General features: G+C 42.9%; 5 protein-coding genes across 7 annotated transcripts in view; 2 read left to right on the top strand and 3 right to left on the bottom strand.

Moving 5' to 3' along the window:
- Positions 1 to 15778: 15778 nt before the first annotated feature.
- On the bottom strand, positions 15779 to 31309 carry twf2b (twinfilin actin-binding protein 2b). The gene is made up of 12 exons (XM_084316805.1): positions 31231 to 31309; positions 30155 to 30357; positions 29059 to 29136; positions 26539 to 26717; positions 25961 to 26056; positions 24070 to 24174; positions 23933 to 23947; positions 23748 to 23789; positions 22450 to 22575; positions 20339 to 20489; positions 16785 to 16906; positions 15779 to 16080 (listed from the first exon to the last, which is right to left on the bottom strand). The coding sequence occupies exons 2-12, from the start codon at positions 30177 to 30179 to the stop codon at positions 15913 to 15915; spliced, it is 1107 nt and encodes a 368-aa protein (XP_084172931.1). The 5' UTR covers positions 30180 to 30357; positions 31231 to 31309; the 3' UTR covers positions 15779 to 15912.
- Positions 31310 to 31718: 409 nt separating this feature from the next.
- LOC311230815 (WD repeat-containing protein 82-like) lies at positions 31719 to 47614 on the bottom strand. Of its 2 annotated transcripts, none has more exons than XM_084317196.1 (9): positions 47140 to 47614; positions 46317 to 46417; positions 43641 to 43707; positions 39821 to 39920; positions 39088 to 39240; positions 38833 to 38988; positions 38279 to 38348; positions 37655 to 37797; positions 31719 to 33116 (listed from the first exon to the last, which is right to left on the bottom strand). In XM_084317196.1, exons 1-9 carry the CDS (start codon positions 47304 to 47306, stop codon positions 33084 to 33086), a joined length of 990 nt encoding a protein of 329 aa, XP_084173322.1. In that variant the 5' UTR covers positions 47307 to 47614; the 3' UTR covers positions 31719 to 33083. The 2 variants fall into 2 exon arrangements, with proteins under 2 accessions (XP_084173322.1, XP_084173323.1); XM_084317197.1 differs by having other exon boundaries at positions 39088 to 39204.
- Positions 47615 to 47734: 120 nt separating this feature from the next.
- rpusd4 (RNA pseudouridine synthase D4) lies at positions 47735 to 65533 on the top strand. Its single transcript, XM_084317202.1, has 6 exons — positions 47735 to 48327; positions 49560 to 49767; positions 54010 to 54103; positions 54232 to 54382; positions 54798 to 54895; positions 63764 to 65533. The coding sequence occupies exons 1-6, from the start codon at positions 47901 to 47903 to the stop codon at positions 63968 to 63970; spliced, it is 1185 nt and encodes a 394-aa protein (XP_084173328.1). The 5' UTR covers positions 47735 to 47900; the 3' UTR covers positions 63971 to 65533.
- Positions 65534 to 65742: 209 nt separating this feature from the next.
- Positions 65743 to 112320, bottom strand: LOC311230314 (transcriptional regulator QRICH1-like). 2 transcript variants are annotated; one of them, XM_084316555.1, is made up of 12 exons: positions 112194 to 112320; positions 110825 to 111088; positions 101093 to 101164; positions 98535 to 98639; positions 95683 to 96876; positions 93472 to 93625; positions 92138 to 92292; positions 87326 to 87440; positions 85107 to 85215; positions 68872 to 69023; positions 68195 to 68285; positions 65743 to 67139 (listed from the first exon to the last, which is right to left on the bottom strand). In XM_084316555.1, the coding sequence occupies exons 2-12, from the start codon at positions 111071 to 111073 to the stop codon at positions 66950 to 66952; spliced, it is 2586 nt and encodes an 861-aa protein (XP_084172681.1). In that variant the 5' UTR covers positions 111074 to 111088; positions 112194 to 112320; the 3' UTR covers positions 65743 to 66949. The 2 variants fall into 2 exon arrangements, with proteins under 2 accessions (XP_084172681.1, XP_084172680.1); XM_084316554.1 differs by lacking the exon at positions 112194 to 112320 and adding an exon at positions 111888 to 112074.
- A 14867-nt stretch (positions 112321 to 127187) lies between these two features.
- LOC311229561 (uncharacterized protein) overlaps positions 127188 to 127387 on the top strand; it is a gene marked incomplete at both ends in the record, with an annotated part of 1566 nt that continues 1366 nt past the window's right edge. Inside the window, one exon of the mRNA XM_084315637.1 lies at positions 127188 to 127387. This exon is cut by the window's right edge and continues 1366 nt beyond it. Coding sequence (XP_084171763.1) covers positions 127188 to 127387 — 200 coding nt within the window.

Below are 127387 nucleotides of genomic sequence, written 5' to 3'. Positions count from 1 at the left end.
CAAGAACCTTGGTGTTGTCCTCGACGACCAGTTGAACTTCTCTGCTCACATCGCAGCGACAACCAGAACCTGCAGATTCCTCCTGAGCAACGTCAGAAGGATCCGCCCCTTCCTGACAAAAGAAGCCACCCAACTCCTCGTCCAATCAACAGTCATCTCCCGCCTCGACTACTGCAACTCACTGCTTGCTGGCCTCCCGGCCACTGCCACCAAGCCTCTTCAACTCGTTCAGAATGCAGCGGCCCGCCTGATCTCAAACCTACTAGTACCGAAGTCGGCCCATGTCACCACCCAACGCATCAACGGTACACCACTGCCTGCAACTATTCTCCACAAACAGTGTTCTGAGGAAGGAACGCAGCATTGTCAAGGACACCTCTCATCCCAATCGTGGACTGTTTGCCCTCCTACCCTCTGGGAGGCACTATAGGAATCTCCGCTCCAAGTCAAGCAGACTCAGGAACAGCTTCTTTCCCTCAGCTGTCATGTCTCTGAACTCTGTACCGCGATGACAGCCCATACCATAAACTCTGAACTCCATACTGTACAAACTCTGTTGCCTATACTAAATGTATACCTGCCTACTGTTTTCACTGTCTACAACTGCCCTACACTGTAATCATAATAATCATAACCTACCTCATACTATAGTCTATCCTACAACAATGCTGTATATACCGTATAAATATATTTCTTTTAGCGATCGTTTTTAAATACAAATATGAACTTCATACAGTGTTAGTTTATAATCTTAGTTTATGACCCAGAAGTAGGTCGGAGCGCCTACTTGTGTAGTTGTCTTGGTAGAGTAGGTAAAACACTGGAAAAGCATGGTGTTGGTCCCCTGTGACTTAGTTCACTGAAGGAAACATTTGGTCCAGGACTACTAGACTACTATTTACAAAAGCAACAAAAGTAAAGGATATCTATTCTAATCTTTAACTTTTTTATTAATAATATAGATTCTCATTGGGAGGCCACTTGTCTGACTTCTGATTGGATGAAGCCGCTAGCTTCACATACAGCAATGATGGTAGAACATGACTCTAGGTGTAGCCTATGTGTCTCATGTATGGTGTCAGAGAATACAGTGTCATAATACTATAACTGAAGATGCCAAATAACTATGTTGAGAGCTGACAAAGACCTTACATATCAAGGCTTTCCCCCATGTGATATTGTGTTCTCTAGTACTAATTTATACATTTTATACCCAGTTTAATCACCTGTACATTGTATAATACTATTGCACTTTACTGTACTGTTTACTGCACTTTTGGTTGGATGCCAAACTTATTTTCGTTGTACTGTACATTTACATTTACATTTAGTCATTTAGCTGACGCTTTTATCCAAAGCGACTTACAAGTTCTGTACGACAAGTCATCAGGAAGGGCACAACTCTATCAGCTGAGTAACAATGTTCATCAAAGTGTTGAGTGCTACAGTGTATGTGTGCATGACAGTAAGGTTAGTTAGGGTTAGATTATTATTATAATTCTTTTTTGTCCCTTTCATTTCAGATAATGGTTGAAGAAGTGCATCTTTAGTCGAATCAGGACAGAGGAGAGGCCTTTCACTTTTGCTAAGTGAAGTGCCTCTGTGACCGCAATGAGGGCCGTACTGTACTTGTGCTGTATGATGACAACAAATTTGAATCTAATAACATTTTGATCAGTTGCTAATTGCTTTCGTGTTGCCTGTGGAGTCTGTTTGTACACGGTCCCGTGGTTGCATGCTCTTATAAGGAGCTGGCAGGGTTTATGTGTATGCAAATTCAGGTGTACGAGAACACCCTTTCAATTTTAGAATCAGTGGCGTAACTGGCGTTCCTCATTTGGGGGTGAAAGGAAATACCCTCATGTAACCTAAGTTATTTTATTGAATGTCGGCGAGGTGAACAGAGAGTTGAGACAGAGTCAGATGGCAGTCTGCAGAGTTTTACTGAACCGTCACAGCACAAGTAGACCACAATCCGGACCACGCACCTCCGCACACAGAGCGAGCCAGTGCCAAGTGGCGGTGTCGTCAATACATCGTCACATCATTTATACATTTCTCGTCTCCACCCTTCCTCCTGGCTTAATGATTGATAGCTGTCATGTCATAGTTTGAGGACAAAGGATCTTAGATGGGAAGCGGAGTAGAAGGAGGGGCTGTTTTCAATATTCCTCCGCTCTCCTTATCAGAATGGCCCTCAACGGCATATAATTTGTGTGTGTGCATGTGTGTTGGTGTGAGTGTGTGTGTGTCGGTGTGTGTGTGCTAGAGTGAGGGACATGAGTTTGCATCTACAACTGACACTCTTGAAAAAGGGGGGGGGTGTGTGTATGTCTTTCTGTGTGTATGTATAGATGTCTGTGTGGTGTGTGCTTGTGTGTGTGTGTGCGTGTGTGCGCTGGTGTGTGTGTGGGATTTTGCATGTTTCTGATACATGATCTTGCACCTGTGTCCAGTACTGTTTCACGGGGCCCTGTGTCTACATAGAGACAGAGACCAGTGTACAATGTTTCTGCCAGTACTGTTTCACGGGGCCCTGTGTCTACATAGAGACAGAGACCAGTGTATAGCCTGAAGATATATAAGATATTGACATCAGATCAATGAATTAAAACTATCAATCCCCCTTTTGACATATAAATCTATATGTCAACACAACAATTCATTGATGGATCTGTACCCAACAATATGACACAACCATCAAAACATGCACCAAGTATGGATGACCACCAATACTATCATCAATACAGTGCAGGTGTGGGAGTCCCGCAGAACGAAACAGAGTCCTAGCAAAACCCCCTCGGGTGTTGGAGATCTCAGAGTCCTTGATCCCTGCACAGTCAGTGGGTAGAGGGAGACGAGGGAGGCGATGTCCCCCGAGACGACTGCCTCCATCTCGCCAGTAGAGTCTAGTGTCTTTAGACAGGAGGGGTCATAGGTGGGCAGATGATGGAACGGACCAGAGGGGAAGAGAGTGGAGTGAAGCGTCTTCTTTTTTCCACTTCAATCGTTCATCTTCTAATACACATCATCAACTTTACCTTGGCCCTTCGTGTTACCCAGTCCTACCCCTGACATAGGCCCACCCAGGACCTCGATGACCCGTTCAATCGATTTCCCATTTATCCATTATGCCCGGTTGTAATCTTGTGTTTGCCACAATGCACTACTGGGCCCTGCTCCTCCAGGCTGACTAAAAACCCGTAAAATGCTAATGACAGCTATACAATACAAGCCAGGAAACATATTTGAGGGTACACTACCAATTCGAACAGTCAAGAAAAATTCATTGCCGTAACTTTATAGAGGAATAAAAAACAAAAAAAAATAATCTACCAATAAACTGACGTCGATTTAACATTAACCAGGATCTGTAAAATATGGAAATGATGCATGACACTCTTGAAGACAGTTCAGACAGTTCAGTCTTATTTTGCACAATATCAATCATATTTTAAGACAGTCCAGTTTTAGTTCAGTCACATTTTGCATAATTTCAATCAATTTATAAGACAGTCCAGTTTTAGTTCAGTCACATTTTGCATAATTTCAATCAATTTATAAGACAGTCCAGTTTTAGTTCAGTCACATTTTGCATAATTTCAATCAATTTATACTTTCTCATCTATTATTCTAATATTCTTATTTCAATTAATTATTTAAATTCAGTAATTTATTCAGTTGTTGAGTCCACTATTCAGTTGTTGTGTGGAGTCCACACAGTCCACACAATCCCCCTTTGAGACTGTGAATCCCACAGTCTCAACACCAATCCCCCGCAGGCCATCAGGCAGAGAGCGCTCCTCGTCAGTCAGCCATCACCTCCCCCAGAGGACACTGCATCATACTGAATTCAGGCCGAAGTCCTGTTGCCGGCCCCTCCTCCTCAATCCGGCACCAGCCCTACATTTTCAGGCTACCATCGAGCGACAGCTCGTGACATCGTCCGGGTTTCATTTCCACCCCACCACCGGCAGAGGTGTGGAGAGGAGAAGGGCCTCGGTACGGTTCTCAGCATGACCACAGCGTCCCCAAGGAAGCGGATGACAGCTGACCGTACCCCATCGCGTTCATGGTCGCTCAGCCACTCCCCAACCCGACAGCCTTTTAGACTCAACTCACAAATGAAAAAGAGGACCACATCAGAGACACATAAAAAAAAATGCAATGATTTTCAATGGTTGCAATCTCTATGCCGAGGGATCATTAGAAAATCAGACTAAAATTCACATAAACCAAATCAAAACAAAACATCCACACATTGTCCCATATCAGAGTATACCATATCCTAACGCAGACCTAATCTATTGAGCATACATTCGTTTTTGGAGTATACAATATCCCAATGAGTATACATATTCTAATGAGGTATACAGCACTGCATTCTAATGAGGTATACAGCATTTTACAGACCATGGGTATATTCCAGCATTCAAGCTGGATGGTCCACGGCCACTTCAGAGGAGAGCAGGGAAAAAGGAAAAAAAAAAAAACAAGCAACAATATCTTGTCTCCTACCACACAACCATAGAAACATGCAAATGTAAGGAAATATGAACCAAATTAAAACCAAACATACGCTTCACACCCATACTCCAGGACACACATGCACTCCATGCATATACCTACTAATACCTTCTCATACCACCTTCCAATACCTTTTCATACCTACTAATACCTTCTCATACCACCTTCTAACACCTTCTCATACCACCTACTAATACCTTCTCATACCACCTTCTAATAAACCATGATAAAAATTCATCTATCCCCCAGACACAACAACCTTTCACACCGGTATCCTTACCACCGTTTTAGTTGGAATCTTAAGACATGCACTTAGTGTATCGTATTAGGCAAACAAACAGTGGCGGCTTCCTCCCTTTCTACCCTCAATCTCAGCCAATTCCAGTCTACACCCACTCCCCCTTAGGCCTAAGAGAGAGGGAACACAAGATAGATTAATGGGGATTGAGGGGGGGAAACGTAATCACCCTTCCTTCTCCTGCCCTATTTCGCAACATACCTTATGTGGAAATGAAAATGGGGACCCTGATGACGAAAGCTCCATCACTGGTCCGCATCCCCTTAACAGCACTATACCGTATTTCTGTGAACATGCTCGCCTCTACCAACATCCATATTTGTGGTAACAACGCAGATATCGAGTGTATTTCTGTGAACATGCACGCCTCTGAATCCAACCACGCGAAAACAACCGCTTCCACCCCTCAAGCCGCGCGCCCGTGGGGGGAGCGAAAGCGAAGCGCCGGTCCCACCGGCCGCAGAGTGCACGGCGGTGTTCAGAGCGGTTCATGCAAATAAACTAACCACATAGCACAACATAATATATATAATATAATATAATATAACACCCGCTCCTTCTCAGACCCGGAGCATATATACCCACCTATATTTAATCAACTAGGTTGTCAATGCATAGTCTGAAACTGCAATGTGGAGAGAGACCTGTTCCCTCGCGCCGCGGCTGCATCCCTCTACCACAGAGCAGCACACTAATGCAATATGGACGATATTTATTCTAATAATAATAGGTTATTTATTCTAATAATAATAGGTTGGCCTCCCTACCACTATTCATTTTAATATAATGATAATGGCCCCCTTTTCAACAACATAACGCACTAGTCTTGTAAATGCAGCCGTTATAGGCCTTTAACCACAGCAATCCAATATGCCTTTAACCACGGCAACTCAATAGTGACTTTAACCCACACTATGGAAAGGTGCTACTCAGGCCCTTAACCACGGAGGACTTTAACCACGGAGCAACCACGGATGCCGTCAAACACGGATCATCATAGGCCTTTAACCCTGGACCTCAAATAATAAAAAATACAGGCATGAGCGAGCATAGCAAGATATGGCAAATCATAGTGTTTCACATTAGGATCTAGCATCCTAATAGGCTCTCTATTCAGTAATACCCCTGTAATTCCCAACATACTTCTGTAACTTTAGTGACACTAGATCACAGGGACTCAAACCCACACTGTAACTTTAGTGATACTAGATCACAGGGACTCAAACCCACACTGTAACTTTAGTGATACTAGATCACAGGGACTCGAACCCACACTGTAACTTTAGTGATACTAGATCACAGGGACTCAAACCCACACTGTAACTTTAGTGATACTAGATCACAGGGACTCAAACCCACACTGTAACTTTAGTGATACTAGATCACAGGGACTCAAACCCACACTGTAAACCCTATTTATCCAACCACGGAGGCCTTTAACCACAGAATTTTAACCCGGGGACTCTAACCCCTCTTTTAGGACTCCAACCTCTCAGGACTTTAACCTCTGGTGGGGCCTTTAACCCTATAAAGAAACTTTAGTGATACTAGATCACAGGTACTCGAACCCACACTGTAACTTTAGTGATACTAGATCACAGGGACTCGAACCCACACTGTAACTTTATTTATCCAACCACGGAGGCCTTTAACCACAGAACTTTAACCCGGGGACTCTAACCCCTCTTTTAGGACTCCAACCTCTCAGGACTTTAACCTCTGGTGGGGCCTTTAACCCTATAAAGATCCAACCATGGAGGCCTTTAACCACAGAACTTTAACCCGGGGACTCTAACCCCTCTTTTAGGACTTTAACCTCTGGTGGGACTTTAACCCGGGGACTCTAACCCCTCTTTTAGGACTTTAACCTCTCAGGACTTTAACCTCTGGTGGGGCCTTTAACCCTGGGTCTCAAACCCTATTTGGGCCTCTAACCCTATTTGGGACTCTAACCCTATTTGGGACTCTAACCCTATTTAGCAGACCTTACTCGATAAAAAAAAAAAAAAAAAAATGCACGAAATCCTATGTACAGTGTGTGGCCACAGATCTCGCAGACGCAGGCATATTTCATTCAAATGACAAACCTATTCTAAATTTGGAATTTCCAATTGCAGAAACTTGGTATTCTGCTCACCTTTCGTCATTGAAGAAATAGCCCCGGGGTCCGTCATCCGATCTGCCGCACACAGCCATTCAACTCGTCAGTCCGTCCCAGGACGAAATGCACGAAACGGACAAGAAGACAAACAAAAAAATAAAAAAATACAGATTATGATCTACTCATCCTGTGCCAACTCTGCAGATAATCTACTCGGTCTCTGCTCACCTCTTTCCGATCACCAATCCCGGACGAGCCCCCATTTGAAAGGAAATACCCTCATGTAACCTAAGTTCTTTTATTGAATGTCGGCGAGGTGAACAGAGAGATGAGACAGAGTCCGATGGCAGTCTGCAGAGTTTTACTGAACCGTCACAGCACAAGTAGACCACAATCCGGACCACGCACCTCCGCACACAGAGCGAGCCAGTGCCAAGTGGTGGTGTCGTCAATACATCGTCACATCATTTATACATTTCTCGTCTCCACCCTTCCTCCTGGCTTAATGATTGATAGCTGTCATGTCATAGTTTGAGGACAAAGGATCTTAGATGGGAAGCGGAGTAGAAGGAGGGGCTGTTTTCAATATTCCTCCGCTCTCCTTATCAGAATGGCCCTCAACGGCATATAATTTGTGTGTGTGCATGTGTGTTTGTGTGTGTGTGAGTGTGTGTGTGTCGGTGTGTGTGTGCTAGAGTGAGGGACATGAGTTTGCATCTACAACTGACACTCTTGAAAAAGGGGGGGGGTGTGTGTATGTCTTTCTGTGTGTATGTATAGATGTCTGTGTGGTGTGTGCTTGTGTGTGTGTGTGCGTGTGTGCGCTGGTGTGTGTGTGGGATTTTGCATGTTTCTGATACATGATCTTGCACCTGTGTCCAGTACTGTTTCACGGGGCCCTGTGTCTACATAGAGACAGAGACCAGTGTACAATGTTTCTGCCAGTACTGTTTCACGGGGCCCTGTGTCTACATAGAGACAGAGACCAGTGTATAGCCTGAAGATATATAAGATATTGACATCAGATCAATGAATTAAAACTATCAGGGGAGCGCAGCTGAGAACACTTTGGCTGTTTAAGTGTTCGTGAATCCGGCGAGGATCTTCCTTAGTGATCTTATGAAGTTCATGAGAAGACATTTAAGATACTTAAGAAAATGTTCGAGCATGAGGTCCAATATTCTGTAATGGTACTTTCATGTCAGCTATCATTTTAGAAGAATATCTTTTGTAAATCATACATCCGTTTAGCATATATTACTCTAGTAGCTTGTTATATATATCACATTTATAATCACTTGTATGTTGTATAATGTTAATGCACTTTACTGTTACATTTGCACTCTGGATGGCCGGGAGGATGCGATCCTCTCTACGTCGCCCCCATACCTCAAATGGATCCGTCATCAGCTCTATTCTATTTTCAATCTTTCAAAATGTTCTTATTGCATGTACATATTTGTGTTTCATTACACGTATATGTACATACTTACCAACTGTTTCGCCTGTTTTATAGCAACACTACTATCACCGACATCTAAGAAGGGAGATCTCCCTTGCACGTCCCTTCTAAGGTTTCTCCCCTCCACATTGCCTGTGGTGCTTTTTTCCTATTGCTAGGTTTTTAGTGAATTTTTCCTTACCTTCGCGTGCGGTATGTCTGGGAGTGTTGCATTTATTTATTTTACATTGGATTTCATGGTGTTTTTTATTTTGTGCTTGATTTATTGTGATGTTTCTTCTTGACTTCTTCACAAACATAGCCACAACACTGGTAAACAAACTACCCTCCCACTCAGGGCATTATGGGGTAGAACACATAGCAGCTTACTACAAAAACCTAGGGGTACGCAAAGACGACTTCAAACTGGAAATGGTAACAACAGATGAGGTACTCAAAAAACTGAGCGCCCTCCAACCTAACAAGGCCACTGGCCATGACAACATCCCCTCCAAATTCCTCAGAGACTCAGCAGCCGCCATCACCTCATCACACACATAATAAACCTCTCCATAAAACAGGGACACGTCCCCAAGGACTTCAAAATTGCGAGAATGACCCCTCTGCACAAAAAGGGCAGTAAATTAGACCCAGGCAACTACCGCCCTGTTTCTATTCTTACCTCCATCTCGAAAGTCATGGAAAAAATAGTCTACGAACAGATTGAAAAGTACCTAGCGGCAAAAAATCTAATCTACGAATTCCAATCTGGCTTCAGAACATCCCACTCCACTGACACATGCCTTCTCTATTTGAACGACCACATCAAACAAGAGGTGGACGTGGGCAAATACTGCGGCATGGTCATGCTGGACCTACAAAAAGCCTTCAACACTGTCAATCACTCCATTCTAATTGACAAGCTAAAAGCAATGGGTTTTGATAGTCTATCAGTGAGATGGATGCAATCCTACCTGCAGGGGAGAGAACAGATGGTGGAGGTAAACGGGACCCTATCCCCCCCCCTCACAGTAAGCTGTGGTGTTCCACAAGGAAGCATACTAGGACCGCTACTGTTCCTAATTTATGCAAATGACATGTCGTCAGCTTGTGACTGCAACTTGTTCTTGTTCACAGACGACTCAGCCCTGCTGGTCTCTGACAAGAACAAGTTACAGGTTGAAAAAACCCTCAGCTCGGAACTAGGCAAAATCTGCATATGGCTCGCTGATAACAAACTATCATTACACATGGGCAAAACAGAGTCCATTCTCTTCGGTTCAAATAACAAACTCAGCAAGACCGACGGCTTCTCAGTTACAGTGGGTGACAATATTGTCACAAGGAAAGATGAAATTACCTACCTGGGCTCCATCCTAGAGGCTAATCTTTCCTGTGACAAAATGGCATCCAATGTAATAAAAAAAGTCAACCAACGAACTTGATTCTTGTACCGGATCTCCTCTCTGGTAAACAAGAACACCCTGAAGACTCTGGCAGGAGCACTCATACAAGGGTACTACGACTATGCTTGCACCTCATGGTACCAAAGCACCTCAAAAGCGCTAAAAACAAAATTACAAACATCTCAAAACAAACTGGTCAGACTACTGCTTGACCTTACTCCTAGAACCCACCTCACCCCTGCCCACTTTGACAACCTAGGATGGCTTAGAGTAGACGACAGAGTACAGCAACGTGCAATGGGCCTGGTCTACAAGATACACTACACGACCAAGGTACCCATGTACATGTCAAAATACTTCCCAAAGGTCAGTGAATACCACGATCACAACACCAGAGGGAGCTCCACAAATCATGTTAAACCCAGATTCTGCTCAAACAAGGGACTAAACACGTTTCGCAATTATGCCACATCAATGTGGAACGCCCTACCCAAAGCTGTAAAGGAATGTGAATCACTACCCACTTTCAAAAACACTCTCAAAGAACATCTACGGGAGACTGCAATTCGAAACTGTCTCATGTAAATGTCCTAACCCAACCCCCTCCAATGTACAGTAAATTACCATGTATGGTTGTCAATATTCCAATGTACAGTTTTGCTTGTACAGTTGTACAGTGTTCCCCCCCCACCCCTCCTGCCCAACCCCCACCCCACCCACCGAACCACCTCCAATGTACAGTCCCCCACCCCACCTACCCAACCTCCCCCAATGTACAGTTTTTACGTCAAATGTATATACTCTTTTCTGGACTCTTTTTGTATCACAAACAGTACTGTATTTGCAAATCTGGTATGTCATAAATGTATAGATGTAGCAGTACTGTATATCTGTATGTCATGTATGTCATATATGTCCTGATGAATTGAAAATGGGGGACCCTGATGTAAACAAGACGAAAGTCTTTCTCTGGTCTGCATCCCCTTAACAATTGTGTGTATTGAGCTGTACTGTATTGTACCCATTCTGCAATCTGTTAATAAAGTTTTCAATCAATCAATCAATCAATCAGACTTGTTTAAAGAAGACGTGTCCGGCCCATGGGGACATTAACGTGTGTTGTCGGGCGTTACAAATACATTTTATTTGGTTAGATGCCAACTTCTTTTCTTTGTACTGTACTTGTGCTGTGCAATGACAATACATTTTAATCTAATCTAATCTACTACTACAACTACTATTACTACTGTTTTCATGACAGGGTTGCAATTTATGGTTCTGCAACTTCTTCTATAGCATCAGAAATACTCACGCACGCACGCACGCACGCACGCACGCACGCACGCACGCACGCACGCACGCACGCACGCACGCACGCACGCACGCACGCACGCACGCACGCACGCACGCACGCACGCAGGCAGGCAGGCAGGCACGCACGCACGCACGCACGCACGCACGCACGCACGCACGCACACACACACACACACACACACACACACACACACACACACACACACACACACACACACACACACACACACACACACACACACACACACACACACACACACACACACACACACACACACACACACACACACACACACACACACACACACACACACACACACACACACACACACACACACACACACACACACACACACACACACACACACACACACACACACACACACACACAAATAAGTAAAAACAAAGAAATACAGAAAAAAAAATACATTTTTATTTCTAGGACCATGTATTACATTAGCCTTCCAGCTGAATATAGTCAAGTGAATCAGGCAACTATACAGGCTCAGCAATTACATCAGGCTCTGCAATTACATCATTGGTGTGATTGAACTGTGGTGGTCATTAGTGAACAGTAAGAGCAGACGCCTCTAGGAAGAGTTCACACAGCTTGTTCCAACTATCTTGGACAGCAAATCAATATTTGTGAACGTGAACAATTCACCCCCAGTACTAGAAACAAGGCAGGCAGAATTACAGTATGCTTATGAAGCTCCATTGAGTGGAAAATGGATTTTGAAAAAGGCTCTGGAGCCAATGATGCATGATAATACGTACATGAACTTGGATTTAAAAAGCTGTTTTACACATTGTGGCTTGTGTTGTGTCTATATTTAATGTTATCGTTTATTTTATTTTCCATTTAGTTTGTGTTCTTATTACTCTTTTCTGCATTTGTCCTATTCATTGCTGTGTGGTGCAAACAACACCATTTCCCCCCTTTGAAGAGAATAAAGTTCTGTCTTGTGGACAAAATGTAGAAGCGACTGAGACCTTTGAGGAGAATAAAGTTCTGTCTTATGGACAACATGTAGAAGCGACTGAGACCTTTGAGGAGAATAAAGTTCTGTCTTATGGATAACACATAGATGTGACTTTGTCTTCAGTTTGGACAGGAGTTGGGAGAAAATCTAAAGTGGAGAATATAGGAATATACATGGAACCAAAGAGTTCTGAAAATATGTTGTTCATAATTGAACCCTTGCGCTGAAGAACCATATAACTCAATTTAGAATCGTTTTTGCAGTTTTAAAGATGCAGTTGGAAAGTTAATCCATATCACTACACTGTAAATTCTGACAATTAGTGTACTTTACTCAGTTTTTAGTACACATTGGTGTCACTCGTTTTTAATAAAATTATCTGTAATTTTGGGGTACAGAAGTGGTTAATTGGTTAACTAGTGACTTAGAAGTGTCTTATGCCAGTAATTGTCTTTTTTCACTGTTTACTGCAAATTTGCATTGATACCATGCAGCTGATCAATGCGAAAGGTCATAATAATAGAACATTCCATAATTTCAGGCTGTACCAGCCACCATTAGTCCTCGATTCAGAGAATACTAAATCATCATTGTGGTGATGTTGACAGCTATTGTGAGGTAGTTAGTTATGAAGAATAATATATTCTGATAATTCACTGTTGTGAGGTAGTCAGTCCAGTTACTAAAAAAAATATATTCTAATAATTCACTGTTGTGAGGTAGTTAGTCCAGTTACTTAGAATAATATATTCTGATAATTCACTGGCACTTAGGGAACCCCCAGCAACTAAGAAGGTCGTGTCTAATTTGGGCTCTCACACATGCTTTTGATTTAGGGCATGGGCGATGTGGTAAATAATAAATAACACAATATCTGCTTATGTGTGGAAAATTACCTTGGAGAAGCCATCTGATGTTCATCATATTTAGACTGGTATTGGAAAATATTATATGAAGCTGTAGTTTTCAATTGGCATTCTCAAATATTTTACAAATAATTTTGGAAGAAATTTGACATTTGCAATTATTTTACAGCAAAATAGTTGATCATGATTCACAATATAAAAGATAAAACACAATACAGTCATACTGAGACAATAAATTACGTATATTCACAATTTCCCAGCCCAACTGTATACGCTACCTTTTATAAATCTATGATTCGTTTTTTTTTGTCATTGATAGTGGGACCCTAGCGTTATGCTCTAGAAATGATTTAACGACGCTGCTTGGTGCCTGTCCAGAAGAGATTGTATGGTCAACTTCACTGTGTTTCATCAAACACATCCAAATCATTGTTAACTTGCATGAAAAATGCAGTTGAATCAACCCTATGAGTCGCTTCTCAATGCAGTTTTTAAGTGATTATTATTATGCTTTTCACAATGCATTGTACACAATATGTATTTTGTAGGTAGACCATGCATGAATGTGTCATCATAGTAATTACATAAATTGATTTAGTAGTAATTACTCAGTTAGTTCAAGTTGATTTAGTAGTATTTACTCAGTTAGTTCGAGTTGATTTAGTAGTATTTACTCAGTTAGTTCGAGTTGATTTAGTAGTATTTACTCAGTTAGTTCAAGTTGATTTAGTAGTGTTTACTCAGTTAGTTCAAGGCAATCAGTTTACATATTTTGATAAATAGAATCTAACTAATGGTTGAGAGAACTGAAGGTGTTGAGTCAATGGAACTAAAACTATTACTAAACTAAGTCGGGCCAAAGCTTTATCAAGCAGTAACCTCCATGGTTCCAAGAGTTGTTTTTAGTTATCGTTGTACTAATTCAATGAAATAATTTATGTTTTTAAGTTCCAGTATTGTACACTCAGAATAGTTTTTCAAACTCACATTCTTAACTATAATTAATAAAAATTTAAAGTAAAGCCAACTAATTACATTTGACAGTGTAGACCCTGGCTGTATAGACATCACACCCACCCCCATCCACCTGCACAGGCTCCCAGTCAAAACCTTCAAGATCACCCATCCACGGAGAAGCACCCATCTACCTCTCTGACCTCCTCCACAGCTACACACCTGCATGCCGCCTCGGACACCGGACTCCTAGTCATCCACCAAGCTCAAATCTATGGGTGATCAGAGCTTTAGCACAGCTGCCCCTAAGCTATGGAACGACCGCCCTGCTTCTTATGCCTAACTCCCTGACTCCACCTCCACCTTCAAGGCCCAGCACAACTAAACCACCCTCATCTTGCTTGTATTTGTTCTATTTGTACAGTGTCCTTGGGTACCTTGACATTTAAATAGAATTGCAATTCTAACTTATCATCTTCAGATAATAAAGTTTGAAAACATTGTTCATCTGAAAACATAAAACAGAGTTATATGGTTCTTCGTAAATACTAATTTAATCTGCAAATTTGTTGGCATATTATCACCTCTGTATCATGAACTTCAAGGCAAATTACGTCGCTGCATGTCATAATCTTGATGCATGATTGAATGAATGTTGGTATCAGTATAGTATTGTATTTGTATAATAAATCAATTATTCTCAAATGGAGGCTTCAAGTGTACAGTGATGGAACTTTTGAAGTTCTTGTGCATCCTAGCCACCACCCCTCCAATCTAGTACTCTCCCTTAGCTTTCAGTAATGTCCCTAGGTCGTAAGCTTTCACACCCAAATGTTTTATAGTAACAGTTCTAAACCAAGGTTATTATAGTTAACAAGAAAAGTAAGCTGAAAGTAAACTAAAAACTAGAAGGTAAAAAAAACATTTCAGTTAACTGAAATAAAATAAAAAACTTTAGAAAAAAACAAAACTAACTGAAACTATATGTGTACTACTTACAAAATGAATTCAAATAAAATAGAAATATACAGAAACTGTCTTAGTTTGGGGGCAGCTGGGTGGCACAGCGGACATTGCGCTCGTCACCAACGCAAGAGACACCGGGTTCGAATCAGGCTGTCGGCGTTGCCGCCGGCTTGGGCCGGCCGTCATACTGACTCAATTGACTGCAATGTGGACTAAGTCATACATAGCACAAGTCCCCTCCGGTACTTGAGGTAACAGCAGTCGCATCTTTTCACCTGCGCAGCTCGATCTCTCAGTGGCGAGGAGTAACGCGTGGGAGGCTCACGCTGCCCCCGACACTTCCTGATTCTACTGCGCAGGCGCACCAACCGACCTGTAGGAGTCGCTGTCCACAACGCCCGATCCCCACCCATCAGTTTCCCACCCCCTAATACGGCCAATGTGTATTAGTATGAACGACCAGCTAAACTGAAAGCAATGTGGAGCGCTGGGCTCGAACAGGCGAGCCCAGCGTCTCTGCATTCGTGGCGAGCGCCTTGCCCACTACGCCACGTAGCCGCCCTGTAAACAATATAAACCTAACTGAAATGAACAAACCCACTCTGGAAACTAACTGAAACGAAACTGAATTTAAAACAAAAATGAAATACCAAATAAAAATCTAAACAAATGGAAAATACAAAACTATAATAACCCTGTTCTTAACCAAATGTAATCATGTGTGCCCATAACTCCAATCAGTGAATAACCCTTGACCTCTACAACATTGACAAGACAAGACAAGAGTCTTGGCTATCTTTTTTTCTAGCACTGAGAGAGACCTTTTTTAATACATTTCCACTAAACTGTCTCACAGGAAAACTTATGTTGATTTTTTATTTTATTTTATTTTTTACATGTAAATGATGCCCTTATAGTATGTTCACAAGTAAAAATGATGAAGAAGAAATGTCTAGATGCTAAACAGTCAAAGAACAAGCCACTTTTATAAATAGGCTATGTTGTTTCGCTTGCTTGTGTTTACATGTGCTTGAATGTGTATCTTTACATTCATGTCTAGCTTTCCTCCCCGTTCTCCCCGGCACCCTTGATGAGCCTCTTGTTGCCTCTCTTGCCTCCTGGTCCACGGGGCTTGGAGAAGGCTTGCTTTAGAGTGTGTTCCATCGGGTGAACCTCCTCGTATAGGAAGTCCTCTGTCAGGCCGTCTCCGCTATCAATCTCCATCTAAACATGTGCACACATGCACAATCTGGTGTCAGTTTTTTTTTTTTTTTTTTTAGATTTTTTTTTTAGCGTTTATCGCTTTTTGCTACTGGGCAGTCCAGTAGAGAGAGAGAGAGAGAGGAAGAGCAGGAGACAGAGTGGGGGGAAGACATTCGGCAAATGACGCCGGGTCCGGGAATCGAACCCGGGTCGGCCATGCCGCAACGCAGCGCGTTACATGGTTTGCCACTTGGGCGCCCATAGTGTCAGGTTTTTGTTGTGGGCAATGGACACAATAGACCTTTTTCACAGCAGCCATTTTGGCTCGTCATTGCATGGTAAACACAGGTGTAACTAATAACATTAATTATGGTTCTGTTCCATTTAGGTGTACCAGAGCCACGGCCACGTTCTTGTGCATGTTGGCTCACTGGAATGGCTCTGGTAAACCTAAATAGAACAGAACCATAATTAAAGTAATTATTTACAACTGTGTTTACCCTACTATGGCACACCAAAATGGCCACTGTGAAAAAGGTCTATTCATAGATTACCAGGTCATTTCAACATATGCTGACGTTGCTGGTGAATCAAACAGATTAAAATACAGTCTTGACAGACCTTGCCCATTAGCTCTAGAATTTTATTTATTTATTCATTTTAATGTGTTTTCATCTGTGTTTTATTGTTCTACCATGTGGAAGGTTTGTTGCTTTGGTCTGCACCTTTTTGGCGACCTCCAGCTGGTAGTCTCTCTCCACCTCGTCCAGTAACCGGTTCTTACAGCTGGAATATAACATCCGCTCTTTGATGCTACAGCTGTACCCAGGCATGGAGTATATGAACACTGAAAGAGAAACATCACCCTGGAATCATTTCAAAGTAATACTTAGTTAAGATAAATGTAAATACTAAATAAAAGTTTACTACAAGCACTGAAAGAAAAAAGAAAATCACCCTGTAATCATTTTAATGGAATATTTGTTTTATATAAAAGAAGAAGTTATTATATATATATAATAACTTCTTCTTTTGTAAGCTTCTATTTGAGTAACCATGCCTTATGACTCAGGGCTTACAATACATGTTTTCTTTTTCCTCAACTATCTCGCAATTGTCCCAAGTTATATTCTGAGGAAGAACCATCCCAAATCCATGTGGTTATACATTTCATGATTTCAGTTTTTTTTTGGGACACCTGTGCGCCCTAGATAATTTGGCCACTGTTCATTTAGACTAGAGCCTTGTCTGGAGATTATATTGTTTGAAAAATGTAAAAAAAAAAAAAAAAAAAAAAAAGATTAAAAGATTACCGCCATTGTTTACCATTATTGTAGGTGTGCTTTATGACCCAGATCTCCCCATAATGTGCTTGTCTGTGTACAGGAAGCGTATACCTCCATACGCCTGTCTTAACCCTTTATTTACTCAGGAAAGATTTGCTGAGCATGGAGGCTGTGCTCTTTTTTCTCTCAGCAAGACCTCTGAGCAGGTCCTGCATTATTATTATTATTAAGATCCTTTGTATCAGAGTAGCCCTGCCTGAAGCCTAGTAAGCCTAATAATTCCTCCTTTCGGTGAAGCTGTGTGCTGGACAGGTTTCACCACAGATGGAGGACAAGGTTGGATGTGATTGGAGCTGTGTGCTGGACAGGTTTCACCACAGATGAATTAACCACAGTGTTAATTTAGTCAACAAAAATGATATGGTCGTCAACAAAGCTTTTTCCCCTGACAACAACGAGACGTGACGTCACGTGGAGATCATGTGACACTAACATGACTAAATGATTCATGGAATGTCGTTGACTAAAAACGACGACACAAAATGTAGTTTAGAAAATAAAATATTGTCTGTGCGGAACCCTTATCCCCAACACATAGTTCCGTGGGTGAATTATGTTGAGTGGCGAGAGTAAACAAAAAAGACTAAAACTAAAATGCTCAGACCTGTAGTTGACTAAAACTTGACTAAACGAAAAATAGATAAAAGGTGACTAAATATGATGAAAACGAAAAAGAACATTTGAGACATGACTAAGACTAAAACTAAAATGTTAAATAGCTGACGAAATTAGCACTGGATGGAGGAGGACAAGGCAGAGTGTGAGTGTGTAGCACAGTAACCCTTTGGCCAGGAAATGTCCCCCTTTGGCTGACCGGTAGATGATCTACTTCCCATGGAGGAGCTGCCGTTTAGAATCCAGTTGTATGTGTGCACACCTGCTCCACACTCACATAGCAACACACTTTTACACCCGAGAGGTAGTTACGCAGGACGCGTCTATTCGAAGCCCAAACAATTCGTGCTTCCGCGTTCGAGTTTTGCGCTCTGATTGGCCACTGACCTACGCTATTACGCCCCCCTTATCTACGCCAGTTATCTACGCCACGAATAGACGTTACAGGGCAGCGTGGGGCTCTGAGAGTCACAGGGCAGGTAGTGGCAGGAAGCAGAGAGCCTTCACTACTACTAGCTGCGGAGCTAGTCTCTGTTTCACCTAACACTATTGCTCCGTGATCATAGCCATTCATCTCTAAAGCTAACCACTATTTGTAAAAGCCACAATGTTACCATATTTGTAATAATGTAAATCATTGTGTCGTTGTACATATTGTGTATATAACGTTAGTAGCTAAGTTAGCTAACGTAGCTTATCTTAGCTTGGTAGCCAGCATTCTCATTGTCGTGTCAATAAGTTCCCTGGCAGAATACTTCTGAGGACAAAGGTATACAAAGAGGAGAGAACCATTTTAAATCTGCCATTCATGCTGGCTAGCAAGCTACACGTCACGGCATGTTGATAAACATGAACCGGTTGGGATTCGATGTTGATAAGCATGAACCGGTTGGGATTCTAATAGACGCAGCCCCACTCGGTGCATCAGTCACAAAACGGGCTACCACGATAGCTATGAGCTAACTAACGTTAACGTTACAAGCTCAAACACCTTATAACTACTACTATTGTCGTGTCCATAAGTTCCCTGGCAGAATACTTGTGAGGACAAAGGTATACAAAGAGAGAATCATTTTAAATCAGGCATTGTTAGGAGTTTCGAGAATGCTGGCTACCAAGCTAAGCTACGTTAGCTAACTTAACTACTAACGTTATATACACAATATGTACAACGACACAATGATTTACATTATTACAAATATGGTAACATTGTGGCTTTTACAAATAGTGGTTAGCTTTAGAGATGAATGGCTATGATCACGGAGCAATAGTGTTAGGTGAAACAGAGACTAGCTCCGCAGCTAGTAGTAGTGAAGGCTCTCTGCTTCCTGCCACTACCTGCCCTGTGACTCTCAGAGCCCCACGCTGCCCTGTAACGTCTATTCGTGGCGTAGATAACTGCCGTAGATAAGGGGGGCGTAATAGCGTAGGTCAGTGGCCAATCAGAGCGCAAAACTCGAACGTGGAAGCACGAATTGTTTGGGCTTCGAATAGACGCACCCAGCGTAGCCACAAGATTCTACTGTTTACACCCAGGAGGTAGCTAGCTACCCAGAACAGCCACAGGATTCTACTGTTTACACCCAGGAGGTAGCTAGCTACCCAGAACAGCCACATGATTCTACTGTTTACACCCAGGAGGAAACTAACTACCCAGAACAGCCACACGATTCTACTGTTTTTTACACCCAGGAGCTACCTATCCAGTACAGCCACGTGACTCTACTGTTTACACACAGGAGGTATAGATACTCAGTACAGCCACGTGACTCTACTGTTAGTGTTTACACACAGGAGGTAGCTAGCTACTCAGTACAGCCACAAGATTCTACTGTCGGCCACTAAGCAGCTCCACGGGAGCAGTTGGGGTTAAGTGGGGTTAAGTACTTTACTCAAAACCACTTCGGTGGCAATTGGGACGAGGGAGGGTGTGGGACAGTAATCCAGGGATTCAAACGGGTAGCTATCAGTTACAAGCTTCTCTAACCTTTTAGGTCACCACTGTCTCCAATAAAGTGAACTTGAGATTGTTTAATGGAATCCATTCCAAAGAGTTTTACAATACTGTTGCTCATGATATATACGGTAGGTACATATTGTAAAAATAAATAAATAAATAAATAAAAGCATCAAAAGCTTATAAAAAAAATAAAAAATAATGTCATATTGCATTGTAATTTGTACAGGAAAAGTATACCCTCAAATACCGTACCATATACCATAAAAACTGAGAAAAATATTGTGATATGATATTTTGGTCATATCACCTAGGCCTAGAATATACATTTGTATATTTTAACATTTTAATGTTTACTGACCCAGTGCCTCCTGCTGTTGGCCCTGGTGGGAGTGTTTGAACACGAAGAAGTGGTATCGAGGCGTGTCGGTGGGAATCCTGTAGGGAAGCTCGTGGGTCTCTGTGGGGTTGGTGTGGACCAGCTCGATCGTCTCCTTCTCGACATCCAACCGCTACGACGACAACAACAACACACACACACACACACACACACACACACACACACACACACACACACACACACACACACACACACACACACACACACACACACACACACATACACGGCACTGAGCAGGGGTAATGTATGAAGAAGGGTGGGTAGTCTATATTCCATCTATATTATGTATTTCATATTCAGCCATAAAGACCACAGCAGGAGCACTCATTCAAGGGTACTACGACTATGCTTGCACCTCATGGTACCAAAGCACCTCAAAGGCACTAAAAAACAAATTACAAACATCTCAAAACAAGCTAGTCAGACTACTACTTGACCTGACTCCTAGAACCCACCTCACCCCTGCCCACTTTGACAACCTAGGATGGCTTAGAGTAGACGACAGAGTACAGCAACTTGCAATGGGCCTGGTCTACAAGATACACTACGCGACCAAGGTACCCATGTACATGTCAAAATACTTCCCAAAGGTCAGTGAATACCACGATCACAACACCAGAGGGAGCTCCACAAATCATGTAAAACCCAGATTCGGCTCAAACAAGGGACTAAACACGTTTCGCAATTATGCCACATCAATGTGGAACGCCCTGCCTAAAGCTGTAAAGGAATGTGAATCACTACCCACCTTCAAAAACACTCTCAAAAAACACCTACGTGAGACTGCAATTCGAAACTGGCCCCTACAAATGTCCTAACCTAGTTGTACAGTAAATGACCAAGTAAGGCTTTGTCAACATTCCAATGTACAGTGTAAAATGTGTGTGTGTCCCCTACCCACCCCCCCCCCCCCCCCCCCCCCCACCTCCAATGTACAGCCCTCACCCAACCCACCCAACCCCACCCCACCAACCTCCTCCAATGTACAGTTTCTACGCCAAATGTATATACACTCCTTTTCTGGACACTTTTGTATCACAAACAGTACTGTATTTGCAAATCTGATATGTCATAAATGTATAGATGTAGCAGTACTGTCTATCTGTATGTCATGTATGTCATATATGTTATGATGAATTGAAAATGGGGGACCCTGGTGGAAACAAGACGAAAGTCTTTCTCTGGTCTGCATCCCCTTAACAATTGTATGTATTGAGATGTACTGTACTGTACCCATTCTGCAATCTGTTAATAAACTTTTCAATCAATCAATCAATTCAGTTCATAGTTCTGACCCCCGAACTCTGGTTATTTGGCGGAGAATTTCCTGTGCTGTTAACAGAGGCCTTGCACAGAATGTTAGTGTAGTTCTCTTTCTCCCACTATGGCTGCCAGTAACCATCGGTAACCACTTCAAAAGATGTTTCTGTGCAGTGGTAGAGTAGGTAAAACACTGGAAAAGCACAATATTACTGTTCTACTGTGACTTGTTTACAAGATTCAGTATAAGATATATTTATCATCACATAGCAACATTGCCACATACAAAACAGTTTCACTTTCTACGTTACAGGCGGCCATGCTGGAAGAAAGATAACTACAAACATTCCAAGGCCTCTATCGACCACATACGTAGACATGCTGTTCATAGTATATGCCTTATATGACACACCAACACAGACATCATGTAGGCAGCAACAGATGATTTTAATCTAACAATGTGTTATTTTAATCACGCAACATGTTATTTTAATCAAATAACAGGTGATTATAATCAAATTACAACCATAGCCAGTGAGCTGTGTTTATGGCATTTTTATGCCATTTTGGTGGAAAATGCATCACATGTCATGAGAATACAATGAACTTGGTGGTGAATGAATGAATGAATGAATGAAAACTTTATTTAACAGATTGCAGAATGGGTACAATACAGTATGGCTCAATACACACAATTGTTAAGGGGATGCAGACCAGAGAAAGACGTTTGGTGCTGCTTATGTTCAAAGACCCTAATATATCGTATAAAATCGTATTTTCATAAATGTTTGGTTAATGAACGTGGAGCTCACCAGTTGTATGTAGTTGATGCGTCTCTGCTTGAGCTGTTGCAGGGCTCGTTTTGCTTCCTCTTGCAGAGGGAACGCAAGACCCTGAAGAGTCTGTGGCCGTTTGTCCAGGCCAAACTCCATGGTGACCTGCAGGGGGTGACAAAGACACATAATACTCTAAATCCTGGTATTTTGGGGATATAGTGGTAATATGTATGTTACTACTATCTTTTCAACAATTTTATGACTTCCTTGAATCTGTGGAACATATTTGTCTAAATCAAAATTGTATTATTTATCTTCCACCACCTTTCTTCCCTTGTATTGAACATATCGTTTTTTTTAATTAATTATTTCCTTCCTTGCCTGGCTACTCCATACTCAAGATTACTCCAGTATGGACTAGCCAGGCAGAGAAGGAAATAATTAAAACATTTACAAACGTGGCGTAGTGGGCTTTCAGTTTAGCTGGTCGTTCATACTAATACACATTGGCCGTATTAGGGGGTGGGAAACTGATGGGTGGGGATCGGGCGTTGTGGACAGCAACTCCTACAGGTCGGTTGGTGCGCCTGCGCAGTAGAATCAGGAAGTGTCGGGGGCAGCGTGAGCCTCCCACACGTTACTCCTCGCCACTGAGAGATCGAGCTGCGCAGGTGAAAAGATGCGACTGCTGTTACCTCAAGTACCGGAGGGGACTTGTGCTATGTATGACTTAGTCCACATTGCAGCCGGCTTGTGGGAGGCAAGAAACAGCGTTCGTGAGAGGGGAGGGTTGAATTGGATGATACGAAATTGGGATGGGAGAAAATATAGAAAATGGGAGAAAAAGTGGATAAAAAAAAATATTTACAAACTGGGTAGTAGATCAGGTAGGCATGTTTCTGGCTCCAAACAGCACATCTAATTGATTCATTAAAGCTAAATTATTACTTGTGTCCCTCTTGTGACATCACAACGAGCAATAATTCTTGTTAATCTGAAGATTTTAAACCATGGCCAAACGACAAGGTGCATTTATGTAATTTCCCCCCCAGGACCTAAACAACATGTCAGACTGTCAAATCCACAAAGACTAGGCAATACATCCCCTTTAAAACTATGGTTTGGGGCCCAGTAATATGTTTATGATATGTTTCAATGAGCCTGGGTCCCATGATGAGAAAATAAAACCTATTCAGGTCCCTGACTTGAAATGTTTAAGAAACCTCATACAGTTCTCTATATACTGTAATATTCTTCTTAACTTAAATGATCCCTGCTATTGGCATTTAAACAAGAAAATGGATGTATATGAATTGTACAAAAGAAACACCAACCTTTGCTCGTGCTGTAGGAGTGGAAATTCGTCTACGTTCATCCTGAGGATACAATAGACAAAGATGTTTTAATCTCTCTCTCTCTCTCTCTCTCTCTCTCTCTCTCTCTCTCTCTCTCTCTCTCTCTCTCTCTCTCTCTCTCTCTCACACACAGAAAATGAAAAAGGATCAGAAAATGAACGTACCCATACGACTTTATCCTGAATGGAGAAAAAGAGAGAGAAACAACATATACAGTAAGTAAATAAACACATCACCACTAAGTATGCATGCTCACAGTCAACATGTCATATTGAGACATACTGGTACCAGCCTCCTGTACCTCAGTGACTTTGATTCGTTGTAGCTCCTGTTCGGCCAGGGTGAGCGGTGCAGGGGTGGAGTCTGAGGACATGTGGCGAATATAACCCTGGAAGCACAGGTCATCCTGCCAACATAGACGGACAGAAGAGTCTGATACTTATTTCAAGGTCCTCCTCCTTATATACAAAGCACTACATGGAAGAGGACCAAGGTACATTGCCAATTATCTTGTCAACTATGTGCATTACGATCATCTACTACTGGTTTATTGAAGGTTCCCAACCACAGCCAAAAGAAAATCAGGGATGCAGCTTTTACAAATGATGCACAAAAGCTATGGAACACTCTACCTATGGACATTAGGGAGGCTAGATCACTAAATATTTTAAACTTATCTTCACCATAGCCTTTTAATACACTCTGCCACTTAGACTCATTACATCCACACAATGATTGTTGTACTGTAAATGAGAGCTATTTTATTGCACTGCACTCTTGCACTATTTTATTCTGTCTATTTATGCTAATTCTATGTCTATTTTTATAATTATCGTACTGTAAATGAGAGCTATTTGCTGTGAAGCACCTTGGGCTGCAATCTTTGTGTGAAAGGTGCTATACAAATATAGTTTATTATTTTTGGGGGGGGGGGGGGGGGGTCAAGGCTGGCCCATAGTGCTAATCAGATGTATGTACAGAGTTGTAGTATTAATATGTACAGTGATACAGGTAGACAGTAAGTCATACTGGCCAGCAGCATAACTAGTAAGGGATATGTACAGATATAGATATAGTATCCTATGTAAAAAGGATTATATGCAGGTGTGTACAGACAGATGTGGATAGATACAGTATATGGTAAGAATATATATACAGCATTATTATAATATGGTTTAAATGGAGGCGGTGTGCTTATCTACAGAACTCAACCCACAGCCTCATCCCTACAACCAGATCACACCGGTAGTAATAACCATGACACGACACTCCCTGGCATGTGTTATACTGCTTTGTTGGGCTGTCGGAACGAATTTCATTCAAATTTGATTTTTTTTTTATTAAAAATAATTTGACTATGAAAATGTCAGTCGAATGAAGTTAAATAAATAAAAGACATTATTGATTTGTGGAACAATGTGCCTGCAACACAAGCCAATAAATGGGTGTTCCAAAGCACGGCCCAATGCCTAATGACTGCTTTCTATCAGTACTACCCATAATAGCAAATACAACACACAATGAACTTAATTATAACTATTTCACGCTTTGATGTGGTAATAATATGTAAATGTTATCACTAATATTCAAATGTCATTAGACTTTGTCTCCTTTCAGCCTATTCACAGTCAAATGGTATTCTGAGGGACAGATTAAATATGATATTAATGTTTTTCTTTTCTGATGCTGCTTCATATTACGCTGTATATGGTGATGCTTTTATTGTGAAAACTACAGGGTCCAAGACAAGTGTCCCTCCGGAAACAATAAAAGCATATCTTCTCCTCTTCTCTTCTCTTAGAGGCACACTAAGTAGTTTCAGCCAGTAGATGTCACTAGAGCACCACCAAAACAACGTGGTGTTTATAATAGGCAGCATAGAACCACAAACTGCCCACTAGCAGTGTGTTTATCTAATCAGGTGCGTTCCATGTGGGGGAAATGGCAAGCAGGGAGGGGTGCAGAGCAAAATAGAGACAGAGAGAAAATACAGGCAAAGGGAGGGGCCTCTGCAGATAAACACACTTGTAGCGGGTCTTAAGTGATGATTGAGTGGGGTTATGTTTGTATGAGTCTTTTTTTTTTTTTTTTTATATATATATATATATATATATATATATATAATTATACTAAATCTTTTTTATTTTGTATAATTCTTCTTAATCCTTTAATACTGGGATGATTGAACAAACCTCAACTGTGCCGAACATCTCGTCTTTGATGTGTCCACCTCCAAACTCCTTCTTCAGCGTGGCACGGGTGGCTGCGTACACCATCTTCTGCCTCACCTGGACAACGGCGGGACAAACAGGAGAAAGGAATATTTTAACGGACACTCCAGTGTTTGACTGAGATGGACGGGATGCACAGCTGTTCCACCACCGATACCGCTTCCGAGTCCTAAACATTCAGTATCGACTGATACAGAGCGCCGATCCCATCCATCGCTTTTACTGAACAGTGTAGAATAAGATAATAATAAGAATGATATAGAATAAGAATAAGATTGGACAAGAAATATAGAGATATATAATACAATTTCCTCCGTTACAGAGACCTAACATGATTCTATATGTCAAAAATGCAGCAAATCAAGTCATGTTGCTTTGATTTCTGGTATGTTACACATGGTCCTTCATATTGGATTTGAGTATTTTAGTACAGATACCGATTTTATTTCAACCTGGCATCGGACTGATATCCTGTATCAGTTTCAGTGCATCCCTAATAAGGATGACACACAACACTTGTACGCCGATAGTTCACATACTGGTGATTGGTCAGGTGACCAAGCGATGAAGATCCACTCGTAGCCCTGTGCATTCTGGGAGTCGAGGCGGTACAGGATGTAGCATGGCTCCTGGGCGATGAGCAGAGGGAGCAGGAAGTGGTCATAGTCCTTGTCCCAGCTCTGGGCGGGCTCTCTGTACGACTCTAGCACCAATTCCTCTGCAAGGCAAGACATTTGTTTCACTTTACCCTTCAGGATTAAGACAGTAGAGGTTGAATACTTCTAAAGACGGTAAATTCAAGTGTTGTGTTCATTCATATTAAAGACAGTAGAGGTTGAGTATTGTATTATCTAAAGATGGTAAGTTAGAGTGTTGTGTTCATTAATAGTTAAAGACAGTAGATGGTGAGTACTGTATTATCTAAAAGTGATATGTTAGAGTGTTCTGTTCATTCATAGTTAAAGACAGTAGAAGTTGAGTACTTTATTATCTAAAGATGGTAAGTTAGTGTTGTGTTCATTAATTGTTAACAGTAGAGGTTTAGTACTTTATTATCTAAAGATGGTAAGTTAGAGTGTTGTGTTCATTCATAGTTAAAGACAGTAGAGGTTGAGTGCTTTATTATCTAAAAATGGTACATTAGAGTGTTGTGTTCATTCATAGTTAAAGACAGTAGAGGTTGAGTACTGTATTATCTAAAGATGGTACGTTAAAGTGTTGTGTTCATTCATAGTTAAAGACAGTAGAAGTTGATACTTCATTATCTAAAGATGGTACGTTAGAGTGTTGTGTTGAATGAATGAATGAATGAATGAAAACTTTATTTAACAGATTGCAGAATGGGTACAATACAGTACGGCTCAATACATACAATTGTTAAGGGGATGCAGACCTGAGAAAGACGTTTGTCTTGTTTCCATCAGGGTCCCCCATTTTCAATTAATATAGACATTTGTGACATACACAACATACATGACATTTATGGCATAGGGACATATAGGTATTTAGTACTGATACATTTGTGACATAGGCGGTATTCAAATATACAGTACTGTTACCCCTAGATCCTGACAGAGTATATACATATGATGGGGAGGGGACTGTACATTAGGAGGGGGTGGGTGGGTGGGAGGGAAATATACATACGGCGGGGAGGGAATATATACATGCGGTGGGGAGGAGACTGTCTATTAGGAGGTGGTGGGGGTTTTGGGCATTTACGGTGGCCAGTTTCGAATTGCAGCCTCCCGTAGGTGCTCTTTAAGAGCGGTTTTGAATGTGGGCAGGGATTCACATTCCTTTACAGCTTTGGGTAGGGCGTTCCACATTGTTGTGGCATAATTGCGAAACGTGTTTAGTCCCTTGTTTGAGCCGAATCTGGGTTTAACATGATTTGTTGAGCTTCCTCTGGTGTAGTGGTTGTGGTATTCACTGACCTTTGGGAAGTATTTTGACATGTACATGGGCACCCCGGTCGTATAGTGTATCTTGTAGACCAGGCCCATTGCAAGTTGCTGTACTCTGTCGTCTACTCTAAGCCATCCTAGGTTGGCAAAGTGGGCAGGGGTGAGGTGGGTTCTGGGGTTCAGGTCAAGTAGTAGTCTGACCAGTTTGTTTTGTGATGTTTGTAATTTTGTTTTAAGCGCCTTTGAGGTGCTTTGGTACCATGAGGTGCACGCATAGTCATAGTACCCTTGAATGAGTGCTCCTGCCAGAGTCTTCAGGGTATTCTTGTTTACCAGAGAGGAGATCCGGTACAAGAATCTAGTTCGTTGGTTGACTTTTTTTATTACATTGGATGCCATTTTGTCACAGGAAAGATTTGCCTCTAGGATGGAACCCAGGTAGGTAATTTCGTCTTTCCTTGTGACAATATTGTCACCCACTGTAACTGAGAATCCGTCGGTCTTGCTGAGTTTGTTATTTGAACCGAAGAGAATGGACTCTGTTTTGCCCATGTGTAATGATAGTTTGTTATCAGCGAGCCATATGCCGATTTTGCCTAGTTCCGTGCTGAGGGTTTTTTCAACCTGCAATTTGTTCTTGTCAGAGACCAGCAGGGCTGAGTCGTCCGCAAACAGGAACAAGTTGCAGTCACAGGCTGACGACATGTCATTTGCATAAATTAGGACGAGTAGCGGTCCTAGTATGCTTCCTTGTGGAACACCACAGCTCACTGTGAGGGGGGGGGATAGAGTACCGTTTACCTCTACCATCTGTTCTCTCCCCTTCATTCATGTTAAAGACAGTATAGGTTGAATACTGTATTATCTAAAGATGCTACGCTAGAATGTTGTCTTCATTCATAGTTAAAGACAGTAGAAGTTGAGTATTTTATAATCTAAAGATGGCAAGTTAGAATGTTGTGTTCATTCATAGTTAAAGACAGTAGAGGTTGAGTACTTTCAGGTGATGTATTACATTCATGTTACCAAGTGATTTGGATTTACTTTAAATCTGCAAACACTGTACATGGATTCAAAATGGATATATAGTATATGATTCTTCATCTCAAACGGTATTTCTGACAGGTGTGGGATGTTAACAACAACTTTTACCATCTCTGATGACAATCTTCATTATTCTGATGGCACCTCCCCTTGCCCTGGCCAGAAAGTCCTTCAACTCCATCGATGCTGTAGTAACAAGACAAAAGTCACACACATTTAAAACTAAGGATGGTGTGGGGGGGGGGGCAGACAAGATTTGGGCAAGAAGGAACATGAGACATTTCAGGGAAGAAAATGTGATCTATTGCCAGGTCCATGGCAGCCTGATGGGAGTCGGGACACAGATGAGGTTCATTTGCACTAAAAAAGAAAAGGATAAGACTCTTTATCTAAGAACCACTGAAGTGTATTAGGTTGGTGTTTAAAGTTATAGGTTTGAATTATCCTCTACAAAATATTCTTCTTGTACCCCATCCCTCTCTCCCTCTCCCTCACCATGGTTACCAAACACATGCAGCAGTCTCATAAATGATGTAGGATCAGGTGAGAAGGGTGAGAGAGGTATGCTTCCGCCCCCCCCCCCCCCCCCCCCATGCTCCAGTTACGCATATGCCAAAAAAAAAACACATGCTACTCTTAAAACTAAACTATCCAAATATAGGCTACCTGTCGATGCTAAACATTGTTTGTTACGGTCATAAGACAGACAGCATCAGCATTAAGGAAAAAATACAGCTGAAATTCAACAGATAAACTACTTATAATTAGACTATAATTAGGATACCCTGGTGTCTTAGCTAATTTATTGATTGTCCACCAAAATAGTAAAATTTTATGACACTTTCCAGTGGAGAGGAACAGAGAGGAAGCCATTATCAAACAAGTAGTGATAGTATTTTGTACTTTAGTTTGTATATTGTATATTTTGTATAGTGTTTGGCCTTATTCTTTTTACTGTTTACTGAAGCACAATCTCAGGGGACTCATATACAGAACCAAGCATTTCACTGTAATGTACATGTACCTTATCATGTGTGACAAATAAAACAAGACTTGAAACTTGAGTATCATATAGTGGCAGAGGGGGAAAAGGTATTACAAAAAGAATAAATAAAAAATTGTAAAGCAAGGAAAACAGAGACAACTTTTCATAAGAAAAAACACAGACAGGTCATCATGCCATTAGAAAGTAAAAGTAATTTACCATCAATTCCAGTTTGGTGGGACATCTTTTGGCAGTCTGTTTTCACCTCTCATGCAGGAAGAAACAGGTGCGTCTTCTCCACTGAGTCGCTCGGCAGGTAAAGACAGACGGCAGAGAGTTGGACCCACGGAGGCCTGCAGTGACAAGCGGATCGAGGGCGACTTGAGAGATTCCTTGAAACGCGATCTGCGGAACTGTGGCTGCTGAGGAGTAATAACGTGCCTCGTCAGTGGATATGCCAACCTAACCACTGATCTATGATCAGTGACCGCGATTTTTACACAATGACGCACGAAAGTATTAGGCTATACTATACCAAAGTGGACAACTTGGGAACTTTTGGGGAGAACTACTCATCACGGCCCGGTGCGCTGTCTGTGTTTGCGGATGCTGCTGCCGGGGTGCCTTCATCTGTAATGAAGATATCACTCACTCACATAGTGGGCCCTAGGGCCCCTATCGGTTCACGGGCCTATCGGTTCACGCAGACGCAAACCGAGTGGATCTCAAATTCCATTCTAGCCACCTGGTCGGGAGACATTTGATACCCAATCGAGAAGAAGCTGACCGCTACATTTCAACATCGCACCTCCTTGGGATGAGAATGTATTTGGTCCCCAAGATAACATTTGATATTGTGCGTGTCGTCTGACTGATAAGGACACATCTACCGGGTTACATTTAAGAAATGGAGAGGATGGGGGGGGGGGGGGGGCTTAAATGAATGTACAAGACAAAAGATAACTGCTATGAGAGTGGCTTAGTATCCTTTATGTAATAAGATAAGATAGATGATCGATTAATGGTTGAATGGTCAGTACAAGTACAAGTACAACTCGAGCACACGGTGCATGAACATACATGTATGTGGGTCATCTGTTCATTAAGTGTTTATGCATGAAAAGTGAGTGGAAAATATACAAACTCTCACAATAACTTACCCATTTCCCTTACACCCCCCCTCCCAACCACTTGTCCATCACACACGCAACCACGATGCGCGCACGAACCACGCACATATACACACATGTAGGCGTTGGGGTGAGAGAAAGATTAGTTTGTACCAGTGAGGTTACCTCTGATGGGTTCATCCATTATTCACTCCGTGGTGAGTACACTGCCCAAGCACCGTTCCATTATTCAACAGAGGCCCCCTCTACTACACACACACACTTGATGCGCGCAAACAGGAACAAACCCAGCCATTACCTCACTATCTCATCAAATCTACAAAACCAGCAGCTTTGTCTCCCTCTCACGCATGCGCTCACACACGCGCGCGCGCACAGTGTCTAATCATACAGAAACACAGATGACTGAACTTTCATTAAGTGTGGCACCATTGAGAGCCATGAATACCTTAATCCTCTATCATTACAGAACAAAGAACAAATCTCGAAACACTTTCTGACGATCATTGCATTAAATAATGATATTACTGGTGATTATTCATGAACAAAGATCCTCTCTTGGCATATCAACCTGAAACGTCTTTGTTTCTGAAAAACAGATGTACAAAACAGGGGCTCTCGAGTCCATGTAAAACACGTTTTAATACTTACAAAATACATCATAATACAAAGAATAAAAACAAAACAAACAAGTTGGTTAAAATAGTTTACAATAATATGAGCAGTCATGCGTAGGGCCGTAGGCAAATTCGCCCCATTGATTTCTTTGTAGTACTGATGTAGATGTAATATAGATTTCACAGTAAATAACAAACTTAAAAACACTAGTGTCTTTCTGCTCTGGCTTTTGTTTCTCCTCTTGACAACAGAGGCCTTGTTTGTGTAGTTCTCTTTCTTCCAATTTCCTTTCAAATGAAACCTCCTAATTTCTGTGCAGTGGTAGAGAAGGTAAAACACTGGACAAGCATGCTATTACTGTTCTACTGTGGCTTGTTTACAAGATACAGTAATAAGACACCAAATTATTTAAAATATCTTGTTTTACGCATAAAAAACATGTCTCTTCCAACATGCAAATAGAAAAGCAAACATTCTGTGAAAGACCTCTATATTAGTGGACCATAATGAGTCATCAGTCCCCGAATTTTCAAAAGGGGATCAATAAAGGAATATCTTATCTATGAATCTCTCCAAAAATACCCCAGATTGTAAGGCCTGGTCGCCGTAGTGATTTATTGAGACATTTTCTCACACTGAAATTAATTGTGTGAGCCTTTCTTATAAAGGGCTGACGGTGTGTCAAGGCTAAATATGAGTTTGACTTTTGAGGCCATGAAATTTGTAAAAGTAAATATTGGAATACTAAGAAATCTAGATACTAAATTTAGTACCAAGATACGATAAGATATTCCTTTATTGATCCCCTTGGATCACTCTATACTTGATGACATCACAACTTTGAGTTTGAATAATAATAATAAAAAAACATGATTTATATATAGCACTTTTCTAGAACTCAAAGACACTTTACACTAAGGGTGTAGGGGGGGTACTGAGACAAACATAACACACGATGAGGGATGGGGGGCTAGAAGGCAGTGGAGAACAGATGGGTCTTGAGGCGGGGTTGGAAAACTGCGAGGGACTCTGAGTCTCTAATGTCTTGAGGTGGAGAGAGTTCCAGAACCTGGGAGCTGCCCTGGAGAAGAGCTCTGTCCCCAAAGTTGCGAAGGTTGGACTTGAGGGTGGAGAGAAGGGAGGCTGAGGTGGATCTGAGGGGCCGAGAGGGTTGGCTGGGAGGGGATATGGAGGGGGCCCGTTGGTGGAGGGCTTTAGCACGGATTTGGGAGAGTTGCTCATTTTCATGAATATTTTTGTATTCCAGAAAGGAATAAACATGTATGAATTCTGAAACTGGGCATCGTTCCCCTTTAAGGGGTGACTTCCCCCTCTCTCGTTTGCTTGTCCTCTGGTGATGTGCTCGCTTACATGGATGACTGACTTTAGCCACATCCCCCCTATAAGTCATCTGTGCATGGGAGCCAGAACACCTGTAGAAACACATGAAAGCAAAGTGGGAATGAAGTGTGAAGCTTTTCTACAGCAGAGATGATATGCCATTATTATATGGTAGAATATTATTATAGGGTAGGTTATTATATGGTAGAATATTATTATAGGGTAGATTATTATATGGTAGCCTATTTTAAAGTGTCTCAAGGAAGCATAGGTATGAAAACACACAGACACACACACTATCTATAGGTGCAGACAGAACTCAGGCTTAGATTAATACAAAACAGAGAATGCAGAGTATGTTGCCATATATGACTATATAATGATTAATTCATTAAATGTTTTTGATTAATTATAGTCAGACTGAAATCAAAGCTGGAAAACATTAGCAAAAGGTGTCAGTCAAGGAAAACATTGCCAGTTTATTTATTGTGATTATTATTATTATTGCATATTCACGTTGCTTTACATGGGGATATTGTAGATGTGATGCTCTATAGCAGGGGTAGGCAACCCTAGGCACGCGTGCCCGCATAGACACGCGGGGGCATTTTCATTGGCACAGGGGGCAGCATAAAAAAAATATTATAGTGAAATATTTTGCACTGTTGTCGCATTTATCTTGTTGAAATCCTCCTACAGGTTCTTTTTTGTAAGTCGACTGTTTTGCACACCCCTATGACAGCTATACAGCTGTTCCCATGGTGCTCAGCTGTCAGCAGTCAGCTGGCCTCCCGCGCCCGCGCGCAGTTCCCAGGTAATCACACAGTGCTGCGGTTGCATTCTGTATGTGCCGTCTTTCATGATGGCAACCCCCGCTAAGAAAGTTAAAGCAAAGGAAATTCGGGCATTCCAGCCCTCGTGGACAGACGACTACGGGTTTGTGTGTCAGAAGGACCGTGCTGTGTGTACTTTATGTTTAGAAAATGTAGTTTGCAGAACGTCAGGTGTGAAACGCCATTTTGAGACGAAGCATCAAAAAAGTTAAGGCAGAATCGATTAAACGTGCCGTGGCCAGGTATGGAAAGCAAGCCAGCACCCTCAAAGTGTTCACGACTGCTAAAAACCACGCAACTGAAGCAAGCTATCGCATTGCTCATTGCATTGCGAAATGTGGAAAGCCATTCACTGATGGCGAGTATATCAAGGAGACTTTTCTCTGTAGCTCAGATGTTTTGTTTGAAGGCTTGCCAAACAAAGAGACAATCAAATCAAGGATAAAAGATATCCCCATGTCAGCTTGAAGTGTCGAGCGACGCATCAACGAAATGACAGAAAATATCAGAGAACAGCAAACAGCTGGATTAAAAGATGCTCCGGTGTGCAGCTTAAAGTGACTACAGCCCCCAGATAACGGAGCTCAGTAAAGCAAAACTGTTTGTCTGCATTGCACCCCCGCCCCAACTAAGATTTAGGGTTGATACAACCATCATAATAATATTGTTAATAATAACAATAATGATGTAATAATGTAAAAATTATCATTAACACTTTAAGGACCAGCGGGCGGCTACGTGGCGTATTGGGCAAGGCGCTCGCCACGAATGACGGAGACGCTGGGCTTGCCTGTTCGAGCCCAGCGCTCCACATTGCTTTCAGTTTAGCTGGTCGTTCATACTAATACACATTGGCCGTATTAGGGGGTGGGAAACTGATGGGTGGGGATCGGGCGTTGTGGACAACGACTCCTACAGGTCGGTTGGTGCGCCTGCGCAGTAGAATCAGGAAGTGTCGGGGGCAGCGTGAGCCTCCCACGCGTTACTCCTCGCCACTGAGAGATCGAGCTGCGCAGGTGAAAAGATGCGACTGCTGTTACCTCAAGTACCGGAGGGGACTTGTGCTATGTATGACTTAGTCCACATTGCAGCCGGCTTGTGGGAGGCAAGAAACAGTGTTCGTGACAGGGGAGGGTTGAATTGGATGATACGAAATTGGGATGGGAGAAAATATAGAAAATGGGGGAAAAAGTGGATAAAAAAAAAAAAAAAACTTTAAGGACCAGCCACGTATATATACGTGTTTCGGTGCCATGCGTTGTGGACCAGAGGCACGTATATAGCCGTGGCAAGTTGTTATTGTTTTATTCCATATTAATAACCGGATCAAGATCCCCGATCGACTCTGCAGATCTACCCGCCTCTGTGGAATCGGCAACATGCAATACCGTCCAGATCCTCTTAGGGGCGCCATCGCTCCACTGCAGTATCATTGTGGGCGAATGGAATTTTTTATTTTTTTACCCTCCAACGGAGTATCATATTACTCTGATCACAAACCAACAGCATGCACCGTGTATCACGTTTCGAAGCGGAGATTTCACCATGGAATAAGGGGATTTATCATCAACCAATGGACATATCGATCTACCAGATGCCGATCGATAACGGGGAAATGCTGCCGGGTATCACACGGGCTGACGGTAAGACATTTATCACCTAATTTATAGCCGGATCGGAGCTTGCTGTGCAACGCTAGCAATCGATCTGTGAATGTGGCTACTTACACGGACACTGTATTGGTAATCGATAATACTGATCGACGTCCCCCGCCGCCCCCCTTTCATCCATAGATGCTCTGGGATAGTCCGGATCATAAGCAGTTTATGTTATTTCATTAGCATATATACAACGGAAATGCCGTTGAATATAACGTTAGTAGCCTTTAGCTCTATAACTAGCTTTCCAGAAAATAGATTATACGAAATCTGCGATAAAGCTTATATTCACGGCGCTATAAAATGACAACCTACAGATGGATTTTTTTCTTCCTTTAAGCCATTCTGAAGGGACGGTTTATGCACTCAATTGACAATGAGAATGGACAGATAGCAACACTATAAAGTATAGATATAGCTGTTAGAAAACCCACATGTTTGTTTATATTCCCTGGTCCTCTAGCCACTAATTAGACTAAGCCCATCGGTCGTCAAAGTGTTAAAAATACCTGATTATGAGATTTTTTTTTTTTACGATGCATGGAATATTGTTGATATGGCACAGGCACACTAGTTACAACTATATTTCAAACTGGCACTTCATGTCAAAAAGGTTGCTGACCCCTGCTCTATAGCTTTGTTATATTCAATTTAATACAACACATCATATATATATATATGGCTCTCGGGAAAAGGATGTGGTTTGTCAAACTATATTTAAAGGAAAATGAGAAGGAGCTCTTTGGATTACAGGTGAACATGCTAAATATATATATATATATAAACATGAACATGCTAACATATATATATATATATTTAGCATGTTCACCTGTAATCCAAAGAGCTCCTTCTTATTTTCCTTTGTGTCCAAATATAGTTTGACAAACCACATCCTTTTCCCCGAGAGCCATTTCATTAAAGTCATTAACGACATATTCATGTATTTTTTAATCTTTACACAACAGACCGGATGGGTCAGATACACTTAACATCCTCCCCAAATCTTCAAGCACAGGTTGGCTACATCCTACCTGACCGACTTACTCCACCCCTACACTCCAGCACTAGGCCTCCGCTCCTCCAACTCCGAGCTCCTCACCATCCCCCGCACCAGGCATTCCACACTGGGAGACCGAGCTTTCTCCGTAGCTGCCCCCAGGCTGTGGAACTCCCTCTCCCCTTCCATCCGAGGCTCAGCCTCCGACACCATCAACCTCTTCAAAACCCACCTAAAAACCCACCTGTTCACACTTGCCTTGGCGCAACACGGCGCTGCTCCCAAGTAGCCCCCCCCCCCCCCCACTCTTTCCTTTTAAGCTACTGATCCTGTTTCGTTTAGTTTATTTTGTGTTACTGTTTCTTCCAAATGGACTGCACCTTGCTTCCTTTTCTCATTTTTATTTGTTTTATTTTCCTGTTGGTACTATATATGTATATCATATTCTTATCTTGTCTTTTATATAGCTTCTCTTTTTATGTAAAGTGTCCTTGAGTCTGAGAAAGGCGCTTCTCTCTCTAAATCCAATCTATTATTATTCAAGGTCAGTACACTAGCATATAAATGTGTGTGTAAACTGAAGGCTTCTTCAGCATTTCTCTTGCCAGACTACTGTGTGTAGCTACTCTGTAACCGAATTGCTCCTACTGACCAAGCAGCTTCGCAAATAAACTCATAACCTGATTATTCACATCATCCGTTTCAACCGACTCTTTATTTTCACTTCATGCTCAACCAGTTCAAACTTTGACATGTAGGGGTAAAAAAAGAAAGAAAAAAAAGCCACCTCAGCTTATGTATTCTTATTCTACGCTACTTTTATTTTATTTATTGGATGCTGCTATGGTTGAGGAACCACAACAAATTGAATTTCACTCTTTTTTGCTGTAAGATACTGAATGACGTGACAATAAAGGAATCTGAATCTGTATGGAAACCCCCTGTCATTTGTTTTCTGTTATAGACTAATATGCCTTGTTATAAGCACGTTATTTCAACATCAAATCTAAAAATACAAGCAAAATAGAACAAACTGAATATTTCCACTCCCTCTGGAATCTCTTGTGGGGCCAAAAGTAACGTGACAGAGGGACAGTTTTGGCCCGCAGGCCCCCAGAAAGAGCCTTGGTGCGCCAACTCACCATGTTAGTGCAGGCACTGGCAAACGTCATGTATCTGGGGTTGAACTGTAGCGTGTTGATGGGTCCCGTGTGTTTACCATCCAGGATAGCTACCTTCATGCCACTCTCAGTACTCCACACGTGCACTCGCCCGTCCTCTGAGCCTAAGGATCATTACACAGGGGGAAGAAAACAAGAACAATATTGTGTTCTTAAAAAGGGGCACTTTTTACAACAACGCAGATACATTTTGCACATAATCTCACAAAAACTGTAAACAGTTTTGCACACGTTCATTTATTTTGGCAGTTACTGGGAGTTAATGAGTTTGAATATGTCCTTCGGTGATGTCATTGGAGGACACTGAATCCTTGCGTTGCATTAATTACAGCTTAATGAAACGGAGATGAAAAAACATCAATCCCTATAGTTGCTAGGAAACAGCTGTGTTCATTTCCTGTCGCAGTGTCCTCTTATCAGTGACTGACTGAGGAAATCAAATCAAAGCGCTTTCAAACGCTGGTTTATGTTCACGTTTTTGTTGTCAAGTTGAAACCACCAAACCTGTCTCGCACTAATTCAGCTATTCATCACTAGTGAATAATATATGGACATTGGTTGCTGCTTTGATGTATTAAAACTCACCAATCATGACGAACTTTGAGTCCGGGGTGAAGCAGGCCTCCAATGATATGCCTTTACTGTTATTGTAGCCCTTAAAGAAGCAAAGGTGGAGAGAAAATGAATACATAAATACATCTTAAAACATAAAACATTAAAGGTGCTATAGATAAACATTTTATGTAGACTAATCATACAAATTTAAATAAAAAAAAACATTCAGAGCTTTTAGAAAAGTGCAGAATAAAGGTATTGCTTTCCCCGCAAAGAAATGATTGATTTATGAATTATCATTGAAAAAGATTTTGGTGGGTCAAAAATGTATGTTATTTATATGTTGCATGCATCTATCCCCTCCCTACTTCTCATTTCCCCCATGTGGAATGCACCTGATTGGACAAACGAGCTGCTAGTTGATGCATGCTGACACTCTATAGTGGGACATCTAGTGGCTCAATGTTATCTATAGCACCTTTAAAACATCAGTATTTATTAGATCCACTATAAAGATAGATATGTGACCAACTTGTCAGGGTTTCTGCGAGGTACCCATGCAACGACGAGTCCAGGGGACTTACGCAAAAAGTGTGCTGCACTGATCCATTGAAGGCGTTGAGAATGCGAATGGCTCCCCCGTTGGTAGTGATGAGAATCTGTTTCCCGTCTTTACTGAATTTGAGTCCTGTCCAGTCACAGCATCGATCGAACCTGGTCTCGAATGAGGCAAAGGGACCCTATTCACAGGAGAGGAGAATAGATCACCCATATTAGGACAGAAAATAAATATACTTTTTCCAATCACAAATAAACACACAAAGGTATTTTTCCTTCACCTTGTCATAAGAGCGGAGATCATACAACTTAATTTCTTGTGATTCCACCCCAGCAGCAAATATGAGCCCATCGGGATCAAAGGAACACACAGGCTTCCCCAATGGATTAGTCAGACCCTGAAAAAAGAAACCCACACACACACACATAGGAGGCTACTTATGTCATGGTAGCCTGGTAATATTTATGACATCTTTGATATGTACATTTTATATCCTGACTCCATCCCGGTGTACTTGGTGTTAAAGGAATTTTCTTTTATCACATTTCCCTTTTTCACGGTCTTCAGTGTATCTTAGAGGATATTTTGCTTCTGGGATGTCTAGGTACGGCTATTAGTCCAAGTATGTATTTCTACATGCTGTGGCCTTGAGGATTCACCTATTACAACTGACCGATCCTAAGCTCCGCCTTCTCTTACTTGACAGAGGAAAGAAACGGTTGTGGTCAAGAAAAAGCCAGAAAAAAAGCTTAGCTTGACCGAGGGAAGCAATGGTTGTGATTGGCGGGTCAAGAAAAGAGGGTGGAGCTTGGGATCGGTCAATTACGCATGCAGCTATATTCTCCTCGGAAGCATTTCGCTGCAATGTACCAGTGCTTTAGTATGTGACACATAAACTTTGAACTTCAACTCCTGCCAGGTCAGTAGACATTTACACACTTTAGTTTTTGACAGATTAACTGACTGAAGCACAGTGACAGGGTAATTTCCCCAGGCTGTTCCATGGGACTCACTTGACAGTTTTCAGAGCGCAGATCCCAGAACCGGATGGTCCGATCCAGCGAGCCTGAGATGAAGGTATCGTCCACCGGTGACATGGATAGAGCAATAACTCTGATCAAAACAGAACAGAATTAGCAACATCAGTCTGTAAAACGTGTAATGTTGTGGATTCACTGAATGTTAGTGTAACGGAGCACAAGAAGCCAGTTAGATTCACTATAAATCCTATAGGGAGGTGTAGTCTGACGTGACTTTAGTTTCCCGCGCGGTCCACCCGTATAGGGATTTATCATTGGGAAAATGTATTATCGGCTATTGTTTAACCTTTATTTACCCAGGGTAGGTTCGCTGAGCACAGATGCTCTTTTTCAGCTACGCCCTGCTTCACATTCACAGAGTTCCATTCATACCTGGGAGCTGCCCAGTACAACCACAGTCTGACACCATTGGCCACTGAGCAACTCCACTGGAGCAGTTGGGGGTTAAGTGCCTTGCTCAAGGGCACTTCAGCTGCAGATTTTTCCTGCCGGTCCCGGGGATCGAGCCGGAGACCTTCCGGTCACAAACCCGCTTCTCTAACCATCAGGCCACCGCTGACCCAAATTATTATAAGTTTTATCGGCTACTGTAATAATTCTGCCTCATGAACATTGGCAAGCTTTCTATTTTTGGACAAAATGACTTCCCTTCTATCACTAACATTATTGTTTAAGCATTTTTGGTTGAAATAAAATTTGTTATAAGGTTGTTTAATTTGTCCTTAAAAAATAACTACACTTACCAGTAGAACGCCTGTCATTCAGTGCTGTCGTCTATTACACGTCACAGCCATTGACAAAGTGAAGTGTAGTTCCTCAGTGAACGAAAACGTAAACATTGTTATTTTGCTACTTTTACGATTAATTGCGAATGGTTTCATGTTGAGCTATAGGTTGTGGATGAATACACACAGAAAGGTACACCATGCCAATGTTCATGCTTTATTTGTTTTAAACAAGACGATTTAGAAATGTGTCCATTGGAAATACATTGCAATTTCAAGTGAGGTGGACCACGCGGATGACCTCAGTGCTCTAGCTGGGGTACAGACATGGAGGAGTTCAGCTAGGTACTGAGGGGCCAGACCATTTAAGGTCTTGAATACAAACATTGCTATTTTAAAATCAATCCTGAACCGAACAGGGAGCCAGTGCAGGGAAGCCAGTACTGGTCTGATGTGTTCACGCCTCTTTGTGTCGGTCAAGAGGCGTGCAGCAGCGTTCTGCACCAGCAGGCGTCGCAGGGAGAGCTCATTACAATAATCCAGCCTAGACGATATGAAGGCATGGATAACCCTCTCCAGGTCATTGGAAGAGAGGTAGGGCTTTACCTTTGTCAAGAGCCTCAACTGAAAAAAGGAGCCTTTTACTACAGACTCAATTTGTCTGTCAAATTTTTTATCACTATCAAAAGTGACACCAAGTGTAACTGAGGGGTACAATTCCCTGACTGTATTGTTAGATATGATATTTAATACCACTACCTCATGTACTTTAACTTCTGGCCACCCAGTACAAGATATAAGTATGATGAACACTTTCCCACCTGATGAAACGAATCCACACAAATGTACCAAATCGAAGGTTTAATACAGCAAAGGGTGTATACAACGATCACTTAATTACATTTATGATTTGAAATATGGAATATGCACTTTTATGGCAAATGAGTATTCGTAGGTAAATCAACATTGAATGTCCAATCTCTGGTTACGCAGGGAGTAAGTATACAACCTGGAATATTTAGGAAACGATAGCGATGGTACCTAGATGATTAGAGCTGGATACACTAAGGGGGGGGGGGGGGTCCCGCTGGTTGTAAGACAGTAGGAGGGGGGGGGGGGTTAGAGAAGCCGCTGGCGGTATCCCATCTGGCCGACGGTGTCTTGGGAGAATCCAAAGTCTTGGACACGGTGCCCACAGAACCTCGGACCGCAGACGAATACAGCTGGACCCTCTGTGGACGGTAGCTGCCGGTCCACAACGGAGAGACGTGAGGCGACCTCACTGGTGTCGAGCGCCGTCTCACCTGGAGTCCTCTCCGGGGGGTAGTTCCAACACTCCGCAGTGTTGGCCTTTATCCATGGAATAATCAAAGCACACAAAGCATAATCCAAGCCGTGGAAGGCTCGCCGTCGTCCGGGTAGAGTAATCCAATATACAGGTCCAGTCGCTCTTGGCCCGGAGCTCCTCGGATGCAATCACCACTAGGGGTCTGACCAGCCTGGTTAAGCGTCCAGATAACGTCAGGAACGATGGGGGTACTGATAACTTTAGAACTCTAACCGAACGATGCACCATACATAAATAGACTATTATTAGCTTAATAGAATACGTCCAACTCGACGGTATAGTGCCAAACTATGACTATTCAACTATTAATCTACACGATATCTCAATGCCTATTCTGGGGCCAAGTAGGCCTTACTACACCACACGTGCGTCGTGGGGAGGCTTTGCGTCTGTCACTCTGTTGGAGGGTAAAGAACTGGACTAAAAGAAAGTTCTACTTTACTTGCGCCATATATATATGCGCTATGAACAAATAGTACCATTCGTATTTCGCCCGACATATTCCTGCGCGGAACCGGGGCTTGCCACGACATGTTAGGCGGCACGATTGAACTTGGACCTAGGGGTATGGCAACCTGGCGCCAGGTTCTCGTCCAATGGTAGAATGAAACTATTATGGGCTGTTTAGTAGACTAAAGGGATATTCGATGCATATTGTACAAGGAATATACAGGGGATATCAAACGATATACAAATACAATTAAATACATATATATAAATAAATATACATATTCGGTTTAATCTGATCCTTCACAACACCAAGGCTTTTTATAAAATTGCGTTTTTGGGGCATCGAGGGGCCCTAAAAAACCAGCAGAGTTTTTTTTAAATGTTCCAGATGCCCAAACACAATTATCTCTACCACACTACAGAAGGGTTAACGCTTTCACCACCACACCACAGGTTAACCCTTTCAATACCACCCTATAGAAGGTTAAAGGGGAACTCCAACATTTTGGGAAATTAGCTTATTTAACATCTTCCCTGGAGTTAGACAAGAAGATACATACCTTTTTTGTCTCTGTGCGTGCATTTAGCTTTGGGAATAGACGCTCCGTTAGCATAGCTTAGCTTCATCACTGGAAGTGAGGCAGATCCGTAGCCTTACAGTGCCTTACAGTGTATTGCAAGGTCTGACATTGACCAAACTTGATATGCATGACCTTGGTGGGCTCTAGGTCAACTCCTGAAAAGGGGGTCAATGTCAGACCTTGCAATCAAAAGTTAGGGGGCGCACTGAAATTATGGCAAGGGTTATTAGCCCCCTAACTTTTGATTGCAAAGTCTGACATTGACCCCCTTTATGCTAAATGCACGCACAGAGACAAAAAAGGTATGTATCTTCTTGTCTAACTCCAGGGAAGATGTTAAATAAGCTAATTTCCCAAAATGTTGGAGTTCCCCTTTAACCTTTCACTACCACACTACAGGTTAACCCTTTCGCTACCACACTACAGGTTAACCCTTTCAATACCACACTATAGGTTAACATTTCACTACCACACTACAGTACAGGTTAACCCTTTCAATACTATAGAAGGTTAACCTTTCACTACCACACTACAGGTTAACCCTTTCACTACAGAAGGTTAACCTTTCACTACCACACTACAGAAGGTTAACCTTTCACTACCACACTACAGGTGGTTAACCCCCTGTAAAAACACATGGCCACTCGAGCCTACTATTTAATTCAGGGTGCTCTCAACGTGGTCCTCACCTTGCAGTGTGACCAGGGAAATAGCGGATGTACTTGTTGACATCAAGTGACAGGTACCGAATGGTATCTGTGAGAAAGAGAAAAAAAATTGTAGACAAAACGTTACAGAGCAGATCAGAGAACATCCCTAATAATTTTTTTTAAAGGTGCTATGCACTGCTATTCCTAGCACTATTTGGGCAACTTTACACAATTCCTGTTAGTCTATTGAAGACATTTGTAATTTTTTTTTCAAAAAAATTCATTGTTTTATATTTCTAATCAAGTACTCGAAACCATCATTTTTCAGCCTCAGGAAATCAGGCTGTTATGGCCTGGCTCCGCCCATAAGCACTTTGAGTGACAGTCAGACCACAGTCTGCACTGGTAGAGGGAGGGAGGGAGGGGGGGGGAAGAGAGAGAGAGTTCAGTTCAGTTCAGAGTTTTTATTTGCCACATGGAATAATACAATCATAGTTTCTTCATTAAAAAATCATAAATAGTCATTCCATGGACAAAAGGAGCAGGAAGAAGAATAAATCTTATAGTTATATAGTTACCTGCCCCTTATTCCTAAACTAACATGTATTTTCTTAATGGTCGGCGTATAACCTTATTTACACAAATAATCATTTATACCATGAGAGAGAGAGAGAGAGAGAGAGAGAGAGAGAGAGAGAGAGAGAGAGAGAGAGAGAGAGAGAGAGAGAAGCCCCTCCCTCTCTCTTACTTTTTTTCTTTCTATCACTCTCCCGTTCGGAGGTGTGTTGTGTCGCGCGGACCTCCGTGCGGCAGGTCCCCCCCCCCCCAAGTGCCCCTCTCTCTCCCTCCCTCCTTCTCTCCTTTCTCTCCCACTCGGCTCTCGCTGATGAGACGAGGCACCGCAGCACTCGCTGTCTAGTCTAGGTAGAATGGGGGCGGGCATTAGCTCCAACCACAGAGCCAATCGCATCACTGTGTCTATCCACAGCGCCCAGTGACGTGCTCAGGGACTTCAAATCAAAATGACCCGATTTACTAGAGGCACAGAGGGGCTGGGCTGAAACGGAGAAATTCGCCAATATGGTATTTAGACCCTAAAACACATTGATACGAACTCCTATTACTATAATACAATGCTAGAGACTGAAAAATGACATTTATAATGCATGGGACCTTTAATAAATAGGATAAACGTTTTCACTCTGTTTACCTCATTACAATATTTTTTATTGCAGTAAATGGGATTGTCAAGTTAAAAAAAAAAAAAAAAAAAAAAAACATTGATTTTAAATATTGATATTTGCCGTCTGTATCGATATAATATATTGCTGATTGTATAGATTTTTTCCACAACGCCTCACCTCCTCCATCACAGGATGGTATGCTGCAGCCACGGCCAAGGACAAAGGCAGGCTGCAGCGTGTCATCCACTCTGCTGAGAAGGTGATCGGCTGCAATCTGCCATCCCTCCAGGACCTGTACACCTCCAGAACCCTGAAGGGTGCAGGTAAGATTGTGGCCAATCCCTACCACCCTGGTCACTCACAACCTGTTTGAGTCACTCCCCTCTGGCAGGAGGCTGCGGTCCATCAGGGCCAAAACCTCACGCCACAAGAACAGTTTCTTCCCCTCTGCAGTGAGCCTCATCAACAAGGCTCGGGACCCTCACTGACACCCCCCACTGTGTTATTAACACACCCTACTGGACTATATACTTGCCCACTGTATTGTTACTTCATTCTAACTAGTGTATATAATTGTATAATTGACCTCTGCCCAGTTGCAAAGCTCTGGCCTACTCCTATTCCTATTTAATTTTTACTTATAATTGTACTATATCTATCTACTGAATCTCGGTCGTTAAATAACCCAGGACGCCTATCGCAAAGAGTAGGTTCTTGACCAAATTCCCAATCAGGTCTCTGACATCAAGGTCACCTAATCATCCCTTCCCCTTAATTGGCTGATATAAATCCCTGTCTACTGAGCCGTTCAGCCATTGTGTAGTGTGATGTGTGCCTGGTGCCAGTGTATAGCAGCCATTGAGCCTGCGTAGCCCAAGCTTGGGTGCTACCAGTGGTGGTGGAGGAGGCAATTTCCACCCTACATTGTGGGGAGCACTTTGAGTGTCTAGAAAAGCGCTATATAAATGTAATGAATTATTATTATTTATATATATATATGAGCTATATTTCATTTAGTTTATATCCCACACAATTGTATTCAACCTCTTATACAGTTGTACAGCCCTGGCCTATATTTTATTTCATAAATATATTATTCTATTGTGCTTAATATGCTATTGTGCTTAATAAGCTCATATGTCATTTTACTCCACCATTTTATTGTATTATCTTGTCTGTAAATGTCTGTCCGCTAATGTCGCACCAGTAACGTCCAAAGCAAATTCCTTGTATGTGAAAAGTATACTTGGCAATAAAGACCTTTCTGATTCTGATTCATTTACAGTAGTCACTGAAGAGCTCACCTCAGGTCTCTCAGAGGAATTATTATTACTATTAGAAACATTATTTATGTCCTCACTCAGCATGATGTGTGATCATTACTATCAATAGAATAGTAATAGTAAAATAGTCTCATCTATTTTTTAACGCTGTGAGGCTGCTGACTGGGGCCTTGGTGTTGCCTCCTAAAGAGGCCCGGGAACCCTTGTTGTTGGGGATATTCTCAGGGTGGGAACTGAGTTCATCATACCATCTACTTTGTTGGAGCTGCAGACCGCTTTGTTGGCCTCCCCGTATGTGTAGCGGATGAGGTCCACGCCGTACTTCTTGCTGTGTAAGGTCTGTTTGGGTCTGTTACAGAAAGAGAAAGGCAGATGATCCAAATCAGGAGATCAATTAAGGCCTGCAGGGATAATAATGCTGCTGAAATTAGAGGCATGGACTTATATTATATATTGAAACAGTGGAAGGTCACAGGGCCTCGAGCAGTGGTTCTTAAATGAGGGGTCTGGGGACACCCCAGGGTTCCTCGAGGAGGTTCCCAGGGGTCCCCAGAAAAATGTGGAATAGTTTAATTTCATTAGAAATGTTAGCCCAATGAGAGAATATAAGAGTGACTATTCTGATCAGATGGAGGTCCCAGAGACAAAATATTATCAAATTGGGGTCCATTGCCTAATGTGTATCAATGTAGGGTTCCTTTACATGAAAAGGGTTTAAGAACCACTGGCCTATAGAATTTGGAATATAGTTATATGGTTTTGCCCAATTTATATTAGATTTCAATTCATATTTAACAGGATCGAGATATGGTAAACAACAATTATCTTCAATGTTGATAAACAACTAGGTTATAGGTAGCATATGGACACACACACACACAGTTGTCCATCCACATTGACAATGGCAGCATTGATTGATTGAAAACGTTATTAACAGATTGCAGAATGGGTACAGTACAGTACAGCTCAATACATAAAATTGTTAAGGGGATGCAGACCAGAGAAAGACTTTCGTCTTCTTTACATCAGCACAGTTTTCTATAGCTTATAGGCAAAGGTAATTAGGCTTACTTTCCATCACGACAATCATATAACACAATGGCGTCACCATCACTACTTGCTATGGCACTTTCTCCATTGGAGTTGTAATCCACACAGTTGATCTTTAGGGCATTTCCCCGATCCCGATATGTCCTGGCCACCCGGAAACTCCGTAAAACGCTGTCTGTGATGTTCATTTTTGCAGTTGCACGATGGTGTGTAAATACTAAAAACTAGCGCTGTTAAAAACGTGGAACTCACTCCGACTCAGACATTATCTCACCCCCCATACTGTCCGGTGATATTGTCGACCCATCTCAAATACCCCGCTCTTTTCTTGATTCTCCAAACACAACGGCAACCTTTCAATTAAACAATTCACGGAAAAACATCCACGGGACGTATTTCTTTTCTTAGCCCATTTGTTTTAAATCATTGAACATGGTAGCAAATGTTGACGGTTATAGTTGCGTTCGAAAACACCACACAGGCGGCGGCCGGGCGGCGTGTTGACAAAACTAAACCCAAAAGCCGCGGGACGGATAACACGGTTACACAACACAAAGCACACCGGAACGGGAAATGACGAAATGAGGAAACGCACACATTTCCACAGTAGATGCCACAGTGTTTCCAGTCCGCCACTCTACCTACAAGGAATTTAATTTGGTCGTTTCTGGTGCGACATTACGGACAGACAATTATGATAGAATAAAATTAAAAGGTGGAATAAAACAAAAATGGAATATAATAAACTAAATTAAAATAGAAGAAGAAAAAAAATCGCTATAATGAACAAGTGTAGAACAATGACCAACGTGTGTGGTAACGTCAACGACTGGAGGTACGTATGGAATATCTTTATTAGTCATCATCACGGGAAAAGGCAAACATATATGAATATAGCACCCATCCTGGCGCGGACACATGTCACGTCTGCCACTAAACCACAGACTCCAAGCTCCGACTCTGAGAAGCCCACTGGACTGAGGGCGCTTGACCTTGCTCTGAAGATACAGCAAGACAAGAGAAAGGCAGACGCGGACACGTCTCCGCCTGTGTCCCCCCGGGAGAAGAGGGTCGTGGAACTGAAACAGTATAGTCAGCAGTTACAAAATGTGCACCCCAATGTGTTGGCCAAACATCTTCATAAAAGCGTCCTCTTCCAGAACAAGGATGTAGTAGTCATCAACAAGCCATACGGGATTCCCGTCCACGGTAATTGATTGATTGATTGATTGATTGATTGATTGATTGATTGAAAAGTTTATTAACAGATTGCAGAATGGGTACAGTACAGTATAGCTCAATACATACAATTGTTAAGGGGATGCAGACCAGAGAAAGACTTTCGTCTTGTTTACATCAGGGTCCCCCATTTTCAATTCATCATAACATATGACATACATGACATACAGATAGACTACTGCTACATCTATACATTTATGACATATCAGATTTGCAAATACAGTACTGTTTGTGATACAAAAGTGTCCAGAAAAAGTGTATATACATTTGACGTAGAAACTGTACATTGGAGGAGGTTGGGTGGGTGGGTGCTGTACATTGGAGTTGGGGGGGGGGGGGGGGGGGGCACACTGTACATTGGAATACTGACAAAAGCCATACTTGGTCATTTACTGTACAACTGGGTTAGGACATTTGTAGGGGCCAGTTTCGAATTGCAGTCTCCCGTAGGTGTTTTTTGAGAGTGTTTTTGAAAGTGGGTAGTGATTCACATTCCTTTACAGCTTTGGGCGTTCCACATTGATGTGGCATAATTGCGAAACGTGTTTAGTCCCTTGTTTGAGCCGAATCTGGGTTTAACATGATTTGTGGAGCTCCCTCTGGTGTTGTGATCGTGGTATTCACTGACCTTTGGGAAGTATTTTGACATGGGTACATGGGTACCTTGGTCGCGTAGTGTATCTTGTAGACCAGGCCCATTGCAAGTTGCTGTACTCTGTCGTCTACTCTAAGCCATCCTAGGTTGTCAAAGTGGGCAGGGGTGAGGTGGGTTCTAGGAGTCAGGTCAAGCAGTAGTCTGACTAGCTTGTTTTGACATCTTGTGTGTGTGTGTGTGTGTGTGTTTTGGAGGTTTTGATTGATTGATTGAAAACTTTATTAACAGATTGCAGAATGGGTACAGTACGGCTCAATACATACAATTGTTAAGGGGATGCAGTCATGCAGACCAGAGAAAGACGTTTGTCTTGTTTACATCAGGGTCCCCCATTTTCAATTCATCATAACATTTATGACATACAGATAAACAGTCCTACATCCAGACATTTACGACATACAAGATATACAAATATACAGTACTGTTTTAAGAGACAGTTTGTAAAAGAGAGTATATACATTTGAGGGGGAAGAAACTGTACATTGGAGGTGTATTATGTTATGTGAATGTTATTGAAGACACTCATTGTTATTCTTATTCCTCACAGATAAATCAGGGGGCATGTCAATCTCCTCTGTGATGCCAGTCCTTTCCAAAATGATGGATGGCAATGGCATGAAGGTTGCATCTCAGCTCCACCCCTGTCTTGCACTGGAAAAGGAGGTCACAGGAACTCTTCTTTTGGCAAGGAGTGAGAAGATGTTGGAATATCTTCAAAATCTCCACAGAAATCATCAAGTGGAGAGGAAATATTGGTAAAATGTTAAGAATCTAGAATATGGATTATTCTTGTGCACAGTATTGTTGTAATATTGCATCTCAATTACACCAGTGTTGTCAACGTGGGGTCATACAGGAGGCCTCAGTGGCTCCCAACAGTCCCAAGAAAAACTGAATGGCTACATTTCACTATTTCCTTCACTAGGACTTATCCCAATGTGAGAACATGGCTGACTTTATAAGAGTGACTATTTTGATTGGGTTCACTTCCTCCATTGTCATCTCCTCAGCTGCAGTTAATAATAATAATAATTTCTTAAATGTATATAGCACCTTTCAGGAAACCCAAGGCGCCTAACAGAGGAGGGGGGCAAACTAAGGGGAAGGAGATCAGAGGAACAATTGGGTAAAAAGAGGGTAGTCAGGCAGAGTGATTGATGAATTTGGTGAAGAGGTAAGATTTTGAGTTGTGATTTGAAAGAGTTCAGGGATGTAGCATTGCGGATGTCAGTTGACAGCCAGAGTCAGTTGACAGATGTGGAATTCTTAATCATATTTAATAATACAAATCTTCTCCGATGGGAGTCCCTGAGACAGTCTTATCAAACAGGGGTCCGCAGCCTCATTTGGGGGTCCTCGACACGAGAAAGAAAGAACCACTGCCACACACTACATACATTTACATTAGTCATTTAGCTGACGCTTTTATCCAAAGTGACTTACAAGTTCTGTACGACAAGTCTGCAGGAAGGGTACAACTCTTTTCAGCTGAGTAACAATGATCAAACAGTGCTGAAACTTGGGTGCTGCAGTATTGAGTGCATAGACATAAGACATATTAGTATAGTAGGAGGAGTGCATGGTTGTATATATGATAGTAAGAAGGTTAGTTATTTTTCATTTCAGATATATATTGAAGAAGTGTGTTTTTAGTCGACAGCGAAAGATTGGTTGGGATTCGGCTTCCCTAACTGGTGGTAAGTTCATTCCACCATTGTGGAGCGAGGACCGAGGATAGGCGGGTTCTCTTTGATGACCCTCACGGAGCTCGGATACGAGTGGGTCTGAGGCGGCCAGAGGATGTAGAGCGGAGGGGTCTTGATGGGGGGGGGGGGGGATTAGAGACCATTGACCCGACTATGCTTGCACCTCATGGTACCAAAGCACCACAAAGGCACTAAAAACAAGATTACAAACATCACAAAACAAACTGGTCAGACTACTGCTTGACCTTACTCCTAAAACCCACCTCACCCCTGCCCATTTTGACAACCTAGGATGGCTTAGAGTGGACGACAGAGTACAGCAACTTGCAATGGGCCTGGTCTACAAGATACACTACACCACTAAGGTACCCATGTACAATGTCGAAATACTTCCCAAAGGTCAGTGAATACCATGATCATCACACACCAGAGGGAGTTCCACAAATCATGTTCAACCCAGATTCGGCTCAAACAAGGGACTAAACACGTTTTGCAATTATGCCACAACAATGTGGAACGCCAGGGCGGCTAAGTGGCGCAGTGGGCAAGGCGCTTGCCACTAACGCAGGAGATGCTGGGTTCGAGCCCAGCTCTCAGCGTTGCTTCCGGCTTGGCTGGTCGTTCATACTAATACAATTGGCAGTATTAGGGGGTGGGAAAGCCGGTGGGTGGGGATCGGACGTTGTGGACAGCGACTCCTACAGGTCGGTTGGTGCGCCTGTACAGCAGAATCAGGAAGCAACGGGGGCAGCGTGAGCCTCCCACTCGTTACTTCAGTTCTCGCCGCTGAGAGATCGTGCTGTACAGGTGAAAAGATGCGACAGCTGCCTCCTCGTGTACTGGAGGGGACACGTGATGCAAGGCTTGGTCCACATTGCAGCCGACCAGTGGGAGGCATGGTCTAACAACGTTCGAGACAGGGGAGGGTAGAATTCTCCACTTTCACAACCTGAAAGTAGGCACTTCCGGCTGACTTCCGGTTGCCAATGGTACTTCCTGTCCCATCCAAATACATTGGTTTTAGCTACTTTTCTCCCCTTATTTAAACAACTTTGTCGTCACAGAGAGGCAATGAAACGTTTGTATTATTATAGTATAGAATGTATTTAATAAGCAAACGTTTGTCAGCAGGGTTTTTGGGCTGTATTTCATGTAAAAACGTTTACTGTTAGTTTCCTTGCTCAGCCAGCATTAGCCTTCATTAGCTAACAGAAGCTATTGGTTAAACAGGCCGGATTAGCTTTGAGCTAACTATCTTTCCCGACCCATGTATTCATTCCATTCTAAACATAACGTTAGTTTACAAAACATGACCTGTCTATATAACGTTGAGGAACAAATTATAAGTGTGTGGGTGTGTGTTTTGGTGAACATTGGACTGCAAACAGAAAATGCATCACAGTTACAGACAGTAGCTACTGTTAGCTGCACTCAGGCTGGCTGCACTCAGGCGGCGCGATCAGCCTGTTGGACAGGGAATGAAGATCTCCAGCGAACACTTCATTGCCTCGGATTATGTTGTTGAGGGTGGAAGGTTTGTCCAGAAGACCACTAATCAGCTGAAGCCTGATGCGGTTCCCTCTGTCTTCGACAGACAGACCGGCGCAGGCTCCCTGTCGGTTGGTCCTCGGCTGGTGCTAACTAGCTAGCCATCGCTCCCGGGAGCTGACGCCGGTCCCCGGCTGGTGCTAACTAGCTAGCCATCGCTCCCGGCAGCTAACGCCGGTCCCGACTGGTGCTAACTAGCTAGCCATCGCTCCAGGTCCCCGGCTGGTGCTAACTAGCTAGCCATCGCTCCCGGCAGCTAACGCCGGTCCCCGACTGGTGCTAACTAGCTAGCCATCGCTCCAGGTCCCCGGCTGGTGCTAACTAGCTAGCCATCGCTCCCGGCAGCTAACGCCGGTCCCCGACTGGTGCTAACTAGCTAGCCATCGCTCCAGGTCCCCGGCTGGTGCTAACTAGCTAGCCATCGCACCCGGCAGCTAACGCCGGTCCTCGGCTGGTGCTAACTAATTAGCCATCGCTCCCGGGAGCCTGCGCCGGTCTGTCTGTCGAAGACCGAGGGAACCGCATCAGGCTTCAGCTGATTAGTGGTCTTCTGGACAAACCTTCCACCCCCAACAACATAATCCGAGGCAATGAAGTGTTCGCTGGAGATCTTCATTCCCTGTCCAACAGGCTGATCGCGCCGCCTGAGTGCAGCCAGCCTGAGTGCAGCTAACAGTAGCTACTGTCTGTAACTGTGATGCATTTTCTGTTTGCAGTCCAATGTTCACCAAAACACACACCCACACACTTATAATTTGTTCCTCAACGTTATATAGACGGGTCATGTTTTGTAAACTAACGTTATGTTTAGAATGGAATGAATACATGGGTCGGGAAAGATAGTTAGCTCAAAGCTAATCCGGCCTGTTTAACCAATAGCTTCTGTTAGCTAATGAAGGCTAATGCTGGCTGAGCAAGGAAACTAACAGTAAACGTTTTTACATGAAATACAGCCCAAAAACCCTGCTGACAAACGTTTGCTTATTAAATACATTCTATACTATAATAATACAAACGTTTCATTGCCTCTCTGTGACGACAAAGTTGTTTAAATAAGGGGAGAAAAGTAGCTAAAACCAATGTATTTGGATGGGACAGGAAGTACCATTGGCAACCGGAAGTCAGCCGGAAGTGCCTACTTTCAGGTTGTGCAAGTGGAGAATTGGATAATACGAAAATTGGGATGGGAGAAAAATAGAAAATAGGGAGAAAAAGTAGATAAAAAAAACAACAATGTGGAACGCCCTACCCACAGCCGTAAAAGAATGTGAATCCCTACCCACCTTCAAAACCGCTCTCAAAGAGCACCTACGGGAGGCTGCAATTCGAAACTGGCCCCTGTAAATGTCCAACCCCCCCCCCCCCCCCCCACCCAACCACCTCCAATGTACAGTTTTTTCCCCCTCAAATGTATATACTCTCTTTTACAAACTGTCTCTTAAACAGTACTGTATATTTGTATATCTTGTATGTCATAAACGTCTGGATGTAACTACCGTTTATCTGTATGTCGTGTATGTCATAAATGTTATGATGAATTGAAAATGGGGAACCCTGATGTAAACAAGACGAAAGTCTTTCTCTGGTCTGCATCCCCTTAACAATTGTGTGTATTGAGCCGTACTGTATTGTACCCATTTTGCAATCTGTCAAAGTTTTCAATCAATCAATCAACCGGAGGTAGGCGGGAGCGGTTCAAGCTTGTAGGGTCTCATCAATCCCACTGTGGTCTCTCTTCCCCAGGGTGGTCATGGTGGGCGTGCCTGTGCCATCTGAGGGGGTCATCGATATCCCGATTATAGAGAGAGAGGTCCCAGGCTCCAAGCCCCACTTCAAGGTTATTCATTCTTATATTATGGCATTCAAAACACTTGTGCTACAATGTACACCAAGGTTACAAGTCTTGTACATTTGTTTAAAAGAAAATGTATCAGTTTTATCTTAACCTCTCCGAATGTTCCACAGATGGGATTAAGTCCTGTGTACAGGATGAACGACTCCGGAGAGGGATTAAAGAAAGTCCGTGCCAATCGGCAAGCCCAGTGTGCAGTAACTAAATACAAAGTTCTGCACAGCGGAGGTGGTTGCAGCCTTGTGGAGCTCCAGGCACTCACCGGTAAACATTTAAAAAAAAGTTTTGTCATATTATTGATTGTCAACTTTGAAAACATGTGGTCAGAACATGTTGTACTCTGGTCTGTACATATCCCTTACCTACTCTACTAGTTACACTGCCGGCCAGTATGACTTACTATCATAGTGTCTTTATACCTGTATCACTGTACATACATCTGATTAGCACTATACTCAGTAGTACTAATTTATATATTTTATACCTAGTACAATGTACACGTACATTGTATATTACTATTGCACTTTACTGTTACATTTGCACTCTAGTTGGATGTGAAACTTCTTTTAGTTTGACTGTACTTGTGCTGTATGATGACAATAAATAATCTAATCAGAAGAACCATTTCTCTGCTGGATGACCGACTAGAACTAAAATCACTCCCTCTTTGGTCCTATAGGAGTCAAGCACCAGATGAGGGTTCATATGGCACTTGCTCTAGGATGTCCAATCCTTGGTGACCACAAATACTCCAACTGGAACAAGCTGGCTCCCCAAGTAAGACATAATGTAGAATTTACCAAACTGAACTACTGTAGGTAGCATAACTATCATCAAACTTAAAAAAGTAGCAGGCTTTTTACTTTTATTTTATTACAGACTCTGTCTGTTACTGATGGTAAAGTAAAATTACTTTGGGCCATCTAATTAGATCTGGTTAAAATCTGGTTTGTAAATAACTATGTACAGATACCGAGATGTCACTCCATGTTACCTGTTACCTGTTTACTGCACAATGTTGTTTTCTTCTTTTGATTCTATTATATGTACCACTGTATTGCACATCGTTGCGGGCAAGACCACCCGCATTTCATTGTATACCTGTATGCCGTGACAATTAAAACTCTTGACTTGACTTGACTTGACTTGACTTGACTTGAGATTAGAATGGGAAGATATTGGAGATGCAATATTGGTATTGGAGATCAGACAAAAAATTGGGTCGTCTTATTGCTATTGGAGAATTGACCCGATGTCAAAATCCGACCACCAGCAGATATTCCGGTGATTTAATCACCTGGCTTCTCATTTCCGCCAGCTCTATCTCTTCTTCTCAACCAGAGCCAACAACTTCCCTTTTCCGGAGAGATCTTATAGAACTCTCCTGACTTGCTGCGGTGAAGCCAACGTCTCTCGGGAAGCGGCATGGTCATGCTGGACCTACAAAAGGCCTTCGACACTGTCAATCAGTCCATTCTGATTGACAAGCTAAAAGCAATTGGTTTTGATAGTCTATCAGTGAGCTGGACGCAATCCTACCTGGAGGGGAGAGAACAGATGGTGGAGGTAAACGGTACCCTATCCCCCCCCCCTCACAGTGAGCTGTGGTGTTCCACAAGGAAGCATACTAGGACCGCTACTGTTCCTAATTTATGCAAATGACATGTCGTCAGCTTGTGACTACAACTTGTTCCTGTTCGCGGATGACTCAGCCCTGCTGGTCTCTGACAAGAACAAGTTACAGGTTGAAAAAACCCTCGGCTCTGAACTAGGCAAAATCTGCACCTGGCTCGCTGATAACAAACTATCATTACACCTGGGTAAAACAGAGTCCATTGTCTTCGGTTCAAATAACAAACTCAGCAAGACTGACGGCTTCTCAGTTACAGTGGGTGACAATATTGTCACAAGGAAAGATGAAATTACATACCTAGGTTCCATCCTAGAAGCAAATCTTTCCTGTGACAAAATGGCATCCAATGTAATAAAAAAAAGTCAACCAACGAACTAGATTCTTGTACCGGATCTCCTTTCTGGTAAACAAGAATACCCTGAAGACTCTGGCAGGAGCACTCATTCAAGGGTACTACGACTATGCTTGCACCTCATGGTACCAAAGCACCTCAAGCTCAAAGGCGCTAAAAACAAAATTACAAACATCACAAAACAAACTGGTCAGACTACTGCTTGACCTTAGTCCTAGAACCCATCTCACCCTTGCCCACTTTGACGACCTAGGATGGCTTAGAGTAGACGACAGAGTACAGCAACTTGCAATGGGCCTGGTCTACAAGATACACTACACGACTAAGGTACCCATGTACATGTCAAATTACTTCCCAAAGGTCAGTGAATACCACGACCACAACACCAGAGGGAGCTCCACAAATCATGTTAAACCCAGATTTGGCTCAAACAAGGGACTAAACACGTTTCGCAATTATGCCACATCAATGTGGAACGCCATACCCACAGCTGTAAAGGAATGTGAATCACTACCTGTAGTGATATGCAGTAGGTACCATATAGTGCCGGGGTGCGACCCGGACGATATATAAGAGTGCACCAGTATGTATGAGCGTCTATGTCAACCAAGTAAACTTGAGTCCAGTCTGCAACTCATTCGTCTTCATTGTCTCGATAACACTTCATGGGGACAGCGGTAACAGTAGTGGATTGCCTACAAGCAGGACGGGAGATTGTCCGAGGATAATTCTGCATCGGCACGTAGGAAACCCGTCACTCCGTCAGCGCTAAATCAGCGCTAATGAAGCAATCTGACAGCTGACAACTGACAGCAGCAGTTCACACGCTGGAAGCGCAACCTGAACGAGAAGACGTCATGGCATCACATTTGCCAACAATGAATTGGGCCGACCCGGATCAGAGTGAAGCTATTTCATTGTTTAAACAAAAAATGTCTCTTTACCTAGAAGATGAGGAAATAGTTGGCGATGCTAAACAGGCACGGAAAATATGTCGTGGCATTGGAGATGAAGGACTGAAACGGCTGAATGCTAGTGGACTCAGTGAGGCTGACAAGAAAAAGCCAGCCAAACTATGGGAATTCTATGAAGGTCAGTTAAAATTGAATGTTAACTTTAGAATCCATAGGCTCCAATTAATGCAATACAGACAAAAAACAGATTAAAGCATTGATGATTTTGTGACCAGAGCCAGGACATTAGCTCAAAAATGCCAGTTTATTGATGAAGAGCTCAATGAACGTTTAATGGAGCTGATCATTGCCAGCACACCCCACGATGCTCTGAGAAATGACCTGTACAGCAAACCCAAAGGCCATCCTCTACAGGAGGTACTACAAGAGGGGCGGAAATATGAAGCCCTATCAGCAGGAAATGAACAGTTACACCAACTGGGTATGTCACATGGTGAGAAAATCCATGCAGTGGACAGAGGGCGAATATACCAAAACTGTGGCAGGAGCCATAAACCCTGTCAATGTCCTGCATTCAACGATGAATGCTCTGCCTGTGGTACCAGAGGCCACTGGGCGAAGTGCTGCAGGAAAAGCAGGCGGCAGGGACAACAACGCTTCGGTCAAAGCCAAAGAGGCAAGTCTCCCCCACCACCACAAAGACAGGACAGACAACAGGCCTCCAGGAGTTACCACAGACAGCGGGGTGAGTCCCACATCAATGCTATAGACAGCACAGAGGCTGATGAAGAAGGGGAGTACCAAACGAAATTCTACTCAATCACCATCAGTGAGAAGTGCATGCACAGCATTGAGAGCAAGCCACCCAGAGAAGAGGCATACACAACACTGAACGTGAGACCACCTGACCTACCAGTAGGGATGGGTACCAAATTCAGTACTTTAGAGGTACCGAACCGAAACACGTCGGTACTACCGAGTATCGAATCAAGTGAGATACAAAAAAAAAAAAAATCTCTTTTTTTTTTAACTTTTTTCTTTTCATGTCAACGTTCACAGGCACAATATATGCTTACCTAGGATTTGACTTGATTCAACATCAAAGCAGTCGGAGCAATGGCAAGCCGAAAACTGTCGAAATTGTAGTTATTTGAAGTTTGGATTATTTTTTTCACGACTGAGGTAGGTAAATAAAATTTCTTGAGACTAAAGTACCGAAAAAAGGTACCGTTGGGTACCGGTATCGATTCAAATGTGAAAGGTACCCATCCCTACCTACCAGGCCACAGACATACACTCCGTCTAAAAATAGACACGGGGGCATCAGGCAATACTCTTCCACTACGCACCTTCAAACAGATGTATGGCAAGGATGCGTGTGCACAGGAAATGCTGATGAAAAATTACAGGAGGCTATCGGCATACAGTGGTCATCAGATTCCCTGTATGGGTACTATCGACATTCCATGCCAGTACAAAGACTCACAATGGATCAACGCCAGGTTCTATGTTGTGGATGTACCAGGTCCAGCTGTAGTCGGACTGCCAACCAGTGAGCTGTTAAACCTGGTAACTGTCAATGTTGATACAGTAAACAAGAAGGTTAACAACAGCCAGAGACCACTGAAGAGGATATCAAAGGGATGCCCCGATCGATCGGCCACTGATCGTTATCGGCCGATAATCGGTATAAATATGCGATCTGTAAATTCCGATAATGAGTCATATTCGCCGATCGCGGAAACCGATCAAGCGGAGATCTCACTCGCTATCTGTCTCAGACACACAGGACCTGCAAACTGCCGCTGCTCCTCCTCCATAGCCCCGCCCGCACCCGTGTACAGTTTGTAAACACAGAGGACTGAGAGGCGGCTCCTCTGCTCGAGTCTATAGTGCATTCTACCTGAGCTAATGTTAGCTACCTAGCTATCGTTACTGTTTAAACAAAATTACCCAGTCAACTATTCACTTTTAGTAGGCATTGTCTAACGGTATTTAGCCGGCTAGCTACTGATAGCTCCTGATATCAACAAATGCTCCAGCAAGTCTATTAGTCCATGTTGATACCTCCGTTAGCTTGCGTTAGCTTGCGTTAGCTGATGTTAGTTCACTGTTCAAAACGAAATGTCCCATTGAACTAAAAAGTTCTCTCTTAACGTCATCTAGCCGGCTAGCAGTAGCTACAGATAGCTCTTGATATCAATGTCTTATAACATTGATTCAATGCATATTCGAGCTGAGGGCTTGCTGAATGTGATATGACCAAAGCACAGTAACGTTACCAATAGGGTCCAGCTGCAGCACAGGAGAATCCTTTTTGGAGCTGGAGGCTACTAGAGTACACACGGACAGTGGAGCTGTTTGCAGATAGCGAGCATTTTGACTTGTTGTGTGGTGGCGATGTCTCGCAGATAATACAAGTACAAGTCTAATTATATACTATATATATTTTATAAAAAAATTTGTTTTATATAAAATAATTTTTAATTTCTTTTTAATCAAAAACGATCGGATCGGAATCGGCGGATATGGCTCACGACGATCGGTGATCGGTATCGGTGGCAAAAACGTTATCGGGGCATCAAACATTGCAGAGCTAAAGAAAGCTTACCCAGACCAATTTGATAAATTAGGCAATTTTAGTGGAACCGCTAAGCTATTTTTGAAAAAAGATGCTGAACCTTTCATTGACCCACCACGGAAATGCAGTATCCACATCAAAGACGAGCTCAAATCAGAGCTGGATAAAATGGTGGAGCAAGAGGTGATAAGAAAGGTGGAAGAACACACAGACTGGTGCTCCAGTCTGACGTACGGCACAAAAAAAGACGGCTCCCTTAGGCTATGCCTAGATCCTCAAAAACTGAATGCCAGCCTTAGGAGATGCCCACACAAAATTCCAACTGTGGAGGAATTAAACCCAGAATTTGCTAATGCCAAAATATTTAGCAAGCTTGATGCAAAATTCCGGACTCCATTTGGCCGGTACTGCTGGAAGCGCTTACCCTTCGGTCTGAGTGTGTCTCAAGACCTCTTCCGGGCCAAGATGGACCAGATCCTAGAGGGGCTCCAAGGTGTTGTCAGCATAGCCGATGACATAGCAGTATATGGAGAAAACGAGGAAGAGCATGACAAGAACCTGACCAACCTGATGGAACGAGCAGCCGAGGCAGGTGTTGTTTTCAACAGCGACAAGTGCACCATAAAACAAAGCAGCATTTCCTTCTTCGGCAACCTGTACACAGGCACAGGCATCATGCCAGACCCAGATAAGATCAGGGACATACAACACCCCAAAACAAAGAGGATCTGCACAGGTTCATGGGAATGCTAACATACCTGTCCCCCTATATACCAAAATGTGCAGATAAGGCTCACACCTTGAGGGGGCTGCTAAAAATCGAAGCTCCATGGATATGGGACACTGACCACCAGAAATGCTTCGAGGACCTGAAGTCAACAGTCACCGAGCATGCATGTCTGAAGTACTATGACCCAAACACCCCTTTAACCCTTGAAGTGGATGCATCACAGAAAGGATTGGGCATTGCTTTGGTGCAGAACAACAGACCCATCGCCTTTGGCTCAAAGACACTGACTGACTGCCAGTAAAGATACAGCAATATAGAGCGAGAGATGCTAGCCATTGTATATGGGATGCAGCGATACCACACGTACCTGTATGGGAAATCATTTCTCGTGGTAACAGACCACAAACCACTTGTAACCATATGTGCAAAACCACTGCATGCTGCACCACCACGACTCCAGTGCATGCTGATAAAGACACAAGGGTACAATTATGAAGTCATGTACCGACCCGGTACTCAAATGATCCTGGCAGACACCCTCAGCCGGTTGCCAAACCCAGAAAACCATGGGGACATAGAGCTAGATGAGCGCATTGATGGAGTTGATATGGAGATCGAGGATCTGAAGCAACATACCATTGCATTAATAAACTTCTCCCCTGAGAAACGGGACGCTCTCCGTACAGAAACGGTGAAGGATCTCAAACTTAATGCCCTCAAAGAAGTCATTCACCTAGGATGGCCAGAGCACATCAAAGACCTGCCGAAGGACCTGCGTGCTTACTGGTCCTTCAGAGATGAGCTCGCAATGGAATCAGGAGTCATATTCAAAGGTAGACAGGTACTCATCCCAGACTCCATGACTGATGACATCCTGAAACAGTTACATGTGGGCCACCAAGGGATTGAGAAAACGCGTCGCCTTGCCAGAGACGGTGTCTATTGGAACAAAATGAATGATGACATCGATAGGGTGTGCAGATCCTGCAGAGTGTGTGTGGAACATCAAGATGCAAACCCAAAAGAACCTCTCCACCCACACCACATACCATCCAAACCATGGCAGTCTATCGCTTCTGACCTATTCGAGGTCAAAGGTCGCCAGTTCCTTCTGACTGTGGACAGGTATTCCAAATATCCACTGGTGGATGAAATGCCTAATGTGTCTAGCCATGCAGTCGCACAAAAAATGCAGATGTACCTGTCACTGTTTGGCCGAGTAGACGAGATGATCCTAACAGATAATGGCCCACAGTACACAGGGCAGGCCTTCCAAAGGTTTGTAACAGACTGGGGAGTCAAACACATCACAAGCTCTCCCCATTACCCGAAGAGCAATGGGTTCATTGAAAGGCACGTGAGACACATCAAATCAATTGTGACCAAAACCCTGGAACAAGGAGGCAATCTACAGATGGCATTACTACAAGTCAGAGCGACGCCCATCGACAGTAAACTGCCATCACCAGCAGAATTGATGTTTGGGAGGCCTGTCACCACCCTGCTGCCAAGTCGGGCAGAGCCAGGCAGGGAGGAGCATAGGATTCACATGGAACAGAGAACAGCGGACCTAAAAGAGCATCACGACCGCAGCTGCCGCAGAGAATTACCCCCACTCTGCCCCGGACAGCATGTGACTGTGCTGAACAAGGATAGAGGAACATGGCATTCAGCTATCATTGTTCAAAAATGCAATGAGCCAAGAAGCTATGTTGTACAAACACCAAATGGCAACCAGGTCAGGCGGTGCAGGAGCCACCTGCGTGAGCTATACATCCCACAGATGCAGAGAAGTCCAACACAGACACACTTTGCTGTGCCACAGCTTCAAGAGGACACCCACGAGGGCCCACCGGAAACACCTACGATGCAGAGTGACCCACCGGAAACACCTACAATGTCACACTGTACCACACAGGTGCCCGATAGCCCAGGCCCAAGACGCACAAGATGTGGGAGGGTTGTGAACAGACCAGATTTTTACAAAGACTATGTGACATGAGCACACAATATTGCACAAGAGGTGCCCACTACAGAGGGCCAGAACAACACCAGGAGCACAAGGCTGGCTCATCATGGGGACTCTGTTGCTTTGTTATCATTATGGTCTTGGAGGGTGAAGGTAAAACTAAATAAGGGGAGGATTTGCACTTGGTGATGTGATTCAGTGGACTATTGACAGAGTGTTGTTCTAGTTCTGCTAAGGGAGGTTCGGCATTCTGGGAAAGTATATGGGGCGATGCTGCTAAACAGGGGGGATGTAGTGAATGATATGCAGTAGGTACCATATAGTGCCGGGGTGCGACCCGGACGATATATAAGAGTGCACCAGTATGTATGAGCGTCTATGTCAACCAAGTAAACTTGAGTCCAGTCTGCAACTCATTCGTCTTCATTGTCTCGATAACACTTCACTACCCACTTTCAAAACCACTCTCAAAGAGCACCTACGGGAGACTGCAATTCGAAAGTGGCCCCTGTAAATGTCCTAACCCAACCCCCTCCAATATACAGTAAATGTCCTAACCCAATAATACACAAGACCCTCTTCTTGGTTTCGTCGATAATCCAATGTACAGTTACCCCCCCCCCCCCCCCACCTCCAATGTAGTTCCCCCCTCCACCCCACCTACCCAACCTCCTCCAATGTACAGTTTCTTCGTCAAATGTATATACTCTCTTTTTTGTATCACAAACATTACTGTATTTGTAAATCTGGTAAGTCATAAATGTATAGATGTAGCAGTACTGTATCTGTATGTCATGTATGTCATATATGTTATGATGAATTGAAAATGGGGGACCCTGATGTAAACAAGACGGAAGTCTTTCTCTGGTCTGCATCCCCTTAACAATTGTGTGTATTGAGCTGTACTGTATTGTACCCTTTCTGCAATCTAATAAAATGTTCAATCAATCAAGCGTTTGGTAGAGCGGCTCATAAAGATTTCTGTTGCTCTCCAGCCATTCTGCCACACAAGCTCTCATCAGAAAACACAAATAAAGTACTAATCTCGACCACAGAAAAAAAAGATACATAATGTAAGTTGTTATAGCCATACATAATATATTTACGTATTGTGTGTGTATATATACGCACTTGCCCCCCCATCACAAGCATTGTTAGTTCGATTCCTGATCGTGCAGTTCTTTTCAGATACGAAACGTTAATATAATACGTATGGCTATAACATAATGTACATTACTGTATATGTACCATGTTCTTGTAGTTGATAAGTACTTTATTTGCTTATTTTAAGCAAGATCGGGCTATGCCACCAGATCAGCATAACGCAGCTTTTTCCTGAATGCCCCCTTAGAATCAGTGTCTCCGTTTTAATAGTGTCGGTTCATCCCTACAAGATCTTCTTGGCAAAGAAAAACACAAGATTTCTTTTTATAAATAAAAAACAAGTCATATTCTTTGCTCCTCAGAGACTCCCGGAAGGCGTGTTACGAAAGCTGGGATTGGAACAGAGTAAGGTGCGTCATCTTCCTCTTCACCTGCACGGCCGCCAACTGACGCTGACGGGCTACGAGGGGCAGCAGGACGTGGACGTGTCCTGCCCTCTGCCTAAATACTTCACCCACACGCTGCGCAGGCTGCAGCTAACTCGCTCCACTAGAGAAGAGCCAGAATGAGGAGCGTTTGGCTCTTCTGTGGCCATGTGAAGACTTGTTCATGTCCCAGTGAAGACGTGCTGAAAGTGGAGCAGCGGCTCATACGGCTGGCCTCCCTGCAGGGGAATGAAAGCCTTTATTACACTGTAAAAAAAAGAAAATGTGTCTCAACTTGTATTTTCAACAAGCCTTTTTGTTGGATCAACTAATTGGAGGGAGTGAATATTAAATATCAAGTTGACTCCTAATTAGTTGATTCAACTAAAGGTTACTCCACCTTTTTGTTGTTGTTGAATAAACTAAATATGAATGATTTATTACATCTTATATTCACACAATTTTTGTTGATTCAACTCCTATTTAGTTGGTTTAACAAAACAAAGCCAATGCAAAACATTACTTGATATACAATTTGAGTTGATACAATTCATGATTTGTAATATATTCTTTAGTGAAAAGAATACATCATTTAAATCCTGTGACCCTATTGTCCACTAGGGGTCACCATCCACCTGGAATGTTGGGAGATTCTGGTGAATACAGCTAGCTCTGTATACAAAACAGTTCAACAGTTTTCACTTTTGTCAATGTAAAATGATTTACAGTGCACTTTTAAAATGGTCAGAAATTACATGTGTGGTTGACTGTCTGTGTGGTAAGATGCCAAAAGGTTTTGTACACCATTGTCCACTGCATATTATCAGTCATTGCGGTTCAGATATTTGGAAGTTGCAACACATGTGCATGGCTACGTTCACACTAAGCCTTAGTGTTCAATTCAGATTTATTGCTCGGATCTGATTTTGTTTGGCTGTTCACAGCATTTTTTAAATGTGGCCAATCGGATTCCAGTGTGAACTGGTTATGCTCCTGAACTGACCTGCATGTGCAAATGAACAATAAAGTTGTACGGTAAGTAAAGATGGAGGACACTGAAGTCAAATTGATGTGCAGTGGAGGCAGTTCATTCGTGAGCAGATAATAATGGGGGCGAGAAGGTGAATGAGTAATTTCTTCTTCCTGTATGCTTTCAGACAGACCAGTTATGAATGATAAGTCTCCTCAAGTTTAGCTTGTACAGAAGTATCACTCCAAATACTTATAAAGTAAATTGAGCTGTACTGTATTGTACCCATTCTGCAATCTGTTAATAAAGTTTTCAATCAATCAAAACACCTCACTGTCCCTCAACTGACCACCTCCATCACAGCAATCTTCCATGTCTATTCAGAGTGACTCCTGCCAGCGGAGAACTGTGATGAATGTCAATCTAGAGTGATGTAAAAGTTGCCTGAATTCTGATGACCGTTCAGACTGGGAGCGCATTGCAAAAAAGAAAATCCTACCTATATCTGATTTAGGACCACATAATGAAAGTGGCCCAAATCAGAATTGAAAAGATCAGATGCCATGTGATTTGTGCTGTTCACACAGTCATGAAAAAACATCAGATCAGATTCGGGCGACTTTTGCCTGCAATCTGAACGTAGCCTATGTAGCTCGACAGCAAAAATCAACTGCTGGGTCATGGACTTTGTTGACATGAACTAAGCAATTTCACAAGGTGTAACCAATAGTAGCCAATAATACAATAAACAAACAGAAGAACAGATTGTCAGACACCACATGGAGCTCAACACTTCTTTCCCCCTCATTTTTGAATGATTACATGTCCTTGATACTGAGGCTGATGGTATGAGTCAGCTTGTTAATATGTTTGTTAACGCTGCAGAAGCAGCTTTGCTACATGCGTGTCATAAACAAACATTGGAGTAAAGTAAACCTGGCTTTATTTTGAGAGATGATGGAAATGAAAAAGATCAATATAATACACTGAATTCCTATTTAAAAAGGTGCACTCTTAAGATTTTATATAATTTGGAGTGAGAATTGTGTACAGTTCACCATTAAAAGGAACACGCCAACATTATGGGAAATGCGCTTACCGTCTTCTCCAGAGTCGGACAAGATGGATACCAATTTCCTCTCGGAGCTTTCATAGAAAGCTGAAGCTAGGCTAGCTTGCAGCCGGATAGCTTTCTATGAACGCTCAGAGAGAAAATTGGTATCCATCTCCTTGGCATTCTTAGTGTTAGTGTTCCTTTAAATTATGCGCTTATTCCACAGAGGTGCATGTGGTCAAGTGTACACGGTTCTCCTTCCAAACAATTAAAAATCTCATGAGTGCACCTTTTATTTTTGTATCAAATGCATCCAATAATCAATATACAAAAACCCTACATTGGGTTGTAGTGACTGGATTTGGCCTGAGAGAATTTTTTTTTGCGTCCCCTCATCTCACACACATACACACACTGAAAAGATTCACAAGCATAAATTACAACAGGTCTTTTTTTTCTTTCTTTTTTTAAACACAGGCACATATTCTTTTTATAGTTTCCAACACTACTGTAATAGTAATACATACAGGAGATCAAAAATGCAATACGTAAAAAAGAATGTCCAATGGTGTGAGAGCAAGAGGTCCCAGTCATTTAATTAAAGTGTTAATAACACTTTCTGGGGATCTGAGAGGAGTAAGACAAGGCGACGTAGTCCGTGAGTTTGTAGAGCGGAAGGGTGAACGTTTGCGTATCGTGTATAATATTGATACGAATCATTAGGATCCCTCGACGGTGGAAGAGTTCATCATTGGTGAACCGACGAGAGGGAGCCATATCAAAACACGTCATGTCACGTGACCCGTGGAGAGAACACAAGCTCTGTCCGTTTTGCATTAGGCGTGAAATTTAACAGAGGAATTTGAATGTTCAAAAGGCAAAGAATTCGCTCTGTAAAAAAAAAGAAAAACCACTGCCACACTTTCTCACTCCTATGAGTGTATGAGTGATACGGTTAGGATCGCCGAGGGAGCCGTTGAAGATTTCCACAGAGATAGTTTGGCCGGTGAAGCGAACAGAGAGTGAGTAGGGGGGGGTACTGCATAGAGTCAAACAGTCAGTGCTGGAGGAGTGTCCTATGTGAGCGGTCCGGTCTCGCTCAGTTCATGGTCCCCGACACGGAGCCGATGGCGTCCTGGATGTCTCGGACAACAGCGATGCGAGCGAGCATGTGCTCCACTTGCTGAGCTGTGATAGGCTGAGTCGAGTACCATATCGGACTGTTGGGCGCCACGACCGGCTCTGGCGTCAGGTAGTATGCGTCGTTGCGGCCCTTGGCACTCTGGGGGCTGGGAGGAAGCAAAAGGGATTTAGGTTTTTATACATTTCTAAACATATTGAGAGGAAAATATAATACAGGGTTCCTACAACGTCATCCTGTCAAAACAAGTCATGGAATTAGAAAATTGTGTCTTTGAAGGACTGGAAAAATTATGGAAAATTATACCATGTTCTCAAATCTTTTGGAAATGTCATGGAAATATGTTGATAATTTGATCACAAAAGGAAATAGGTTTATAATCTTTGTTGAAGTGATACATGCCAAGCTTGGCTTAACTGATACATCTAGTTATCTTCAAACAATAACCTAAATAGACTTTTTTCACAGCAGCCATTTTGATGATTTGATTGTTGAATAGTTGCCCCAGGCTTTGGTTTTGGCAACAATCACTTAATATGTTTACGTTATAGACTTTTTTCACAGCAGGCCATTTTGGCTAGTCATAGCAGGGTAATACACAGGTGTAACTAATAACATTCAATTAGGGTTCCATTCCATTTAGGTGTGCCAGAATGCACAATACCAGGGGCCCTGGCTCTGTCACACCTAAATTGAACAGAACTATAATTAATGTTATTACCGGTAGTTACACCTGTGTTTACCCTGCTATGACTAGCCAAAATGGCCTGCTGTGAAAAAAGTCTATAACGTAAACATATTAAGTGATTGTTGCCAAAACCAAAGCCTGGGGCAACTATTCAACAATCAAATGTATCAATTGAACACAGACATGAACAAATATAGGCCATGGAAGTCATGGAATTTGATGAACAAAAAAAAACATGCAGGAACCCTGAAGATAGAAACTATTGTATACGATTTTTGCTATTAACCCTTTCCAGTGAATTTTCTTTGGGATGTTTTCTCAGAAAGTAGCCATTATGACATCACCATTAGAATGTTCAGTTCTCAAAACCCACCTCACTGGATGAGCGTGTGCAACTTAACCCATTGAAACTGGGAAACATGCATGATTGTGTATATGCAGGCTATATAATGTATTATTAGCAGGTGTTTTAGGTCTAAATGGGTTAAAGGGCCAATCCGCGAAACATCACTCACCATTTGAAGAGATAAAAGTCATACAGTTTAATGGGGCAACGCAGTGGATTCTCAGGATCTTCTGTCTGCTCTTCATACATGTCATCGGTCACTGAAACACAAGTCAAAAGGTCAAAGGTTAGTGGTGTGAACCTATCAACGCTTGAAGACTTGCGTATGACATCTCAATCTTTTTTTTTTTTATCCACTTTTTCTCCCATTTTCTATATTTTCTCCCATCCCAATTTTATATCATCCAATTCAACTCCCCTGTCATGAACGCTGTTTCTTGCCTCCCACAAGCCGGCTGCAATGTGGACTAAGTCATACATAGCACAAGTCCCCTCCGGTACTTGAGGTAACAGCAGTCGCATCTTTTCACCTGCGCAGCTCGATCTCTCAGTGGCGAGGAGTAACGCGTGGGAGGCTCACGCTGCCCCCGACACTTCCTGATTCTACTGCGCAGGCGCACCAACCGACCTGTAGGAGTCGCTGTCCACAACGCCCGATCCCCACCCATCAGTTTCCCACCCCCTAATACGGCCAATGTGTATTAGTATGAACGACCAGCTAAACTGAAAGCAATGTGGAGCGCTGGGCTCGAACAGGCAAGCCCAGCGTCTCCGCATTCGTGGCGAGTGCCTTGCCCACTACGCCACGTAGCCGCCCTTCTGACATCTCAATTTCTATAGGAGCACCTTTCTGTCCCACGTGGTGTGGGCCTTGTCCTTTGAGGAACCGGATGCTGGTGGTTTTGTCTTTGGGGTTGGAGGGGTTCTTCTTGGTGTGTCTCAGGACCTTGGAGAAGGCCACCTTCAAGTGTTGCTCTACTGTCGTCAGACGGAAATATCTGGAACAGAAACGAGTTATTCATGCACTGCATTGCTGAGGCATAAAAGAAGCACGTATACAACAACAGAGGAGCAGTTGCAGCGGACGGCTCATCTCGCTGCGCTCACGGACTGAGCAGTACAGGGGATCTTTTGTCCCCTCAGCCATCAGACATAATTTATTGATCTATTTTACTGCTGCTACCTTTTTTGAACTTTGACCTTAAGTACTGTTTTTACCGTTTGTCCACCACAGTGGACTCTTTTATTGTGTGTCCATTTTATGTCTATTTAAACTGTAATATTGACTGATGAGAGCTACTGGAAACGCAAATTTCCCCAAGGGGATGAATAACGTATCTATCTATTAGGGGTGTAACGGTACACAGAAGCCACGGTTCGGTACGTACCTCGGTATTGGGGTCACGGTTCGGTACAACAGAAAAAAAATATTTATAATAATTATTAATATAATTGAAATATATATATTTCACGCTGGTGCCAGGATAACAGCCTACTCCTGAACATTGGTAAAACCAAAAGGAGCTGATTGTGGATTTTAGGAGAATACAGCAGGGGACACACACGCCACTGTGGATAAATGGGGCTATCGTGGACAGGGTAAGCAGTTTCAAGTACCTAGGAGTCCACATCACAGAGGACCTGACATGGACAACTCGCATAGATTCTGTGGTAAAAAAGGTGAAACAGCGCCTCTATCACCTGAGACAGCACGGCACAGGACAGGAAGGCCCTTCAGAGAGTGGTGCACTCGAGCGTACTACGGGACGGGTATTGCACTACCACCCCTGCAGGACTTACTGTATATAACAGGAGGTGCAAATCCAGAGCCTGCAGTATAATGAAACACCCCCACCACCCCAACAAACAGCCTGTTCAAGCTGCTGCGGTCAGGCAAGCGCACACACGCAACGAGAACAGAGAGACTACACCTCAGCTACTTCCCCCAGGCCATCAGAACACTGAACTCTCCACACACAAGTACATATGCGCACACACATACACACACACACAACACACATGCTGCAATCGCTTACACACAAACGGTCACTTTAAAACAAAATGGAAAGGACACTTTAAAGGAACGAGAAAAATAAAGGTCACTTTAAGGAAAGAACCGATGTGGTTCTTGTATAGTATAGTTTAGATATAGCCAGTATAGCATATGGATATAGAGTAAAAACTGTATATATATATTTTTTTGTCTACTTTTTCTCCCCATTTTAAATTTTTTCTCCCATCCCAATTTCGTATTGTCCAATTCTACCCTCCCGTCTCGAACGTTATTAGACCATGCCTCCCACTGGTCGGCTGCAATGTGGACGAAGCCTTGCATCACGTGTCCCCTCCGGTACACGAGGAGGCAGCCGTCGCATCTTTTCACCTGTACAGCGCGATCTCTCAGTGGCGAGGAATAACGCGTGGGAGGCTCACGCTGCCCCCAATACTTCCCGATTCTGCTGTACAGGCACACCAACCGACCTGTAGGAGTCGCTGTCCACAACGTCCGATCCCCACCCACCGGCTTTCCCACCCCCTAATACTGCCAATTGTATTAGTATGAACGACCAGCCAAGCCGGAAGCAACGCAGAGAGCTGGGCTCGAACCCAGCATCTCCTGCGTTAGTGGCGAGCGCCTTGCCCACTGCGCCACTTAGCCGCCCTAAAAAAAACTGTATATTGTATAGTAGTGTACATAGGACCCAGTGCCTTAAATCCGTAGCTAATAATCTCAGGAATTTAGCATGTCTATTTTATCATGCCCTTTTTATGTATATTTTATAGTGTTTGGCTAGCAGTGTTCAATGAGACAAAATGGTGGTTATATACCAGGGTAGGCAGGAAATGACATCAAAACATAGGTGTGCCTGGGATTGCTGGTCAACTATGACCCTAGGAAGGACATTTAATATTGGCATATTCTTCAGTCCGATCCCCTTACGTTTCAGCACTCGCCTAATTATTTTTATAAAAGACATGCAAATCTTTCTAATCTTCTAGTCAAAACTGATCTTCCCTCTAAGGAAACCCACTCATTTTATGTCCAACATCCCAGATGGTAATTTCCCCTGTCAGGCCTGTGTACAATGTCAAGGCATGATCAAAGATAAATTCTACACACACCCAAAAACGGGCAAACGTATACCTGTTAAAGGACGTATTACGTGTAATTCCTCAAATCTGCTGAAATGTCAGTGTAATTTTTCTTATGTGGGTAAAACAACTAGAGCCTTTAAAGCGAGAATTAGTGAACATAAATGTTCAGTTAGAAATTCAGATGTCAAGTCTTCGGTAGCTAGACATTTTTCTAAATGCAAACATGCCGTTAATGATCTTAAATACATGAGACTCGAGTTAAATCAAAATCAAATCAAATCAAATTTATTTGTAAGGCCCGACAACACACGTTAATGTCCCCATGGGCCGGACACGTCTTCTTTAAACAAGTCAAGAAGAAACATAACAATAAGTCAAGAACAAAACAAGAACACCATAAGGTCCAACAAATTTAAAATAAATGCAAATAAATGAATTAATGCAAACACTCCCAGACATACCCCACGCGAAGGTAAGGAAAAACTCAGTTTCGTAACCGCCGTTTCGGTGGAGTTTAAGGCTCTAAAGCCAGATTGAAAAGATTCATTAAGATTATTGTTTGATAAATGGTCAGTAAATTGCGTTGCGACGATCCGTTCTAACACTTTGGATAGGAACGGAAGATTGACGATGGGTCTGTAATTTTTCAAGATTAGAGGTCGAGTTAGTCCACAGGCCCTCTAGAGGGGGAGACAGGCACAAGTTATTATTGCAACGTGAATGTTATTATATTCATTTGTTCAATTGCATTGAACCAAGGGGAATGAATGAAAAGAACGTGTTAACCTGTTTCCTTTAAGTGCCTTTCACCATCATTATTATTATTTCATGATTAATTATGATTGTTTTTTGTGAGGTATGGTTTTCTAAGGTTGCTCATAGGAGAATTTTTGTTTTGTAAATACGGTAAGGGGCTTATCTATTTAGCCCTAGAAACTAGGGGCAAGATGCATTTTGTTTCTGGTCATTTTGGTATATATGTATTTTTTGTATTTAGGAATAGACTTTATATTTAAATGTCCTTCCTAGGGTCATAGTTGACCAGCAATCCCAGGCACACCTGTGTTTTGATGTCATTTCCTGCCTACCCTGGTATATAACCACCATTTTGTCTCATTGAACACTGCTAGCCAAACACTGACTAAGGAACAAATCAGTTCCGAAACATGTATGTTTCAGGCTGCCATTACAACTTTTGAATCTGAGAGTGCTGGTCCGGCTTCCTGCTTTCTTCAACTTAATCTTCGTGATTTCAGCACCCAGTGTCAGACATTGTGAGCGCGGTCTAACTCGACTTATGTATATTTTATATACATATATACAATCGTTGGACGCCAACAACGAGTATACTCATTATTGGATCATTATTACTTGTATTCACTATTTCCATTCATAAATCATCCAGCAAGGTTGTGGTACTGTGTGGCAATGCGTCTGAGATCGCAAAGGTCCAATACCGCAGCATGGTGGTATGCGGCCGATGTCGCACTTCCTTTCTGACTCTGTGTATGACTCTGTGTATCATTGAAATTCCTCCGCGCGGGGCGGCTGATTGGCGCAGTGGGCAAGGCACTCACCTCTAACGCAGGAGACGCTGGGTTCGAGCCCAGCTCTCGGTGTTGCTACCGGCTGGCCGGTCGTTCATACTAACACAATTGGCAAGTGTTAGAGGGTGGGAAAGCCGGTGGGTGGGGATTTGACGTTGTGGACAGCGACTCCTACAGGTCGGTTTGGTGACGCCGGTGCGATGGAAGCAGGAAGTAGCGGGGGCAGCGTGAGCCTCCCACGCGTTACTCCTCGCCACTGAGAGTTCGAGCTGCTGCGGTGAAAAGATGCAACAGGCTGCCTCCTCGTGTACCGGAGGGGACACGTGATGCAAGGCTTCTGTCCTCACTACAACTGACCTGTGGGAGGCATAGTCTAGCAATGTTCAAGACAGGGGAGGGAAGAATTGGACACACGAAATTGGGATGGGAGAAAAATAGAAAATGGGGAGAAAAAGTGGATAAAAAAAGATATTTCCTCCGCACAGTTTTCGAGCTTCGAAATTTTGGGCAGTTTTGGGCTTCGAAATTCGTCAGGGTTTTTCGAACGCATGTTCGAACCTTTTTATTTTTTTTATTATTTAATTTAAAATGTTGTAATTTTTATAAATCCTCAAACTAAATCCTCAATTTGAATAAAGTGATTAATCTGATTCAATTCGTTTTTTTTTTTTTTTTTTATTTTTACTAAATATACTCATCAGTTTTAATACTATAATATTAGTGTAGCCTAATCTTTATCTGCAACTGTGAAGAAAAACCGCATTGGTTTAAACAGAATGAATAGACACATAAAAGAAAATATATATATAAAAAATTCGAATGTTGATTTAGAATTCGAATGCTCAGAGTTAGGTACCTTGTGTATACGGCACCTGTATATATCAGGCCAGTTAGGTACCTTGTGTATACTGCACCTTGTGTATATCAGGCCAGTTAGGTACCTTGTGTATACTGCACCTGTATATATCAGGCCAGTTAGGTACCTTGTGTATACTGCACCTGTATATATCAGGCCAGTTAGGTACCTTGTGTATACTGCACCTGTGTATATCAGGCCAGGCAGTTAGGTACCTTGTGTATACTGCACCTGTGTATATCATTCCAGTTAGGTACCTTGTGTATACTGCACCTGTGTATATCAGGCCAGTTAGGTACCTTGTGTATACTGCACCTGTGTATATCATGCCAGTTAGGTACCTTGTGTATACTGCACCTGTGTATATCATGCCAGTTAGGTACCTTGTGTATACTGCACCTGTATATATATCAGGCCAGTTAGGTACCTTGTGTATACTGCACCTGTGTATATCATGCCAGGCAGTTAGGTACCTTGTGTATACTGCACCTGTGTATATCATGCCAGTTAGGTACCTTGTGTATACTGCACCTGTATATATCATGCCAGTTAGGTACCTTGTGTATACTGCATCTGTATATATCAGGCCAGTTAGGTACCTTGTGTATACTGCACCTGTGTATATCATGCCAGTTAGGTACCTTGTGTATACTGCACCTGTGTATACCAGGCCAGTTAGGTACCTTGTGTATACTGCACCTGTGTATATCATGCCAGTTAGGTACCTTGTGTATACTGCACCTGTGTATACCAGGCCAGTTAGGTACCTTGTGTATACTGCACCTGTGTATATCATGCCAGTTAGGTACCTTGTGTATACTGCACCTGTATATATCAGGCCAGTTAGGTACCTTGTGTATACTGCACCTGTGTATATCAGGCCAGTTAGGTACCTTGTGTATACTGCACCTGTGTATATCATGCCAGTTAGGTACCTTGTGTATACTGCACCTGTATATATCAGGCCAGTTAGGTACCTTGTGTATACTGCACCTGTGTATATCATGCCAGTTAGGTACCTTGTGTATACGGCACCTGTGTATATCATGCCAGTTAGGTACCTTGTGTATACTGCACCTGTATATATCAGGCCAGTTAGGTACCTTGTGTATACTGCACCTGTGTATATCAGGCCAGGCAGTTAGGTACCTTGTGTATACTGCACCTGTGTATATCAGGCCAACCAGTTAGGTACCTTGTGTATACTGCACCTGTATATATCAGGCCAGTTAGGTACCTTGTGTATACGGCACCTGTGTATATCATGCCAGTTAGGTACCTTGTGTATACGGCACCCGTGTATATCATGCCAGTTAGGTACCTTGTGTATACAGCACCTGTGTATATCAGGCCAGTTAGGTACCTTGTGTATACTGCACCTGTGTATATCATGCCAGTTAGGTACCTTGTGTATACGGCACCTGTGTATATCATGCCAGTTAGGTACCTTGTGTATACTGCACCTGTGTATATCATGCCAGTTAGGTACCTTGTGTATACTGCACCTGTGTATATCAGGCCAGGCAGTTAGGTACCTTGTGTATACTGCACCTGTATATATCATGCCAGTTAGGTACCTTGTGTATACTGCACCTGTGTATATCAGGCCAGTTAGGTACCTTGTGTATACTGCACCTGTGTATATCAGGCCAGGCAGTTAGGTACCTTGTGTATACTGCACCTGTGTATATCATGCCAGTTAGGTACCTTGTGTATACTGCACCTGTGTATATCAGGCCAACCAGTTAGGTACCTTGTGTATACTGCACCTGTATATATCAGGCCAGTTAGGTACCTTATGTATACTGCACCTGTGTATATCATGCCAGTTAGGTACCTTGTGTATACTGCACCTGTGTATATCATGCCAGTTAGGTACCTTGTGTATACTGCACCTGTGTATATCATGCCAGTTAGGTACCTTGTGTATACTGCACCTGTATATATCAGGCCAGTTAGGTACCTTGTGTATACTGCACCTGTGTATATCAGGCCAGGCAGTTAGGTACCTTGTGTATACTGCACCTGTGTATATCATGCCAGTTAGGTACCTTGTGTATACTGCACCTGTGTATATCATGCCAGTTAGGTACCTTGTGTATACTGCACCTGTGTATATCATGCCAGTTAGGTACCTTGTGTATACCGCACCTGTATATATCAGGCCAGTTAGGTACCTTGTGTATACTGCACCGGTGTATATCAGGCCAGGCAGTTAGGTACCTTGTGTATACTGCACCTGTGTATATCAGGCCAGTTAGGTACCTTATGTATACTGCACCTGTGTATATCATGCCAGTTAGGTACCTTGTGTATACTGCACCTGTGTATATCATGCCAGTTAGGTACCTTGTGTATACTGCACCTGTGTATATCAGGCCAACCAGTTAGGTACCTTGTGTATACTGCACCTGTGTATATCATGCCAGTTAGGTACCTTGTGTATACTGCACCTGTGTATATCAGGCCAGTTAGGTACCTTGTGTATACTGCACCTGTGTATATCAGGCCAGGCAGTTAGGTACCTTGTATATACTGCACCCGTGTATATCATGCCAGTTAGGTACCTTGTGTATACTGCACCTGTGTATATCAGGCCAGGCAGTTAGGTACCTTGTATATACTGCACCTGTATATATCATGCCAGTTAGGTACCTTGTGTATACTGCACCTGTGTATATCAGGCCAGGCAGTTAGGTACCTTGTGTATACTGCACCTGTGTATATCAGGCCAGGCAGTTAGGTACCTTGTGTATACTGCACCTGTGTATATCAGGCCAACCAGTTAGGTACCTTGTGTATACTGCACCTGTATATATCAGGCCAGTTAGGTACCTTATGTATACTGCACCTGTGTATATCAGGCCAGGCAGTTAGGTACCTTGTGTATACTGCACCTGTGTATATCATGCCAGTTAGGTACCTTGTGTATACTGCACCTGTGTATATCATGCCAGTTAGGTACCTTGTGTATACTGCACCTGTGTATATCAGGCCAGTTAGGTACCTTGTGTATACTGCACCTGTGTATATCAGGCCAGTTAGGTACCTTGTGTATACTGCACCTGTATATAACAGGCCAGTTAGGTACCTTGTGTATACTGTACCTGTGTATATCAGGCCAGGCAGTTAGGTACATTGTGTATACTGCACCTGTGTATATCATGCCAGTTAGGTACCTTGTGTATACTGCACCTGTGTATATCATGCCAGTTAGGTACCTTGTGTATACTGCACCTGTGTATATCATGCCAGTTAGGTACCTTGTGTATACTGCACCTGTGTATATCATGCCAGTTAGGTACCTTGTGTATACTGCACCTGTGTATATCAGGCCAGGCAGTTAGGTACCTTGTGTATACTGCACCTGTGTATACCAGGCCAGTTAGGTACCTTGTGTATACTGCACCTGTGTATATCATGCCAGTTAGGTACCTTGTGTATACTGCACCTGTATATATCAGGCCAGTTAGGTACCTTGTGTATACTGCACCTGTGTATATCAGGCCAGTTAGGTACCTTGTGTATACTGCACCTGTGTATATCAGGCCAGGCAGTTAGGTACCTTGTGTATACTGCACCTGTGTATACCAGGCCAGTTAGGTACCTTGTGTATACTGCACCTGTGTATATCATGCCAGTTAGGTACCTTGTGTATACTGCACCTGTATATATCAGGCCAGTTAGGTACCTTGTGTATACTGCACCTGTGTATATCAGGCCAGGCAGTTAGGTACCTTGTGTATAATGCACCTGTGTATATCATGCCAGTTAGGTACCTTGTGTATAATACTGCACCTGTGTATATCATGCCAGTTAGGTACCTTGTGTATACTGCACCTGTGTATATCATGCCAGTTAGGTACCTTGTGTATACTGCACCTGTGTATATCATGCCAGACAGTTAGGTACCTTGTGTATACGGCACCTGTGTATATCATGCCAGGCAGTTAGGTACCTTGTGTATACTGCACCTGTATATATCAGGCCAGTTAGGTACCTTGTGTATAATGCACCTGTGTATATCAGGCCAGGCAGTTAGGTACCTTGTGTATACTGCACCTGTGTATATCAGGCCAGGCAGTTAGGTACCTTGTGTATACTGCACCTGTGTATATCAGGCCAGGCAGTTAGGTACCTTGTGTATACTGCACTTGTGTATATCATGCCAGTTAGGTACCTTGTGTATACTGCACCTGTGTATATCATGCCAGTTAGGTACCTTGTGTATACTGCACCTGTGTATATCATGCCAGTTAGGTACCTTGTGTATAATACTGCACCTGTATATATCATGCCAGTTAGGTACCTTGTGTATAATACTGCACCTGTGTATATCATGCCAGTTAGGTACCTTGTGTATACTGCACCTGTGTATATCATGCCAGTTAGGTACCTTGTGTATACTGCACCTGTGTATATCAGGCCAGTTAGGTACCTTGTGTATACTGCACCTGTGTATATCAGGCCAGGCAGTTAGGTACCTTGTGTATACTGCACCTGTGTATATCAGGCCAGTTAGGTACCTTATGTATACTGCACCTGTGTATATCATGCCAGTTAGGTACCTTGTGTATACTGCACCTGTGTATATCATGCCAGTTAGGTACCTTGTGTATACTGCACCTGTGTATATCAGGCCAACCAGTTAGGTACCTTGTGTATACTGCACCTGTGTATATCATGCCAGTTAGGTACCTTGTGTATACTGCACCTGTGTATATCATGCCAGTTAGGTACCTTGTGTATACTGCACCTGTGTATATCATGCCAGTTAGGTACCTTGTGTATACCGCACCTGTATATATCAGGCCAGTTAGGTACCTTGTGTATACTGCACCTGTGTATATCAGGCCAGGCAGTTAGGTACCTTGTGTATACTGCACCTGTGTATATCAGGCCAGTTAGGTACCTTATGTATACTGCACCTGTGTATATCATGCCAGTTAGGTACCTTGTGTATACTGCACCTGTGTATATCATGCCAGTTAGGTACCTTGTGTATACTGCACCTGTGTATATCAGGCCAACCAGTTAGGTACCTTGTGTATACTGCACCTGTGTATATCATGCCAGTTAGGTACCTTGTGTATACTGCACCTGTGTATATCAGGCCAGTTAGGTACCTTGTGTATACTGCACCTGTGTATATCAGGCCAGGCAGTTAGGTACCTTGTATATACTGCACCCGTGTATATCATGCCAGTTAGGTACCTTGTGTATACTGCACCTGTGTATATCAGGCCAGGCAGTTAGGTACCTTGTATATACTGCACCTGTATATATCATGCCAGTTAGGTACCTTGTGTATACTGCACCTGTGTATATCAGGCCAGGCAGTTAGGTACCTTGTGTATACTGCACCTGTGTATATCAGGCCAGGCAGTTAGGTACCTTGTGTATACTGCACCTGTGTATATCAGGCCAACCAGTTAGGTACCTTGTGTATACTGCACCTGTATATATCAGGCCAGTTAGGTACCTTATGTATACTGCACCTGTGTATATCAGGCCAGGCAGTTAGGTACCTTGTGTATACTGCACCTGTGTATATCATGCCAGTTAGGTACCTTGTGTATACTGCACCTGTGTATATCATGCCAGTTAGGTACCTTGTGTATACTGCACCTGTGTATATCAGGCCAGTTAGGTACCTTGTGTATACTGCACCTGTGTATATCAGGCCAGTTAGGTACCTTGTGTATACTGCACCTGTATATAACAGGCCAGTTAGGTACCTTGTGTATACTGTACCTGTGTATATCAGGCCAGGCAGTTAGGTACATTGTGTATACTGCACCTGTGTATATCATGCCAGTTAGGTACCTTGTGTATACTGCACCTGTGTATATCATGCCAGTTAGGTACCTTGTGTATACTGCACCTGTGTATATCATGCCAGTTAGGTACCTTGTGTATACTGCACCTGTGTATATCATGCCAGTTAGGTACCTTGTGTATACTGCACCTGTGTATATCAGGCCAGGCAGTTAGGTACCTTGTGTATACTGCACCTGTGTATACCAGGCCAGTTAGGTACCTTGTGTATACTGCACCTGTGTATATCATGCCAGTTAGGTACCTTGTGTATACTGCACCTGTATATATCAGGCCAGTTAGGTACCTTGTGTATACTGCACCTGTGTATATCAGGCCAGTTAGGTACCTTGTGTATACTGCACCTGTGTATATCAGGCCAGGCAGTTAGGTACCTTGTGTATACTGCACCTGTGTATACCAGGCCAGTTAGGTACCTTGTGTATACTGCACCTGTGTATATCATGCCAGTTAGGTACCTTGTGTATACTGCACCTGTATATATCAGGCCAGTTAGGTACCTTGTGTATACTGCACCTGTGTATATCAGGCCAGGCAGTTAGGTACCTTGTGTATAATGCACCTGTGTATATCATGCCAGTTAGGTACCTTGTGTATAATACTGCACCTGTGTATATCATGCCAGTTAGGTACCTTGTGTATACTGCACCTGTGTATATCATGCCAGTTAGGTACCTTGTGTATACTGCACCTGTGTATATCATGCCAGACAGTTAGGTACCTTGTGTATACGGCACCTGTGTATATCATGCCAGGCAGTTAGGTACCTTGTGTATACTGCACCTGTATATATCAGGCCAGTTAGGTACCTTGTGTATAATGCACCTGTGTATATCAGGCCAGGCAGTTAGGTACCTTGTGTATACTGCACCTGTGTATATCAGGCCAGGCAGTTAGGTACCTTGTGTATACTGCACCTGTGTATATCAGGCCAGGCAGTTAGGTACCTTGTGTATACTGCACTTGTGTATATCATGCCAGTTAGGTACCTTGTGTATACTGCACCTGTGTATATCATGCCAGTTAGGTACCTTGTGTATACTGCACCTGTGTATATCATGCCAGTTAGGTACCTTGTGTATAATACTGCACCTGTATATATCATGCCAGTTAGGTACCTTGTGTATAATACTGCACCTGTGTATATCATGCCAGTTAGGTACCTTGTGTATACTGCACCTGTGTATATCAGGCCAGTTAGGTACCTTGTGTATACTGCACCTGTGTATATCATGCCAGTTAGGTACCTTGTGTATACTGCACCTGTATATATCAGGCCAGTTAGGTACCTTGTGTATACTGCACCTGTGTATATCAGGCCAGGCAGTTAGGTACCTTGTGTATACTGCACCTGTGTATATCATGCCAGTTAGGTACCTTGTGTATACTGCACCTGTGTATATCATGCCAGTTAGGTACCTTGTGTATACTGCACCTGTGTATATCATGCCAGTTAGGTACCTTGTGTATACTGCACCTGTGTATATCAGGCCAGTTAGGTACCTTGTGTATACTGCACCTGTGTATATCAGGCCAGTTAGGTACCTTGTGTATACTGCACCTGTGTATATCATGCCAGTTAGGTACCTTGTGTATACTGCACCTGTATATATCAGGCCAGTTAGGTACCTTGTGTATACTGCACCTGTGTATATCAGGCCAGGCAGTTAGGTACCTTGTGTATAATGCACCTGTGTATATCATGCCAGTTAGGTACCTTGTGTATAATACTGCACCTGTGTATATCATGCCAGTTAGGTACCTTGTGTATACTGCACCTGTGTATATCATGCCAGTTAGGTACCTTGTGTATACTGCACCTGTGTATATCATGCCAGACAGTTAGGTACCTTGTGTATACGGCACCTGTGTATATCATGCCAGGCAGTTAGGTACCTTGTGTATACTGCACCTGTATATATCAGGCCAGTTAGGTACCTTGTGTATACTGCACCTGTGTATATCATGCCAGACAGTTAGGTACCTTGTGTATACTGCACCTGTGTATATCAGGCCAGGCAGTTAGGTACCTTGTGTATACTGCACCTGTATATATCAGGCCAGTTAGGTACCTTATGTATACTGCACCTGTGTATATCAGGCCAGGCAGTTAGGTACCTTGTGTATACTGCACCTGTGTATATCAGGCCAGGCAGTTAGGTACCTTGTGTATACTGCACCTGTGTATATCATGCCAGTTAGGTACCTTGTGTATACTGCACCTGTGTATATCATGCCAGTTAGGTACCTTGTGTATACTGCACCTGTGTATATCAGGCCAGTTAGGTACCTTGTGTATACTGCACCTGTGTATATCAGGCCAGGCAGTTAGGTACCTTGTGTATACTGCACCTGTGTATATCATGCCAGTTAGGTACCTTGTGTATACTGCACCTGTGTATATCATGCCAGTTAGGTACCTTGTGTATACTACACCTGTGTATATCATGCCAGTTAGGTACCTTGTGTATACTGCACCTATGTATATCAGGCCAGTTAGGTACCTTGTGTATACTGCACCTGTGTATATCAGGCCAGGCAGTTAGGTACCTTGTGTATACTGCACCTGTGTATATCATGCCAGTTAGGTACCTTGTGTATACTGCACCTGTGTATATCATGCCAGTTAGGTACCTTGTGTATACTGCACCTGTGTATATCATGCCAGTTAGGTACCTTGTGTATACTGCACCTGTGTATATCATGCCAGTTAGGTACCTTGTGTATACTGCACCTGTGTATATCAGGCCAGGCAGTTAGGTACCTTGTGTATACTGCACCTGTGTATATCATGCCAGTTAGGTACCTTGTGTATACTGCACCTGTGTATATCATGCCAGTTAGGTACCTTGTGTATACTGCACCTGTGTATATCAGGCCAGTTAGGTACCTTGTGTATACTGCACCTGTGTATATCATGCCAGTTAGGTACCTTGTGTATACTGCACCTGTATATATCAGGCCAGTTAGGTACCTTGTGTATACTGCACCTGTGTATATCAGGCCAGTTAGGTACCTTGTGTATACTGCACCTGTGTATATCAGGCCAGGCAGTTAGGTACCTTGTGTATAATGCACCTGTGTATATCATGCCAGTTAGGTACCTTGTGTATAATACTGCACCTGTGTATATCATGCCAGTTAGGTACCTTGTGTATACTGCACCTGTGTATATCATGCCAGTTAGGTACCTTGTGTATACGGCACCTGTGTATATCATGCCAGGCAGTTAGGTACCTTGTGTATACTGCACCTGTATATATCAGGCCAGTTAGGTACCTTGTGTATAATGCACCTGTGTATATCATGCCAGACAGTTAGGTACCTTGTGTATACGGCACCTGTGTATATCAGGCCAGTTAGGTACCTTGTGTATACTGCACCTGTGTATATCAGGCCAACCAGTTAGGTACCTTGTGTATACTGCACCTGTATATATCAGGCCAGTTAGGTACCTTATGTATACTGCACCTGTGTATATCAGGCCAGGCAGTTAGGTACCTTGTGTATACTGCACCTGTGTATATCAGGCCAGGCAGTTAGGTACCTTGTGTATACTGCACCTGTGTATATCATGCCAGTTAGGTACCTTGTGTATACTGCACCTGTGTATATCATGCCAGTTAGGTACCTTGTGTATACTGCACCTGTGTATATCAGGCCAGTTAGGTACCTTGTGTATACTGCACCTGTGTATATCAGGCCAGGCAGTTAGGTACCTTGTGTATACTGCACCTGTGTATATCATGCCAGTTAGGTACCTTGTGTATACTGCACCTGTGTATATCATGCCAGTTAGGTACCTTGTGTATACTGCACCTGTGTATATCATGCCAGTTAGGTACCTTGTGTATACTGCACCTGTGTATATCATGCCAGTTAGGTACCTTGTGTATACTGCACCTGTGTATATCAGGCCAGGCAGTTAGGTACCTTGTGTATACTGCACCTGTTAATATCAGGCCAGTTAGGTACCTTGTGTATACTGCACCTGTGTATATCAGGCCAGTTAGGTACCTTGTGTATACTGCACCTGTGTATATCAGGCCAGTTAGGTACCTTGTGTATACTGCACCTGTGTATATCAGGCCAGTTAGGTACCTTGTGTATACTGCACCTGTGTATATCAGGCCAGTTAGGTACCTTGTGTATACTGCACCTGTGTATATCATGCCAGTTAGGTACCTTGTGTATACTGCACCTGTATATATCAGGCCAGTTAGGTACCTTGTGTATACTGCACCTGTGTATATCAGGCCAGGCAGTTAGGTACCTTGTGTATAATGCACCTGTGTATATCATGCCAGTTAGGTACCTTGTGTATAATACTGCACCTGTGTATATCATGCCAGTTAGGTACCTTGTGTATACTGCACCTGTGTATATCATGCCAGTTAGGTACCTTGTGTATACTGCACCTGTGTATATCATGCCAGACAGTTAGGTACCTTGTGTATACGGCACCTGTGTATATCATGCCAGTTAGGTACCTTGTGTATACTGCACCTGTGTATATCATGCCAGGCAGTTAGGTACCTTGTGTATACTGCACCTGTGTATATCAGGCCAGCCAGTTAGGTACCTTGTGTATAATGCACCTGTGTATATCATGCCAGACAGTTAGGTACCTTGTGTATACTGCACCTGTGTATATCAGGCCAGCCAGTTAGGTACCTTGTGTATACTGCACATGTGTATATCAGGCCAGCCAGTTAGGTACCTTGTGTATACTGCACCTGTGTATATCAGGCCAGACAGTTAGGTACCTTGTGTATACTGCACCTGTGTATATCAGGCCAGTTAGGTACCTTGTGTATACTGCACCTGTGTATATCATGCCAGTTAGGTACCTTGTGTATACTGCACCTGTGTATATCATGCCAGACAGTTAGGTACCTCGTGTATACTGCACCTGTGTATATCATGCCAGTTAGGTACCTTGTGTATACTGCACCTGCGTATATCATGCCAGACAGTTAGGTACCTCGTGTATACTGCATCTGTGTATATCATGCCAGTTAGGTACCTTGTGTATACTGCACCTGTGTATATCATGCCAGACAGTTAGGTACCTTGTGTATACAGCACCTGTGTATATCATGCCAGACAGTTAGGTACCTTGTGTATACTGCACCTGTGTTTACCGTTTACTTTACTTGCTCATAGTAGATATTCAGATTCTAAGTGTTTTATTGCTCATATTTATTGTAACGTATGATATAACTGATGGGGCATTCAGACCCTCATCTGCACCTTTGATTACACCGTTACTTATATTCAGAGTTAATTATATTTTTTACACTGCTTGATTTAAGGACCCCCTCGAAAACGAGATAGCATATCTCAAGGGGTTTATCCTTCAAATAAATTTAAAATGTATCTATACTATAATTGTATTGCCTTTCTACTTTATCCTCCCCTCCCCCTCCTGCTATAAATTATTGCATGTTCCTTACAAGCTCTCACCAGACGGACCAAGCTCCCAGTAGCCCCGCAAAAAACAATGACTTGAATACAAAAGCATTTCATATATTATATTTAATATTATTTCATCTCGTGACAGCCCCCCCCCCCCCCCAAATGTAATACCTGTGCACATTTAATTTTATATACCTTTTAAGGCCTTAAATTGAGAATTACGAATGAAATATTTTGTATACCCCGCAGACACCATGTATGTGTTGTACATGGAGCTCAGTGGTAATTCTGGATGTGCAGATGACGTCGCAGAGCTGGCAACTCACTTAGTGTTGAAGAACATGAGCGTTGTGAGCAGCGTGGCTGGAGAATGAGCCCCGAGCTGTTTACACTCCCACAGCATCTCCTCCGTCACGTGACTCGGGATGTAGTAACCTGAGAAAACATTCAATACAGTATACATTCTGGAACAACACTTTGAACGCCTACCTACTGCTTTCACCGTCTACAACTGCCCTACAATCATAGTAATAATAAAGAAATACCTACCTCATACTACCCATATAAGTCTGTATGATAGCGTGTACAATCGTGCTGTATATACCATATATACATTTATATATACCGTATATATATATATCCATATCTGGCTGAATATACCTGCATATAATCCTTCTATATACCTACTTATACACCTGCATATAACCCATATAACTCTGTATGATAGCATGTGGAGTTAGACTCTCTGTCAGAGAGGAGGAGTCTTGCTAAGCTCCACACCATCATGGACAACCCCTCTCACAGACTTGGCCAATAGAAGGAGCACGTTCAGTGTCAGACTAAAACTCCCAAGATGCAACACTGAACGGCACAGGAAGTCCTTCATTTCAACAGCCATCAGACTATATAACGTCTCACTGTGCCTCACTCTGCCATATCTTCCTGGACTTTTTACATCGACATTTAAAATGTGTACATTTATTACTGTATATCTTTGGCTGTATATTTTAGACGGTATATACAGTACATAATTTTGAATGTATATCCCTGACTGTATTTTTATTTGTGATTTTTGACTACCTAAATGTTTATTGTGAGCGATCTGTAGTGCTGAATTTCCATCGGGATCAATAAAGTACTTCTATTCTATTCTCTCTATGTACAATAATGCTGTATAGGGCTGGGCGATATGGCCTAAAAATTAAATCTAATTTTTTCTTTTTGTATCCGATTTTAATTGATTTTTTCTCTCTTGAAAACTAGAAACACCCCGGGCGGCTACGTGGCGTAGTGGGCAAGGCGCTCGCCACGAATGCGGAGACGCTGGGATCGCCTGTTCGATCCCAGCGCTCCACATTGCTTTCAGTTTAGCTGGTCGTCCGTACTAATACACATTGGCCGTATTAGGGGGTGGGAAACTGATGGGTGGGGATCGGGTGTTGTGGACAGCGACTCCTACAGGTCGGTTGGTGCGCCTGCGCAGTAGAATCAGGAAGTGTCGGGGGCAGCGTGAGCCTCCCACGCGTTACTCCTCGCCACTGAGAGATCGAGCTGCGCAGGTGAAAAGATGCGACTGCTGTTACCTCAAGTACCGGAGGGGACTTGTGCTATGTATGACTTAGTCCACATTGCAGCCGGCTTGTGGGAGGCAAGAAACAGCGTTCGTGACAGGGGAGGGTTGAATTGGATGATACAAAATTGGGATGGGAGAAAATGTAGAGAAATGGGAGAAAAAGTGGATTAAAAAAAAAAAAATAAAAAAAAAATAGAAACGCCAAGGAAATCGTTCAAATAACCTTTGACACAAAAAGAATTATCAAACCAAGATGAATTTCCCTATTGGGATTGAAGTGCAAACCTAATTTTCACCAATCTTCACTTAATTTTTACACTTACACTTGATCAAACAAAGATAAATGTCCCTGGGATTAATAGTGCAATAACTTGCTTTTTCACCAAACTTCACTTAACCTCTTGATCATCAAACAAGAATGAATTTCCCTATTGGGATTAATAAAGTGCAAATCTAACTTTCACCAAACATCACTTTTTGTAAAATAAATCGCCCTAAATCATTCATTCGAATGACCGTAATCGATAAAATCAATTAATCGCCCAGCCCTAAGTGTAATATATATAGTATATATGTAATATATATATTCTTACCATATATATATCCATATCCGTCTATACATACCTGCACATAATCCTTTTACATATCTGTAGATACTATATCTATACATATCCCTTACCTACTCTTACTAGTAGTTACGCTGCTGGCCAGTACGACTTACTACCATAGTGTCTTTATACCTGTATCACTGTACATATTAATACAACTCTCTCTGTACATACATCTGATTAGCACTATTACTCAGTAGTACTAATTTATATATTTCATACACAGTTTAATCACCTCTACATTGTATATTACTATTGCACTTTACTGTTACATTTGCACTCTGGGTGAATGCCACATTTATTTTAGTTGTACTGTACTTGTGCTGTATAATGACAATACATTTGTAAACCCATTGGCACTTACCTAATGGATGGACAGTGGGTGTCCAACCATCCAAGATCTTGTGTAAGCACTGGGAGAAACGAGTGTAATACAGATCCGAGAAGATATCGTCCACACGTCCGTTTTCAGAGAGATACTAGCGAAGAAGAAAAACACAGGTTAAGATTTAAGCATCACTCGAGGTAGTGTGTTGTTGGTGCAAGGAGGGAGCGCTAGGATATACCTAGAAGTAGAAAGGAAGGAGGACAAGACAGCATCATAATAGAGGAAACATTATAATACAAACTGATTATCCGCTAGGAGAGATTAACATTGGCAGTTTGTGATAGCAAACCGTTTAAAGGCGGTTTTAAACTGTTAAACAGTAATTCAGCATTATTTTATTCTGTTTAGAACCATACGCTGCTCTGTTATGCCACCTAGACTAATTACATCAACACTGTGATTATTGTACTGTAAATGAGGGCTATTCTATTTTACTAACTATTTTATTGCACTGCACTATTGCATAATTTTACTGTCTATTCTATTTTACTCTTTTTATTATTGTCTATTTTAAAACTGCCATAGAATCAAACCATAAACAAGGTGGCCTTTGGGATGTTGGAGCCTAATGTGAAAAACGATGTGATCTTTATATGTCTGCACTTTATGTGGCTGTCTTTTCTGCTGCTGTGAAGCACTTTGAGCTGCAATTCTTGTATGAAAGGTGCTATACAAATAAAGCTTATTATTATTATTATTATTATTATTATTATTATTATTATTATTATTATTATTATTATTATTATTATTATTATTATTATTATTATTATTATAGCAGTTGATCAATTAAGTTGTTATGGAGGATGTGGATGTTTTTGAACTTTTACTGTTTGTATAAACAATTATGGTGTTTTGGCTCCAGACGTTTCCAGGGATGGTCTGGATGAGACCATGAGACGTCCGCGTGTTCGGTTGCTTTTGCCTAGTCGAGTGTTTTCATCCAGAACCGTTGAACGTTCCTGGAGGTTTGTCTTGCTGAAAGACAGCAGAGTGCAATAATAGTCTAATCAGGTATGCAGAATTAAAACACAGAAGATCCTGACGCAGCTCTAATGCTCACTGCAGCAGATAATGGGAACCATGGAGACGACACTAAATTCCGTGCCCAATCTATGAGTTAAAGGGGCTGTAAGTAGTATTTCTTTGTTCAAATATGTGTTAAATAGCTCTACATTCCAACAGCCATCACTGATATGATTGTCTGGTCAGTAATATGGGTCTCCCAGTCCCTCCACTCTGCAGTAAACAGAATACATCCCATTCCCACTTTATCCAATCAGGAGAGAAAACCCTTTTTACTTATTTCATGAAATCTTGCCAAGCCAGATTTGCTTACTGCACAGACAGATTATTTTACTTGTTTAAAGCACATATTTTTTGTCAAACCATTTTCTTCAGTGTGGAGTTCTCTCTCCTGATTGGATAAAGTGGGAAGGGATACCAGAAAATTTATTCTCCGTTTACTGCAGAGTGGAGGGACTGGGAGACCCATGTTACTGACCAAACACTATATATCAGTGATGGCTGTTGGAATGTAGAGCTATTATTTTTAACATGTAGATCACTAATTTTCACACAAAGGAATACCACTTACAGCACCTTTCATTTCATGATTTACATTTTTTAAATGCACACACATTTTGGACGCTGAAGCAGAGTTTTACCTATAATAGGACGCTGATGAAAAAGGCTCTATTAACTGAACAATAGTTTCATTACTTTTTCTACTAGCTGATCCATTATGGATGTTGACATTTTACATTTTGATGTCAGATTTTCTGTGTCAGGTTCCATTGACTCCCATTGATCCATTAATTCCAGCAGCAGTGCCGGTCCCATGTACAGGAATACATCCTCATAAATGTCAAGGAAACTATAAAAGAAGGAAGGGTCATCACGTCAGAATCAAAATAGTTTGGACCCCAGGAAGAGTAATCTAACCTTGGTGTAGACCAGCGGTTCACAAATTACAGGTTGCGACACAAAGTGGGTAGTTGACAGTGCATTGGCAAAGAAAAAGGAAAAGAAACCAAGAGAAAAACCGACGAGCCCAACTCGGATTGAATTTTCCACCTGGAAGCTGTTTGTATTTGCCATGTCTCGCCCCTTCATCAACGGAGGCCGACACAGTATTCCAATACACATCTCACTACATCCTGCGAATATATATAATTGCGGAGACCACGTCTTGTCTTTTGTGTGTAACCTTGACACTCGCAATGGATAGGTTTGTTGTCAGAAGCGCAGAGAGAGAAGAAGCGCGAATTTTCCTTGCAGACAAAAACAACCCATTGGCAGAGAAATGTGCCGATAATGAATGGCTGAGATCTTTGACCGCCTCAATGCGTTGAATCTGGGACTACAAGGTCCGGAGATAGGCCAGTTTGGACTTGCAGCTCAAATGGAGAGCTGGACATTTGTGGCACTGCAGGATAATCAGCTGAGATTTTGGGGTATTTACTCCGCTTGATGGCTTTTTGGAGGAACAGAATGTTGCAAAAAATTATTTGAAGCCCATCATCTGTAGCCACATAGAATGGCTCATTGAACAATTTCTGAACTATTACACGGAGAGCACGGACAATTTGGACAACTGGATCCTAGATACGTTCATTACGCATGACACAACATGCCTCCCACTGTCTGAGGAGGAGGCGCAAATTGATCTTTCGTGTGACGAGAAAGTCAAGTTCACTGGACAGGACCTCGCAACGAGTACCCAGTGTTGTGTAATGCTGCGCAGAGAAAGCTTGTCCCCTTCGCATCAACATACATCTGTGAGGCCGGATTTTCACCACTGACATAAAAAAATAAATACAGATATCGCCTCAGAGTAGAAGCGGATCTGCGCCTCTTTCTCAGCACAACGCAGCCACGTATCATGGAACTGTTCAAATGTACAGCACACCCTTCCCATTAACACTTTGCCCGCCGGGCATTGTACCCATCATTGTACCCTCTCTGCCAGCGCTATAAGTCTATGGAGTGGCTCACCTTCTTTGCAGGGCTATAACTTTTTAAATTGTATTGCTATATTGACATTACTATGGCCCATTCAACATCGATTATCTATCGTTCAGGATGTGGGAACGTTTTACTTTTTCATTCATACAAAAATACCGTCTAGAATATAAGTATGTTTTTATCGTTTTCTGCAGTAATTCCTAGAACGTGAGTTATAGGCCTAAACGCATATATAGATTATCGATTGCCGTTTCTTCCCTAGACACGCTATATTAAAAAATTCAAATGTATATGATCCGTATAGTTATGCTTCATCATGCGTGGAGGAAAGGGGGGGGGGGGTCGTTTATAATTCCTTGATTGTCACTAACTGCTTTATGTAGTATGGGTTGATTTATTGATCAGATGGTTTGTAAATAAAGAAATGTACAATTGGGCTGAAAATAACGTTAGTGTCCTCTTACCGTGCGTCAAAGAGACTGGCGGTGAAAGATCCCAAGTATAGGATGTCGATCGCCTAGGTCCATTTCCGGTTTGTATGTCGCAATAAACGCCGAAATCATATTGATTATTACGTTTATAAAGCGATTCATTATGTACATTGTGTCTGTCGGGAGTCATGCAACAATATCTGACGGCCGGATGAATTTAATCGACCACAGCCCCCATATCCTGTTTGCCAGTGTAACTCGCCCGACCATCCACCAGGCGGCGGTATTGAGCCGTCGTTGCCTTCACCTTTAGGGTCCAGCTGGAGCGTCGCGGGTGTATATATGAATTATGAATGCCATGGCGAAAAATGAAATATTGATCTCAATAACGCTGTACAGCGAGGTCTGGCGGTCAAAGCATGGCGGGCAATAACACTTTAAAGCGTTTCCGGCGGTGGATGTGTTAAGTCTAGTTTTTTTTTTAATTCTTGAAAAGTGCATGTGAACGCATTTTTTCTTTTTTTATGTTCTGGCAACATATTTGGGCTAAATATGCCTAGTTTTATAAATGTGTATACAGAAACAATTCCGTTGATAATATTCATTAATTTCATTGATAACATAGTGCTGTAATTTCATTTTCTAATAAATATGCATGATCAAGTTCAACAAAGTGTGATTTTATTTTGAGATTCCTTATTTCCACACTGAAATTAGGCAATAAATTAAGTGTGGGATCGCCAAAAGAATTCCTAAATACAATGGGGTTGTGGTATAAAAAAGTTTGAGAACCCCTGGTGTAGACTAATGGGGATCCACAATAAAACAATAAATAAATATACCAGCTATCTGAGAAAAAATAACAATGCAACCAATTACCACTGATTCTGACATCCGAGGCAATAACCTGTTTAAATTACATATGGTCAAGAGTCAGCAGGAAGGGTACAACTCTTACACCTGAGTAACAATGTTCATCAAACAGTGCTGAAACTTGGGTGCTGCAGTGTTGAGTGCATAGTAGTAAAGACATACTAGTATAGTAGGAAGAGTGCATGATAGTATAAGACAGTAAAAAGGTTAGTGTTTAAAAAAGAAAAAGTGGGTTTGCGAAAAGATTGGTCGGGTTCCGGCTGCCCTAACTGTGGTGGGACGTGGTAGGACATGGCTGGTCCCATTCAACTCAATGTCGGCAGAACTGAACGTTTCCACACTTGGCACCAATGTGCGTTCACGCGCTACACAGTGACGTAATAATAACCCTTCCATCTTTTATAGTTTCCTTGATAAATACAAAGAACTGTGGGATACATAGCAACCGTTGTCATCTCATTCCAAGCAGGGACCTGTAAGTGGAGTCAAAGCAGGTGGTTTGAAGTGTGAGCATGCAGACCTTCTGGATACACAGGAAGACGTAATACAGGACGTCAGGAGCATAGTGTTCCTCCTCCAGTCCTCGAGCTTCCTGCGTCATCAGGGACAGACCCAGGTTCAGTTCTGCTACAGCGCTGGACACCAGGTCAGCCTGGAAACGCAGTGGCTGACGTCCTGGAGGGAGGGAGAGAGAGGGAGAGATCGAGTGAGATTAAGTCCATTTCTTTGTTAAATGGAGAAAGGCCTACTTGTTCCTAATTTCTCTCATCTAGACCAGAGAGAAAGCTGAGCAGAGTAAAAGACACAGAAGGTAGTTCTGTCCTCCATCAGTCCGCTAATAGTCATACATACAGACCTGGGCCACAAATACATCAATATAGGGTGGGAATCACCAGTTTCATCACGATATGATACGATATCGATTCTTTGGACCACGATACGATATTTGCCGATATCACAAAGTCTGCCACGGATACGATTCAGGTGCCTGCGATCGATATGAGGCGATATTATGTGCCCATTTAACACAATCAGTCACATTTAGATCAACAACAAAAAAGGCTACGGAAATATCAATTGATGTTTTTATTTTTGAGCTCTTCCAGACATTTAAATGAAAAACAATCTATTGTTTTAATACAAATAGACCTCCTGTTAACTTTTTATATATTGAGCTTTAAACTTTAAGTAAAATGTTTTGGAACTCACAACACGCAAGCTAAAACCCCTTCCTCTCCCAAACTTCCTGCAATTGTTTTATGTTGCATGATGATCATGAATACATTTATTATGTATTCATGTTTAAATATCAACATTATCTGTCCATCCTCAGTAACACACACACACACACACACTGCTGTACAGAGCTACACAGCGTTTCACAAGACTGGGCGCCGGCGGATATGACTCACAGGATTTTCAAAATAAGAGTATCGCAATATGAATCGATCTTTTTACGTTGCATCGATCCTATTTGATTATTGATAATAGATCGATATGGATCGATGCATCGTCCCACCCTAATATGGTGCCCGTTCGGTGCCACCATATTCAACACTGCACTCCCCTGGGTCCTCAGCAATACACCCACAGAGTGTGAAGCCGATCGGGTGAACGGTTCTGGAGATATGGAAAGGACAGACCCACCAACCCACCAACCCACCCCCCCTCCCCCCCACACACACACAGATCCCCCCCCCCCCTCCCAACTGATACAATAACTATGTCTCATCTCACACAGTTCCTTCCACTGCTCCGACTGTGTATATGGTCCATCCCAGCTTGCCACTGCCACAACTAACTAACCAGTGATTAACACAGCTGTGTATTGTGACTGTGTGCCGTTTGACTCACGTCCAATAGGTGCCAGCTTGGTCTGTTCCTCCTTGACCAGCTCTGCGTTTTTCCGCTGGACCCAGAGGCGCCAGACTTCGAAGCCCTCCTCCGGCTTCAGAGAGACGGGGAAGAGAATCTCTGCGGGAGCCTCAGAGTGGGACTCTACTTGACCCTGCATCGGTAAAACAGAGAGAGTATAATTAATGCCTTAGGCCTAAAAGAAAAAATGGTTTGGTTCCGGTTGCCGACCGACCCTGCCGATTTAGGTGCGACCCAATTTATTTTATGAGTTACATTTATTATTTATTTTTATTTTTTTGCAATAGTTTCATAAAAATCTTAGTCAAACCTTTAGTATTATGGATATTAAACATGCTGGCAGAGTACATGCATCCATGTTGTCGTGAACATTTGAATTAAATAAAGAAATTCCCTATCCATAGTTGCCGTGGGAAAAAATTAAATAAAATAAATTCCCTACCTACCTTAACTGACAACCAACAGGAACCAAACAATAATTTTTTTATGCCTTACGAAATAGCAAAGTTGAAATATAATAGTATATAATACTATATATAGTAGTATATAAACTAATCATAGTTTGGGCTAGTCCTAAGTTAGCTAGACCGTTGGACCAATAGAAATAATAACGCTTGTGCAAGGCCATCTGTATCACTGGTAGGGATGGGTACCTTTCACATTTGAACCGATACCGGTACCGGTACCTGTGAATCGATACCGGTACCCAACGGTACCTTTTTTCTGTACTTTAGTCTCAAGAAATTTAATTTACCTACCTCAGTCGTAAAAAAAAAATCCAAACTTCAAATAACTACAATTTCGACAGTTTTCGGCTTGTCATTGCTCCGACTGCTTTGTTGTTGAATCAAGTCAAATCCTAGGTAAGCATATATTGTGCGTGTGAACGTTGACATGAAAATAAAAAAGTAAAAAAATAAAAAAAAAGGGTAAAAAAAAGAAAATAATTTTTTTTTCTGTTTCTCACTTGATTCGATACTCGGTAGTACCGACGTGTTTCGGTTCGGTACCTCAAAAGTACCGAATTCGCTACCCATCCCTAATCACTGGACATGCTCTCTCTCTTTCCCTCTCACACGTCTCTCTCCCTCTCAGTCTCTCTCCAATCAGAGTGCAAATGAGCACCCCCACAGCCAGAATATATATAAATACAGAGTCAATAGCAACAGCAGAATAAGCAGTTTGAATAAGATTTGGCACATTTTTCATGGGCACAACCCACATACTCAGCTGTGCTGCTGATCGCACAAATGCATGTTCCTTATAAATGGGGCACCAAAGAGAAATAAACAGGCTTTCCAATGGTATAAAATGTATTGCCAAGAAGCATTGTTACAACAGAGAAATAATCGACCAAACACAAATTTCCGAACATTTTGTTCGATTGTATATATATATATATATATATATATTTGCCAATTAGTTTGTATACTAATTTCAGATTATATTTGGATATCTTATGTTCTGTATTCATTCCCTTTGCAGAACCACCGTCATCTAATAAATAAACAGCATTTGAGTTGATTGTGTTGGTCTGTGGTTCCGTCCCTCAACCAAGTATTAAAGTGACATCTACGGGACAGTTCTGAACGGACACCCTGTAGCGGACGGTTCATGATGATCCTGAATCAGCGTAGATCTTAATTGAGACAGTCATCGGCAACTCTGGCACGGGCACAGCTTTACAGGGGAATCGGGTTCTGTATTTCAACGCAATGAAACTATATATCAGGGCTCAGGAGGTAGAGCGCTCGTCTGGTTATCTGAAGCTTCCCAGTTCTATTCCCGCTCCTCCCGGCAGCGTGTCCAAGTGTCCTTGAACGAGACACTTAACCCCTAACTGCTCCCGATGAGCAGGTTGGCTCCTTGCATGGTTGCCTTCGCCCTCGGTGTGTGTGAATGAATGTGTGGGTAAATGTGAAGTTTGGATAAAAGCTCTATATAAATGCAGTCCATTTATATCGATATAAACAGTAATGTGTGATCCTATATATCATTTGAAAATATATTGATATACCTTAAAAAGACTGTATACCGCCCAGCCTTACCACAGAGCATAATAGGATGTTAATTGCATCATGTAGTACATCTGTATGGAAGCATTCTGCAGTGTACATTATAACATCATTAACACACCAATTCTGGGTCTATAACACAGCTAAGCAGACAGTGTGTAGTTTCTGTTCATACCTGCAGGTGGAGCTGCTGCTCTTGCCCCTCCTCTTCCTGGCTGTGCTGTTGATGCGGGTCCCAAATGTGGACAGACTGGGCCGTGTTATAGGCCCCACCCACCGTCTGCACGGCCACAGGGATGTGGATGTTTCCGTTCATGAACTGCGCCGGGAACAGCGCCTGCACCACCTCCTCGTGTGACGCTGCGGACCTCGCGTGGCCGCTCAGCGGGGAGCCGGACGCCATCTTGTCCTTGCCATGCGCGGCGACCTGCACCGTGCCGTAGGCCTCCTGGGGTAACGCGATGTGAGTGACGCCCTGCTGCTGGGGGGTGGAGTACACGGGGATGGTCCAGGTCTCTCCCGTGGGACCGGTGAGGGTGCCCGTGGCGCTGTACAGCTGGGCGCTGTCCACCGTGAGCAGGTCCGGCCGTAGGGACACGTAGCTCAGCTGCTGGGCCTGGGGGACGGCGTAGGACACGGACAGGGGGACGTCGACCTTGCGCTTCTTGGCAGGTTGGAGGACGGTGGGGACAGTGCTGGACCTCCTCTCCGTCTCTCTGGGAGAGGGAGACATGGCTTCTATGGTCTGGATCTGGATCTGCTGTCCGCCCGGGAGCTGGATTTGTTGTTGGAGTTCAATCTGCTGGCCACCTTGTAGCTGGATATGCTGACCGCCTGGCAGCTGGATATGTTGCCCTCCTTGTAGTTGTATCTGTTGCCCTCCTTGTAGCTGTATATGCTGCCCTCCTTGTAGCTGAATTTGTTGCCCTCCTGGTAGCTGTATATGTTGCCCTCCTTGTAGCTGAATCTGTTGCCCTCCTGGTAGCTGTATATGTTGCCCTCCTTGTAGCTGAATCTGTTGCCCTCCTGGTAGCTGTATATGTTGCCCTCCTTGTAGCTGAATATGTTGCCCCCCTGGTAGCTGTATATGTTGCCCTCCTTGTAGCTGAATCTGTTGCCCTCCTGGTAGCTGAATCTGTTGCCCTCCTTGTAGCTGAATCTGTTGCCCTCCTGGTAGCTGAAGATGTTGCCCTCCTGGTAGCTGAAGATGTTGCCCTCCTTGTAGCTGAATCTGTTGCCCTCCTTGCAGCTGAATGGGTTGCCCTCCTTGTAGCTGAAGCTGTTGGCTATGTGTCAGATGGATCTGTTGACCACCCGGCAACTGGATCTGGTATCCCCCACCTACCGTTGCTACCAACTGAGCCTGTATCTGTAAAATACAACATACAGTCATTAACCTTTTCCATTCTAGAATAAAAAGCTTTTTTATAAAAGCATACAGTCTACGAGGAGCTAGCCAAGATGAGGAGCACATTCAGCCACAGACTGATACTCCACTAACCGCCTCTGCCAGTCCTTCGTGCCGGCGGCCATCAGGCTCCACAAGCGTGGGCAAAACTGGGCATGGACAGCTGCCAGCAGCTGTAGAACTAACGGCTGCAGAACTCGAGAACTATTAGGAATGTCTTAATTTTTTATTTTATTGCCTATATTTATTGTAAAGTATAATATAACCGGAAGGGAAAGACAATCATCTGCACCTTTGTGTACACCATTTATCTTTCTCATATTTATATATTCAAAGTTAATTATATAGTTTACACTTTTTATTTTTATATTCAGATAAAATTGTATTGCCTATATTTATGTATTTCTACTTTCTACTATTACCCTGCCCATACCCATGCTGCCTGAATTTCCCCAAGGGAATCAATAAAGGAATATCTTTATATATTATATTACATACTAATGAGACAGAGTGGGTCATTCTTCTTTAGATCTTCCCCCTTTTGTGGACCAATGTAAACAGGGAACAAAATTAACACCCGCCAGCGCCAATGGCGTGTAGATTTCCTCTTTGGCCGGTAAATTACAGGCTACTCAGCCACTCTGGCATGTAAAAGGATTAGGAGCCAACTTTCTGAATTAGGGAAATCAATTTTTAGAACGCATCTTAACCCTTTCACTGCCGCACTACCAAAACGGTTAACCCTTTCACTGTGACAATACACAGAAGGTTAACCCTTTCACTGCCACACAACAGCCGGTTAACCCTTTAACCCCTTTGAAAGGGTTAAAAGACCATGGCATGAATAATAATTTCATTACCTCCACTCTGTAAAAAGTATTTCCATATGTCCGAACACGTCTGACACAGAGAATTGCATGCCGTGTGCTACATGTCCGAAAGGTAACTCCAGGCAATGCCCGGACCCAAGTGCACGTCCGAGCGAGATTTCAAATTACCTGCATTTTAAACTATTAACGTTGAACCTACAGTCCACGCAAAATTATGCTAATAATTCCTTGTGTTGTTTATGATATACATTGAAAACACGTGGTGATTTATCGTTTTTGGCTGGTAAATAATCTGGCTGGCCGGCCGTTATTTTAAATCTACCAGCCACCTTGTTTTTTATTATTATTATTTTTTTTATATACTGTATAATTGTATATAGCCTGAGACAACAAGCATCTTTAAGATGGCTCTAACTAGGGCTGACCCGAATGCTCCGAAGCTTCAATTGCTGCCATGGTAACCAATTACTATTCGTATATGCTTCGTTTTTACCCGTTAGCCTGGAAATAATAATTCAATATTAATTTGAGAAAATCTGTTAATCTCAGACAAGGACATTTAGTCATGAGAACTTTCAGAAAACTCCATCCGCCCCATAGCTCTCATTTACCCACTGTATTGAAACTTTGCGCAGGGGGGGGGGGTGAAAATGAAGCTTGTATTATCTGCTGACAATCACTACTGAAACTTCGAAGGCCAAACGATGGAAATCGAGACGGTCCTATAGCTCTAATAGACAGCAATGCTTTTGACTGGGTGCTTCAGATGAGTCAGTGGTAATAGAGGACCTGGTGCTGCTCCTCGACCAGCTCTCCCTGCTGAACAAGCTGCTGTGCTCCCTGGATGGCCTGGAGGTCCTGTTGGGAGGGAGAGGCCACCTGCAGCACCTGGCCCTGGTAGCACAGAGGCAGAAAGAGTCCAGGCCATCAATCATACTTATTATTACCAATATGTTACGAGCCAATATGCTTTGTGAATTACTCTTTCATGCAATCATTTCCATTACATTTTTATTTTATTTCAAAAAAAAATTCCTCCACGATGATGAAGGATAGTATTTTTCAGGGTTCCCACAGACATTGCAAAATGAAATTCAAGTACTTTCCCAATCACTATTTTTCATTTTAAAAGGGCATTTAAAAGGATACAATTCACTTTTAAATGCTGTTTTTTTTATAGGAAAACAAATCTGATCAAATATGTATGGTTTACCTGTTAAGCTGTAGCCCTATTTTCAGAAATTCCGCCTAAAGGTACATGCCCAAGTAAATGGAAGATTGCTCCACTTCTACAAGGTCAATTTGCATGTTCTTATCTAGGAACATCTATGTATTCCCACTTCCAGTAAGGCTGTCCCCGAACCCCGTTTTTGGGATTCGAACTTCGTCAGGGTTTTTCGAACGAACGTTCTAACCTTAGTTTTTAATTTAATTATTATTTTTTTAAATATATATATATATATTTTTTTACTATCCTCAAACTAAATCCTCAATTAGAATAAAGTGATTAATCTGATTTTATGAGTTTTTTTTTTTTTATTATTAAATCAACTTTCCAGCCCCAGACCCAGCCCAGGGAGAAGCCCCAGCCCAACTAAATCAATTAAATCAACTTTCTTTAATGAATATAACTCATCAGTTTATTTTAATACTATAATATTAGTGTAGCCTAATCTTTATCTGCAACTGTGAAGAAAAAACCCATTGGTTTAAACAGAATTAATAGAAAAAAATAAAGAAAATAAAATAAAAAATTCAAATGTTGATTTAGAATTCGAATGCCAACGTAACGAACGAAGGTTGGGCTCAGCCCTAACTTCCAGTGTCAGAAATATTGTGTCTGTTACTAGGCTTGAGTAAATTGTGATGAAATAAAGGAGAATATAAATTATGAATTTATTTTGCATCTTTGCCGGTGAATAACACCATGAAAACATTGAGGTTCTTTTGATTACGCTCACTGAGCTCATTCAGCACCTTCTTGAGATCAAGTGTACAGGAAATCTAAGCAAATTAATAAAGGGAAGATGATTAAACAGGATTTGTAGATACAGTAATAAATTAGAATCCATTTTAATTATAAATTCATATTTGACCTTGAACTTGACCTTATTATGGCCAAATCATACATCTATGGATAGGGGAAATCGCCTCTTTAAATCTGGATTTAGTCATTTCCTCACAGTTTTACGATAAAAGAGATATAATTAGCATTTTCCCGATAATTCTTATTTTCGGTAAATCTTAAAAACATTGGTAAAAATTTAAATATACACTTTCAGAAATGTTTTATCATGGATGAACAAAACGTTCAATGCAAATGGTTGCTTTGAATTCCAAGGACTTTTTAACACATTCGGGGCCATTGGGATTAAACGGGCCCACTCTAGGAGGCCAGCTTTTCATTACAACGTTTCACTGTGCGTGAGGTTGTTTGTAGAGCTAAATCTATATTATTGCTATGTGTCCATTGTCAATTGACAGTATAAACCTTCCCTTCAATATGCCATAAAGAAATTATTTTTTCATCAATACGTTCCCGTTTTATAGCGTCGTGAATATGAACGTTATATCGGAATGGTCTGGTATAATTCCTGCAACGCTAGTTATAGGGCGCTAAGCTAATAGCGTTAAATCGACTAGAGTTAAACATCTGATATGATCGGTATCATGTTCCACCATGAATGCATGAAAGGGGGGGGGGGGGGGGGCGGAGGAAGTCGTTTCTGATTATTGATTACCAATAACGGCATTCGTTATTGCAACAAGATACGCTGACCGGGTGGATGGCTATGAGAACAAGGCCCGATCAGGCTGAAATTGACGTCAAATCGCTCTTACCTTTGGCCGGTTGGATTCCAAAAAGAATTTCCCAGTTATTTGATCGCCATCTGGTAGATCGATATGTCCATTGGCTGATGCTATATTCCTTTACTGCATACTGAATTCGGCTGCGCAAAAAGTATTCCAGGCGATCTGGTGAAGCCATAGCTTCAGGCTAACCCGGAGTCCACCCGGAGCGAAAAAATAAGTGACACCCGGTCTGCAACAGGGGAAACTGCATTCTCGAGACAGTGCCAATACCAGGATCTGGCCAGCACTGCACTTTCGGAGTACCAATATGCCTTTTCCAGCCAAAATACAGCTCTGTGACATTGAGTAGGATATTAAAATGGAATAAAAGCAAAAACGAGTTTAACACGTATATACACGTGGTTGGCCCCGAAAAAGCACCTTGTTAAAAATGGGCTGTTTAAGGAATTCCAGGCCTCGACTTTAAGCACTTCAATGACCTTGTGCGAACCCTGATTTTTACACTAGAAAGAACCCAATGAAGGGAAGCTCACCTGCACTATTTGCTGCTCAGACCCTTGGTGCACAGCCAGCTGAGGTGAGGTCTCTGTAGAGGTCACCTGTACCTATCAAAGATATAATACATGGAATTACAGTGAGTAATTTAGAACCAGAACGAAGACAATCAAAACAAATGTCCTCAAAAGGGAATTATGATCTGAGGGCGGCTACGTGGCGTTAGTGGGCAAGGCGCTCGCCACGAATGCGTAGACGCTGGGATCGCCTGTTCGATCCCAGCGCTCCACATTGCTTTCAGTTTAGCTGGTCGTCCGTACTAATACACATTGGCCGTATTAGGGGGTGGGAAACTGATGGGTGGGGATCGGGCGTTGTGGACAGCGACTCCTACAGGTCGGTTGGTGCGCCTGCGCAGTAGAATCAGGAAGTGTCGGGGGCAGCGTGAGCCTCCCACGCGTTACTCCTCGCCACTGAGAGATCGAGCTGCACAGGTGAAAAGATGCGACTGCTGTTACCTCAAGTACCGGAGGGGACTTGTGCTATGTATGACTTAGTCCACATTGCAGCCGGCTTGTGGGAGGCAAGAAACAGCGTTCGTGACAGGGGAGGGTTGAATTGGATGATACGAAATTGGGATGGGAGAAAAAATAGAAAAACGGGAGAAAAAGTGGATCAAAAAAAAAAAGAAGGGAATTATGATCAAGGTTCAAACTTCATATAAATGTTACCTAATCAAATTCCATGACTATTCCATGATTTATAGTGCAACTTCCATGGCCAAGACCTGTCAGCGTTAATGTTCAAATGTTAAATCATTTTGTTGTAGGACAGCTGCTTTAAATGTCCCAGGTCTGGCTTTAGCAAGTTACAACCATCACAATCATCTGGTCTGATCACAAGATTTGTTATTTGGGTTATCATCATAATCATCATTAACCTTTATTTTACCAAGCAAGTTCATTAAGATTTAAGATTAAGAAAATGTTTTAAAAGACACAGGTAAACAAGGGAGTAGATACAGTATGAGGCAACACACAACATGAATAAGCAAATCACAGGACAAACTACGGTAGTAGTACATAACAAAACAGGGCAAATGACGATAAACAAGTACAGCATCACAGATAACATGTCAGCACACATGACAGTAGCAACATCACATAGAAGCACACATGACAGTAGCACCATCACACACGACAGTAGCAACATCACACATGACAGTAGCAACATCACACATAGCAGCACACATGACATGGCAGTAGCAACATCACCAGGGACCGAAACTAAAGCCCGCCGACCGCCAGGGGCGGGCTGTTTTTACCTTTGGCGCATGACACTTAGAGGGCTGCCCGCCGTGTGGCGTGTAGACGTGTAGTTCATAACGATACTCTTGTGCGAGTACAGATTATAGCCGCTCGTCTTTTTTTTCTCCGCCGCGAGATCGTTAAAAAACTACAAGTCCCACATCGCACTAGGTCCAATCACAGTAGAGTGACGTGACTGGTTTCATGAGAAAAAAAGCAAATGACCAATCATTTGGCTTGTTTACTTGATTGATTGATTGATTGAAAACTTTATTAACAGATTGCAGAATGGGTACAATACAGTACAGCTCAATACACACAATTGTTAAGGGGATGCAGACCAGAGAAAGACTTTCGTCTTGTTTACATCAGGGTCCCCCATTTTCAATTCATCAGGACATATATGACATACATGACATACAGATAGTCAGTACTGCTACATCTATACATTTATGACATACCAGATTTGCAAATACAGTACTGTTTGTGATACAGAAGGAGTCAAGAAAAGGGAGTATATACATTTGACGTAGAAACTGTACATTGGAGGAGGTTGGGTGGGGGGGGTTGGGTACATTGGGATATTGACAACCATACTGGGTAATTTACATTGGAGGTGGTTGGGGGGGGGGGGGCACACTGTATAAACAAGTAACACTGTACATTGAGGGGGGGGGGGGGGGGAGACACTGTACAAACAAACAAAATTGTACATTGGACTATTGACAAAACCATACTAGGTAAATGACTGTACATTGGAGGGGGTTGGGTTAGGATATTTACAGGGGCCAGTGTTGAATTGCAGTCTCCCGTAGGTGTCCCTTGAGAGAGGTTTTGAAAGTGGGTAGTGATCCACATTCCTTTACAGCTTTGGGTAGGGCGTTCCACATTGATGTGGCATAATTGCGAAACGTGTTTAGTCCCTTATTTGAGCCGAATCTGGGTTTAACATGATTTGTGGAGCTCCCTCTGGTGTTGTGATCGTGGTATTCACTGACCTTTGGGAAGTATTTTGACATGTACATGGGTACCTTGGTCGTGTAGTGTATCTTGTAGACCAGGGCCCTGTTTCTTGTACGTGGTTCAACTAAGTCGATCAAGATGTCATTATCCAGCTTCAGTTAACCCGATGTTTGAAGCCGGGATTTTCCTGTTCCACGAAGGTGGATTCAGTCTCGTTAACTCAAGCCAGACTTGCGACTCAGGCTAAATGCGCGCGGCCGCTTTAGGTGAAAAGCCAGCACGTATCGATGGCAGAGATCCTGATTCTCTAACGGCATTGATTGATTAATTGATTTAAGACTTTATTGACAGATTGCAATACGGCTCAATCGCCTCGCCGACAAGTTAAATGCGTTATCTATAGGCTAATTTTAAGTCCCTCATTACCTCAATCAATCAGATAATATTTCTTTAAACTTGCCTGCTGGATTGAATAATCAAATGAGATCTTGCTAGCGAAAATAATTAGTTAACTGTTATACAGAATTACGATACGGCTCTCTTACCCATTGATTGATGTATAGTCAATCTTTAACTTATCTCCAATGTGGTCTAACGGGTTGTTCTTTTGACTTTCACACAGACGACCGGGGTTCGAGACCCTAGTCGTCTCCTTCTTTTTGCAATATAGGAATAATTCAATTTGGTGCACGTTGAGAGCTATATAAAGAATGACATCCTCAATGCATGTAGATTTATAATATTTTAACTTAAAACCAGGCTACTTTGGCGTATAATCATTAATATTATATTCAAAAAAATCATATTGGAAACACCGGGTTTTGAACCCCGGTCGCTGGGTTGGCAGGCTTGAGCACTACCGCTGCACCACTGTGCCAGATGGGATAAATTCATTGTTTATACATTAATGAACGAGAGACCCGTGTTTAGAATATCCTTTGTTTTGAATGAAGTTTATCTCTTTATCCTCATTCATTAATGTGACGTCAACGGCTCATTCAATTTCTCAAATCCGTCAAACAGCGCATCTCATCAGACATCTTAATCCCAGTTACAATTAAAATAACCACATAATGTGTACATCGCACGAGCGAGCGCCACCGTCGCCACGGTATATATAACGTGCATTATTTAGGACAAAGTGAATTTAGTATCAGCATTTTGGGTCTATTTTACATTTCAAAAGCCCCCTCTGGAAGAATGGAGCACAAAAACGTAATTCAGAATGGTATAATGCAGATCGTAGACTGTGGGAATAGTTTCAGGAAACGGGCTGTCACTTCTTTGCGGGGGCGTGGCTCTGCGTGATCCGGCTAACTTGAACTTGAACTCTGCTTTCGACCAGGCTCAAACTTTTGGATCTGTTGTCATGGTGATTTGGAAAATCCACGTACATGGAACCGGAAAGTCCGGCTAACTCAGTTATCCAGTTAAAGTTATCCGGCTAACTCAGTTATCCAGGTACAAGAAACAGGGCCCAGGCCCATTGCAAGTTGCTGTACTCTGTCGTCTACTCTAAGCCATCCTAGGTTGTCAAAGTGGGCAGGGGTGAGGTGGGTTCTAGGAGTAAGGTCAAGCAGTAGTCTGACCAGTTTGTTTTGAGATGTTTGTAATTTTGTTTTTAGCGCCTTTGAGGTGCTTTGGTACCATGAGGTGCAAGCATAGTCGTAGTACCCCTGAATGAGTGCTCCTGCCAGAGTCTTCAGGGTATTCTTGTTTACCAGAGAGGAGATCCGGTACAAGAATCGAGTTCGTTGGTTGACTTTTTTTATTACATTGGATGCCATTTTGTCACAGGAGAGATTAGCCTCTAGGATGGAACCCAGGTAGGTAATTTCATCTTTCCTTGTGACAATATTGTCACCCACTGTAACTGAGAAGCCGTCGGTCTTGCTGAGTTTGTTATTTGAACCGAAGAGAATGGACTCTGTTTTGCCCATGTGTAATGATAGTTTGTTATCGGCGAGCCATATGCAGATTCTGCCTAGTTCCATCTGCTCTAGTCTATATCGGACCTCCAAGAGTTCTAACGTTACTGTTTAAACAATGACCCAGTCAACTATTCACTTTTAGTTTAATACATGACGAGGCATTGTCTAACGGTATCTAGCTGGCTAGCTACTGATAGCTGCTGATATCAACAAATGCTCCAGCAATAGTCTACTCGAGTGCATAATACCTCCGGTCCCTCGTTAGCTAGCTTAGGGCATGTTGAATGTGATTTGACAAAAGAACGGTAACGTTATAAATAGGTCCAGCTGCATCGCCGGAGAATCCTTGCATGCTGAATGTAGGGTCTAGCTGAATATAGGGTCTAGCTGCAGGGCCGGAGAATCCTTGCTGGAGCTGGAGGCTACTCAAGTATACACACAGACAGTGGAGCTGTTTGCAGATAGCAAGCATTTTGACTTATTGCGTGGTGGCGATGTCTCGCAGATAATACAACTACAAGTATGATTATATAATATATATTTTATTTAAAAAAAAAAATTTTATATAAAATATATATATATTTTTTTTTAATCAAAAAAAATGTGGCAGGTAAGAAATATGCTTGGCGGGTAGACTCTTCCCATCTACCCGCCACTGGCCGGTGAGTCAAAAAGTTAATTTCGCTCCCTGAACATCACACATGACAGTAGCACCATCACACAGCAGCAACATCACACATAGCAGCACACATCATGACAGTAGCAACATCACACATGACAGTAGCAACATCACACATAGCAGCACACATCATGACAGTAGCAACATCACACATAGCAGCACACATCATGACAGTAGCAACATCACACATAGCAGCACACATCATGACAGTAGCGACATCACACATGACAGTAGCAACATCACACATAGCAGCACACATCATGACAGTAGCAACATCACACATGACAGTAGCAACATCACACATGACAGTAGCAACATCACACATGACAGTAGCAACATCACACATGACAGTAGCAACATCACACATGACAGTTAGCAACATCACACATGACAGTAGCAACATCACACATGACAGTAGCAACATCACACATGACAGTAGCAACACCACACAAGACAGTAGCAACATCACACATGACAGTAGCAACATCACACATGACAGTAGCAACACCACACAAGACAGTAGCAACACCACACAAGACAGTAGCAACACCACACAAGACAGTAGCAACATCACACATGACAGTAGCAACATCACACATGACAGTAGCAACACCACACATGACAGTAGCAACAACACACATGACAGTAGCAACACCACACAAGACAGTAGCAACATCACACATAGCAGCACACATGACAGTAGCAACATCACACATGACAGTAGCAACATCACACATGACAGTAGCAACATCACACAGCAGCAACATCACACATAGCAGCACACATCATGACAGTAGCAACATCACACATGACAGTAGCAACATCACACATAGCAGCACACATCATGACAGTAGCAACATCACACATGACAGTAGCAACATCACACATGACAGTAGCAACATCACACATAGCAGCACACATCATGACAGTAGCAACATCACACATAGCAGCACACATCATGACAGTAGCAACATCACACATAGCAGCACACATCATGACAGTAGCGACATCACACATGACAGTAGCAACATCACACATAGCAGCACACATCATGACAGTAGCAACATCACACATGACAGTAGCAACATCACACATGACAGTAGCAACATCACACATGACAGTAGCAACATCACACATGACAGTTAGCAACATCACACATGACAGTAGCAACACCACACAAGACAGTAGCAACATCACACATGACAGTAGCAACATCACACATGACAGTAGCAACATCACACATGACAGTAGCAACATCACACATGACAGTAGCAACACCACACAAGACAGTAGCAACATCACACATGACAGCACACATGACAGTAGCAACATCACACATGACAGTAGCAACATCACACATGACAGTAGCAACATCACACATAGCAGCACACATCATGACAGTAGCAACATCACACATAGCAGCACACATCATGACAGTAGCAACATCACACATAGCAGCACACATCATGACAGTAGCGACATCACACATGACAGTAGCAACATCACACATAGCAGCACACATCATGACAGTAGCAACATCACACATGACAGTAGCAACATCACACATGACAGTAGCAACATCACACATGACAGTAGCAACATCACACATGACAGTTAGCAACATCACACATGACAGTAGCAACACCACACAAGACAGTAGCAACATCACACATGACAGTAGCAACATCACACATGACAGTAGCAACATCACACATGACAGTAGCAACATCACACATGACAGTAGCAACACCACACAAGACAGTAGCAACATCACACATGACAGCACACATGACAGTAGCAACATCACACATGACGGTAGCAACATCACACATGACAGTAGCAACACCACACAAGACAGTAGCAACACCACACATAGCAGCACACATGACATGACAGTAGCAACATCACACATGACAGTAGCAACATCACACAAGACAGTAGCAACATCACACATAGCAACATCACACAAGACAGTAGCAACATCACACATAGCAACATCACACATGACAGTAGCAACATCACACATAGCAGCACACATCATGACAGTAGCAACATCACACATGACAGTAGCAACATCACACATAGCAACATCACACATGACAGTAGCAACATCACACAAGACAGTAGCAACATCACACATAGCAACATCACACATGACAGTAGCAACATCACACATGACAGTAGCAACATCACACATAGCAACATCACACATGACAGTAGCAACATCACACATGACAGTAGCAACACCACACATAGCAGCACACATGACATGACAGTAGCAACATCACACATAGCAGCACACATCATGACAGTAGTGACATCACACATGACAGTAGCGACATCACACATGACAGTAGCAACATCACACATAGCAGCACACATCATGACAGTAGCGACATCACACATGACAGTAGCGACATCACACATGACAGTAGCAACATCACACATGACCGTTAGCAACATCACACATGACAGTAGCAACATCACACATAGCAGTAGCAACGTCACAAATGGCAGTAGCAACACCACACATGACAGTAGCAACATCACACATGACAGTAGCAACATCACACATGACAGTTAGCAACATCACACATGACAGTAGCAACACCACACATGGCAGTAGCAACATCACACATGACAGTAGCAACATCACACATGACAGTAGCAACATCACACATAGCAGCACACATGACATGACAGTAGCAACATCACACATGACAGTAGCAACACCACACATGACAGTAGCAACACCACACATGACAGTAGCAACATCACACATGACAGTAGCAACATCACACATGACATGACAGTAGCAACATCACACATGACAGTAGCAACATCACACATAGCAGCACACATGACATGACAGTAGCAACATCACACATGACAGTAGCAACATCACACATGACAGTAGCAACACCACACATGACAGTAGCAACATCACACATGACAGTAGCAACACCACACATGACAGTAGCAACACCACACATAGCAGCACACATGACATGACAGTAGCAACATCACACATAGCAGCACACATGACATGACAGTAGCAACATCACACATAGCAGCACACATGACATGACAGTAGCAACACCACACATAGCAGCACACACGACATGACAGTAGCAACATCACACATGACAGTAGCAACACCACACATGACAGTAGCAACATCACACATAGCAGCACACATGACATGACAGTAGCAACATCACACATAGCAGCACACATGACATGACAGTAGCAACATCACACAGTAGCAACATCACACATGACATGACAGTAGCAACATCACACATGACAGTAGCAACATCACACATAGCAGCACACATGACATGACAGTAGCAACATCACACATGACAGTAGCAACATCACACAGTAGCAACATCACACATAGCAGCAGTGCAGCACACAACATGACAGTAGCAACATCACACATGACAGTAGCAACATCACACATGACAGTAGCAACATGACAGTAGCAACACCACACATGACAGTAGCAACATCACACATGACAGTAGCAACATCACACATGACAGTAGCAACATCACACATGACAGTAGCAACACCACACATAGCAGCACACGACAGTAGCAACATCACACATAGCAGCACACATGACATGACAGTAGCAACATCACACATGACAGTAGCAACATCACACATAGCAGCACACATGACAGTAGCAACATCACACATGACAGTAGCAACATCACACATAGCAGCACACATGACAGTAGCAACATCACAGATAACAGCACACAACATGACCGTAGGCCCGTAGCAAAACCTATGTAGCAGGCAGCACACATGACAGTAGCAACACCACACATGACAGTAGCAACATCACACATAGCAGCACAGAGCAGAAGAGGAGGTAGCCAGCAGAGGGGTTGAGAACTAGACTATGACTAGGAGCGGACAGAGCAGCCAGAGGGGTCAAGAACTAGACTGTGACTAGGAGTGAACAGAGCAGCCAGAGGGGTTGAGAACTAGACTATGATGACTAGGAGCGGACAGAGCAGCCAGAGGGGTTTAGAACTAGACTATGACTATTGACTAGGAGCAGACAGAGCAGTCAGAGGGGTTGAGAACTAGGCTATGACTAGGAGTGGACAGAGAGCAGTCAGAGGGGTTGAGAACTAGACTATGAAGCGGACAGAGCAACGGACAAAGGGAAGAAGTGAGAAGGGGCAGAGTAGGGTACATGATGCAAAGCAGCTGTCACTGTCACCAGAATGCTTGCAATAGTGTCCCTGAAAACGGGAATAGAGATACATCTCTCCATATTCGTTTTTTGCAGCTTGTTCCATCACCTGCAGTGAACTGAACAGAGGAGCAACACAAGGACGAGTGTGCTTTGGGGATGTGAAACATGTCATGTTTCAACAGTCTGACCTCCATATAAGTGCATCTACAAGTAAACTAGCGACCACTGCTGTCCCTGTCGTCTGCTATCAGCAACACCATTCCTCCCAGGTGTCAGGCTCCCATTCATTTTGAGGACCTAGTCTAAATATTATACTTCTGAAGTGCATATTTCAATAAAACAGACAATTCTGCATCAAATGTACGTTTTATGTGTCTTTACAGATTCATTACCTTTGAAAAAGCAGATTTGTTGAATCTTTTTGTGTGGTTTATCTTTGCCTTGCAAGGAATGTTTGAGCAGTGATTAATCATGGTTCCATGCTGCCTTGCTGGAGTAAATGTTCTAAACATTCAGCCAAAGCTCATTTAATCCACATTTACATTGTTACTATGCGTTTCACTATTAAACCTATATTGATCATGAAGATCCGTCTACGGCCATAATTGATGAGTCCGGTTCCATGACAGTATGAAACCTGTATGATGATGATGAAGGTGGGCTGCTCTTACCGGACAGGCCAGCTCTAGGAGAGACCCGGCCACCTCTGTGCTGTCTGTGTAGACACAGTTGGTACCCTGTTGGTACACCATGGTGGTGGTGGTGGTGGCTGCCCCTCCCTGCTGACTGAACTCCTGCAACACCTCCGGTCCCTTGGCCAGCGACTCCAAGAAGTCCTTCATCCGATGCTGGGGGACGCTGCGGGCCTTCTGTCGCACATACTCGTCAAATGACACCACACCACTCTCCTGCTCGTTCATCGTAATTTGGTTCACCTAGAGAGGATCACAAGACAATTTCAACTCTCTTTACAGGGATAAAATCACATCAAAAGTGGCTTAGAGCCCTTATGTGGTGAGGAAATAAATAAAAGGATGGGGATGCCATGATTACTTGTTTAGTAAGGCAGTACCCAAGGTTACTATGCCATATTCACACAGATAGCAGTAACCTATCAGTGAGGATGGATCAGCATAGTTTCAACAGTGGAGTGATCAACCTAAACACTGAATTCAGGATATAAAGTAAAACTATTTGATGAAACAACGTTATCTCTTGCGGGGGTCAGTTGGGCTGACAGTGGAGTCAAGGGGCAAAGTGCATTTAGTCAAAGTTCCACTAGAATGTCATAGCCTATCACTGTACTACGCCCACCACCAATACAACTTTCTGATAACGTACACATTCACACATTTATTAAATGGCACAAAATGTCCTACAGTATGTGGAAAACGACTAGGCCTATAATCTAGCTGGTCTGCTTGTTAAAATAAATGGACAAGATCAGTGGCACAGCGGAGCAAAATAGTATCTCCTGGTTGTCTTAACAATAACTAGCCAGCTAGCCTAGCATAGCAAGGTACTGCTTTATCACAGACTAGACAACTAGCTAGCAAACCAAAAAAATTATTTTAGAAATAGATAGATAGAAATAGGTAATTAAAGAGGCTGCATTTCTTATAACTGATGACGAACAACAACGCATTATTATTCCACTGCACCCCCCCTATGGAGCTAACGTTAGCTAAATAGCTAACTAGCTTTAGCTAGCGGTTGAGCATCCTCTCATGCTACCTTAAATAAAACCAAATCCGCTCCTTTCCGCCAAGGCACGGCGTTTAAAAATAAAAAGCCGATAAATGCCAAATCGTCAAACAGCTACTATCCACATGTCACTAGCTTCATGCCCCATTCTGCGAAGTCGCCACAGTGTCTCCTGCAAACGACGCGTTGATTAAAATGCTATATAACATGTTTTACTATCAGCAGCAGGCTGGCGATCATGTCACTGACGTGTAGCTTATTTCAATATTTTGTCCCACAGGCGGTGCTTCGGTTTAAAAAAAGAAAAAGGAACGAAAAAAATCCGTAAAGTTTTACCAGTTCGTGCAAAGTCCAGGTGTGGCGATCCGAAGGAATCGCAAGAAGTTTTACCACAACTGTTGGCTACAGAATAAAGACATATAATACACTGTATTCATTCAGTAACATGGTAAAATGACGGAAGTAGGGCCTGTGGAACAACGCATATCCCCGGACTGGTCTGTCAAGCAACGGCCTCGTCGCACCGAACAGCAACTGTGTGGAGACACCATTCTTGGGCTATGATAGGTTCCATACTTGGGCTATGATAGGTTCCATTCTTGGGCTATGATAGGTTTCATTATTGGGCTATGATAGATTCCATTCTTGGGCTATGATAGGTTCCATTCTTGGGCTATGATAGGTTTAATTCTTGGGCAGTTGGGCTATGAGATAGGTTCCATTCTTGGGCTATGATAGGTTCCATTCTTGGGCTATGATAGGTTCCACTATGAATTGAAAATGGGGGACCCTGATGTAAACAAGACAAACGTCTTTCTCTGGTCTGCATCCCCCTAACAATTGTATGTATTGAGCCATACTGTATTGTACCCATTCTGCAATCTGTTAAATAAAGTTTTCATTCATTCATCCATTCTTGGGCTATGATAGGTTCCATTCTTGGGCTATGATAGGTTCCATTTTTGGGCTATGATAGGTTTCATTCTTTCTTGTGCTGATGGGCTCTGTTCGCTTATCGAAAACTGAATTGGAAGTTGAAAGCACTTTTCATTAGGAATGATGACGTCACGCACAACGAAACCAGGCCCTAGGTGTATTGTTTAGGAGATGTTATCTATCAGCAAATGTGTCTGATGATGATGGTGATGGTGGTGGTGTGATGATGTAACTTAGGCCCATCAAACCAATGGGATAATTTTAACATGTCTTAGATTGGACTAATGTTGTTGGCTTCCCTTTTCCATTATAGAAGGACATCTATGACACAATGAAAAAAGCATTAGAGATTAGTCATGTGTACTGTGGATTCTGTGGAACAGAATCCAGATAAGTAATTATTCTAGTTATATAAATAAAACCCATCTCTCGCTCTGCCAGAACTCTCAAACAAACACCAAATCAAATCTAAAGCCCCCCAACACACACCTGAGTCACAGACATTATGAAAAACAATTCCACATGATTAGGGTTTTAAGTATAAAAAATGTACGTGGAAGCTGGAGAGTCAAATCGACCACATTTTAAAATGAGCCAGGTAATTTGAAGATATTTTCAAATATTTTAGAGTAGATCTGATATCGATGCGACCCTTTGGAATGCGTGTGCCTTTAACAAAAATCTAATATCCCCAGTCTGCCTTAAAGAACCAGGCATGTGCCAGTGAGGGCCTCCCCCTGTTCTCCCCACAACAAGCAGCCTCTCTCCTGTCTTAAGGTGGACCGGGAGAGATAGGCTGCACGCATAGGCTATCTCTTCTTTAAATTGGGTAGGAAAGAGTTAATTCCCACACTCTCCTGTGGACTTTCAGTAATTCTGTGAGGGATGTCTGATGGAACTGGCAATGGATTATTTTCTCAACACTTGAAGAAAAAAAAACAGTGACCTCTTTCCCTTCCTGCCAAGCAAGAAGAAAGTATGTCACACACTCTGACATACATCTGCTTGGTCACGTTTTACACCAGCCTTTGTATACTACACAACAATTAGCCACCAAGTCAGCTTGCAACTGCAAGTAGGCCTATACATTGCCTATATCTCTGCTGCCCGTGCCCAGCTGGCTTTTGCTACTCTAATGATCTTAATGTAATCTCATAGACTGAAGGGATTACCTAAACACAGTTGTGGTGAAAAGAGAAGAGATAAAGACTTACGGGAACCTTTTTATGGCCAATTATCTACCAGAAAACAGTTATCTTTTTTGATGAACATGAGTGTAAATAGTAAGCAAATGTGCATATGAAAGATTTTCAAAGTTTACTCTGATAGTATTCCGAACATGCCCCCTCTTTTTCTTGCAGGGGACAGCGAGCAGGAACTCGGCCAAGCAACCAGCCGGTCCAGTAATTGGCCCAAGACATCAGCTTGAAGTGGTGAATCAGCGCAGCAGTAAATCCTGTGAGTTCTACCCTCGCTGTGATCCACCTAACGTTCCTCTGAACCGCATGAGACGTCGGACAGTCATACGCCTCTGTACTGCGGCGAGAGAGGGTGCACCATTCTTGTCCCTCAGAGGGAGACAGAACCGGAATCATAGGTAGGTCTCAAAAGAGTGATCTTGTGATAGGTAGCCTGTGCAGTAGTTATACAAATGTTAAGATTTGTGCACATTTTGTGCACCAGTTTGTTGAGGGGGGTGAAAATGTTGTAGAATACAGTATTATTACACACATCCACAAGTATAATAGGCCTACCAGAAATGTGTTGGCATTGCTCAATAGGGAGGTGTAGTGGTTACGTCATTGCTGTTTCCCGCGCAGTCCACCCCTCTTGAAATCGCAATGTATTTCCAATCGACACATTCCTAAATCATCTTGTTTAAAACAAATAAAGCATGAACATTGGCATGGTGTACCTTTGTGTGTATTCATCCACAATCTATCTATAGCTTAACATGAAAGAATTTGCAATTAACCGTAAAGGTAGCAAAATAACAACGTTTATGTTTTAGTTCACTGAGGAACTACACTTATAATAATAACTGGACTTTGGAGAAGTCTTTATTCGGCATGCAGGCAGACACACACATGCGATGGGCGGCACACACACGCAGTTAGTTGGGTCGCCGATGCGATTGAGTCTCTGCACTTGACCCATCTCGTCGTCCTTCCCCCCAAGGGCAGCCGGGAGCAGATAGGGGCGCCCCCGGGGACCAATCCAAGTGCTCCTGTCCGTCTTCGTCAGGGACGCGACAGCGTTAGCGATCTTTTGTGCATGTTTTTCCATTGGGTTTCTCTTTTTTTTTATCTAATTTTTCTCCCCATTTTTCAATTTTTCTCCCATCCCAATTTCGTATTGTCCAATTCTACCCTCCCCTGTCTCGAAACGTTGTTAGACCATGCCCCTCCGGTACACGAGGAGGCAGCCGTCGCATCTTTTCACCTGTGCAGCGCGACCTCTCAGCGGCGAGGAGTAACGCGTGGGAGGCTCACGCTGCCCCCGTTGCTTCCTGATTCTGCTGTACAGGCGCACCAACCGACCTGTAGGAGTCGCTGTCCACAACGTCCGTTCCCCACCCACCGGCTTTCCCACCCCCTAATACTGCCAATTGTATTAGTATGAACGACCAGCCAAGCCGGAAGCAACGCCGAGAGCTGGGCTCGAACCCAGCATCTCCTGCGTTAGTGGCGAGCGCCTTGCCCACTGCGCCACTTAGCCGCCCCCATTGGGTTTCTCTTATCGGGGGGGGGGGACCTTGCGAGCACGGGGAGAACATGCAAACTCCACACAGAAAGACCTGGGAGATACCCCACCTGGGAACCTGACAACCCTGGACCTTCTAGCTGTGAGGCGACAGTGTTAACCACTACACCACCGTGCCGCCACTTCGCTCTGGCGCTGTGTATTAGGCGACAGCACTGAACGTTCTACTTTTAAGTGTAGTTCTTTTTTAACGACAAATTAAACAACCTTAGTTATAACTAACTTTATTTCAACCAAAAATGCTTAAACAATAATGTTAGTGATAGAAGGGAACTAATTTTGTGCAAAAATGGAAAGCTTGCCAATGTTCATGAGGCAGAATTATTACAATAGCCAATAATACATTTTCCCAATGATAAATCCCTATACAGGTGGACCGCGCGGGAAACTAAAGTGATGTCAGACTACACCTCCCTATACTGTCAAGTTTTGTTATTGTTGCTGTGATAGTTATTATTATTTATAGAAACCTCTGTATGAACAATTTGATTCATGGTATTCTCTAATAATACTTAATAATACTCAATACACTTAGTGCAAACATTTATTTCCAACAAGTTGGGACCTCAGTTATATAAAATCACGACAATTTATCTGCGATTATGATTTACATAGTGCATTATTCATAGTATTTGATTACATCATCATCGCAGATATCTTGGTAACAAGGGGTGATTGAAATGATTAAATGACAACCGTAGCCAAATGAGCTGTGATGGCATTGTGCCATGTTGGTAGGAATTACATGGCATGTTATGAGAATATTATGAATAGCTGTTCGGTGAAAATATCCAAAAGGGTAAATTTTTCAGGAATTAAAGGAACACGCCAACATTATGGGAAATGTAAGATTATCTTCTCCAGAGTCAGACAAGAAGATAGCCTACCAATTTCCTCTGTGCATTCAGTAGAAATCTGGCTGCAAGCTAGCCTATAGCACAGCACAAATTAATGGAAGCCGATACAGATTTGCCTATAGCTTAAAAGTCTGGGAGAGGAGTTTTTGGCCAACAGCTAGGCTAGCTGATCCATATCCACTTCCATTAATTTATGCTAAGCTAGGCTAGTTTGCAGCCGCATCGCTTTCTACTGAACGCACAGGAAGAAAATTGGTATTTATCTTCTTGTCTGACTGAAGAGGGTAAGTACATTTCCCACAATGTTGGCGTGTTCCTTTAAGAAAAAACAATATCATTTTCAGACAGACATTTATTTTAAAAATTATGCATGCATTTCATAAAACTTGCTCACAACAAAGATAAGTAATCTTTCAAGTAAAAACACAAACAATTACCAAAATTGCACATGCTAGGTTTTCAACTAACAGCAGTGTCATTTAGTCATTTCCCATAATGTTCAATTCCGTTCCATTCATACTGTGTGTGAAATTATTTGGAGAAACTGGTAAGCCCATCACTTCGGAGGGAAAACCTCCCAAAACAAACAGCCCAGTCTAATGCTGTGGACCATTTCACACAGAGCCAAACCATTTGCAGATGTTACACTCACTCGATTACAAAAGGGATTTATTGTGTTTTAGGACTGAAACTTGAGATGGATGATCTGGGAATCTGTAAGACTCTTTAACTCCACCTAAGCTTTGAAAGCCTCCCAACAGCTAAGTGCTTCTCAGTGTGGAAAACATCAGGTAATATATCAAGAAGATTGGGATTTTCAAATACTTGAAAGCCAGATAAGGAAGTTAAAGGACTGCTTCTCTTCTTCTTTTTTGTTTTTTAACCCATTTTCATTGTATACCTGTATGCCGTGACAATTAAAACTCTTGACTTGACTTGACTTGATGCTGGTCCTGTCCTAGTCTGGCATGATTTTGACTAGCATAGGCCACAATTTCACTGATCGCTTTAGTATTGACAAACTTCTCACAAGGCTCTAATACAATCCAACTGTCCATTTGTCAAATGTCACAATGACTTTCATAGGGCAACTGTTACTGCTTACTGTATAGCATAAGGCCTACAAAACTCATAATGTTTTATACAATTTACGTTTTGCAACCATTCCCTCAGCAGAACACATGAAGATACGTCTGACAATACTGGAGAGCTTCCTATTTTGAAAATGGACATGTATCGTGGGTTTTTGAAGGTGAAAACATTTGGCCCCATTGGATTGGATTGATGAGTAGATGCAGTGCAGACGTTTCTCAATACCAAGGCTATGGACGCCTCGAGCACGAGAAAGAGGAGTCCAATATGATCACAGCGTAAAGAAATCAGTGAAAAGATGGCCTGCGCTAGTCAACATCATGCAAGACAGTGTTTAAATCGGGCTTGGGTTCAAAGGTGAACCTGTCCTTTAACTCCATGTAGATGTGTGACTAAAATGTTTGTCATCATTAGACTTCCTCAATTCACCAGGAACCTATGTTATCTGATATTATCCATGACCTATGACCTGATAACAACAGCATGTGACTCTTCCTTTCCTCCCTCGTTGTTCAGGTCCTACAGGTCCTGCGGTGATAAATAGTCAAACAATGGCTCTTCTACCTATGCTCTTCATTCTACTGGCTTTGTCTCACTCTTCACATGGAAGCACTATCAGAACCTCACCCTCGCTGGACAACTCCGACTCACTCGGGACAATTAAGTCTACTAGCGGGAACAACCATGTCATGGGCGATTTGACCAGCGAACGAATATCGCAAACGCAAAGCAGTGGGGATTCGGCGGATGGTAGTGGCTATAGGGTCGATGGTACAATAGAGATGGTCCCTTCTGTTAGCATCACCGAAGTCTATCCACCGGCTGGAGACAAGCAAGGCAGAAGGATGCAAGTGCTTTCAGAGAGCATCTCCCGAGAAGAACCAACCGGTTCCCAGGTGACAAATGATGTGGCTTTGAGAGTCGTACCGGCTGCGTTACCCGTTTTCAACCGGTCCCCTTTAGAGGCTCACGGCCATGAACTCATCCGCCGCCATAACACTTCCGTTATTGAGACTTTGAGGCATTTTATCTCTACTGAACCCATGGCGCAATCGACCAAACGCATCATCTCAGAGGAAACCCTGATGGAAGTCGCTCAGATAACAGTTGATGAGCAACTGGACAAGAGTCACCCACTCATCGTCAATGGCGATTTTCTCACGGGTAAGATCAACTAGTAATCGTTAAAGGCCAACTTGCAGGTTGTATTTTTGTTCAATAAACAATGTGACTAGGGCAACGGTGACTTTCATGAAGAGGGGGGAAAAATTATCAAAATTGACCCAGTTTTAGCGTTTTTATCAAACATTTTGTCGACTGTTATGTAGTACGTACGTAGTATTTTGTATGTAGGTAGGTGTAGTAATAAGACTCAGGAAGCAGGTTACTCTTTTAGCCTTTTAGTCAAGCAGGTTAGCATGGTAGGTTACAGCAGGGTACATCCTGTCCTATTATCATTCTGCATGTACACTTCTTCTGCACACTTCAGCTGTAGGCATAACAGGGCATTGTATCAACTACGCCCCATAGTGGAGACTCTTGGGAAGTACATCTTCAACATGCATTACAGAACACAACATCTCCCTTTTCTGTAATAGAATGTTACTTGCTACTCAGCCTTATGCAAATTTAGAACTTTTGCTTTTTCCACTTTCTTAAGTAAACTGAACCAACAGTCAGTATCATAAAACGGGTAACTCAAGGTAATCATTAAACAAAGGGAGCACAGGTTATTCAATCATTATCAAGATATAATTATATATGCTCAACCAATTTTACTCTTAGTTCTCACTCAGTGTGCAACAAAGTCCTGATGCCAACTAGGTTTGTTTCTTGCACGCGACTGTGCTGGAGTGTGACCACTGAGCGCTGTCAGGGCAGGGCGGATCCCTAAGTCCTGCTCATCTGGAGTGTTCGAAGTGTGAGCCAGACGGGATGCGTTCCATTTCTTTCCATCACTGAGCAGAAAGGTGCTTTTGCCAATCTTCTTTTTCACTGTCATTGGTGAACTGTATCTCGGGTGTGCTTTGGCGACGTGATTTGTATTCTAATCCTGACTCTCTCCCCCTCCCGAAAAACAGGTGCACGAGCGCCACGCTTAGCATCTGTGTAGCGCTTCATTTTGGCTTGCTTGTTTTGGACCATTTCTCTCACAGTCTCGTCCTGTGAACTCACAGTAGGCTGCAAGGGCAGTACGTCCAGTTTGGTGCGCATTTTACGATCGTAAAGCAGTTCATGTGGTGAAACGCCAGTGGTGGCGTGGGGAGTGGCTCTGTATATTTGCAGACAACCCAACACAGCCTCTTTCCACGGTTGAGACTGCTGGATCGCTGTCTGAATGCAACTCCTCAGAACACGATGGAAGCGTTCGACGGCACCATTAGCCGCCGGATAGTAAACTGAAATCCGATTGTGAGCAATGTCTCTTTCCTTGAGGTACTCGGCGAAGGCTGCTGATGTGAATTGAGATCCATTGTCTGTGACGACACTCTCTGGGTTACCATGGCGACCGAACACAGAGCTTAGGAACTTGGTTACATCCGTAGTTGTAGCGTTGTGAGAAAAGGCTACCTCTGGCCACTTAGAATAGTAGTCCGTCAGTGTGATCACGTAACGGCAGGCTGGCACAGCTGACTCGAAGGGCCTGACTATGTCGAGGCCTAGCTTCTTCCACGGGCCATCTGGCAGTGGAACTGGCTGTAAAGGTGCAAAATAAATCTTGGCCGTCTTGTCATTAGACTGACAAGAGACACATTTGGATATGTCAGCCTGAACCTGAGAGTCCATCTTCGGCCACCAATAGAGATCCCGCAGACGCTGCTTAGTGCGTACGACCCCCTGGTGGCTCTCGTGTGCCAGTGTGAGCAATGTATGGCGTAAGGACACTGGTGCGATGAGGCGGTTGCCTCTGAGGACGTAATTGTCCTTGACTGACAGTTCCTCTCTGATCTTGAAGTATGCGATCAGATCTTGGCTCACTGATTTCGCTGAGTGAGGCCAACCCCTGTTAATCTGACCACGCAGTGCAGTCACTTCAGGGCAGGTAGAGCAAGCAGCCCCAAACTCAGTCACCGACAGGGCACTGAGTGTAGCAGATATGTGTGCTACTATCTCGGGCTCCACATCCATAGCAGAGTCAGTAGAAGCAGTAATAGTAGCAGCAGTAGTAGTAGCAGCAGTAGTAGCAGTAGTAGTAGTAGTATCCGCAGCAGCAGTAGTAGCAGTAGTAGTAGTAGTATCCGCAACAGCAGTAGTAGTATCAGTAGAGACGGCGTCTCTGACCGCAAAAGGCAAGCGGCGTAACTTCTGGTGGACTGGCTTAACAGTAGGGTAAATTTTTACACAATGCACAAAGCCTTTTGCACAGCCAAATGCCGTAGGAGCTGTGACAGTAGGAGCCATCACAGGGGCAGGTGTAGAAGGCGTAGGAGCGGAGGAGGGGAGGACAGTAGTTCCACTAATGCAGAGGTGGAGTGCAGTCAACAGGTCCATTCCCAGTAGGGGACTTCCTTTATCCACAACGTAAAAAGTAGCAGGGACCGTGACATTGTCTCTCCTCACCTGAGCCTGTAGGCACCCCATGACAGGTATGCTAGCCTTGGTGTACGACACCAGCCGAACAGTAGGTGCAGATAGGGTAGTTTCACTGAAGTATTTCTCATAAGTAGACAGTGGCATTATGGATACTGCTGAGCCTGTGTCCACAACCAGTCTCAATTCCTGAGCCTGGGTAGTAGGTGTGTGTGTATGCACATTACACACAATCCTTTTTGTAATGTCAGAAGCTCCCAAGCATAGCACTGTAGTTTCAGGAATTTCCACTGTACTCACCGACTGTGTTTTAGCACGGCAGACACGAGCAAAATGTCCTGTTTTCTGGCATAGTTTGCAAGTCTCTTTTACCACTGGACATTGTGAAGAGTTGGCCAGGTGATTCCCCGAGCCACATCGGTAGCAAGAGCGAGTGGAAGCAGAATCAGTAGCATCAGCAGGTTCAGCTGGACGGTAGTGCTGCCAGTCCCGTTTCTTGAAAGTATTCTGAGACCGCGGCGTCACGGCATGTACTGGAGCAGCACTTATAGCTTTAGCATGGAGTGTAGCCGCTTCAAAGTGCGTAGCTAGATTGATAGCCTTGTCCAGCGTCAAACCTGGTTCAAGCAGCAGACGTTCCCTTATCTGTGGGCTAGCTACATGTTCAATCAACTGATCCCGGAGATTTTCATCAGTTTTATTATCAAAGTCACATGTGGTAGCTAGGTCACGTAAAGCAACAACGTATTGTGCAATGCTTTCATGCAGTGCTTGTGCACGCTTTCTGAACGTGTGTCGCTCGACTACTACGTTGATTCTTGGAGTAAAATGTGCATCCAACGCTGCCACGGCGTTAGCCACAGAATCACCTGTATCTGGTAATGTGTAGGAAATCCGCTGACCCTCGGTACCAAGACAATGTAGAAGGGTAGCTCTCTTCCGAGCCTCGGACCAACCGTTTCCAGTCGCATTTATTACCAGCATGTAATTCTCGAACATCTGGTGCCAAGTCTTAAACGGCATGGTAGGTTCTCCAGGGCAGGTTAAGAACGACGTCGGAGAAGCTACATGTAGATTAGCCATTTCTCCTGCAGTAAAAACGTCTGTTAAAAAATTCCCCGGTTCAACGTCCTCGTCGCCAATTGTTATGTAGTACGTACGTAGTATTTTGTATGTAGGTAGGTGTAGTAATAAGACTCAGGAAGCAGGTTACTCTTTTAGCCTTTTAGTCAAGCAGGTTAGCATGGTAGGTTACAGCAGGGTACATCCTGTCCTATTATCATTCTGCGTGTACACTTCTTCTGCACACTTCAGCTGTAGGCATAACAGGGCATTGTATCAACTACGCCCCATAGTGGAGACTCTTGGGAAGTACATCTTCAACATGCATTACAGAACACAACATCGACCAAACCACAACCTCCACGCACATGCATATTTTAATCCATGGTTCATAACGTGCGTGTGTCATCTTAATGATGACGTCACACGAGGCATCAGGGCAGCAGGGGCTCTGAGAGTCACAGCAGGTAGTGGCAGGAAGCAGAGAGCCTTGCTACTACTAGCCGAGGAGCTAGTCTCTGTTTCACCTAACACTATTGCTCCGTGATCATAGCCATTCATCTCTAAAGCTAACCACTATTTGTAAAAGCCACAACCACGTTACCATATTTGTAATGTAAATCATTGTGTCGTTGTACATATTGTGTATATAACATTAGTAGCTAAGTTAGCTAGCTTGGTAGCCAGCATTCTCGAAACTCCTAACATCACCCGATTTAAAATGGTTCTCTCCTCTTTGTATACCTTTGTCCTCACAAGTATTCTGCCAGGGAACTTATGGACACGACAATAGTAGTAGTTATAAGGTGTTTGAGCTTGTAACGTTATCGTTAGTTAGCTAATAGCTATCGTGGTAGCCCGTTTCGTGACTGATGCACCGAGTGCTATCCGAGGGGCTGCTATCGTATCAACATGCCGTGACGTGTAGCTTGCTAGCCGGCATGATGCGTGTGCAGTGCTTGCCCCACAGGTCTGAGAAGAGGACTTGCACATTTTACTCGTTCCCCAAACTCTTTTACATGGCCCGATTTAAAATGGTTCATGACAGGGGATCATCCCTATGTTCCCCGGGTCCTATGTTCCCCGGGTTCTATGTTCCCCGCTTTGATTGATTAATAGATTGAACATTTTATAAATTTTTATTATTTTATTAATTATTAATGTCCGCCTTGTTTAAGCTTAGGCCCTCTTTCGAACTGGTTAAGGTTAGAGTTTGGAATCGGGGCTGGTGGTCTAAAATGTTCAATCAATCAATCAATCAAAGCGGAGAACATAGAACCCGGGGAACATAGGACCCGGGGAACATAGACATGCTCCCCACGACAGTAGACATAATGCTAACGTTAGCGGGGTAACGTTAGCCAGAGCCATATAGCCAGTAGTACTATGACCCGGACGAGCTTAAGGCATAAGTTACCTCGAGTGACGTCACGGCCCTGCTAGCGTCTGATAAGCTTTTTCATTTGCTCCGTACATGTTATTCGTGGTAAATCCGATCATCAATCGTTTCTTCTTCTACCGTCATATACATATACATATACATAAATAGACAAATCAAACCGACGGTACGCGCCACTCAATGTTGGACTAAAGATGCCGAAACACTATTACAAGGGTGTCTCGATGCCACAGACTGGTCTGTTTTTAAATGTGAGGACCTTGACCAATACTGTGACGCTGTCATTGGATATATCAATTTTTGTATTGACTTGTGCATTCCCCGCAAGGTGGTTAAGCAATACTCAAACCAAAAACCATGGCTTAACTCTGATGTTAGACTCAAACTTACTGAACAACCTACTGCTTTTAAATCTGGGGATGCAACCAGTTATAAACTGGCTAGATACTCGCTGGAGCGGTCAATAAGAGCCGCAAAGCGCTCCTATGGAGAACGTATTGAAGGACATTTTTCTGGCAGTGACCCCCGTCGGATGTGGCAGGGACTGAACACTATCACTTCCTACAAGCCCAGGGGCCTCGCCACCGCTGAAGGTGATCACTCGCTTCCCGGTAGACTGAATAACTTTTACTCCAGATTTGATGAAAGTAACACAGAGCGTCCTGTTTTTATTCCTTCCAACCCCAGTGACTTGTCTGGGATGACTGTCACAGAACATGAGGTGCGCAAGGTCCTGTCCAGTACTAAGGCTAGGAAAGCCACTGGCCCGGACGGCATTCCTCCCAAGGCCGTCAGACTCTGCTCTGAGCAGCTTGCCCCTGTGCTCACAGACCTTTTTAATATGTCACTGGAGCGCCACCTTGTTCCAAGGAGCTTCAAGAAATCTACTATCATTCCGGTTCCCAAGAAATCACCTGTGACTTGTCTTAATGATTACAGACCTATTGCTCTAACCTCAGTTTTAATGAAATGTTTAATTAGAGCGGCTAGTGCTGAATTATATAAAAGGTCAGATTCCTACCTGTCTTGATCCCTGGCAGTTAGCCTACAAGAAAAATAGATCAGTAGATGATGCTATTTCCTTAGCTCTTAATCCTGTGTATGAACACTTAGATAAGAAAAACTCCTATGTTAGAATGCTTTTTATCGATTATAGCTCTGCTTTTAATACTTATTCCATCTAATCTGATCCACAAACTTCAGTGTCTGGGTCTATGCGACGCTATCTGTGAATGGATTCTTAGCTTTTTAATTTTGAGACCTCAAAGAGTCAGGATTGGAAACAATATGTCTGATGAACTTGTTTTAAGTACTGGTTCTCCACAAGGCTGCATTCTCAGCCCTTTACTGTTCTCTCTCTGCACTCATGACTGTACTGCTTCCTATGATAACAATCTGATAGTAAAGTGTGCTGATGATACCACGGTCATTGGGCGTATAAACTCAAATGACGAGTCATTTTACAGATCAGAGGTACAGAACCTAGTTAGGTGGAGTGAGACCAATAACCTCACCCTGAATGCTTCCAAAACGAAGGAGCTAGTCATCGATTTTAGACATAGCAAGGTATCCCATCTCTCCATTACCATAAATGGAGATGGAGATGCAGTGGAGATGGTGAGCAGTTTTAAATTTCTTGGGGTCACTATTTCAAATGACCTGAGCTGGCACTCCAATACCAGAACCATTGTTAAAAAGTCCCAGCAACGTCTTTTCTTTCTCAGGAAACTGAAAGAGTTCACAAATAACAGGGTGATTCTACACAACTTCTAACGCTGTGTGATCGAGAGCGTTCTTACTTCCTCCTGTACAATATGGTTTGGTAACATCACAGACCAGGAGAAGAAATCTCTGAATAGAATTGTGCTTCTTGCACGCAAGACAATCGGGTCTAGCCTGCCAGCTCTAGACGAGATCTATGGTGCCAGGCTGCGTGAATATTAAAGGCAACCAACTTGTGTTCAGCTTTTCTCTGATTGGCCACGACCCCCCGCCCCCTTTTGCCGCGAACGCGGCAGCGATGCGGCAGCAGAGGTCCCTGCAAGGTCCCAAATTAAATGAATGAAGCGTGCAGCGAACGCGGCAGCAGAGTGTATAATGTTATTTCGCAGAGTGTATAATGTTATTTCGTGGAGCATAATGTATAATGTTATTTCGCCCGTTTGTAACGTCATAACATCAGTGGAGGCCATTTCGCCCCCGCTGGAGGCTGCTGACTGATTAATACGCAGCTCTCTTTATTTCGCGGAGCATAATGTATAATGTTATTTCGCGTTTGTAACGTCTGATGCTGACTGATTAATAATAAGCTCTCTTTATATCTCCAGTGATAAAACCCAGTGCTCTATGATACACAGCGTGGATGGGCTTTCAGAGCATAATGTATAATGTTATTTCACGTTTGTAACGTCTGATGCTGAATGATTAATAATAATAAGCTCTCTTTATATCTCCAGTGATAAAACCCAGTGCTCTATGATACACAGCGTGGATGGGCTTTCAGAGCATAATGTATAATGTTATTTCGCGTTTGTAACGTCTGATGCTGACTGATTAATAATAAGCTCTCTTTATATCTCCAGTGATAAAACCCAGTGCTCTATGATACACAGCGTGGATGGGGTTTCAGAGCATAATGTATAATGTTATTTCGCGTTTGTAGCGTCTGATGCTGACTGATTAATAATAAGCTCTCTTTATATCTCCAGTGATAAAACCCAGTGCTCTATGATACACAGCGCCGTGCCTCTGGCATTATCAACGACCCCTCTGGTCACCCAGCCGCAGGCCTCTTTGTCCCCCTCCCCTCGGGCAGACGTTACCGCTCTATCACATGCTCTACCTCTCGTTTTACAAAGAGCTTTTTCCCCAGTGCTGTGCGGAGCCTGAATGACTCCAAAGGCTAGTTTTGTATTTTATCCTATTTTGTTTCTGTGTTTTTATTAGTGTTATTAGTCAGGTCTGTGGAAGTGCTGTTTTTTTGATTATATGCACTTTTACTGTCATTTGTGCCACTATGCACTTAACTATAATATGCACTTTTAGGGGATGTTCGATATCAATTTGAGCATTTGTCCTTTTATACTGTCTGTGTTTTTACATATTTGTCCTGTACTGTTTACACAGTGTTTGCTCATGTACCTGTATTCCAATGTGGATTCGTCCATACATGGCAATAAAAATCTTTGACTTTGACTTTGTCCTTTTTAACCCTTTCTGAGTGGCATTTCCGGCGTCAAATGGAAAAAAATTAATAATGAAATTAGATACCAATGATGTAAACTACCCATAATTGAAGAGTAGGGTTTAACCTGCAAGTTGGCCTTTAAGTGAGATCAAATGTAATATTCATCATGTGTATTCATCTATGGTAAAGAAAAAAAACATTCTCCATGTCAAGTTGAAGATTCCCTCTTGTGTGTATTGCAGAAGAGGAGCATGCTCAGTCTGATACAACAGTTGAATCTTCAACAGGACCACATCTGATTATGGAGCACGGAACAATTTCTGAGCATGAAAATAGTAGGCAATGAACTTTTTAAAATGTTGCTTTGTTTCTTCTATATTGCAAAATGTATTATTTATTCTGTATCAAACTTTCCCATATTCAATGAAATTGAAATCTCTCTCTCTCTCTCTTCAGGTATGGACAGTCCTGAACTCCCTGTCCAATATAGTGTGTTTAACGCCATGACAAACCTTGGCACCTCTGAACCTGTGAGACCCTGTGTGCTGCTTGGTCATAGCCCCTGTGTTGTTCCAACACACGCTAACGGCACCAATCTGCTCTGGGATGATATGAGACGCACGCTGGCTTTTGCCTGGGAGCTACACGTATTTGGATCTGCCAGCTTCTTCCTGTTACTGGCAGGCATGGCTCTTTTGGGAAT

Source organism: Notolepis coatsorum (genome assembly GCF_963971535.1).
Source record: "Notolepis coatsorum genome assembly, chromosome: 6".
Classification (NCBI taxonomy): Eukaryota; Metazoa; Chordata; class Actinopteri; order Aulopiformes; family Paralepididae; genus Notolepis; species Notolepis coatsorum.
This window is presented reverse-complemented; position numbering and strand designations above follow the sequence as displayed.

Excerpts from the sequence above, each read along its gene's own strand:
- twf2b (XM_084316805.1), bottom strand. The coding sequence starts at position 30,179 with ATGTCCCACCAAACTGGAATTGATG. Across the intron at positions 29,137-30,154 it reads CCACCAAACTGGAATTGATG|CATCGATGGAGTTGAAGGAC; the intron begins GTAAATTACTTT and ends TTGTTACTACAG. Across the intron at positions 24,175-25,960 it reads AGATGTTCGGCACAGTTGAG|GATGACCTGTGCTTCCAGGG; the intron begins GTTTGTTCAATC and ends CTATGTTGGCAG.
- LOC311230815 (XM_084317196.1), bottom strand. The coding sequence starts at position 47,306 with ATGAACATCACAGACAGCGTTTTACGGAGTTTCCGGGTGGCCAGGACA. Across the intron at positions 39,921-43,640 it reads TTCCCTGGTCACACTGCAAG|AGTTATTGCTCTATCCATGT; the intron begins GTGAGGACCACG and ends TGTTTTGATCAG. Across the intron at positions 38,989-39,087 it reads ATCTCCGCTCTTATGACAAG|GGTCCCTTTGCCTCATTCGA; the intron begins GTGAAGGAAAAA and ends TCCTGTGAATAG.
- rpusd4 (XM_084317202.1), top strand. The coding sequence starts at position 47,901 with ATGAACAAGTGTAGAACAATGACCAACGTGTGTGGTAACGTCAACGAC. Across the intron at positions 54,104-54,231 it reads GCTCCAAGCCCCACTTCAAG|ATGGGATTAAGTCCTGTGTA; the intron begins GTTATTCATTCT and ends AATGTTCCACAG. Across the intron at positions 54,383-54,797 it reads GGAGCTCCAGGCACTCACCG|GAGTCAAGCACCAGATGAGG; the intron begins GTAAACATTTAA and ends TTGGTCCTATAG.
- LOC311230314 (XM_084316555.1), bottom strand. The coding sequence starts at position 111,073 with ATGAACGAGCAGGAGAGTGGTGTGGTGTCATTTGACGAGTATGTGCGA. Across the intron at positions 98,640-101,092 it reads CTGAGCAGCAAATAGTGCAG|GGCCAGGTGCTGCAGGTGGC; the intron begins GTGAGCTTCCCT and ends CTGTGCTACCAG. Across the intron at positions 92,293-93,471 it reads CAAGCTGGCACCTATTGGAC|GACGTCAGCCACTGCGTTTC; the intron begins GTGAGTCAAACG and ends CCCTCCCTCCAG.